Source organism: Mercenaria mercenaria, chromosome 12 (genome assembly GCF_021730395.1).
Source record: "Mercenaria mercenaria strain notata chromosome 12, MADL_Memer_1, whole genome shotgun sequence".
NCBI classification, from domain to species: domain Eukaryota; kingdom Metazoa; phylum Mollusca; class Bivalvia; order Venerida; family Veneridae; genus Mercenaria; species Mercenaria mercenaria.
Genome location: NC_069372.1, coordinates 45,505,565 through 45,649,743, shown reverse-complemented (window position 1 = coordinate 45,649,743; position 144,179 = coordinate 45,505,565). Strand labels below are relative to the sequence as shown.

The 144,179-nt window shown below is 34.5% G+C and overlaps 3 protein-coding genes across 7 annotated transcripts; 1 reads left to right on the top strand and 2 right to left on the bottom strand.

The window, feature by feature from the left end:
- The first annotated feature begins 1,189 nt into the window (after positions 1-1,189).
- Positions 1,190-8,304, top strand: LOC123534859 (sodium/calcium exchanger regulatory protein 1-like). The gene is made up of 4 exons (XM_045317310.2): positions 1,190-1,575; positions 5,188-5,375; positions 6,019-6,120; positions 7,852-8,304. The coding sequence occupies exons 1-4, from the start codon at positions 1,506-1,508 to the stop codon at positions 7,900-7,902; spliced, it is 411 nt and encodes a 136-aa protein (XP_045173245.2). The 5' UTR covers positions 1,190-1,505; the 3' UTR covers positions 7,903-8,304.
- An 18,796-nt stretch (positions 8,305-27,100) lies between these two features.
- Positions 27,101-70,813, bottom strand: LOC123535210 (prolyl 4-hydroxylase subunit alpha-2-like). 3 transcript variants are annotated; one of them, XM_053519946.1, is made up of 13 exons: positions 70,496-70,813; positions 68,511-68,689; positions 67,277-67,599; positions 67,040-67,091; positions 66,636-66,793; positions 65,827-65,991; positions 65,111-65,178; positions 64,655-64,778; positions 60,426-60,476; positions 37,924-37,983; positions 34,090-34,158; positions 27,861-27,957; positions 27,101-27,315 (listed from the first exon to the last, which is right to left on the bottom strand). In XM_053519946.1, exons 1-13 carry the CDS (start codon positions 70,684-70,686, stop codon positions 27,254-27,256), a joined length of 1,599 nt encoding a protein of 532 aa, XP_053375921.1. In that variant the 5' UTR covers positions 70,687-70,813; the 3' UTR covers positions 27,101-27,253. The 3 variants fall into 3 exon arrangements, with proteins under 3 accessions (XP_053375921.1, XP_053375920.1, XP_053375918.1); XM_053519945.1 differs by lacking the exon at positions 37,924-37,983 and adding an exon at positions 60,173-60,232 and having other exon boundaries at positions 27,102-27,315; XM_053519943.1 differs by lacking the exons at positions 27,101-27,315; positions 27,861-27,957; positions 34,090-34,158; positions 37,924-37,983 and adding exons at positions 53,742-54,082; positions 54,598-54,694; positions 55,888-55,956; positions 60,173-60,232.
- Positions 70,814-78,105: 7,292 nt separating this feature from the next.
- On the bottom strand, positions 78,106-138,467 carry LOC123533595 (phosphatidylinositol transfer protein alpha isoform-like). Of its 3 annotated transcripts, none has more exons than XM_045315303.2 (10): positions 138,360-138,467; positions 130,774-130,804; positions 126,967-127,196; positions 125,603-125,702; positions 116,846-116,923; positions 109,624-109,704; positions 104,097-104,177; positions 97,647-97,742; positions 90,408-90,530; positions 78,106-87,824 (listed from the first exon to the last, which is right to left on the bottom strand). In XM_045315303.2, the coding sequence occupies exons 1-10, from the start codon at positions 138,380-138,382 to the stop codon at positions 87,780-87,782; spliced, it is 888 nt and encodes a 295-aa protein (XP_045171238.1). In that variant the 5' UTR covers positions 138,383-138,467; the 3' UTR covers positions 78,106-87,779. The 3 variants fall into 3 exon arrangements, with proteins under 3 accessions (XP_045171238.1, XP_045171239.1, XP_045171237.2); XM_045315304.2 differs by lacking the exon at positions 138,360-138,467 and adding an exon at positions 133,503-133,589; XM_045315302.2 differs by lacking the exon at positions 138,360-138,467 and adding an exon at positions 133,525-133,568.
- Positions 138,468-144,179: the final 5,712 nt, after the last annotated feature.

Genomic DNA, 144,179 nt, shown 5'->3' with positions numbered 1-144,179 from the left:
CAACATGTATAAATTGTAACAGTCTACTTTCTTTTTTTATAACGTAAAAGGTTATCTGAGTTTAAACGTCAGATTCTTGACTGGACAATTTGTCATGTTTTCGAGACTTCACATTAAGTTATATATCCAGTAGTACAACAAGATTTAATTCGACAAAACAAACCCTTTCTGTTTCTTTTAACTTACTGAGTATTAGTAAATCGTTGATCTATTTCTTGAAAAAAAAATGCAAGAGTATCCCATTAAAGACCCACCACGACCTAGTGACCTACTTTTTTCACCCGCAAAAACTCCATGAAAATCATTCTTGTAATACAGGTAATATACAGCTATACTACAAGTTGTTTTCAGGCGGACAATATAGGCCCTTCCTAAATAAAATTGTTTTCACAACTTCATCCGCAAACGTATTCAGTCAATCTCTTTTCAACATTGTTTAAATAATGTAGATGAATAACTTTCTTACACTGTAGAAACAAAATTTGATTGAAATTTAACTAAATACACTGATTGATTTTTGTACATATTGCTACATTAATTCAATAAAATGTTAAGACATTGAACACAATTGTCTTGGCCTAATATAATATGTCAATTTGAAACTAAATTCTTGCATATCTCATATTTTTCATGCAAATCATGTATAATTAACATCATGGAAATACAAAATAATACAATTATTTTGTGGCGCGTCATTAAGTGTATTGTTGTGACCGTGTAAAGTTAAACCGTATTTTGATACAGTGTTAATGTTTCTGGTCCGTTGAGTATTGTTTCATTAGGACATACTTGATTATCTCTAGTATATACCGAATCTTCTATTTGCTTGGTTGCGGTGTAGGCTATCATTAAATGTTCTTAGCGGTTTTGATAATTATTTACAGTTACACACATGAACAGGTTTACAATAACAAAATGCACAATACTCCTACTAGATGCGCAAATGACCAATAAATACATAAAGGCTTGGCAAACTATGTATTGCATCTAATGTCATTATTTAATAAAACTCGTATTAACGCATATAACTAAATGTAAATCATCTATACACATATTTTCCTGAGGCTATTTGAGACGAATAAAGAACTGTAATATGCACAAGCGAACGTGAATACTATTATGTATGTATTACATTACATCAACCGCGTTTCACAGTTTATGCTAAAAATAGTGTCTTATTTTTCTTTTCAAGCTTGGCCTGATACATCTATCAGGCGAACTATCGTTGCCCTGACGTTGTATATAAAATGCAGGTAATGCTTCTGTTTTGAACTGTGGTTGATTAGATAGCATTCCGTAGTGGATAACATATGCCTCTATAGTCTTTGGAGCGGTGATATCACGCCTATCATACAAAGGAAATTTAATATAAGGAAAATATTGTATAGTATTTTATGATAAGAAATTTTCTGAAAAAAGAGGAAATATTTGAAATATCTGTTATTCGGAAGGACGTTTTAGCATAGGAGAGGTTAAAAAAAATTGCGCCAAGACAAAACAATAAGATGGCAAGTGTAACTGGAAAATGGAAAATTGAAAGCTCCGACAATTTTGAAGAATATATGAAAGCAATTGGTGAGTATTATTATTATTTATCAGCTGTCGAATTTCATTATCTTATTAAAGAAAATGCCCCCACATTAAAACAAATGATTACAAAATAAAGATATGCAAAAAATGTATTATTGGTTGATAATTTATGTATAATACTGTTCAATCAACCAAATTCGTAACAGGCTCTTTTCGTCAATTGCAGGAGGGTAGTAGTAGGACTTGAATGAGTTTTAAGATAACTTTAATAATGTCGGTTATAAGGCCTTAAATGCATTTTTCCCTATTTAAATACGAGGGAAAATCACAATATTGAAATAAACTACTATTACTTAATTTTCCTTTTTTACATGAAAATGTGGTTCTTATACTAACTAAAATACCATGAAAGTTTAATATCAATCCATTCACCAATTAAGTTATACGGTCAAAATGGATACTTAAAAACTGGCTTCAAATGTGACGGATATTTACAATAAAACATTTGGCTTTTTCATATTGTACAGATTGTACGAGTTTTGTTATGAACTTCCATTGAAACACGTAATTTTGACTCTTTCTTTGAAATTACTACATGGAAGCACTTTCTAAATTTTAAAGTTTAGAATTAAATCTTTGAAGCTATTTGTTATCAGTTAGAGTGAGAAAAAAATACAATCTATATTTGCACACAATAACTGACAATGAGAAATAACAAAAATAGAAGCAAATGATATTAATGATCGACAAATGCCAATTGCAGAATTATGAATATGATGATACCTTCAAAAGAATCTTAAATTTATAAGTTTATAACTATATACAATTGTGTTTAAGCCCAAGCTTACATTCATTCGATGGCAGATTTTTTAATAAATTATTAGAATACTTCATTTCTGGTAAAACATTGTTAATTTTTGATTGCTATATGATTTAATAGTATGTCCTCCAAATCTGTTCTGAAATATCTTGTCAAATGCAAAGGGGCCCGGCATTTTGATTGACCGAGTTTAAATGTTGATGCATTTTGGCGCTCGGCGAATAGAACTTTAACTGTTCGTTAGTAGTTTATGCTTTATCCTCGCAAAGTACCGCTTCGCACCATGTACTGTTCGATACGATGTCAGACTGTTGAAAAACAAATAAATATATCAAAATGTGTTGATGCAATTTTTAAAGTTGATGGACCTGGCTAAGAAATGCCATGTTAAAATGGGAAAAATAGTAAATGGTACTTTTTCCTGGCAATATACAACAGTATATGTAGAAATACCCTATGTTAAGTAAAATCCCTTGTCCATGGAGTAGTCATAGTACTATGATTTATTTTTTCAATTTTGGCTCTAGGACACAAATTACGCCATTAGTTTTAAACTATCCACATTTGAAAACAACATATCCATGTGTCGGACCCCTTTGGTTAAACAGGTCTGTTCAGAGAAGCAAAGGAGTCATGCCATTCCTCAGTTAGTCCAGCTGGTCTAACGTAAAATATCCAACTTGTCGATTCAGGCAAAACAGCCGTAAGAACACCTGAAATAAAATGTTCGTATTGTTTCAGCCCGGGAAAACACCTTTTCTGCGAATATTTGATGTACTTGAAGCTATCTGTTTCCTTTTGCTTATTATTCATTATTTTGTGATATCCTAAATTCAGTAATGGATATCACGAATTCATTTAATATTATTAATTCATTTATGGATACCACAACCCATTTTCTGATATCATTAACTATTTTTGGATGTCATTTAATATATTCAAGACATAACAGAACTGTTTAAAGGTATATATAATTAGACTATTTGATTTGAATAGTATTTGACGACAGTTGATGGTATCGTAATAAAAAACTAATATCACAAATTAAAAAAGGATTTCACTTTGTGAATGAATAGTAAAACGGCACCCCATATGATGCAATACATGATGCATATGTTTTTTCATTGTGTACAATATACATTTATATTACGATACGAGGATTGTTCAAGTATGAATGCATCTAGAACGTAATGCGAAAATCACGAGGAAATTAAGATTATTGGGTAGATAAACATGTTAGCTTTATATTGATACCACACCCATTAAAATCCATTCACTTTAGCTGTGTCTATCGCTCGCGAAACATTGCCTAATCATGTATACTAATACAAAAATGGTTGGAAGAAGGTCAGCGTACGCCGTTGAAATACGGTCCTATATTAAGAATTGTTGTATTCTTGGCATAGGGTGTAAAGGCATTTTTGTTGAAATATGTTCTGTTTATGGGCATCATGAAATGTCTTTTTCGACAGCTATTCGTTGGTTTAAGAAATTCAAATGTGGGTTAGTCTCAACAGAAGATGCACCACATGGCCGTCGGCCGAAAACAGCAACGTCTGCCAAGATGGTTGCTAGAGTGAAAGAAATAGTTGCTACTGATGCAAGATACACCGCTAGGCAAATAGCTAGTATGGTTGGCATCCCATTACGAGCAGCTGATACAATTCTGAAACGTAATTTGAAAGTGAGAAAGATCTGTGCTAGATGGATTCCCCATCTGTTGACAAATGAGTAGAAAAAGGCACACGTGCAATGCGCAAAATTGTTGCTTAAACAGTTTCCAAATTACAATGCACAGTCTTTTGCAAATGTTGTCACTGATGACGAGACATAGATTTACTTTTTGGAGCCCAAACGAAAGATTCAGAACAAAATATGGGCAACAAAGTCTGGCAAAAGACCATGCATTACAAAGCGGACCATGAGTGTCAAGAGGGTAATGTATGCCATATTCTTCACAACTCAGGATCCTGCCATTCAGGTTGCTGTACCCAAAGGCAAATCCGTAAATCCGAAGTTTTACAAGACTTAAGTTCTTCGAAAGCTGAAGAAGTATTTCAAAGATCGAAGACCCGCAACTGGTTTTGCCAATGCCAGATTGCTACATGACAATGCGTCATCGCATAAGGCGTCTATTGTACAAGACTTTCTAGAGCAGGAAAAGGTTGTTGTGCTCCCTCACCCTCCTTATTCGCCTGACCTTGCCCCTTGTGACTTCTTTTTGCTCCCAAGGCGCAAAAAATACCTTTCTGGTCGAAAATGTGTGCAGCACAAACACCTCGGTTCTGCAATATTCCAGTGTCTTCATAGTATACCTAGAAAAGGCTATGAAAATGCCTTCAATGATTGGATTAGAAGACTGAAATTTTGCATATCTGTTGGAGGTGAATACTTCGAGGGGACCAAATAAAATTTTCATTGAAATCTATCAAGGATACATTTTTATGTGCTTTGATGCATTCATATTTGAACAATCCTCGTATATCTATTTCAATTTTTTCGTTACAAATCATTTTTATTTGTATACATTTGTTTCTTCACTGTTAAAACAGCTGTGGCAGATATACTTGTTGTCACCAGTAAGCCATTTGGTGTCTTTCCAGCTTTAATGGTAGAGGAATGGTAAGTAGGAAGGTTATTTGCATGATCCGAAGTAAGGACCTCAACATCCCGGCCACGGAGTTCCTTTGTGCTAGATAAAGATCTTGGACAATTGTTGAAAAGCATAAACATATGGATTTTTTCTGTCACAAAAATGTTTAATTAACAGTTGTACTCCAATTGTTATAACAACGGGTAACTTATCTAAGTTTGAAAATATATTTAATCATTATCAGGAGTTCCGGATGAAAAACGTGCCAACGCACTCAAATTTTTGTCAGCGGGGTCTAACATGACTCAAGAATTCAAGGCTGATGGAGACAACTGGACAATGACTACATGTACTGTAGCCGGTGAAAAGACATCTTCTTTCACCATAGGAAAGGAAGATGATTCAATGACCCTGGATGGTCGGCCGATCAAGGTAACATTCATAAAATAAAGAACTGAAAAAAGATAGAAATAATGGGTAGTATATTTCAAGAAGACAACAAAAGTTGGTCGATGCTAGGTTGCGTGTCTGGATGGCACACCATAAATCGGTAAAACCCCGGCTATTTTCCGGTGACTGACAACTAAACTCAAAGGCAGATGCTGTGTTTACAGGGCCTAATGTCTAATATGATAAATCCTTTTACTTTGCAGTAAACGAAGTAGTTTCTTTTTAATGTAACTTGTTAATGGGTTTTGGTCAAAGTGTCTATTATACATTTCCAAACGTGAAGTCAACTTAATTGACATAGATGATATCGAGTGCGCTTTTGTTTGATAAAGTCGAGGCTATGAAATGTGCAAGCCTGTAGTTCTTCTCTAACATTTCATTATTGCTAAAAATGTGCTGTGATATTCAAACAAAGATATCAGGTAATACCATTGCTCATGTAATATATCAGAAAAAAAGTAGCCAAGTGCTTCTGTGAATTTCTATCGAGCACACCAATCTTTATCATGTTATATGATGTACTGTTTGTCACAATTAGAACTTTTTTGTCATATTTAGAACCTTTTGTCACGTTAAGAAACTTTTGTCCTGAGAAACTTTCATGAACATTTTTCATCATGTCTAGGTAATATTTACCATCGAGGGCGACAGTTTGATAGAGAAACAAAAAGGTGACGGTTTCGGGTGCACACATGTAAGAAAAGGGGACGGCAATACATTAACAATGGTAAGTATTTTAAAGTAATGACATTTCATTCAGAAGTGCCATCAAGCTCATATGACAAGATCACAGAAAATAAAAAAAAAGGGAAATTGCTTCAGCAAAATTCTTGAAATATAGCTATTCATCCGTTAGATCAAGGACACTCATGAAGTATGGAACACTTACAACAATATTAGATATAAAACCATTTGCAATGCAGCTTATAAGTTGCAAAATACGCTCTCTTTGCAGCTCCGTGACTCATCCACTAACAAAATTGTGATATTTTATTGAAGATTCGACAGATGCATGGGGAGGACATGCAAAAATATTATATTTAAGCTGCATTCTTACGATGATAAAATACAGACAGACACTTAAATTATCAACAACAAAAAAGTTTTGTTTGCGCTGCACTTTTCATATGTCTTGCTGTTTCTGATGCGATGATTTTTTCTACCTTTTTATATCAATCATATTAATGATAATTTTGATTGAGCATCTGGAGAAAAGTATTTTTCTGAATTCATAGAAACACTGTTTAGAAAAACTGCACTTTGATTGGACTGATTTCCTCTTAGCTTCGATAGGATAGTGCGCGCTTGTAGTTAATGAATGGTTATTTATCTATTAAAATGAAAATATGCCACAACATTTATACGTACTAAAAGCTATTTGCAAAGCCAGATGTATGTAGCTATAAATTCTTTTTTTCCAGACATGTTACGATTTAATCGAATGTTTTCACTGAGATAAATACAGTTAGAAGGTTTATGTTTTGGATATTGGTCAGAATATAAGATTTGAGAATAAACATCGATATACCCAAACTATTGATTGAAACTAAATTATTAATTTCCTGTTTAATTTACGTGGGTACAGAACACATGTGTACCAGATTCAATATTCTCATTGTACCAATTAGGTACACCAAAGTGGTTATAACTGAACAGAAGGGGTTTGTTATTTCTCTATATAAATATTTGTAAAACAAATAGAACGGTTGCGTAAATCATTTTACAAACAGGTTTGGATAGCCAAAGAGAACTTGGAACTATCAATCAGGTGGATGTGAATAGTGATAAGCTTTGCAAGATTCAATGACCGACAAGATGAAAGGCCTAAAATGAATAGCCTTATTCCAAGAACATTAAGTCATATCGATCAATTCCAGATTAGTTTGGAGTTTTTAGCGCTTAATAATTCTAGAGGTATTTACAATATCTGAGGATAGTTTTAATGTTTATCAGTCTGTGTGAAAATACAACTTTAATCTTTCAAAAATTCAGTGATACTGCAACACCAAATGTTCAGACCATATACGTCGCCTCTTACGATCAGGGTAAGGCATTGGTTTCAATTATTTTCTTAGACAGGTTTGCTCAGAACTACACAGACTTTCGTGCATTTCCAACTTAGGTATAAGAGTATCAAATAACAAAATAAACGAAATATAGTTTAAACATATTGCTACAAATACACTTTGAAATATACACATATACCATGAAGTTTACAGAAACAAGATTTTTCATGTAAATTATTGATGTTACTGGGAATCAAAATTTTCTCTTTTTATTTTACTTTAATAAAACATGAATGATACATAAATATAAGTTCTGTTTTTGTTCGTTGTTGACATATAAGGATACATAAGGATACAATTAAAAGTTTACAAGAATATGTTGCCATGCATGTTAGTCTATTGGAAATTAAAATGTAATACAAAGATTGTAAAACGTTCACTTTTTATTTCAGACATTGTCTGGCGGAGGACAGACCTGTACAAGAAAATTCTCGAAGGTTTAAGTGCATTCCATTAATTACATCTAAATTTTCACATACTTATTTGTGGTATCAAGTTAGAATTCATTGAAAGAGGTTTGGAACATTAGAGGTATACTCCTCTAGTGACAGTGATACTCGAGAGCTTATTTATGTACATTTGTAATAAAGCTTGTGTATTCTCTTTGTTTTATAAATATTGATATTTTTACTTTTTATTACGGTATATGTGGACATATCAACTCGCAAGTGTTTACGAAGGAGTCAATTCAAACCACTTATAAAATCTCTGTTTAATAGTTAAGAAGTAATCCTATTTAAGTATTTTTATACTGTGACAGAAAGAACTCTTAATTAATTAAATTATTCAAATGCTTATATTTATGTTGTCGCTATGCTATTTCAATTAAAAGTGATAGCACCTTATATGAAGATGTTTTTGTTCTGTTCGTGTACACGAGACATATTGCAAGTGGCATATGTTCAAACACATGTTTAGATGTTTAATGTAAAATTTTAAGCAGTTTGATATATAGAAGGGAATCTTACATTGTGACGGTCGCTTGTGCTCAAAAACATGTGCGATGTTATTTAATTTTACTAACAATAAGATATGTACTGATAATCACCTGATAATTGTTAATAATAGTTATAACAGATCGCCCATTTTCCTTAATAAATATGTGCCTGGCCTTAACAGATCATTTTTCGGTAAAAAGGTCTTTAATTATGTAATGCACCTTGTTACGGAGCTATTTTAGTTCGCACATTACCTAGGATATCTTTGTTATTAAAAGCAGCAACCCATCTCATTTTCCTCTTGCTCAGCCGCGCCAGAAATCTTTGTATGTTTAGTAATATAAATGATATAACGTACATTTGGGAATTGTTTTATATGAGAATAAAGTGAAATTAAACACTTGCGAGAAGATTTTCCTTTTTTAAACAAGGCTTGACTGATATTCCAGATAAACCTGTAAATTACATCGAGAGTTCACTGTCTGAATCGTAACAATCTAGAGTTATATCCAGTCTTGGCTCATAAAATCGAGACTTCAACATCTTTTGTTTGTTTTGTTGGGTTTTAAAATATATTCAGTTGGGATAAATGCCGAAGTGAATGACATATTTCTAATTACAAATCAGTTATTGTTAACCTTTCATCGAAATAAATAATTAGCACAAATATTTTTCGTTATTATCGTATGTGCATAATTTACTTACATGACTTTGTATGCCAAGTTAAGATATTGGTATTTCTTTGAATGTTTTCCCTTTCACCGAAGTCTTAATGGTGTAAAATTGACTTTCAGTTTTCTGTGATTCGGCAAATCAAAATGATCGTAAAGATGTAGGAGTTAAATGCTGATTTCAGACTCTTGAAAAAAAATAGACGACGTAGAAAAACACCTCTCGAAAACTACAGTGTATGGTCATTAATTGGATAGTGTTTATACCTTACTGTAGGTGATGCCCTACGCTTAATTGTAGGTGATGCATTTTACAGTGGTTTCAGCAAAATTCAACTAAACAGATCTCTCTCAAGTGGGCATTGTGGTATCTGTTTACACTTCTGGTTGACTTTTTCCCGTCCGTAGAGGTCTTAAACGATTTACAAAATATATAATGCAAGGAACTGGCTATCATATTACATCCGTAAATAAATAACGAAGTTTAAAACAACCTAAAACAAAAACAACAAGCATTTTACATCAGTGAATATCTCAGAACATTGTTCATAGTATTTGTAATTTGCCAGGTTTGAAGTACTCCAGTTGTATTCTTCGAAGTAATAGCATTACGAAGAATAATAGCATTTCTTTATAAATGCACTTTCATTCACAATTAAATGTAATACTGCACTTAATTTATCAATAAAAGCAAGGTACCAATTATACGTATCTATAGTAAAGCGATATGTCTACTATAAATTTTATGACTATCGTAATTCAAACCAACCGCATTTCCATGCAAATGAATCATTATTTGACTTTTTAGAGAAGCAAGGTTATATTACAAACGTTTAATAACGTGTAATAAATCAATTTAAAGAATGCACTATACGTTTACGAGATGATTCAGTTTTTTGTATTGTGTTTGATGATATCTGCATGTTTTCCTTAATGCTCCCCAGTGGTGTTTTTACCGCTGACCTTTCCAAGGCGGTGCCCAACTGTGTTCGTTTTGTCCTCGTGTGTTTGCTTTGCAACAATGGAAAAATTACCAACCGATGAAAATATTTTGATTTTTCCAAGATAACTTATAAGTTGTTTTATAATAAAACACTTGTTGCCTTTTAGGTCCGATCATTATGGGGATTTATCGACCTTTCCCAAAAGCAATAATTGCATTTCATAATAATTATTATCATTTAACTTGTCACCATCATGTAGGAAGAACGCATGTTTTCTCGTGTAAAAACATATGCAGATCCCCGAGAGATTGGTTGGTGCCCAAGCTCGGTAGGACAAAGGTAATATCCCGAGGGATTCTGAAGTTGATATGACAAGAAATGAACATGAAATGAACATACATTAACGCTTTTCTATCATAAAACGTGTAAAAACCAATTAATTCTATGAAATGCGCGGGAATTTCGGCGTTGTTTACGTTGAAGTCATTTTCTCTCGAATTATCTATTTTGGGGCCATAATACATTTATGTTTGGCCAAGGAACTCGCATATATAAAGTAGTGTTTTAACAGCACGTGAGTGTGTGAATCTCACTTTCTCCTGTTAAAACACTATATACCCCAAGAAAGTGAAAAGAATTTTAATTATTATTATGATGATTATCATTAACAATATCGCTAGTAAATTCACTCGTCACTTTACGCCTTGATTATTGCAATGCACTCTTGTATGGTGTTCCGAAGTCCTTGCTGAATAGACTTCAAAATCTTCAATCAAACACTGCAGCTCGAATCGCAAAGAGAATATCACGTTATGATCACATTACACCGGTCTTAAAAGAACTACATTGGATACCAGTTACTCACAGAGTGGACTTTAAGATTCTAGTTCACAAATACAAAGCATTGCATGACCAATCACCGATCTATGTTAAAGACTTGCTAGAACTCTATCAGCCAGCAAGAGATTTGAGATCCAAGAACAACTCAAAAAAAAACTAGTTGTTCCAAAAAGCAAAACTGTGAGTAACGGTGATTGTAGTTTTTCATCAGCTGCACCGAAGTTATTGTGTACTCTTCCGGCTACCATCAGAGAAGCTAAAAGTTTGGATGCTTTTAAAAGATCATTAAAAGCACCCTTTTTCTTCAAGATCTAATGAAGCTAACTTTGCACTGGAAAACAAGCTGTTGTATTACTGTGCAATAGAAGTTATTTACTGTTGTTTATGTTCTTTAAAATATCCAGTATAATTAACATGTAGAGTCAAACCTGATTCTAGCTAACTACCTTTGATGTTGATATATTTTTAAATATATTTTGTGTGTTGTATTGTGTGTCCATATCATTATGTGATATGTAGTTTGTACAGCACTTTTGAACGTTTATTTTATAGATGAAAAGAGCGCTATAAAAATCTGGTAAATAATTATCATTATTATTATTATTATTATTATTATATGAAAAGTTCTAACTGATAAACTATGTTTTAACAGGCAAAGATTTTTTATATTATATATATGTATCATTGATATGATGTCCAGTAATGCTGCGACTTTGTTAAAGCGTTTCATGTGTCGTCTTTACATTTTCAATTTCACAAAAAAAAACGTAATACATAAACAGGTCAGTTTATTTATTTTATCTATTTTGGTTTTACGGCGCACCAACACAGTATAGGTTATATGGCGCCAAACAGGACTACAAATTTTGGTTTCACCTCTCATTTACATCGAAATAAAAACATGAGGTATGGAATCAAAATTTGCCTACCTGCTGGAATCACAGAGTTACAGCAAAACCAAGTGTTAAGACCCTATTAGTCGCCTCTTACGATCATGCAAGGGTAAGGCAGTGGTTCCAATTCTTTTCATACACAGATTGTCCCAGAACCACATGGGGCATAAACAGGTCAGAGATATGGGGTAGGTATACGAATATGACAGCAACCGAGGACATAAATAAAGATCAATACGTTTATAGATCAATCTATTTTTTTTTTTTTTTTTTTTTTTTTTTTTGAATTCTTTGATTCTTAAATCATCAATACTGCCCTGGTGAATTGCGTTAATTGATGTCCATGATGAACAATCAATTCTGATGCGTGTTCTTGGAGTTAGTTCTTATCATTTTATGGCCAAATAACAGCTATTTGTAAGATGTTCTTAAAATCGGAGAGTATGCAGACACACTTCGAAGTGTTTACAAGGAGAATCCGTTTTGTTGTTGTAGGATGATTATTGTTTATAGTTTTGTTATATCGTCTTGATTACATTTTGCTTTGAAATATATTGGTACAGAAAGTAATTATTTCCTTGGTACATTCCAGTGTTGTCATTCAGGTAACTGTATGACTCGTATGTACTTTCACGGATAACAGTCTTAATTATCTAACCCTTCTTCAATGCACCATTTACAGGGTGGTTCTTCAAATTGTAATATTTTTTTTTTGTTAAAAAAAACGTATGTTTTGTACTTTGCATGTGTCTTAAAGAAATGTGCTTGTATCAGAATAATTTTACTGTAAATGTACAAAACTGAGATTTCATGCCTGTCAACCACATTCGAAGGAATTTAAAAGAATCCAGCAGTCAAAATAGATTGTTTAAATTTGTAGATTTTGATGGTTAGTTACAAAGCTCTTGGCAAGTATAGCACGTTTATTTATTTAAGACTCATTTATGTTATCCCACACATGTAAAGTCAGACATCAATATAAAAATTACATGTTATAGATAAAGCAATAAGTTATGACTAACTTTCGTAAAATCTTGGTAGAGTCAGAGCTGACAACTAATTTACACCACACCGATATGGTTAGAAATCTAGCTCAAGGTATAGAATTCTTTAGCTGTAGTGTTGCAATTCTGACGATTACTTTCGGATATTTGAAACCTCAGAAGGCTTGATAAGTGTTGTGATTTAAAGTTTTGAAAGAATTTTTTGTTTCTTCTATTATTGTTGTCAATTTCAGAACAAATGTTTTTAGGGAACATATAACTATTATAAGGCGTGTAAATGGATTAATGTTTACGAGGGTTTTGATAGTAAATTTTTTATATGTCGACGTGGCTCCCTCAATGTTTGGCGCTATTAAAATACATATTGGCAAGGCAAACTATTTATTGTATTTTAGTAACTTAAGGAGAATAAATACACTTGATATATGTAATAGTGTAATAACTCGCCTACATACTGATTTTCATGTAACTGTTTATTCTTTATATCGTATTGATCAAATTTACTTTTTCTTGCAAGAACAGCAGTGTCTATTGAGAATTGTATAATATCTATTTTCATAGGGCGTGCAAGATTCCATATCTTGAAAATACCACACTACATCCTTCACCAAATTTATTAATTATTATGGAAACAGATTAGATAAATGAAAGTCTACAAAAAAAACAGGAAAAATATGTCTAACAAATGTATTCCAAGTTTATTTGTTGTTTTGTTTTTCTATTTGCGATATACAATGTTACATTGCAGGTTATTGCAACACTTTTTTCTCTCGAAAATGTAAACAGACGAAGGAATACATGAAATATATGTCTAAAAATATATTCTAAGAGTTTCTTGTACTTTTTATAATTTTTGTTTAACCAGTTTCTCTGCTATATATATACTTTTAAGCAAATGTAACACTGCAATTCGCATTACACATTTTTCTGTTGAAAATTGCAATTATTTTTTACGCAATATCGTCAATAAGAAGGTAAGATATTAATATGCATGCCCTCGGCGTGTATATCAATTGCCTTAATTACACTCACTGGATATCATATGGCGTAAATGAACGTAAATAATATCACTTTTGTACAACTTAACATCAGACGCTATTACATTTATTGGTTTATACTGAAAGTTCTATTTCGTTGTTTGCCTGACCTAACATTGCATATAAGGAGAAGGTAGTGTTTCTGTTTCGAACTGCACCTGCCTCTTTGTTCATTAAAAGACTTAACTCTTTTTAAAGAAGGGAAAACGGAAAGTGCTTTATAATCAGCGGAAGTTCTTGAAAAGTGCAAAATTACAAATATCATTTGAAATCGAAAAAGTTGCAAAATTTAAATGCTTAATAGATAAATATTCAGACAAAAGTAAAATGACAAGTGTTAGAGAAAAGTAAAAAAAAAATGAAAGCGTTTTCAGCTTTGGCGGGAAAAATAGCATCTTAAATTATGGCTAACACTGAGCAAAAGAAAACAAGAATTGTCATAAAAAAATGGAAATACATTTAGAATGTTGATTTGTATAATGATTCAAAAGAGTCTCGGAGTCCTTATGTTACTTGTCTGTCATTTTTCAAAGAATAAATTTTCACGGCATCAGTGGTACCTCCTGGTGTGAAATCTATTAGCGGTTTGAAACCTGTTTGCATTATATTCATTCCGCTCTATTCAATATCAGTACGTATGTGTATTATGCAATATATGCATGAAATACATTTACAAGAAAGCAATTCGATAAGTGCATACTTGTTTTAGGTAAACAATTGTACTCTAGAATTTCTTAAAATTCTATTTTTTGAAAATAGTCATTGATATAAATGTCCTAGCGTACGAATCTTTGCAAAGAAATAAAAGATATAAGAAAGTCATTTGCTTGATTTTATTTTAATTATTATTTGTCGAATATGGCATGCAAAAATAATTCTGACACTGGATGAAGGTGCAGACGGGAATGTCTGGCTCCCTGGTAGAGCCTCGTTACAGCCTAAACAATTACCTGCGGGACGGATATTCCCATCTGCACGTACAAGCAGTGAAAGAATCTTAAAACTTTCACATCAGCAGTCTTTAATTGCCAAGTTTTATTATACATATGATTCTAAAAAATCAAATTTGATCAAGACCATCTGAAAAGAAAAAAAATATTTTATCGTAAATTATTGAAACCTGTTTTGAAAGGTATGTGCAAATTGATTACACGATGCTCTTAACTTTGATAAAGCTGCTTTTAAATAACCATTGGTTTGTTTTAGATGTTTAAATATATATACATAAAATGCAGTTGCCGACTTGGAACGGTTTTAATATTTCGAGTTCACATTGATTATGACAAATATTAGCTGAAAGTTTTCCCTTGTGAATTTTCGGAAACTTTGTTACCTGCAAGCCCTATTCACCTGTGAGAGCTTTTGGCCAACAGATAAATGTCTACGTTGTCTTGGCAAATCTCCTTAATACGTCGTGTTTACTTTGCCTCTTTTTCATTTCGAATTTAAGGATTTATTTCTCAATAAAAATGAAATTTAAACTAAGTTCTAAAATGAATTATCTCTAAAATTAACATTGGAACAAAGTATACTTGCAGTCAGATCCATAGTGTAAAACAAATCTCCTTTTATACAAATACAAAATTTGTCTGCATAGAATCGTCATGTCACCTACGTGTCTGGTTCACCTATAAAAGCGTTTGGCTTAATATAGTAATTCAAACTAGATTAATCTTTGTTATTTAAAAGTTGTTTGTACTTGACCTCTTTAACATGTGTAAGCCGTTACTTAGTCAGAGCTTTTAAGAAATATCTTAGAACAATCTCTAAGAAAATAAAACTATAACAGCATGTTTCCACACATATTTCTTCCAGACCTGTTTGTATTTGGGAGGACTGTCTCATATTGTGTTAGGCACATGGGAACCAAACTATTTAAGATAACTGTACTGGCACTAAGTATGTTAGTACTTAATCCTGCCTCGGACGTTTGTACGGTTATTTACAGGAATAGGGCCTATCGATGACCCCGTAGTTCGAGTCACATGTGACAAGTGAGTACTAACTTTAACGACGATCATTTATAGTTATAAAACATAACGAAAATAACTACAGTTACTCCTTTTACCTTGATACATATTCGTTTTACAAATGCTTTCTAAGTTAAAAAAAAAGCACATGGCAATGCTAAATAAATGTTGGTGAACTAATTTTGTAAACGCAAATATTGACACGACTATCTGAAATGTCGTACACCTTGTTATTAAACTATATTCAATTTACACATCACTTAGGATTATCTTGTATTAAAAACAGGAATCCGTCTCATTTTTCACTTGCAAGAATCTTGCCAAGAAGCTTTGTATATTTAGTAATATAAATTGTATCAAATACACTTGGGACTTGTCAATCACAGAATAAATTGAAATACCTGCGAGAAAACTTTCATTCGAAACAAGGTTCAGCTAGCATTCCAGAATAACCTGTGGATTCCATCGCGAGTTCACGTCTCAATCATTAGTCAACAGTGAAAACCAAGCATTTTAAAAACAATTTACAAGACTTCGAGGCCGTTTGTATGTTTTGTTGGGTTTAAGTCACAGTGATATTTATTATCATAATGAAATCTGCAGCTTACATTGGTGGAGGATGACCAATGGTTCAATTTCGAGCACTGGAGTCCTCCACCTCTGATTCATGTGGGGAAGTTGGCAGTTACTTGCGGAGAACAGGTTTGTACTGGTACAGAATCCAGGAACACTGGTTAGGTTAACTGCCCACCGTTACATGACTGAAATACTATTGAAAAACGGCGTTAAACCCAAAACAAACAAACAAACAAACATTGGGCACTGGAGATTATCAAGATATAAACTAACAACATTACACAAGCCCGACGGATGACTTAATCAAACTATGAAAATGATAATCAAAAACACATTGATGCAAAGTTCTACTTTTGCAACCATTCATGATTCACACTCCGCCACACAGGTTGTCGCTCCATAGTAAAAAACAAGGCCAGAAATAAATATTAAGAAAATGATGTAAAATCATTTACAGCTTTTGACAGAATAGGTAAACATAATTTTAAAATATATCCCCCACCATACTGCCAATGAAGAATTTTTGTATTTATGTAAATTTGATTTATATAGATCTACTACGTTTTACACAAATATTCAAGATCAAGATGCTTCTATTCTTTTATTGATACACACAACGTGTGAATATTTTGTGGCCAAATAGCAGCTATTTGTGAGATGGTCGTAAACCCTAAGAGCTTGCAGACACCCTTCCAAGTTTTATGAGGAGATTATGTTTTGTTATATGCTGAAAATTGTTTATTGTTGTGTAATTTCTCCTTAATTACATTTTGCTATAAAACTATATCTACAGGAAGTAGTAATTAATGTTCCTAGTGCATTCCAGATAAAATTTTAAGATACTGTATGATTCACTAGTACTTTAGTTCCAAGCTTGCAGCGATTATAATGTATCCTTTTGTTGTTGTTTCGTTTTTGTTCTGTTTTTTTTTTTCAAAACAACATGACATTTATGCCTTTTTTAAGCCGCCTGTGTACGCATGTTAACGTTGTGTATTTACGTTTTTCATTGTCTATTCAAGGGAAATAATATTTCCACAACCTAATATCACAATTAGACAAATACAGCACTATTTGATTGTATATCCAGGGCTTCAACCGAAGACTGTAAAAAAAAATGGCACGCTTGATTAGAACAATACATTAGAACATATATCCCGTGCCAGACACCGCCTCCTCCCCCATCCCGTCGAAAAGGTCCCCCCCCCCCCTCACCCCAAAGTTAAACTCGCTCCTACGCCTATGATTGTTTGTCGTTTAGATTATCAGAAAAGTAGATCTAGCTCTATTTTGTAGAAAGCAATATGTAACATAATTAACTTCAGGAAAAAGGCGCTTCTGTTTAAAATATATTTTAGTTGTATAATATTATTTAGATGTAAGATTTAAAAGTCTTCCATATATAAACATAACTTGTTTGACACAAGCTAAAACTTGAATTATTTTAGCGAAACCGGATTTTACCTGGCCAAGAACAATAATAACGACCCGGTGTGATGGAGTATGTCCATGACAGATGGAAGAACCCACATGACCACTAACACAAGCTTAATCGGAGCTCTGTGATACAGACACATTCAATGGACCCCGTGACCCCTGAAGGACCAGACAATATAACACTGGGTCCAGGCAATAATAATAATATTCTATGTAGACACTTTCAATTTGTTTCGAGGTTAGATCTTCTATAAATATTTCAGGTATACGAAGCTTAACAATTACAGTATAAATTTAAATGCACGTTATATTGTAATAATGAATTTTATGAAAATATTTCCCTCAAAGTTCAACCGCATTTTTATTTATATTTTTATATATAAAAAGTTGTTTCTTTCTGCTGAGACAAATGTTTATTTTCAAAATATTCGACAGGATCTAAAGTTTTAAATGTTTTTGGTGTTACTGTTATTGTTGTTCTTCTTCTTCTTGTTACTTTGAGTTTGTGCTTAATGTCTGCAAGAATACTTCATGTTAACAGGCGTGTAAATTGTTATAAAGTTCAAACAAAATATATTCATTCATTTTTCTTTTGTGAGTGCTGTGGGTGTACACCAGCGCATGCATTCATGAAACTCTTCATTAATATTTCTTTAAACATTTGCATGCCAACGATTACCTTGAAGGCTTTTGTATATAAACACGTTAAGACGACGGTATGTACGGCCCTGTGAAAAGTAGAATCTATATTGTTGAAGGAGGCAATATCAAGGCAGGGCATACTCTATCATGCATATGTTGAGTAAACTGTTTTGATACCTAAAATGATACTCAATTACAAATACATAAATTTTCATGAAGTTGTTTTCCTTGAATAAATTAACTTTTAAAGCGCATACGAACGAGAACAATATGATCTGTGTACTACCTGTCATATTTATTGGTTGGTGCTGAAAGATTTTTCTTAGTCTGATCTAATACATACCGCGGGCGAGCTATCTCTGCCCGGACATTGTTTATAACATGTAGGTAATGCTTTGATCTTTGTTTTAAAAACATTCATACCACTCTTCACGCTCATCATAAAACGGAAAATTAAGAAATGTATTAAAAGTTCTTGATAAAAAGCAGAAGCCTGTGAAATAAATGAACTTTTCTGTATCGAAATATATGAATTTATTGTAAGTTGTTCCAGATGACAAACGAGCCAACGCACTCAAATTCTTGTCAGCAGGATCTAACATGATCCAAATGTTTAAGGTTAACTTTGACCAAGTGTACAGCTGCCGGTGAGAAGACATTGAGCTTTATCTCAAATGATTCAATACCACCAGATAGGTTTAAAAAACATAGAAAAATATCAAACAGGGAATGCCACGCACCAAAAACGTAGCCTCCTCAAAACGAAACCCCCAGCACGCATACGCGTGCACCAAACACACACACACACAGACACACACACACACACACACACACATACAAAGCAAACACATAAGGACAAAACAAACAACACACACGCACACAAAGCCAACACATAAGACGAAACGAACAAACAAAGGAACACAGTGGGGCACCGCCTTGGAACGGTCAGTGGCAAAAACACCACTGGGGAGCTTAAACCGGTTTATGGTGCACCTAACCTCACTCTTACCCCCACCATGTTCCAAAGACATGGGACAGTGTAAATAAAAGTAATCCCCTCCAGGTGAATCTCTTACATACGTAAAGGAAACAAAAAGGCATGGCATGTAAAACACAAAAATGCTCGTGTATAAATATATAAAAAACAAACCTTAAGAACCAAAAACGATGTACTCAATGCCTTTTCAGAAGACAGAGCAACAAGAGAAACACCCTTAAGGGCCCGACGAAACAGGCCAGAAGACAAATATCAAAACAGTTCAGTCCTGGTAGGATTTAAAAACTGCTTATCATAGAGTCCTCCCCCTCTTCCGTCAGACGCAATCAAAGAGGGAAGCGTAGTGTCCAACTGTAAACGGGTTGAACACTAAACATGCGGTATGTCTCAAAACAGTTGGGTCGTAACCTCTTTTAATAAAACGTTTGATAATCTTTCCAAATACATTTGGAAAATTACCGTGACCCAAGATCTTACGAAGTTTGTAAACCACATCCCCATAAAAAACGGGTTTAGAAATACCTTCTCGCAGAAGTGTCTTTAAATTACTATTGAATTTTAAAACTAAATCAGAATTACGATAATAAAATTTAGCAAAATATTTACGCAATTTGTAATAATGGTAGCCTTGCTGAAGAAGTTTACCTGTAATATATTGATTACGTTCATTGAAATGCTTGACATGACTACACGCTCTGGCAAACCGAATTAATTGAGAAATATATACCCCATAAGATGTAGCCTGAGGTACATCCCCATCCAAATGGGGAAAATTTACAATACTAAAATTAAAACCATCCCTCTTGTCATAAATTTTGGTATGTATAAAATTGTCATAAATAGAGAGATGTAAATCTAAAAATGAAGCATCAGTATCCGAATTGTTAGTTTTAATTAACTGAAGCTCCCTAGGATAAATAGTACCCACCAATTGACCAAAAAACGGATTATCCATATTAAGAATATCATCTAGATATCGTGATGTATTATTAAATGCCGTTATAATATCTGCCTGCGTATCTGGAGAGAGGCCCAACATAAAGTCTCTTTCATAACAATATAAAAACAAATCTGCGACAAGGGGTGCACAATTTGTTCCCATGGGAATACCAACAACTTGTCTAAAAACTGCATTCCCAAACCTGATGTAAATGTTGTTCAATAAAAAGGAAAGGGCTTTACAAACTTCGTCACAGGTCCACATTGTATAATGTTTAATAATATTGTTAGTAAAGAAAGCTTTATCGAAATTGCAAGCAATAAATGTAGCATTCTCTCTGGCAAAAGTCTTTTGAATTAGGGCAGTTAATTTGTCATTTATTAAGTTATGTGGTAAAGTGGTATACAAAGTAGAAAAATCGTATGTACTGACTGTAGATACCTTGTAATTATTAATTTTCACCTTATCCAGGATTTCACCAGAATTTTTAATCGACCAAAATAAGTGTTTACCAGAGTTCTCGTATACTTTATCGCAGTATCTTTCCACGTGGGCTTTCACAGCAGTTAGACATGATGTTAATAGTTTTGAAATATTTGTAGTTGTACAAGAGCTTGAATTAGCGATGAAGCGAGCTTTATATGGCTGTTTATGCAATTTAGGAATCCAATACATGGTCGGTAGTTTAATTTGGTGATCGTCTATACGAACTTTTAAATTAGAAACTTCAGTGATGTGATCAGTAATCAACTTATTTTCAACAGAAGGACTCAATGTATAAGTGTTAGTGCTATTTAGTTCGTTTTGTAAAACATTAATATAATGTAGGCGTCAAATGATGATAATATTGTTGGCCGCCTTGTCTGCTGGAAATAAGACGTACTTAGAATGAAATTTTTGGATTTCCTTTTTCAAATGTCTTAAAGTAAACTTGGGTTTTGGTGAAAGTAGGTGTTAATTAGTTTGATAAAATTTTATTCGAGAATCAACAATGTTAAAAATATTTCGTTTCCAAGACGTTATTGCATTGGGATCAGCGTTCTCACGACGACACCATTTAACACAGAAGGTTTCGATGGATTCTGCAATCTTACCACGACAAGCATTAAAATCAATAGTTGAAGAAATTGTATATTTAGGTCCTTTAAAGAATAAATTACGAATACGCTTGTCCTTAACAATATCAAAATTACCAGTGATGACATGACCTGCATCTGATTAAAACGAAGATAGAATTCATAAAGGAAAGAAAGAAAAAAATCAAATTTATAATTGTTATTAGCAGTTTTTCTTAACATATCCAACAGCAATTCGTGTGTATTTTAGGATTGACGAAGTGGAAGTGTTTCTGTTTTAGCCTTGTCTAATGTTTCCAGTGTTGTACACTTTTTGTTCTTGGTGTAATTACAAAATTGCACGTTTCTGATAAAGATAAGGGAATACAATCGCTAATGCAATATGCGCGCGGGAATTACGTGCATATTTTTCCAGTGAAGCATAATAATACTTGTGGAAGGGTCATCGTTGCTTTCAAATCGAATCAGCTTTTGTTTGGTGGTGTTTTCTTGTGCATCATAAGGTTCTTGTTGATTTGATTAACCACCACCACAACGGCAGTCTTTAAGTGGTGTGTAGCAGTCGTTATAGATCACCCGTGGGATTGTTATCTATGGGCATTTGGGACCAAGGAGACCATTCAATATTACCTTTATAATATATTTCCCATTTTGTCATAACCTTTCATGAAAAGACTCAGTCTAAACGGATCTGCTAATATTGTGTTTTATGCCGTATTAATTTGATTGTATATCGCCGTAGTAACATCGGATAAATACAATGTTAACTGATATTCATAAGGTCACATTTACAACCTATTGCCAAAACAAATATTAATAAACCAACAGGTATTTTATGTTGAAGTTTATATTTTATTTGACTCTCAACTTTGTTAGCTCATTTTTCAAAACATTGGTGATTTATTGATGTTTTATTCCTATCAAAGAAAAGCCAAATCAGTGCATGACATGAAGTTTTCCAGAAATGCATTGGTTCAAGCACTTGACATAAAGGCCAGTACATCAGAAAGTTTGCACGAATCTAAAAATTAAAGATTTACTGTGCCGTAATCTAACAGTTAAATTAAAGTAAATTGTAAATGAAATTTAAAGATTTACAATGCTACGGAAACGCATATTGACACCCCTCTCCCTTTTATATTTGAAGTAGATAAGTATGTCATTTCTAATGTGTGATCTTTTAACTATTAAACATAATCTTGAATGAAAAATACTTACAAACATAGTGGCATGTAATGCAAATTGGTAAATAAAACGATGTAAATATAGCAAGTATAGTTATCGAAAAACATGACTTTTATATTTTGAATTCAGGGAGTTTGATTTATATATAGATATAAAATAATATAAAAAAATGATATACTGTTAGGAGTTAGGTCCATGTTTCGGAGAAAAAAGTTTGAACATCACCAAATCATAGAAAGAAAGCATTGTTTTACATGAAAATTAAACAGCATATAAAACATATAAAACATGTATATTATTTTACCAAACCATTGTCATTTTACTTATATATATATTGAATTCCGGAAACGGATTGCATGAATGGGCTACACTTCTGGACAGTTCAGCGCCTTTAAAAACTTACCATTTTTAAAAAGCTGTTACATGTCTTCGTTTTGATGCATTTGCAACAATGTACCAGTGTACATAACATAGCTAGGTAAAACATCGTTTTTGACGAGTGTTTACATTTATTTCTTTACAAATGGCATTCTTTTTAATGAGGGGCGGGGGGAGCAACTCCTTTAGACTATTTTAAGTACCCAGTTCTATGGGACAGAACAAGAACAGTAAAACATGTATTAGACAGATAAATTGTTTGTCAAGATGTTCGTTTACTAATAATTTCTGTTGTTTTGTGATATACTGCTTTACATTAACAAATATTTTGTTTCAGAAATCAGGCAATTATTTTAGAAAAACTCGTGGAACATAGAGTTTAGATATGAGGAAGAACATTGTCACAATGGGTCCATCGAGGCATCTAAATGACCCCTCCCCCTTCACCCCCGCCCAAACATACACACACACCGGCTCCACGAATGAGACAACGATTTGTTTTGCAAATAGGGATTTGAACGGTTAAAAAATGACACAGTATCTTACTGCACTCTGCACTTTTGAAATGTTTTATTAAGGTATTTACTAGAGTTCTAGTAACCCTTTTTGCGGACCGATTCTCCCTCCAAAGAGTATGTTGAAAAAATACCCCTCACTGCAACATTTTTTTTGTTGTGTGCAGTCAAAAATATTAAAACATAATTATGTAAATCTTATGCTGGAAAAAAGTGTGTAAGCATCAATTATAGTACCCAGTATGTTGTGTCAGACATAAATTTTCAAAACAAGAATTCCCCTTTCATATGAAAATGACTTGAACATTCCCGCTCAGAGCCAGGGTGACTGGTCTCGTTATCCAAAATTGAAGGCAGGGCCCTGGGTGTGACTATGACGCCTTTTTGCAAGTAAAAACCTGGATCTCTTAACATTTTTGAAGTTTCAATAGTTACAAAATTATTTCAGTCAGTCACTTTAAATTTTCACTGTAAATGACTTGATTGCCGGCTTGACTTAGGACTAACGTCAACTATTATTCTTCTATTTCCTAGCAAAGCGAAAGGCGTGTTTATCCCTTCAATAAAAAGCCCTTGACAATACTGAACAATTTTTGTATACCGGTATTTTGTATATGCACTTTTAAAATACAATGTATTTACAAAAAAAACAACAACAAGAACGGCTCCATTAATTATTTTACTTGCTTTTCTTGACATTGGGTATTAGTCACCAGGTGAGGATGCTAATTGTTAATCGGTCTTGGCAAATCCCCATGCCTATAGTGTCTACGGTTCTCTGTCCTAATGTGTAATTAACTCTCACGTACTTTAACTGTTACCAAAATTCTTAGAAAAGTTCAGCTAAACCATCCTACAAAAGCATTTCTGTTTGTTTGTCTTTTTATTCATATTATTTAAATCTGAGAGAGAAGAGTTAAGAACAGTTGAGTGATAATTCTCAGATCATAAATCTCACGGAATATCTCTAAGTATTTACAAACGCATTTCCCAAATAACATATTTATACTTGGAACGCTAAATTGCAATTTATACGCTTTTGCATGAAGTTTTTAAGTTAATAAATTAGTTTTTACAAGTTTCTTTAACCTATCATTGATGGCAAACGTTTCAAAATTGTTTTTTACAGATATATAAATTTATATTAGTTAATAAGGAAATCAAATATAAGGAAACATATAAACAGAAAAATGTTTAAATCTTTCCTTTTTATATTATACCTGTAAAGTTATGGTAGTATTTACCATGAGGGATAATGTATGAAAGGAACTAGATGTGCGTTCATATGACACCGGTGCTCCCACTTACTGTCACTGTATGATTATTGACAATGCAAGGATTTTTTTCACAGATTTTATTAACTATCACAACAGCAGTCTAAGTGCCGTGCGGAGGCTATAAAATGTATCTACGTACTTGGACTAATTTCATTTAATTTTCTGGTCCTTTGGGATCATGGAGAACTTTCAGTTTGACTACTGAATTTAACTACAGAATTCCGCTTAGGCTAGTGCTAGGGGCGTGTGGGGTGTTGCACAATTTATTACCTCTCATGAACAGCCTTAATCAAACCGAGTCTGTCTTTACGTTGCCTGTTTGCGTTCTATGCATCAAAATGATCTTTTGCACAGATTTCATTAACCTTAACAACAGCAGTCTTTCAGCGTCTTGCGGCGGCTGTGGAATTTTCCGCGTACTTAGACTCAGTCCTGTTATATATTCTGGTGCTTTTGGATGATGGAAACATTCAATTTTACTAAATTCCTAATGCCCATTTACACCGGTTTAAGTGGAACACCATTATCCATAAACACTGAATTGACTCCATGGCCCTAACAAACCGGAAACTATGACAACACCGGGTACAATTACCTATAAGACAAAGATTATGCACAAGTGACGGCCAGACAATAAATAATATAACAACATACGAACGTAATTAGCTTGGTGCAAAAATAATTTATATCTTATACCGGTAGACAACCTATTTGGAATAGTTTCAGAGAGGAAATAGTCATATACGTGAAACAGGTATCTATCACGGGCTTAAATGCACGAGACATGTTGCAGATATACGTATCTTTCAGAGGAGGTTAGTATCTTTGTGAACTAGTTTGTATCGTGGAGGACTGCCTAATAATGTGATAAGCATTTTGGTCCAATCCATTTGCTACGCTAGATAATTTACAGGCAATACACTGTGTCAAAAACATAAATAATTCTCATTAAACAATAGTTAATGATTTTCCTTGATAAGCAATTGTTTCTACATATCATCATCTTAGCAAAAAGGCATTGTTCTGTTAAATAAATGTTGGCGAATTATTTCTGTGAGCTCAAAGTTTGGTACATGATTATATTTTAAACATGTTCATCATTTTTGCACCTTATTACCGAACTATATTCACTTTACAAATTACCTGGGATAACTTTGTAATTAAAAGCAGTAGCTCATTTTATTTTTATAAGCAGAATCGCGCCAGAAATCTTTGTATGTCTAGTAATATAAATTTTATCACGTGCATATAGGAATTGTTTTATACTGGAATGAATTGAAATAAAAATCTTGCGTGAAAAAAATCATTGGAACAAGGTTCTGTTAGCATTCCACAATAACCTGTAAATTCCATTCGTAGTTCACTTCTCAATCAACAGTTTACAATGAAGACATAGCTTGGAAAACAATTTCCGATGCTTCAAGGCCATGCACGTGTTTTTGTTAGGTGCTAAAAGTATTAAGGAGGCATAGAACAACTTTTAATCGTAATAGATCCGTTATTTTTATCTTTTACATATTATTTCTTTCTAAGGTTTTCTTACTTGACTTACCTATGTCAGGTCAGGATATTGCTGATAAAAATGTTATAAATGACAAATTTCAAAGGCGAGATTTTTCATATTAAGAGTTATCACCTATTTACGCGCCTGTCCATTTTGTCGGAAAACAGCTTTTATTGCATGGCTATGTCTATGAAGTATCTTTTTCCCGTTTTCTTTTTTTTCAGTAAACTAGTGCAACTTCTATTATCAAATTATTCAATGGCAGTACACCAGAATATTGATCAGATGATGGTTATATTTTTAAAAATAGAAGAAAACCCAAGTGACTCTTAAGCATTTCTTCAGACATTGCAGGCTGCTAGGATAAATTTGCCTTCTTTCCTTCTGGGAGCAAAAGGGATGGCTTGTTAACCCTTCGGGAAACTCAAACAGACAGATATTAGGTTCCGGTGATTCGAAGTTAGCAACCTGAACATTCCGATGGGAGTTCCAGTCTTTCGAAGCTGATAATGAATTGCAGGAATCGTTCACAATTAAAGTGGTACAACAGTAAAAGACATTAGATTTATTAAAACATGTACAGCTGTATGAATCAATGCTTAATTCGGACACACGAGTAAATTGTCATGTTGGACTGAAGGAAAGGGATAGGAAAAGGTTATTGGTGGTTGTAAAAGTAAAACAAGTCACTGTTGGCTATTCTTCGATGTTTAGTTTCACCATCTATAGTTAAGTCTTATCTCAAAGAAATACGTATTGTTTCACAATATTGCCTTAAAATAAAGAAAAATGTAATGTTAAAAAAACGCATACATACATACATACATACATACATACATACATACAAATAACATAATGAATCACTATATTTAGTTAAAAGATTAATTAAGATCTGGGCACTTCGTGAATTCGATTAGGAAATTAGGAAATAAATTAAGAGCAAATTGTCTTGGGGGAAAAAACTCTACATTTATTTCGCTTCGCATGGACGTCTGAAAACTTGATTGTTGTATAGGATGTGTTTGTACAATGCTGAAATAGAAAAAGAAATCCTCTTTTACAACAAGAAAACAACAAACGAAATATTTTTTCCGTAACATTTTTGTTAAAAACAGACAACAAGCCTTATTCTCCACACAAAACAGTTGTCATGTCAAATGAACCTAAGTTAAATCAAGAAAACTATTGACCAATTAGGTTAAATCATCATTATTAATGATTATCTAACTTTGCTCGTTGTATATATAAAATCACCACAAATACACTAGGGAACTATGTAATTGTTTTATTCCAAGCTAAACGAATTAGTTTCAGAAATGACAACAAAATCAATTAAAAATGCTCGATGAAAACCCCAATCGGCAATTTCTGAGAGATTTTGCATTTTTGTATGTTGTTTCGGCAACGTTCGGCCGTTAATGTACTTCGTATGAGCACATGGTTTTTTATGACAACCGGAAACGGCCGAAAATTGCAATCAAAAATTGCGACAAGAAACTGAAATTGCCATTACGGATCCTTTACCTTAATTCAACTCGTTTTAATTACAAATGTTATGCATATGGGACGCTACTTACCCCATCGTGATCCAATCATTACAGGGCAACTAGAATGTAATGCACGTGCGCTAGGTGTACCGTCTTCCTTCAAGTTTCTCCATACAACGGCAGAGCCCTTAAACAAACGAGTTATTCAAAGGGTTTTAGTTTTGTTTTATTTTATTTTTCATATAATTTATAACACCTTTTCATTTCCATTATAACAAGTGCTGTCTTCAACAATCCATTAGTTCTTCCGCCGAGATGGGTTCGCTTCAATTCATTACCTTAAACTTGTATGGGTATTTATAAGTAAACGTGACTTCACCAATTCATTATGAAATACTTTTTAATTGAAAATACGTGTGTACTGCAATTTTTATGTACACTTGCACATATTGCGAAAGTCTTTGTCATTCTCATGATGTCTTTATATATTAATATCTATTAAACATTTCCCTTGCAATAAGATAAAACGATTGAAACTAGGATCTTAAACAAATAAACACTTCCCAAATAAGTTATTCATCTAGCATAATATTCAAAAAGGAACCATTTCTGTTAATCTCAAATTGCAAAAGAAAGGTAAAAATTTACAGATATTTACAGACATACATCAGAATATTTGTACACAACCTCTATGAACCTCTCTTCGTAAATGACATAGGCAAGATAGCGTATAAAGTTTGATTAAATTTCATTTCTTAAAAGTGCATTTCATTTGTATTACATTTAGAAAGTATATACATGTAAACCTATACACTTATAAGTAACGGTTTCCAAGATACCAAATAAACATCATTGCACTTTCAAGTATTCAGATGTTGATGACACCTCTGTTACAGTTTATTGCACACTATTCATTCTTTTATGCTTGTCTCTGTTAAAACACTATTACGCTAGAATGACGTCACGTTAACGTGCGATGACGTCAAAGTTTTTGTTGCGACCAAGAAAGAGCACTTCTATATTTTGTCTACTGTTTTAGATTTCGGGCATATTAGAATCGAAATAATTTATAGCACAACCGTGTTTTAACACTATTTATACACTCGGGTGGTAATACGTCGTACAAATATTTTATAGAAGACATTAATCTTGGCAGATATGTAGATGTACCAAGTTTTTATTCTCCCCAAAAACAGCGAAAATCTAATGATAAAGTTATAAACTCTTTTGGTCATAAGCTAATCAACTTGTGCAAAGAGCATGATTTAATAATTACTAACGGGCGGCTAGAAAAGCGGGACTATACATACCACTGTGTTAATAGAAATAGGAACGGCGCAAGTGTTGTGGAGTATTTAATTACAAAATACGATAATTTTGAATACGTATCGGACATGTCGGTTTTAAGCTTAACTGAGTATTCTGATCATTGCCCTGTTACCTTCAATAGTGTTTGTCAAAATAATGTGCATAAGCCATTGAATCATAGTTCAATGACATACAATAAACTGTTATGGGATTCAAACAGATCACATGATTTGTTAAATGTGCTCGAATCTAATCGACAGATATTTATTGACATAACTAATGACATAGTTAGTAACCAAGGAGATTTAGATTCGAAAATATCAACATTTTCAGAAGTCATGTATGAATGTTTATTTGCTGTATTTGGTAAAACTGTGACAGCTAGACAAAGTATAAAAAAGCGCAAAAACCCATGGTTTAATGAGGCGTGTAGAAATGAAAAAGCTAAATTTTTCACTGGAAAACGAAAATTTAATCTCAATCCAAGTATAGAGAATAAAATGAGTTTTCTACAGAGCAGGAAACATTTTTGCAATGTCAAACGTAAAGTTAAATCTAAATATTTTGATAAAGAAAAATAGATTTTTTCTGAATTCAGCCGTAAAGCACCTAAACAGTTTTGGAAAAAAAGTTAATAAGTATAGAAACGCTAAAAGTTCGAACAGTATTCTTGTTAATGAATCGCAGTTTTCGGCATATTTTGCTGATATTTTAAATAAGCCAGTGCAAAATTGTACAATACTGAATGATTTTACTCATAATGATGTTGAGCATATTACAGTAGATAGTTTAGATAAGCCTTTTGGTGCAGCTGAAATTGATAAGTGCATTTCCTCGCTATCTAGAAATAAGGCACCAGGCATTGATTTGGTTGTCTCGGATTTTTTTCATTGATGCCAAACCTTTTATCACACCATTTCTAGTTCAAATTTTCAATAAAATATACAGTGATGGGGTGTATCCTTTAAGCTGGACAAAGGGAATCATTGTCCCCATTCATAAAAAGAGGGGAAAAGAACGATCCTAATAATTACAGAGGAATCTCACTTTTCAATACCATAGCTAAGCTTTTTTCTTTATGTTTGCGTAATAGATTAGATACATGGTGTGAAAATACGACAGTTTTCCGCGATATGCAATTTGGATTTCGTACTAACAGAAGTACGACTGACTGTGTGTTTATATTGCATAGTTTTATTCAAAAAATGTTGTCAGAGAATAAATCTCTTTATTGTGCCTTTATCGACTATGAAAAGGCTTTCGATACAATAGTTCGAGATGCATTGTGGTATAAATTATTTGATACTGGTGTTAGTAGCAAAATGGTGAATTTGTTAAAAGCCATATATGAAAGAGTTTCAGTTTGTGTTAAGATGCATGCAAAATTGTCTGATTTTTTCGATGTCTCACTTGGTTTAAAACAAGGGGAACCACTCTCGTCCATACTTTTTATATTGTTCGTAAATGATGTTACCACCAATCTCGATTTTAATTCACTGACAGAAATTGACTTAAATTATTTAGATATCTATATGTTATTATTTGCGGACGACATGGTCGTGTTTACCACTAGTGCGCAAAGCCTCCAGGCACAGTTAGATAGCTTATATATGTATTCCATTAAATGGGGATTAAAAATAAATGTTAATAAAACAAAAATTTGTGTTTTTAGAAAAAGGAAAACAGCCATTGATCATAACTGGTACATTGATAACGAGAAATTAGAAATTGTTGAAACATTTTGTTACCTTGGAGTTAATTTTAAATACAATGGGTCAGTGCTAGAGGCAATGAACTCCTTAGCAGAACAGGCATTAAAGGCGGTAAATAGCTTATATTCTATTTTCTCCAGAATAAAATTTGACGTTAAAACTAAACTCTTACTTTTTGACAGAATGGTTGAGCCGATTTTATTATACTGTGCAGACGTTTTTGGCATTTATAACACAGATGTTCTAGATAGAATTCAAGTGAAGTTCTTTAAAGTTAAAGCATCTACCCCAAATATGGCCGTTTTAGGAGAACTTGGAAGATATCCTATATCTGTTTTATGTAAAGACAGAGTATTAAATTATTGGATGAAAATAAGGAATGATACAGGATTGCTTATGTATAAGATTTTTCAACTTCAGTACGAAGAATTATATAATGAAAGATGTACTTTTTGGGCAAAAATGTTAAATTTCTTATTGATGGTCTCGGATACGGCTACATGTGGCATAACTTTCAAGAGAACATCACCTTTGATATATTGAAATGCAGACTAAGAGATCAGTTTAAACAAGAGTGGAGTGGTATTGTTCATAGTATGACAAAACTAGATTATTATGTAAAATTTAAAACTGAATTTAAATATGAAAAGTATCTTGATTTTATTGATAATGATTATTTGAGAAAACTATTCACTTGTTTCAGATTATCAGCTCATTCTCTAGCTATAGAAACTGGGAGATACGTAAGAACCGATAGAATAAATAAGGTGTGTCGAAATTGCAGTTACAATGTTGCTGAGTCGGAATATCACTTCTTAATGACTTGTCAAAAATATTCTAATATCCGTACCAAATTTTTGCCACGCATTTCGTGGCCAAATGTCAATTTATTTAACTGTCTGATGAGTTCAAATAAAAGGAAAACTATTTTGAATATTTGTAAATACCTTAAAGAAGCATATAGTATCAGAAATGCAGAGGTGTAATTATGTACTTAATAATTATGATAAGTGTTTATAGGTAATATTACCTTTTTCTGTTCATGCTGCCGCTATATGTACATGCTATTATATACATCCTATCAACATATTCATATTAACATGTCATGTATGTTTACATATCTATTGTATCAGTATTTTCTTTTTTCTGTTCATTAGCCAAAGGCAAGTTCTTGTCGATGTTTGCTAATAAAATGTTGTTGTTGTAAAAAAAAAATTACACCCGAGGTATAACCACCCATCGTGCATAAATAGTGTTAAAGCACTCTTTTGCTATAAATTATCTCTTAAATATTAAAATGAATGCACACTTAAGAAATGAGTCAAAACAAAAATACGCAAGAGATTACGTTAACCCATTCATACTTTCCTTTCATTTGTATGCATTCAGTACGTATAACCAAGCAGTGAAGGCTTTAGTAGGCAGTCCCGAATCGCACCATGCAGCAGTTAATCTTCAAAATACCCAGGGAAATTATAAAACGGCAGGCTCTTTTAAGCGCGTTTCAAATAATTTTAAGACGAGATGTATTGTCTAATGCATTACTTTCCCTAATGGAATATCAACAGTTCTTTTGCTCCAAATGAAATATACAACAGTAATTTTCTTTCTGCGTAATAAAGTAATCTAACAACAGATTTTGTTTTAATAAGAAAACATTCTTTTATCCGTGCACTTCCTGCGTGTGGCAGGCACTTCAAGTAAAATTTGAAACTTATTTTTTCAAATAGAAATTAGGTAATTTTCAAACTGTAGCTGATCTTTATATTTTGAAACCTGCATCATTTTCCAGCAGCCACGCGTTTTATGGACTATTTGCAGTCTGCATGTAATAAGCGATAAATCTTACAAGAAAGGTAATTTTAACCTGCAAATTATACAAATACATTTCCAACTAAAATCCATATATAAGTGCGTCATCTGAACTAAATACTGAAACTTAAATGTTACCGATTAGAATTTCCTCTAAAGGTACAGGTCTTTTAACAAATAAAGGAAATTAATAGTAGAGCTTATACCTACGCAAAGATACAGGGCACTAAAGGGAATAAATTGTTTATTTGTTGTTTTTTTTCCATCATCAATTTTTGACATTTTGACAAGTTGCAAAAGGGGCTTTTAGTGTACTAACTACAATATTTTATGGTAGTACCTTTAAAGTAATCAGTAAAACGGCCAGAATTAGATATTTTCAGATGGTTCATGATGTTTTTACATAAAAATATATCAGTAACGCATCATACATATTTGTATTCATCAAAACTGATTCTCAAAATTAGAGATAAGATAGATCTTTTATTTCCATTTTTACAAAAGAGTTACAAAAATATACCTACAATCAAATTAGCGATATTACAAGCTCTTGTAAATCAACAAAGAAGCATTTGGTAAATAGCTAACTGAATCGCATACTAGTATGCATTTGATATACAAAATGACAAAGAAAACAACTACAGTATATTGCATTAAGTTTTTTACAAATATACATGTATTAAAATGTAAAGTGATCATTTGCATAATGCATCATCTAATGAACCTGTGGTACAAAACCTTTCCGAAACGAAATGAAAGATACATGTAAGGTTCAATTTAAATATTTAAAATTTGGTTGTTTTTGGTTCCTGACATCTATATATTTAAATCAAACATTGAAGCACTTGCGAATTCCGTCCCTGTCTGGTAGTTTCTTGAAATAATACATAGTTTTTGTTCATAACAATTTCTGTTACACGTTGGTTTATCAGTCCCGAAAGGAAGATCATGCTCTTTTTGCATATACAGATACTTTAATTAATTTCAGAAATGATTGCCAAACCTCCACCCAACAGGACTCGCCAGTAAATAACAACATGAACATACCTCATACCTATTAAATGAATCATATATACAACACTTGTCAGAACCGTGTGGTTAAGTAAACACGTTCAAGTATTTTCAAATTTATTTAATTTTCATAGGATGAATGCTTGAAATAAGACATTTGTTAAAGATATCTCCGTTCTTCGATAACAAAACAATAGAATTAGTTTATGATCTTTTTTTTTCTGAATGTTACTTTTGTTTTATACATTTCAAAAATCACAAATTTATTTTATTTACACGTAATCTTCGTCTCTTAATACTAACTTCCTTGTTTTGTTATAGAACAGTTGTGTTCAACGTTGGCAAAGACATTTGCAATAAATGCATATCTAGAAAATTATTGACAAGCACCTGTATAGTTTCATTATATACTTAATGTCCATTTTTTAAAGGGACATCAATGAACTTGTGTTTTAAACACGGAAAATGTTTGTTACCTTATGCACAGGAACTGTTAAATTGAGTTTTGGAAATACAACCGATCCCCCATACTTCACATCCGACAGCTAAAATATAAACAAATAGTATTAGCATTTATACGTATAAACTGAGAACCAAGTGATACTAACTTCTATAAATTTTATAGAAAACGTGCACGCTAGCTGAAAATAGTGTACAAAAACACACCATTTTTCAGCAATATTCAATGCTACATTTAAATGGGCATTAAAATTTTCAAAAATTAAATGAATTGGTTATCACAATTCGTATTCTATCATCAGAAAATATATTGCAAAAATAGCATGCAAGTCGTTTGAATTAGTAGAGGATGCAACAATATGGTGGCAAGTGCTTTTAAATGTAACTGTTTTAAACTTCTCACATTCATTACCCTCACAGACAGGTAGAGCTATACAAGAATTCATCACAACCCAAAACATAACAGAACCATGTTAATTTTGTGCAATTTCAAATAATTATATACGTGTATACTCTCTACAAAAAAAATCATTTTTGCTACCATCCGCTTATCTATCAATTTCTTCTTCATTGCAATTTGTGCTATAATTGTGTACTTAAGACAATAATTTGTAGTGGAATTATTTTGTTAGCACATTCCATTAGGAACATTAACAGCTTCTGTTCCCTCTTCAAGTGATTTGTAGTTTTCCAGGTTTGAAGTACTTCAGGTGTAAAAGCCAGACACCATCCTTCACAATAATAACTTGATGTAATTGAATAAATGTCAAAATAACACTGCACTAAATTTTATCCATGTTAAATAACGCGATCAATTTATCTCTCAGTTTTACATTTATTGCTTTAGAAAAACGATGTGATTATGTAAAAGAAACAATGATTATATCAATAAAAATATGTGTGTGCGGTGACCTTATATACTTGCATTTTCTAAATTGATGTGAGAGGAGCGGTCATTAACGAAATGTTGAGAAATTAACGACAATGAAGACATGAATCTTCAGAAACTCCATCCAGTTACAGTGAATATTATGATTTGTTTCAAAATACCTTATTATGCATTATATACAAATAGCCAAAATGAATTTGTAGTTTGTTTAATGATTATTGAAATTAAATAAACGATCCCTTCGCAATTTGGGTCATATCCTGGAGTAGACGACCATGACCATATGCGAACGACCCTGTCCGTGAATTTGGGACGATCTAACGACCTGGCCTGGTTCACAAAACATTTTCAGTCTCAGCTGAGTTTGATAATGAAATTTTATTTCTCATTTATATCTAAATAGCATGTTTAAAACTACATTTAAAGTTAACAACTATTTTCAAATGCCTATTCAGTATTGATGGTCAGTCTCAGTTGGAATTTAACCTTAAAGTTTTAGTAAAATTGATATTAAAATTTCAAACTCAAACTCAACTGAGACCGAAAAATGTTTTGTGAACACGGGGCCTGGACACATATTTAACAAAATATAATTATGTGCTGCTATTTTTTACGAAAAGCATATCCATTAAATTTCGTGCGCAGAAATTAAAATGTTTTATGTCTCTAAACGTCTGCTAATGATTCAAATGGGATATTCAATGTAGGAAATTAATTGGTACTAAAATTAAATAGTAGGTAAATTTTATCAGTTTATTACTCATTGGTAAAGGCAAAAATTGTTTATGGCGAAAAACATTTACAGCGCATACTCCCCTATACGTACATAGTTTATGAGATCATTCGATTTATGTGATTTTCGCTTTCAACTGTAGGCTTTTTAATTACTTTTAAAAACCATTTGCGCTTTAGATTCATACATAAAATGATCATTTACAGTTGCGGATCATTTTCTCAATATGTTCCAAATGGGAACATTAAAAGGTTCATAATTCACGTAGACTTTCCCACTTCAAGTAATTTGTATTTTGCCACGTTTGCAGTACTGCAGGTGTATAAATCAGAATACATCCTTCTTAGTAATAACAGGATGTAATAAATGCGCTCTCTGTAACAATTCGAAGTGTAACACTACTAATGTTCCGTAAGCTATTAACAATACCACTCAAGTGAAATGATACGTTATCCTCCAAAATAGTAGAATAACAATTTGGTAAACTTAATACATCCTCTGTAACAATTTGAAATTAATAATGTACTTTTATCTATCACGATATTTATAAGTTAAGCGAACAATTTCTTTTACCTTCCTTTACAAGTAACATTTTTCCTTTTTATTACGTGATTAAGAAATTTCAAACTACCAGTATTTGCATGGATTTTAAAATCTCCGTGACTTTTGCAAAAATCATACATATATATGTAGGCACTAACGGTATCCAATCAAATTGCTTGAATGAATAAAATGAATGTCAGTTAATTGGAAGGTGACTTCACATTCAGTAAGTCTCCTTCGTTTTGTGTATCATGTGATAGCATGTGAGCTATCACTCTTATGTATTATGAAAACAAATATATCACGTGTTTTGTCATTCAAAGAGTATGCATATATATATAGCCCTAATAACCGATATAACGGGAGCTTATTCATTCAGTTGCGTTGTCTTATGTTGATAAAAAAACGAAGGTCTATTCCTTCTTCTTAGTAATATTCTGCAATAACTTAGAACATCAACTTAAGTGGCTAATTTCTCTATACCAACGTCAGGTATATTTCAAGCTTCAAAACATGTAGCTTTTTCCCAACCTTCAAGTAATAGTCATTAATAGTCCGCTAGCCAGTTACATTTTAGTAATTATTTTTAACTACTTTATTTATGCACTTGCTTCTGAAATAATTAACTTTGTATGTCTGTACTTTATACGCTATTGTTACCATTTTGCAAATAACGTGAGGGTTTTTTGTCAAAAGAAAGATTTTATATTTAGTACTTTAATACCTCTCAGTATACAGTAAAAGTACAAATCAAATTTAAAAAGAGAACATTCTAAGACCCGGATTATTACAAGTTAACACTAGATGTGCTCACCTGGCTAATATAAGATATATTTCGAGGGACGACAGCTCAACTGTTGCAAGTGCTTCTAAATCTATATACCCTTAGACCACTTTCCCTCTCACCCATAGATGTGAGCTATGAAATGGTATATTAGAAAACGTTTTTACACAAGGTAATTTACGAACTCAAAGAATGCGGGGATACAACATTGTATATTTTACGAGATGATTCAGTTGTGTTGCTTTGAGATGGTTTATTATTTGCAGGATTTAAATTCTTCTTCATTACATTCTGCGCTATAAATGAGTACATCAAATGGTTTATTGTTTTCTTAATACATTCAAAGCGGAATATTAAGAGATTCATTATTTCCGTATATAGTTCCTCATTAAAAAATTAAATTAATTTAATTAGTGGGTTTCGAGTCTCGCAGGTATATAAAATGAGATATATTCTCTCAAATGCAATTACAATTAAAACTGTACTTCTGCATCCACCCTCTAAGAATTAAAACTGTAAAAATGCACCCCTAAGAATTATAACTGTATTTACAGCATCCTGTAAAAATTAATGTAATTACTGCACCCTGTAACAATCAAAAATGTAATTACTACATCTGTTCTGCTCTGTTCCGTTCTATTGCAAACAGACGACATGTCTGGCAAAATTCATTCAACAGTGAAGCCAGTTGTAAAAACTGATAATAAAATATGTTCTTTAAATGTTATGACACCGACACAGTTTATACTATTATACTATATGACGACTTTAAAACATGTCGAGTTTTGAAACTCCATGTTTGTTTTGTTGGGTTGTAAGTGACACCGACACAGTTTATAGAAACTTGTTGAGATCCAGTTACTGACAGTACGAACATATTTAATATTCAAAACACACGTTACCTGTAGCATAATAGTAGCCAATCTGTTGCCAGCAAATGGGTATGTGTGGTGTCCTTTAGGCTGAAAAAGTTAGACTTCAGTCGATTATTAAAACCAGACGACAGTTACAATATTTATGTACGTCACAGAAGTTATATTTATCCGAAGTATAAGTTAAAAGATAACCTCAACAACACATTTACCCATTGCAAATTAGTCTTCATAGTGACAATTTAAACAAGAAAAAGACATTACAATTACTAACCCATGAATCTAAGACTGGATTATGGATAAGACCAGGACCCTCGTTCGTCATCTGAAATAATTGTAAGAATAACATTAATTTAAAATGTAAATGTGCACAGCACATTTAAATCTAGCAAGATGTTTTACATTAGTCCAGTTTTTTACCATATTTTGTTGACTATGACCCATTTAAATATTTTTCACTGACTGTTTCGTTCCAAGGCGATGGTAAACTATGTCCCTATCTTTGTTTTGCAATCATTGCTGTCTATTTGTTTCACTTAGCCTTTGTCTTTTGGTGTGTGTATATGCATTATGTACACATTAGACATTCACACATAAACGTGGAGAAGGCAGGTGTTCCTCCTTGGCACTGTGTTTCTAAATGCCTTAAAATTTTACTTTCTCAGCAACTTCACAATGCATGTTGTTTACTTTCTATCTAACATACAGCTGAAATGCAGTAATAACCATACCTATTACGTTGATCTGGCTTTCCTGTATGCACCAAAATCATTAGTGAACAACTGGTGAAACGAGAAGCACAATGAATAAAGATGTACTTTTTAAAGCAATTTGCACTAGAAAGAAACCACTTAATACATATTACTTACAACAGGTAGAAGACTCACAATTGTTTTTGTTTACACAGGTGACAGACATTAGACGAAACCGACTGGCAAAGTATTTTACAAAGATTCCTTCCAGCAGTTATATGAAAATGTTGAGTGCAATATGCATCTATCAAAACAATATCAAAGAGCCATTGTTTACATGAAAATAATACACACAAATATTTATCAATATCTTTACAGATGGGATATGATTTTTCATATAGTCAGCATTATGCGCTCTTTTTGTGTTTCTCCTGGATTTTATCTGTAAACAATCTGCTTCTCGTCAACAGTATAAAGTCATCTTTAATAGACTGTGTCTGGCAAGTACTTCTTACCACCCAAACATTTCTGTTTGTTTTAGATAAACTGCAGAGTATATACGATCATGCAACTCATCCAGACGTTCTATATAATGTATATATTATTAAATAATGTTAAGATTTTTATTATTCATGCTCTGATATTTTCTTAATTGAAACAATTAGCAAATCCGCTATTTCATTAAATTGAAGCTAACATTTAATGAGAAGAAGTCCATTAAAATATTTTTCTCTGTCTAATTCTGTAATTGTAGCTTTTGATGACTCCTACCTGCAGATAATCACTTCCAAACAACTTGAGAGAAGTCCATCCAAATTTGCTACGGATTAAGTATGGTGCCGATCAATCAATCGATTCATGAGAAGAAGTCGTTTTTATTTTTTTTCTTTATTTAGCTCCGGTGACCCCTACGTGCAATTAAGATGAACCACTGGGAAAAACATGGGACAGGTCTATACAAGCATGCTACAGGCCAAGTTTGGTAAATAGGCATCAAGTGGTAAATTAGAAAAAAAATGAAAGGTTTTTTTTTCTATTTTTAGTGCTGGCGGCCCCTTAAACACTTTGGGAAAAAAAACTTAAGACAAAGCCTTACAAGCAACCTTCAAACCGATTCTTGCACAGATGTATCAAGCGGCTCACAAGAAGAAGTCGTTTAAAAAATTTTAGCACTGGCGGTCCAGTAAAGTGTTCATGCAACCCCATTTTAAGAATAATGAGAGAGGTTAGTACAAGAATGTTACAAAGTTTAGAAAAACTCCATCTAGTGGCTCACGAAAATAAGTCGTTAAAAGGATTTTCGTGTTTAAATTCTTATGGCCACTAAAAGGTATCTGAACAAATGAGAGAGGTCCATAAAAGTAGGCTAAAGACCAAGCTTGGTGTAAATCAGACTTAGTACAACTGTTGACGTAGAAACCGGATGACAGACACTGGACCATCCATAAATACATAGTTCATACTAAACTTTAACCTCATATTATACTACATTTTCATTTTATAATAATAAAACATAATGATAATAAATATAGTTACTCATGTTTCCTTGATACGTTTTTACAAATGCTTTCTAGGTTAAATAAAAACACCTGGTAATGCTAAATGAATGTTGGTGAACTTATTTTTGTGAACGCAAATATGGACACATGACTATTTGAAATGCCAAACATGTTGTTACTAAACTTTATTCAGTTTACACAGCACTTAGGATTATCTTGTTTTTAAGAACAGGAACCCGTCCCATTTTTCACGTGCAGAATCGCGCCAGGAATGTTAAGTAATATAAATTGTATCAAATACACTTGGGACTTGTTAATAACAGAACAAATTGAAATAAAGCACTTGCGAGAAAGCTTCCCTTCGAAACAAGATTCCATCGTGAGTTCACGTCTCAATCATCAGTCAACTTCAAGACTTTGAGGCCGTTTGTACTTTTTGTTGGGTTTCCCAGTGACATTTATTGTCATAATGATGTTTCCAGTTTACAATGGTGGATGATAACCAAAGGTTTAATTTCGAACACAGAAGATCATTAAGATATAACCTAACAACATTGCACAAGCCCGACGAATGACAAACTATACAAATGATTGATCCAATTTCTATTTTGGTGGGTGGTACAATAGGTACAATAATAAATGTAAAATTATTCACAGCTTTTGGCAAAAAATGTAAACATAAAAGTTAATTTCACAATAAAAAAATAATATCACCCCCTATAGCATTCATTGGCACGTGAAAAATATTGACGAAAATATCATGTTCGGTGAAGAAAACAAATTGTAGTAATCCAAGTAAAAATCTTATTTTGTAACAGTTGTGAGAAAGTACGGGTAGATATAAACTGAGTTTTCATGGTTTCATGGTTGCATTGCATGCTTCCAAAAGATCTGATAAAAGATTTTATTATCAATGAAATATCAGGTTGAGTTACTACTTCTCTAGCTATTTGTTCAATACTGTCAATTAAGAATTTTTGTATTTATGTAAATTTGATTTACATAGTACGTTGTACACAAATATTCAAGATCAAGATGCCTCTATTCTTTTATTGATAAACACAGCGTGCGAATATTTTATGGCCAAATAACAGCTATTTGTAAGATGGTCGTAAACCCTAAGAGCTTGCAGACACCCTTCCAAGTTTTATGAGGAGATTATGTTTTGTTATATGCTGAAAATTGTTTATTGTTGTGTAATTTCTCCTTAATTACATTGTGCTATAAAACTATATCTACAGGAAGTAGTAATTAATGTTCCTAGTGCATTCAAGATAAAAATTTAAAGATACTGTATGATTCACTAGTGCTTTAGTTCCAAGCTTGCAGCGATTTTAATGTTTCCTTTTGTTGTTGTTTCGTTTTTGTACTGCTTTTTTTTTCAAAACAACATGACATTTATGCTTTTTAAGCCCAGGCGGCATGTTAACGTTATGTATTTACGTTTTTCATTGTCTATTCAAGGGAAATAATATTTCCTCAACTTTATATCACAATTAGACAAATGCAGCACTATTTGAATGTATATCCAGGGCTTCAACCGAAGACTGTAAACAAATTGCACGCTTGATAAGAACAATACATTAGTACATATATCCCGTGCCAGACACCGCCCCCCCCCCCCCCCCCTCCCACCCCCCAACCCCACCCCAAAGTTAAACTCGCTCCTACGCCTATGATTGTTTGTCGTTTAGATTATCAGAAAAGTGAAAAGTAGATCTAGCTCTATTTTGTAGAAAGCAATATGTAACATAATTAACGTCAGGAAAAAAGCGCTTCTATTTAAAATATATTTTAGTTGTATAATATTATTTAGATGTAAGATTTAAAAGTCTTCCATATATAAAAATAATTTGTTTGACACCAGGTAATTATTATTTTAGCGAAGCCGGATTTTACCTGGCCAAGCACAATAATAACGACCCGTTGTGATGGAGTATGTCCATGAGAGATGGAAGAACCCACATGTCCACTAACACAAGCTTAATCGGAGCTCTGTGGTACAGACACATTCAATGGACCCCATGACCCCTGAAGGACCAGACAATATAACACTGGGTCCAGGCAATATTAATTGAGCCTCGCCATGAGAAAACCAACATAGTGGGTTTGCGACCAGCATGGATTCAGACCAGCCTGCGCATCCGCGCAGTCTGGTCAGGATCCATGCTGTTCGCTTTCAAAGACTATTGTAATAGAGAAACCATTAGCGAACAGCATGGATCCTGACCAGACTGCGCGGATGCGCAGGCTGGTCTGGATCCTTGCTGGTCGCAAACCCATTATGTTGGTTTTCTCATGGCACGGCTCAATTATATTCTAAGTAGACACTTTCAATTTGTTTCGAGGTAAGATCTTCTACAAATATTTAAGGTATACGAAGCTTAACATTTACAGTATAAAATCAAATGTACGTTATATTATAATAATGAATTTTATGAAAATATTTCCCTCAAAGTTCAACTGCATTTTTATTTATATTTTTATATATAAAAAGTTGTTTCTTTCTGCTGAGACAAATGTTTATTTTCAAAATATTCGACAAAATCTAAAGTTTTAAATGTTTTTGGTGTTACTCTTGTTGTTGTTCTTCTTCTTCTTCTTCTTCTTCTTCTTCTTGTTACTTTGAGTTTGTGCTAAATGTCTGCAAGAATACTTCACGTTAACAGGCGTGTAAATTGTTATAAGTTCAAACAAAATTATGTTCATTCATTTTTCTTTTGTGAGTGCTGTGGGTGTACACGTGCGCATGCATTCATGAAACCTTTCATTAATATTTCTTTAAACGCTTGCATGCCAATGACTGCCATGAAGACGGTTGTATATAAACACATTAACACGACAGTATGTTACAGTAACGGCCCTATGAAAAATAGAATCTATATTGTTGGAGGAGGCAATATCAAGACAGGGTGACATACTCTATCATGCATATGTTGCGTAAACTGTTTTGATACCTAAAATGATACTCAAAATAATTCACAAATACATAAATTTTCATGAGGTTGTGTTCCTTGAATGAATTAACATATAAAGCGCATACGAACGAGAACAATATGATCTATGTACTCTTGGTTGGTGCTGAAAGATTTTTCTTAGTCTTATCTAATACATACCGCAGGCAAACTATCTCTGTCCGGACATTGTTTATAACATGTAGGTAATGCTTTGATCTTTGTTTTTAAAACATTCTTACATCTCCTCACGCTCATCATAAAACGGAAACTCAAGAAATATTTTGAAAGTTCTTGATAAAAAGCAGAAGCCTGTGAAATAAAGGATTTTTTCTGTAGCAAAACATATGAATTTCTTGTAAGGTGCTCTCGATGACAAACGAGCCAACACACTCAAATTCTTGTCAACAGGACGTAATATGATCCAAATGTTTAAGGTTAACTTTGACCAAGTGTACAGCTGCTGGAAACATAGGAAATGAGCTTTATCCCAAATGATTCAATATTACTAGATAGGTTTAAAACGAAGATAGAATTCATAAAGGAAAGAAAGAAAGAAATTAAATTTATAATTATTATTATCAGTTTTTCTTAACATATCCAACAGCAATTCGTGTGTATTTTAGGATTGATGAAATGGAGGTGTTTCCGTGTTAGCCTTGTCTAATGTTTCCAGTGTTTTACACTTTTTGTGCTTGATGTAATTACGAATATGCACGTTTCTAATAAAGATAAGGAAAGACAATTGCTAATGTAATATGCGCGCGGGAATTACGTGCATATTATTCCAGTGAAGCATAATAATACTTTTGGAAGGGTAATCGTTGCTTTCAAATCGAATCTGCTATTGTTTGGTGTTGCTGTTTCTTTGGCGTCATAAGGTTCTTCTTGTTGATTTGATTAACCGCAACGGCAGTCTTTGACGCCCTGCTCCGCGGCTATTTAAATTCTATTGTGTGTATGCAACCCATGATTACAATAGGTAACAGTTAACGGCCACGCGCCACACTTTAGCACGCAAAACTACAGGTATTTTATATAGACTTTTATATAAAACAGACTCTATAATGACAGGCACTGTTCATAGTCAGGATTTTCATGCTTTTTTAGTGGCAAAGTAAGGTTAAAAGGTAGGACTGGAGCAGGTCTTTAAGTGATGTGTTGCAGTCCTTATAGATCACCCGTGGGATTGTTATCTATGGGCATTTGGGACCAAGGGGTCCATTCAATATTACCTTTATAATATATTTCCCATTTTGTCATAACCTTTCATGAAAAGACTCAATCTAAACGTATCTGCTAATATTATGTTTTATGCCTTATTAACTTGATTGTATATCGCCGTAGTAACATCGGATAAATACAATGTTAATTGATGTACATAAGGTCACATTTACAACCTATTCACGGCCTGTAAACACTGGCTCATCCTCTTTGAGGAGATGAGTTGAAAAAAGAGCCAACGATACTTCCGAGGCGGCGCTAATGACCGGAACTTTAAGCAGAATGTAAACAAAGAAGAAGGGTGAGTTGATTGTTTCCTTTCTCAGTTAAATGTAAGGCCCTATTTCAAAAAATAGCCAATGTAGTTCCACTCAGAAATGATTATACTTTTTATATATGCAGGCCATTTTGCAAGGTAAATGCATTCCTTGACGTGAGAACTTTTGAAAATTGGAAAATGGGGCAAGTTCGAACCAAAAGTGGAGATTTACCAATATATTTCGCCCTAATTTACACAAATATGAGTAGACATACATTGTACCAATTTTTCTCATAATGGTATGTTAAATCTGAATTATTTATGTGTTTTAACGGCGGGTTTTACCCCTCTATGCTCAATTTTGGCTAAGAGGAGGAGCCAAAGCCTTGGAGGAGGCGCAAAAGGCCAGAGTGGGAGCCACCGACCAGTTATTTCTCTGGGTGATTAACACTCGTATAAAGCGTTTTCGTTCTCGCATTGTAATATCTATTCCGTTTTAATGTTTGTACTTTGATGCTTGAAATTGTATTATACTACCCAAATGCACATACTCTACCTAAAATAACAAGAGCTGTCCGTAAGACAGCGCATTCGACTTTTCTCAGTGCTTGACTCTGAATTAGAGCTTTGCCAGTAAAACTTTATAAAACTTTAAACAAAAAAATCTAAGTTAGAAAGGGCATAACTGTCAAAATTCAAATCAGAGTTATGGGGTTAATTTCTCCTGGGGCAGACTTTGATAGTAAATAACTATTTTAAGTTTCAAGTCAATAGCTTTGATAGTAACAGAGCTATCTGACTTAATTAAAAACTTTTACCAAAAATTCTAAGTTAAAAAAGGGGCATAACTCTGTCAAAATTCAATCAGAGTTATAAGGATTGTTTCTCCTGGTGTAGACTTCGAAAGTAATAAACTATTTTAAGTTTCAAGTCAATAGCTTTGATAGTAACAAAGATATCTGATGCTATCAAAAGGGTTAACCAAAAATTCTAAGTTAAAAAGGGGCATAACTCCATTAAATTCAAATAAGTGTTATAGGGATTGATTCTCCTGGTGTAGACTTTGATAGTAAATAACTGTTTTAAGTTTCAAGTCAATAGCTTTGATAGTAACAGAGATAATTGACTTTATAAAAAAAACAACGCCGACGTCAACGCCGGTGCGAGTGCAATAGCTCTACCTTTTCTTCGAAAAATCGAGCTAAAATATATGTGTATATATCAATGCAACGGCTACACAGTTTTATGACAAATGGTTAATTTTTATGTAAATGTTTGAAAGGAATCGCACAGAAAGGATTCACAATTCTGTATGATATTATTACTTGTGTTCGTTCCAGATGGGTCTGTTTAAAGGCAAACGTAGGAAAGGGTTATCATTGACAAAGAAAAAGAACGACGTAACATACAATTGTAAAAGAAGTGAAAATAAAATACAGCAAATCACATCAAATTTACACGAACACTTTAGAAATGTAACCACGAGCACCCAAAATAAAAAGAAGCGCAAGAGGACGGCTGTCACCAGCATTAAAGTGAATACATTCAGATCTCCTTTGCACAAAAAAAATATGTAAAGTGTTATCGCCGATTGTTCGCTTGTACAATACACACCAGGACCCGAAATGGTAATACTTCTTGCGGAAATGATGGTGATTTATTCTGCAAGGCCATTAATCAGCTTAGTATATCTGTAAATTAAGCAAAGCAGTTGTGCAATTTGACATTTGGTTTTACACTTGCTACTAAGTAAAATGTTTGATGAAACTTTGAAGCGCTATCTCTGGGTGCATATATGGCACTAAATACAACTTCCACGTGACGTAAACATCATATCGTTTTGACGATTTAAGCATTGCTAGTCATGTTAGAATGTACACTTTATTTATAAAACTCCCTCGATGTTTTTGTTATTATGTTTTTTTTCTATCTTTTCAGTATATTTATGTCTTTTCTAATTCATTAAGAAACAAATGTTTTTAAGAGTTTATTTGAAAGCATAAATAAAATCGAGTAAGGTAGTGATACTATATGATGTAAATATAAGAAATGATATTTTTCGGTATTCCTCAGAATAGGATCGGCAAATCAATGAATCGCGCTAGCTGGAAATTTTAAAAGTATCAACATACATGTTTCCTTACAAACGTTATTTAAGTAAAATTAGAAAACTGTATTTATAATTCTGTAATTGTAAGCTCAGTAACGGTCAATACCCATTCTTACTGCGTAGCATTAATTAAAAACGAAGTCTGACAGCAAATATTGCCTCAACAGATGCCACCCTATTTACAAACTCCCAGTACTAAATTATAACTCAATATGACTTTGACTGCAGAACGACTGACAAACGGACAAGGATAAGACAAAACCTATATAAAACGTGCGGTTCGACCGGGGAATAAATATCTAACGTTTTCAGTTTCATTGTTATCGTTAGAATATCTGGTATAAGTATTGAGTGTTAGCATTTTCATAGATATGTAATCAAATTAAGCAATTTACAAGTAAACAAAAATATTTATTTAGCATTTGTAAGTACCCAGTGAAGCACATATTGCAATTGCATTTCAAGACTACTAAAAAGTTAACACTAACTATCAAAAATTTCAAAATGCGTTGGACACGAAAACCGTTGTGCATTAGGAAACGTCCCTTTCATAAAAATATCATAATTATACAACTTAATACGCCATGATAGCCCATTATTAGACAAGTGAAAAAGAAACAAAAAAGAAGTGCAAATATCCGCACTTATCTCACAATACATTCTAAGAAAATGAATAGGATGTTGTTACAATATCATCCATCAGATGTTTGTCACAATCAAAGGAAACCATGATAAAGCTCTGGTATGTGAGAATTAACCATACATTAAAAAAACTCAATTTCATAGTGCTTTGGCTCCCACTCCGGTTCTTAGCGCCTCCTCTGCGTCGATGGCTCCTCCACATGGTGATAAATGGACATGTACGGGATAAACACGCTAGTTAACCACATAAATCATGCAGTACCAATATATGCTTTTCAGCAAGATTGATGCAGTGACTATAAAACCTTAAATTTGTGTAAATTAGGGCGAAATATATAGGAAAATGTCTACTGTTGGTTTGGACATGCTCTATTTTCTAACTTTCAAAAGTTCTCACGTCAAGGAATGCATTTACCTTGCAAACTGGCCTGCATATATAAAAAGTATAATCATTTCTGAGTGGAACTACATTGGCTGTTTTTTGAAATAGGGCCTTACATTTATCTGAGAAAGGAAATAATCAACCCACCCTTCTTTTTTGTTTACATTCTGCATAATGTTCCGGTCATTAGCGCCGCCTCGGAAGTATCATTGGCTCTTTTTTCAACTCATCTCCTCAAAGAGGACGAGCCAGTGTTTACAGGCCGTGCTATTGCCAAAACAAATATTAAAGGTGCAAAATAAAGACAAATGAATAGACATAAATCTTTAAAAAAGACTACACATTTTGTAATATAGTACTAAACATTATGATAGCCGTGCAATATTCCCTTGAAATCAACACAAGAACAGAGAAACAAATGATTGTTTCTGTATTTTCTTAGACTGACATGGGGGGTCATTTTGTCCTACTTTCATGTTTATCGTTTTTCCGTAATCGGTCGGAAATTCTTCGGGATCACGTGATTTTAAAATTGTTTCAAACGAATATCCGTTTAAAGACGCGCGACAAAATAACTGTATTTCTATGATGGTAATTATACACGACTTGCACGAAAAATATGAAATGTACAAAATTTATGTTTACAATTGACAGTGACATATATTAGGCCAAGACAATGTGTTTAATGTCTAAAATCTTATTAAATTAATGTAGCCATATGTACATAAATCAGTGTATTTAGGTAAATTTCAATCACATTTTCTTTCGGCAGTGTAAGACAGTTATTCATTTATATTCTTAAAACTATACTGAAAAGAGATTAACTGAAAAAGTTTGCAGACGAAGTTGTAAAAACACTTTTATTCGGGAAGGGCCTGAATTGTCCTCCCGCAAACTTGTAGTATAGCTGTTTATTACCTGTATTATAAGAATGATTTTCATGAAGGTTTTGTGAGTTACAAAATTGTTGAATTCCATGTGCTAAGTTTGTAAAAATCACGTTATCGTTTGGGCATATAATACATTTTGCATCTATTTATAAATTATAGCCTCATTTCGGAGGATTCTTCCGAAAAAATCCGAAGATGCTCGACGGGTTCGTAAGCAGTCGGAAAACATACTTTCGGTTTGACATAGGCAACAATTTTTGTTTATTTATTAGTTATTCGTGAACATATTCATGACTATTTGGTCAGATCTGATTCAGTGGGCCATATTTTCAGTAAATAGGAAGGCTCAGCTACAAACTCTGGTTTTCATATAATACTAGTTCGGGTTTTAGTAATGGACCTTTAATAAACCAACAGGTATTTTATGTTGAAGTTTATATTTTATTTGACTCTTAACTTTGTTAGCTCATTTTTCAAAACATTGGTGATTTATTGATGTTTTATTCCTATCAAAGAAAAGCCAAACCGGTGCATGACAAGAAGTTTTCCAGACATGCATTGGTTCAAGCACTTGACATAAAGGCCAGTACATCAGAAAGTTTGCATGAATTTAAAAATTAAAGATTTACTGAGCCGTAATCTAACAATTAAATTAAAGTAAATTGTAAATAAAATTTAAAGATTTACAATGCTACGGAAACGCATATTGACACCCCTCCCCCTTTTATATTTAAAGTAAATAAGTATGTCATTTCTAATGTGTGATCTTTTAACTGATAAACATAATCTTGAATAAAAAATACTTACAAACATAGTGGCATGTAATGCAAATTGGTAAATGAAATGATGTAAATATAGCAAGTATAGTTATAGAAAAACATAACTTTTATATTTTGAATTCAGGGAGTTTGATTCATATATAGATACAAAATAATATAAAAAATGTTATACTGTTAGGAGGTAGGTCCATGTTTCGGAGAAAGAAGTTTGAACATCACCAAATCATAGAAAGAAAGCATTGTTTTACATGAAAATTAAACAGCATCTAAAACATGTATATTATTTTACCAAACCATTGTCATTTTACTTATATATGTATTGAATTCCTAAAAGGGATTGCAGAAAAGGGCTCCACTTCTGGAAGTTCAGCGCCTTTAAAAACTCACCATTTTTAAAAAGCTGTTACATGTCTTCGTTTTGATGCATTTGCAACAATGTACCAGTGTACATAACAAAACCAGGTAAAACATCGTTTTTGACGATTGTTGATTGTTTACATTTATTTCTTTACAAATGGCATTCTTTTTAATGAGTGTGTGGGTGGGGGGGGGGGAGACTCCTTTAGACTATTTTAAGTACCCAGTTCTGTGGGACAGAACAAGAACAGTAAAACATGTATTAGACAGATAAAATGTTTGTCAAGATGTTCGTTTACTAAGAATTTCTGTTGTTTTGTGATATACTGCTTTACATTAACAAATATTTTGTTTCAGAAATCAGGCAATTATTTTTTTCTCGTGGAACATAGAGTTTAGATGAGGGAGAACATTGTCACAGTGAGTCCATCGAGGCATCTAAATGAACCCCTCACCCTTTCACCCCCTCCTACACATACACACACACCGGCACCACGAATGAGACAACGATTTGTTTTGCAAATAGGGATTTGCACGGTAAAAATGACACAGCATCTTACTGCACTCTTCACTTTTGAGATGTTTTATTAAGGTATTTACTAGAGTTCTAGTAACCCTTTTTGCGGACCGATTCTCCCTCCAAAGAGTATGTTGAAAAAATACCCCTCACTCCAACAATCTTTTTGTTGTGTGCAGTCAAAAACATAATTATGTAAATCTTTTGCTGGAAAAAAAGTGTGTAAGCATCAATTATAGTAACCAGTATGTTGTGTCAGACATAAATTTTCAAAACAAGAATTCCCCTTTCATATGAAAATGACTTGAACATTCCCGCTCAGAGCCAGAGGGACTGGTCTCATTATCCAAAATTGAAAGGCAGGACCCTGGGTGTGACTATGACGCCTTTTTGCAGGTAAAGACCTGGATCTCTTAACATTTTGAAGTTTCAATAGTTACAAAATTATTTCAGTCAGTCACTTTAAACTTTCACCGTAAATGACTTGATTGCCGGCTTGACTGAGGAGTGACGTCAACTATTATTCTTCTATTTCCTAGCAAAGCCAAAGGCGTGTTTATCCGTTCAATAAAAAGCCCTTGACAATACTGAACAATTTTTGTATACCGGTATTTTGTGTATGCACTTTTAAAATACAATGTATTTACAAAAAAAAAACAAGAACGGCTTCATTAATTATTTTACTTGCTTTTCTTGACATTGGGTATTAGTCACCAGGTGAGGATGCTAATTGTTAATCGGTCTTGGCAAATCTCCATGCCTATAGTGTCTACGATACTCAGTCATAATGTGTTATTAACTCTCACGTACTTTAACTGTTACCAAAATTCTTAGAAAAGTTCAGCTAAACCGTCCTACAAAAGCATTTCTGTTTGTTTGTCTTTTTATTCATATTATTTAAATCTGAGAGAGAAGAGTTAAGAACAGTTGAGTGATAATTCTCAGATCATATATCTTAGGTATATCTCAAAGTATTTACATATGCATTCCCCAAATAACATATTTATACTTGGAACACTTAATTGCAGTTTGTACGCACGCTTTTGCATGAAGTTTTTTTAAGTTAATAAATTAGTTTTAAAAGTTTCTTTAATTTATCATTGACGTCAGACGTTTTAAACTTGCTTTTTTACAGATATAAAAAAATATATTGTTTTATAAGGGAAACAGATATAACAAAACATATAAATAGGAAAATGTATAAATCGTTAACATTTTTATTCTTATATTATACCGGAAAAATATTATGGTAGTATTTACAGAATGAGGGGAAATGCATGAAAGAAATAAATGTGTTTATAGGACAAGGGTGCCCCCAATTACTGTCACTGTATAGTTATTCGCTACTTGACTTATTGACAATGCAAGGATTTTTTCACAGATTTTATTAACTATCGCAACAGCAGTCTAAGTGCCGTGTGGATGCTATAAAATGTCTCTACCTACTTGGACTGATTTCATTCAATTTTCTGGTCCTTTGGGATCATGGAGAACTTTCAGATTGGCTACTGAATTTAACTACAGAATTCCGCTAAAGCTAGTGCTAGGATGGCGTGAGGGGTGTTGCACAATTTATTACCTCTCATGAACAGCCTTAATCAAACCGAATCTGCTTTTATGTTGCCTGGTTGCGTTCTATGCATCAACATGATCTTTTCGCAGATTTCATTAACTTCAACAATAGCAGATTTTTCAGTGTCGTGCGGCGGCTGTGAAATTTTCTGCGTACTTGGACTCAGTCCTGTTATATATTCTGGTGCTTTTGGATGATGGAAACATTCAATTTTACTAAATTAACATCCCTCATGCCCGCTAATACTGGCTTAAGTGGAACACCATTATCTATAAACACTGAATTGACTCCATGGCCCTAACGAACCGGAAACTATGACAACACCGAGTACAAGTACGGAAATCTTTGACCCGGATTTAAAATTACTTATAAGACAAAGATTAAGCACAAGTTAATAAGACGATGGCGTCCAAACAATAAATAATGTAATAACAGACGAACGGTTTTAGCTTGGTCCAAAAAGTAATTTATATCTGATACCGGTAGACAACCTATTTGAAGCAGTTTCAGAGAGGAAATAGTAATTTACGTGAAACGAATACCTATCACGCGCTTAAATGCACGAGACATGTTGCAGATATATGTATCTTTCAGAGGAGGTTAGTATCTTTGTAAACTAGTTTATATCGGGGAGGACTGCCTAATAATGTGATAAGCATTTTGGTACAATCAATTTGCTACGCTAGATAATTTACAGGCAATACACTGTTAAAAACAAAAATAATTCTCATTAAATAATAGTTAATGATTTTCCTTAATAAATAATTGTTTCTACATATCATCGTCTTAGCAAAAAGGCATTGTTCTATTAAATAAATGTTGGTGAACTATTTTTGTGAGCTCAAAGTTTGGTACATCATTATATTTCAAACATGTTCATTATTTTTGCACTTATTACAGAACTATATTCACTTTAAAAATTACCTGGGATAACTTTGTAATTAAGAGCAGTAGCTCATTTTATTTTTATAAGCAGAATCGCGCCAGAAATCTTTGTATGTCTAGTAATATAAATTTTATCACGTGCATATGGGAATTGTTTTATACTAGAATAAATTGAAATAAAAATCTTTGGTGAAAGGTTCTGTTAGCATTCCACAATAACCTGTAAATTCCATTGGTAGTTCACTTTTCAATCAACAGTTTACAATGAAGAAATCCCTTGAAAAACAATTTCCGAGGCTTCAAGGCCATGTAAGTGTTTTTGTTAGGTGCTTAAAGTATCAAGAAGGCATAGAACAACTTTTAATCGCCATAAATTCGTTATTTTTATCTTTTACATAATTATCATTTCTTTCTAAGGTTTTCTTACTTGACTTACCTATGTCAGGTCAGGATATTGCCGAAAAAAATGTCATAAATGATAAATTTCAAAGGCGAGATTTTTCATATTAAGAGTTATCACATATTTACGCGACTGTCCATTTTGTCGGAAAACAGCTTTTATTGCACGTCTATGTCTATTAAGTATCTTTTTCCCGTTTTCTTTTTTTTTTTCAGTGAAATAGTGCAACTTCTATTATAAAATTATTCAATGGCAGTACACCAGATTATTGATCAGTTGATGGTTATATCTTTAAAAGTAGAAGAAGACCAAAGTGACTCTTAAGCATTTCTGCAGACATTGCAGGCTGCTAGGATAAATTTACAAAGGGGATGGCATGTTCACTCTTCGGGAAACTCAAACAGACAGATATGAGCTGCGGGTGATTCGAAGTTAGCAACCTAAACAGCTTTGCAACTTCCCGATGGAAGTTCCAGTCCTTCGAAGCTGATAATGAATTGCAGGAAGACTGTGTAAAAGGTCGTTCACAATTAAAGTGGTACAACAGTAAAAGACATTAGCTTTATTAAAACATGTATAGCTGTATGAATCAATGCTTAATTCAGACACACGAGTAAATTGTCATGTTGGACTGAAGGAAAAGGATAAGAAAAAGTTATTGGTGGTTGTAAAAATAAAACAAGTCACTGGTGGCTATTCTTCGATGATTAATTTTACCATCTTTAGTTAAGTCGTTTCTCAAAGAAATACGCATTGTTTCACAATATTGCCTTAAAAAGATAAAGAAAAAATGTAATGTTAAAAAACGCATACATAAATGCATACATACATACATACATACATACATACATATAAATAACATAATGAATCACTATATTTAGTTAAAAGATTAATTAAGATCTGGGCACTTCGTGAATTCGATTAGGAAATTAAGAGCAAATTGTCTTGGGGAAAAACTCTACATTTATTTTGCTTCGCATGGACGTCTGAAAACTTGATTGTTGTGTAGGATGTGTTTGTACAATGCTGAAATAGAAAAAAAGTCCTTATATTGCAACAAGAAAACAACAAATTAATTTTTTTCCGTAACAGTTTTGTTAGAAACAGACAAAAGCAAGCCTTATTCTAAAAAAAACGGTTGTCATGTCAAATGTACCGAAGTTAAGTCAAGAAAACTGTTGACCAATTAGGTTAAAATCATTATATTATCAAACTTTGCCCGTTGTACATACAAAATAACCACAAACACACCAGGGAATTATGTAACTTATTCCAAACTAAACGAATTACAGTTTCAGAAATGAAAATGAAAAAAAAAATCAATTGAAAATGCTCGATGAAAACGCCAATTTCGTATGTTGTTTCGGCAACCTTCGGCCGTTAATGTACTTCGTGTGAGCACATGGTTTCTTATGACAACCGGAAACGGCCGAAATTGCAAGCAAAAATTGTGACAAGAAACTGAAATTGCCATTACGGGTCCATTACGGTAATTCAACTCGTTTTAAATATAAATGCTATACACATAGGACACCACTTACCCCATCGTGATCCAATCATTACAGGGCAACTAGAATGTAATGCACGTGCGCTAGGTGTACCGTCTTCCTTCAAGTTTCTCCATACAACAGCAGAGCCCTAAAAGATACGAGTTATTCAAAGGGTTTTATTTTTATTTTATTTTGATTTTCATATAATTTACAACAACTTTTCATTCCCATTATAACAAGTGCTTTCCTCAACAATCCATTAGTTCTTCCGCCGGGATGGGTTCGCTTCTTTTTCGTTTCATTACCTTAAACTTGTATGGGTATTTATAAGTAAACTTTACTTCGCCAATACATTATAAAATACTTTTTAATTGAAAATACGTGTGCACTGCAATTTTTATGTACACTTGCACATATTGCGAAAGTCTTTGTCATTCTCATGATGTCTTTATATGTTCATATCTATTAAACATGTGCATTGCAATAAGATAAAACGACTGAAACTAGGATCTTAAACAAGTAAACACTTCCCAAATAAGTTATTCATCTAGCATAATATTCAAAATGGACCATTTCTGTTAATCTCAAATTGCAAAAAAAATGTAAAAATTTACAGATATTTACAGACATACATCAGAATATTTGTACACAACCTCTATGAACCTCTCTTCGTAAATGACATAGGCAAGATAGCGTATAAAAAGTGTCTAATACATAGTTTTTGTTCATAACAATTTCTGTTACACGTTGGTTTATCATTCCCAGAAAGGAAGACCATGCTCTTTTTGCATAATTATTATGCAGATACGTTAATTAATTTCAGAAATGTTTGCCAAACCTCCACCCTACAGGACTCACAAGTAAATTACAACATATCTATTAAAAGAATCATATATACAACACTTGTCAGAACTGTGTGGTTAAGAAAACAGTGATAACGTTACGAAAACGTTCAAGTATTTTCAAATTTATTCAATTCTCATAAGATGAATGTTGATTGCTTGAAATAAGACATTTGTTAAAGATATCTCTGTTCTTCGATGACAAAACAATAAAATTTGTTTGTGATCATTTTTGCTGAATGTTAATTTTGTTTTTTTAAATTTCAAAAATCACAAATTTATTTTATTTACACTTTGTAGTCTTCGTCTCTTAATACTAACTTCCTTATTTTGTTATAGAACAGTTGTGTTCAACTTTGGCAAAGACATTTGCAATAAATGCATATCTAGAAAATTATTGACAAGCACCTATATAGTTTTATTATAATTATACTTAATGTTCATTTTTTTAAAGGGACATCAATGAACTTATGTTTTATACACGGAAAATGTTAGTTACCTTATGCACAGGAACTGTTAAATTGAGGTTTGGAAATACAACTGATCCCCCATACTTCACATCCGACAGCTAAAATATAAACAAATAGTATTAGATTTTTTACGTATAAACTGAAAACCAAGTGTTACTAACTTCTATAAATTTTACGGAAAACGTGCACGCTGGCTGAAAATAGTGTACGAATACACACCATTTTTCAGCAATATTCAATGCTACATTTAAGTGGGCATTAAACTTTTCAAAAATTAAATGAATTGATTATCACAATTCGTATTCTATTAACAGTAAATATATTGCAAAGAGAACATACAAGTCGTTTGAATCAGTAGATGGTGCAATAATATGTTGGCAATTGCTTTTAAACGTAACTGTTTAAAACTTTTCACATTCATTACCCTCACACACAGGTAGAGCTATACAAGGATTCATCACAACCCAAAAGATAACAGAACCATGTTAATTTTGTGCAAATTCAAATAATTATATACGTGTATACTCCCTACAAAAAAAATCATTTTTGCTACCATCCGCTTATCTATCAATTTCTTCTTCATTGCAATTTGTGCTATAATTGTGTACTTAAGACAATAATTTGTAGTGTAAGATTATTTTGTTCCCTCTTCAAGTGATTTGTAGTTTTCCAGGTTTGAAGTACTTCAGGTGTAAAAGCCAGATACCATCCTTCACAATAATAACTTGATTTAATTGAATTGGTGTCAATATAACACTGCACTAAATTTTATCCATGTTAAATAACGCAATCAAATTTATCTCTCAACCAATGTGATTTTTCTAAAATCAGTTTTACATTTATTGCTTTAGAAAAAGTAAAAGAAACAATGATTATATTGATAAAAATATATGTGTGCGGTGACCTTATATACTTGCATTTTCTAAGTTGATATGAGAGGAGTGGTCATTAACGAAATGTTGAGAAATTAACGACAATGAAGGCATGAATCTTCAGAAACTCCATCGAGTTACAGTGAATATTATGCTTTGTTTCAAAATAGCTTATTATGCATTATATGCAAATAGCTAAAATGAATTTGTAGTTTGTTTAATGATTAATGAAATTTAGATGAACGGTCCCTTCGCAATTTGGGTCATATCCTGGAGTAGACGACCATGACCATATGCGAACGACCCTGTCCGTGAATTTGGGACAACCTAACGACCTGGCCTGGTTCATAAAACATTTTCAGTCTCAGCTGAGTTTGATAATGAAATTTTATTTCTCATTTATATCTAAATAGCATGTTTAAAACTAAATTTAAAGTTAACATCTATTTTCAAATGCCTATTCAGTATTGACGGTCAGTCTCAGTTGGAATTTAACCTTGAAGTTCTAGTAAAATTGATATTAAAATTTTAAAATTCAAACTCAACCGAGACCGAAAAATGTTTTGTGAACACTTGGCCTAGACACAAATTTAACAAAATATAATTATGTGTTGCTAATTTTTACGACGAAAAGCATATCCATTTAATTTCGTGCGCAGAAATTAAGATGTTTTATGTCTCTAAACGTCTGCTAATGATTCAAATGGGATATTCAATGTAGGAAATTAGTTGGTACTATAATTAAATAACAGGTAAAATCATGTGTAGTGGTTTTTATCAGTTTATTACTCATTGGTAAAGGCAAATATTGTTTATGGCGAAAAACATTTACAGCGCATACACCCCTATACGTACATATTTTATGAGATCATTCGATTTATGTGATTTTCGCTTTCAACTGTAGGCTTTTTAATTACTTTTAAAAACCATATGCGCTTTAGATTCATACATAAAATGATCATTTACAGTTGCGGATTATTTTTTCAATATGTTCCAAACTGGAAAATTAAGAGGTTCACAATTTACGTAGATTTTCCCACTTCAAGTAATTTGTATTTTGCCACGTTTGCAGTACTTCAGGTGTATAAATCAGAATACATCCTTCTTAGTAATAACAGGATATAATAAATGCGCTCTCTGTAACAATTCGAAGTGTAACACTACAATTAATTCATCAAATAATGTTCCTTAAGCTATTAACTATACCACTCAAGTGAAATGATATGTTATCCTCCAAAATAGTAGAATAACAATTTGGTAAACTTAATACATCCCCTGTAACAACTTGAAATTAATAATGTACTTTTATCTATCACGATATTTATGTAAGTTAAGCGAACAGTTTCTTTTACCTTCCTTTAGAAGTTACGTTTTTTTTTCTTTTTATTACGTGATTAAAACATTTCTAACTACCAGTATTTGCACGGATTTCAAAATCTCCGTGACTTTTGGAAAAATCATACATATATATGTAGGCACTAATGGTATTCAATCAATTTGCTTGAATGAATATAATGAATGTCAGTTAATTGGAAGGTGATTTCACATTCAGTAAGTCTCCTTCGTTTTGTGTAGCATGTGATAGCATGTGAGCTATCACACTTATGTATTACGAAAACAAGTGTATCACGTGTTTTGCCATTCAAAGAGTATGCATGTATATATAGCCCTAATAACTGCCTAATAACTGATATAACGGGAGCATATTCATTCAGTTGTGTTGTCTTATGTTAATAAAAAACGAAGGTCTATTCCTTCTTCTTAGTGATATTCTGTGCAATAACTTAGAACATCAACTTCAGTGGCTAATTTCTCTATACCAACGTCAGGTATATTTCAAGCTTCAAAACATGTAGTTTTCCCCAACCTTCAAGTACTAGTAATTAATAGTCCGCTAGCCAGTTACATTTTAGTAATTATTTTTAACTACTTTATTAATGCACTTGCTTCTGAAATAATTAACTTTGTATGTCCGTACTTTATACGCTATTATTACCATTTTGAAAATAACGTGAGGGTTTTTTGTCAAAAGAAAGATTTATTATTTAGTACTTTAATACCTCACAGATATACAGTAAAAGTATAAATCAAATTTAAAAAGAGAACATTCTAAGACCCGGATTATTACAAGTTAATACCAGATGTGCTCACCTGGCTAATATAAAATATATTTCGAGGGACGGCAGCACGGCTGTTGCAAGTGCTTTTAAATCTATATACACTTAGACCACTTTCCCTCTGACCCATAGATGTGAGCTATGAAATGGTATATTAGAAACCGTTTTTACACAAGGTAATTTATGAACTCAAAGAATGCGGGGATACAATATCGCATATTTTACGAGATGATTCAGTTTTGTTGCTTTGAGGTAGTTTATTAGTTGCAGGCTTTAAATTCTTCTTCATTACATTTTGCGCTGTAAATGAGTACATCAAATGGTTACTGCAGTAGTTTATTGTTTTCTTAATACATTCAACGAGGAATATCGAAGGCGTATGCTAGAAACCCCTGTATATGAGATGGGCGAATTTTTTCCCAATGACAGAATTTCTTCAAACTTTGGATATTTAAGGATAATAATTTAAGAAACAAAAAACCGTTTTCAAAGGCAGTTAACTCTTTTCCAACACCGGTGACCTATGATTTTTATTGCATATTTTTGGTTCTTAGATGATTGACCTTCAATATCCAAAGTTTGAAAAAATTCTGTTACTGGGAAAATTTCGCCCCAAATTCTAGCATACGTCCTTAAGAGATTCATTATGTATATATTATATATTTAGTCGCCGGCCGGGTTTCGAGTATCGCATATGTATACAAAATGAGATATATTCTATCCAATGCAATAACATAGTCATTTGAAGTAATTACTGCATCCTCTAACAATTAAAACTTTAATACTGCACCCTCAAAGAATTAAAACTGTAATACACCCTCTAACAATTAAAACTTTAATACTGCACCCTCTAAGAATTAAAACTGTAATACACCCTCTAACAATTAAAACTTTAATACTGCACCCTCTAAGAATTAAAACTGTAATACACCCTCTAACAATTAAAACTTTAATACTGCACCCTCATTGCACTCTCTAAGAATTAAAATTACATCATCCTCTTACAATTAATCTAATTACTGCACCCTCCAAGAATTAAATTGCAATAACTGCAACTGTTCTGTTCTGTTCCGTTCTATTGTCTGGCAAAATTCATTCAACAGTGAATCGAGATGTAAAAACTGATAATAAAACATGTTGTTTAAATGGAATGACATCGACACCGTTTATACCATATGGCGACTTTATAACCTGTCAAGTTTTGAAACTATGTATGTTTTGTTGGGTTATAAGTGACACCGACCCAGTTTATTAAAACATTTCTTGTCGAGATCCTATTACTGACTGACAGTACGAACATATTTGATATTCAAAACACACGTTACCTGTAGCATAATAGTGGCCAATCTGTTGCCGGCAAATGGGTATGGGTGATGTCCTTTAGGCTGAAAAAGTTAGACTTCAATCGATAATGAAAACCAGACGACAGGTACTATCTTTATGTACGTCAAAGAAGTTATATTTATCCGAAGTATACGTTACCCGAAGTATACGTTAAAAGGTAACCTCGTCAAGACATTCAAAATTATTCTTCATAGTGACGGTTAAAAGAAGAAAAAAGACATTACATTTACTAACCCATGAATCTAAGACTGGATTATGGATAAGACCAGGTCCCTCGTTCGTCATCTGAAATAATTGTAAAAATATTGTTTAAAATGCATTTAAGGAGGCAGTAAAGAGTTTTCAGCTGTTAGTGTCGAATTGGCCAGGGTCAAATTTACAAATAAGAGGTAATTTACGAAATGAAGTGCATATTTGAACTTCTAAATAATCATAATTGCTAGAACTGAAGTTCCAGTGGCTAGAATTGAGTTTCACTTATTTAAAAAAAAAATAGTTGAGTAGCCTTGATCTTGGTATTATGACGTAATGACTTGTAGATGTGAATACATGCCTCCGCTGAGCTAGCTTAAAGTGGAGTTGTCATTTTAGCAGGGGGCTCAGGAAAACTGGAATAGTGAAATAACGGTAAGGATGGCACATATATTTGAGCTTATTTTCAGATTTTACAGTGTTACCAGAGTATGACACCGTGAAGCAGTTTGGGCTATCATTTGCAGGGAATTTTCTACAGCGATTTGAAAATTGGCAAATTTAGCTTTTTTCGTCATCAGTTTCCGCGACCGGGAGAGCACAAAATTCAGGTCTTGTAAACAGAAAACTAGATATTAGGGATGTATTGCAGATGGTTTGTAACGATAGACATATAGTCATGTTAATGTTGCAATATCGTTATTTCAGGTGTGTGGTTACAGACTTTTGTGTAAGGTTTTGAAAGTTGGATAGATGACTCTAGGCCGAGAAGATCTGAAAACTGTTTACTGCCTCCTAAAAGTATACAAGCAGGCGTGTGGTATATTTTTCACTGACTTCCGTTCTAAGGCGATGACAATCTATGTTCCTATCTTTGTTTCTTTCTTTTTCTTTTGTCCTTGCTGTCTATTTCTGTTACTTTGCTTGCGTATTTTGCGTGTATATGCAATATGTGCACATCCCCACATGCAAGTAGAGAACGCAAGTGTTCCTCCTTGGCACTGTGTTTCTTAATGCCTTAAAACATTACGTTCTCGGCAACTTTACTCAACTTTACAATGCATACAGTTTATTTTCCATCTAAAAAACAGCTGAAATGCAGTAATAACCATACCTATTACGTTGGTCTGGCTTTTCTTTATGCACCAAAGTATTAATGAACAACTGGTGAAACGAGAAGTACAATGAATAAACATGTACTTTTTAAAGCAATTTGCACTCCCTTAATACATATTACTTACAACAGGTAGAAGACTCCTAAATGTTATTTGTTTACACAGGTGACAGACATTAGACGAAACCGACTGGCAAAGAATTTTACAAAGATTCTTTCCAGCAGTTTTATGAAAACATTGAGTGCAATAATTATGCATCTATCAAAACAATATCAAAGAGCTACTGTTTACATGAAAATAAAACACACAAATATTTATCATTACAGATGGGCTATGAATTTTCATACAGTCAGCAGTATGCGCTTTAATTATAAACAATCTGCTTCCCGTCAAATCTCTTCTTATATGTACTTATTTAACCCTTTCCCTGTAAATTTCTATAATGAACTTGTCCATCTTTCAGTTGGACAGTACCATTTACTGATAAAAGGGGTGCTTACCAAATAGATACTGTGAACAGCGCAGACCATGATCAGGGTGTGCAGATTGATCAAGGTCTGCACTGGTCGCAAAAGTAGAATCAGGGTTTTTATCATTCATGCTCTGATATTTTCTGCATTAAAAATTGAATTTGGTACAATCCGCAAATCCGCTATTTCTGAACTGAATAGTATTTTCAATTTGTAGCGATTGTGGTGACACTTAAACCATTTGAACAAACTTTAGAGAAATCCTTACAAGCATGCCGCAACCGATATTTGCAAAGTTCTATAAAGTGGCTCACAAGAAGAAGTCGTTTAAAATAATTCCTTTTTTAGCCCTGGTGTCTCAGTAAAGAGTTCATGCAAATAAATCTGTGACAAGATCCTTTGGAAGCATAGAACACACCAAAGCAACATAATAGCAGACTCGGCTTGATTAAGTCTGTTCTAGAGAGGTAATGAAATGTGAAACACCCCTCACGTCCCTTAGCACCGGCTTATGCGAAATTCTATTATAGCAAAAATGAATGTACTCAATGATATCAAAGAACGAGAAAATATGAGCCGTGCCATGAGAAAACCAACATACTGGCTTTGCGACCAGCATGGATCCAGACCAGCCTGCGCATCCGCGCAGTCTGGTCAGGACCCATGCTGTTCGCTTTCAAAGCCTATTGCAATTAGAGAAACCGTTAGCGAACAGCATGGATCCTGACCTGACTGCGCGGATGCGCAGGCTGGTCTGGATCCATGCATGCTGGTCGCAAAGCCACTATGTTGGTTTTCTCATGGCGCGGCTCGTATAATAACACTGAGTCCTAGTACGGGCGGATATTTTACAGCCGCCACACGACACATAAAAACTGCTGTTGCAATATTAAGAAGATTGAGAGGCGTTGATACAAGAATGTTACAGACAAAGTTTAGCGAAACTCCATCAAGGGGCTCTCGGTATAAGTCGTTAAAAGGATTTTCGGTTTTTAATTTTTGCGATTACTAAAAGGTATCATGCAAAACCATCTAGTCAAATTTGAGAGTGGTCCATGAAAGGAGGATACAAACCAAGCTTGGTGCGAATCAGACGCTTAAACAACCGTATTTTTAATAGAACTGTTGACGCCGCACAACGGATGACAGATGCTAGACCAGCCACCAATACATATAGTTCATACGAAACTTTGACCTCATATTGTACTTTTGCTTACGGCCACAAAAAGACACTTACAAAGCTGACAGAAACACAAACAGACTAGAAAAGTTAAATATCTGAATAAGTATGCTGTAAAACATACACAAACACTCAGTTGTACAACAATCATGTACACTTAATTTCATCACCACACTTCTTATATTAAACGCAAAAACAAACCAGATTGTACGTGTTGTTTGTATCTCAAGAGCTTAAATTTAATGTAATAAAGGAAATCTAATTGAATTTAACCTTTTTGTCATCGAACCACTTCTCATGTTGTTTTTTTTTTTTAATTTATTTACACCAGTGTATATTATATAATTCATCTGCTACTGATCATGTCTGGCATGGCAAAAAGGTGAAGTGGTAAAACATTCCTTTTTTTTCAGGGGAGAACGAGAAGCAAATATACTTTATACCAGTAACGTTGCCAAAGGAGAAATACGGTTTGACCTAAAGGCAGTTACTCTGATATTTGCGTATAATAATTAGCTGGAATATACCACCGACCTCCTGCCAGCCGGTTAAATACTAAACTAATGGTCAGAAAACGATACAAGAGTATTTACTATAGACATACATATATTTTACATTTTTGTAAATAATACTGTACTTTTTCTGTTACAAATAACATATTTAGAAAGAAAACACATTTCTTTATCATTTATATTTCAGTTGTATTTTTATCCAGATAATACAATATTTATTTTTCATTATTATATTTGTAAAGAAAAAACAAATTTTGAAATTTCTGACATTCCATTGACCGAGAGAAAAATTGATAACAAAAATAAAATGATTTTGTAAGCTTGCAGTACTTTAATGCAAAGGTGTATATTTCTCAAGTTGGTTTTACTTTGTAGTACTGTGTATGTAATTTGAGCAATACATGTTACAGTGGTCTGAAGTACAACAGTATCGTAAAGTTCGAACTTCGCGTAAGCAAATGGAGGAATTTGTATGGACTTTAATTTGGCTTGCAACTGTTAGTTTCCCCATACCCTGAAATGGCTCTAGCATCGGAAATGGGGCAAAGTCACAAAAAGCAGCAACCTCGGCCACTACGACAAGGACAGTAGTGAAATTCATTAATACCAGGTTATTGTATACATTTGTATGTGCTATGGTACGAATATCTTGTTAAATTTTGTATGCGCTACACTATGAATACTAACCTAAGGACTACTGATCAAAAACATTTCAGTTGGCTAGATATTTATTAGCATTTTTAAGTATGTGTTTATTTTTGTACTTCATTACTGTGGGGTACTTTTGCACACAAACATGATTATCTTATGCTTACATAGATTCTCTGCAGTAATTGTTCCTATTTTCAAATGAGACATGAAACTTGGGCATAACATATCTTTAAACTAAACTAGACAGAAGCTCACCGTGTAACATTTGCTACTGGTAACGTCGCTTACAGGGTACTCACCGTGTAACATTTGCTACTGGTAACGTCGCTTACAGGGTACTCACCGTGTAACATTCGCTACTGGTAACGTCGCTTGCAGGGAACATATGATACCTCGTCATTTGTTCTAGCCTCCGTGTTAAATTTATCATCAGGGGATAATGCGGATTCCATTCACACATAGGACCACTGGAAGAAATCAACAAAGCAACAAGAGGAATTGAACAATTATGTCGTGATCGTGTAGGACTCCCATATTGCATTATGTGGCAGAGCTTGTCCTCCATTTCTTCTTGAAAACAGATATCTTACATCATCTTAGAACTCATTAGGTTGTTAAAAGAAACTTTTAAAAAAGAACAAGTTATCATAATTATATATGTCCGGCTTTTTTTTCAAACGCAACAACAATTTTGACTTCAAATGGACTTGACAAATACTTCGAGATGATCGAATTCTTCGAGGTAAGGGAGTTCTTCAAGAAATACATTTAAGGAAAGTAGGAATGAAGAATTGCTTACCTCTTAAGTCTATGATCTAGTGCCGTGGGCTTTGTTTTAAACGGAAACATTTGGTAGAACTGCGTAAACTGAAAGGAAAATTATCATGGATTTAAACTGTTACTTTTTTCAAGAACTTGGTAAAGCAACATTTATAAAATGCTAAATATTTTCTTGCCGCATCCTTATGACGAACCTGAAGGAATCATTCTACTGCTATGAAATAAGCAATATTTTTTGCAATATATTACAGTAGGTAAGGTCTTAAATGAAAAACGGGTATTGTAGTAATATTGAACATATTGGAAACGTCTTTGCAAATAGCATTACAGATGCAAAACGACGAAAATATTCAAAAAGGGCTTCAAAGCAATCGTCTGCAAATCTTAAAAGTCCAAGAAATATCTCATACGAGGTGGGATCATTTCTCTCTGTATTTTGTGAATGTCAAAAAAGAAATACCAATAAATAAAAAAATGTATATGGTAATTTTATAATTAAATATGAGAAAATGCTTTTGTAAAGTCATGACTTTATGTAATATAGCAAAAAGCACGTTTCATTAAAAAAAAAATTAGCAATTATTCAAAATGTTGATATAAAATAATAGTTCCTTGGTTCCGAATACACTATTGAAATGTTAATATTAAATTTTAAATAAGTATTAACAATAAATAAGATATATCATCTATCTTTATTTTGTGACTTGGAAGATATTAAAATAAGAAAATATTTACCGCCTTTTCTCCATAAGAAATTATTTTGTCCGTTTCATTTAAACTCAACACGTCATACAAAATCTGGATCTCTGGACGCTTGGAAATCGTCTCTACCTTGACCTGGCCGTACCAGTTGTACAAAGGAAATAGTGAACAGTGTAAATGTCTTGAATTATTAGTACCCTGAAAAGCATGAAAGACACAGCTTTATTAAATAATATTGCCTATTCTAGGCTGATTTGATTATAGAGTAAATACTTGAAAAGGCAACCAAAATGTCACCAGGTGTGGCAGCCACCATAATTATCATATTCAGCTAGAACAGGGCATGGATGTCCCCACATACTGTGCCATCCTCTAAATAACAAAGTTTTTATTAAGACTGGGTCATATTCTAGAAAACATAGCCACAGAAAAAAAGGTCCATTATTTATGGTCATCTTCTCATGAAGGTCATTCATCTATGAAACTTTCAAGCATATCCTTTCAAGAGTATTTGAGGAGTTGGACACACAAGATTTATTCTATATCCTATATAGCAAAACTGTCAAAGGGCTATACCTGCGGTAAATATAGTCACAGAAAAAAATCCTTCCTTTATGGTCATCTGCTCATCAAGGTTGTTCATCTATGAAGGAGTTGGACACACAAGATTTCGGGACGTTCGGACAGACGAACGTATGGACGTACAGCAGCGACGCTATATGCCCCAACATAACTGTGTGCGGGCATAAATACACAATAATGATGCAAAGTAACTGAACTCGTTAAACACCTTTCAAGAGCTGACACAATATGTAATTTTCGCTACAGAAATAATAAAGTACCTTCATTGAAGATCTGCAAAGCTCCTCAAACTTCTGTCTACTTCTTGTCAGTCTGGACGTATCATTGGCAGCAAAACGCACGAGTTCTTTGACATTGTCTTTCGAGCTGCCTTGTTTCAAAAAGTCCAGGTCACGTGCCACGCTGGTGTCACCGGAATCTGTTGTTAAGAGAATGAAAAAAATTGTAACTTGTTTTCGTTGTTAACACTTTGGAAATTTAATGTTTACAGTTCTCAGTTTCTTGCACACGCATATATTTGAATATAAATAGTAACAGACAAGTAAATGTATGAAATATATTTCTGTTTAAGAATACTTATAAATAATTACAAAATAATTATTCATGATTTGCATATGATGCGAACATTTGACCACAAATGTGTTACTAATAATAAGAAACTTACCAATTTTCAAGTAATTCTGAAGCAACTCGATGGCTCTGGAAAGCATTCCATTCTAAAAGAAACACAGTAATGAATGCATATTAGAGGGTAGAGGGGTACTATAATATCTGTCAGTGAAACGTAGGTAATATGTGGTTGAATATACAGCACTGTACCATTATTCATAAAAATGTTTTAATATCTCCATATACAAATCAAATCAAATAAGGGATAAGAGAATTTAAAACTATAAAATACCTCTTTGTATGTTAGTGCAAGTCGTCTGTATAGTGACGATGTTTTGAATGTATAGGAACCAGTACTTTCGAGTCTATGCAGCAGATACTCGTACCACGTGATCGCTTCATAAGTCATCCCAGAATCCCTTGCTGCATTTGCAATTGCAAATATCTCGTCAGCCAACAGAGGGCGCTCAGTGACTTCTTCAAGGATTCCGTTTATGATATTTTCAAGGTCAAGGTCATATACTGTCCAAACATTTACAATGGCTTTAGCGGCTTCTTTGACTTCAGCTTCGGTGGGCCATTCGGACGCCTCTCGTCTTTTATTCACATTTATTACTGAAAAAATATATCACGCATCGTTTCAAAAACATCATATAACGAACAACTTAGCTCATTTTTATTGTTTAGTTGTTACATATTTCGTACATGGACATTTGCATAAATAATCGCCACTCCTCTACTCAGAATTGTAAAAATTAACCTATACAGACATAAATACGTTATGTATGGACACAAAAATAAACAACAACTTCATTTAACAAGGCTTTTGAAAAAAAAACAGTTCCCTAAACTTCAACATAAAACAAATATACGTAAAACCAAATATTTTCGTTGATGTATATTCCAGTTTCACTTTAACTGGATGCAACAATGTCACAAATCCGTCACATCATTTTTTTCTAAATTGCTTTTTCATCTTTTAGAACGTTAATATATACACGCGAAGTCCATTCATCAAATTCTAAAATGTTAGAACAGATAAGAATTAAGAACAATCTAAATTGTAGTTAGAAATGTAAATGTTTCCGATACATATTTCTGATGTACTAGTAAATTTATTGAAAAAAAGAGATACTTATAAAATTTTGACATTTTCAAACTTTTTTTATTTTATTGTTATTACAAACACTTCTGCAATATTCAGATTTTATAAAATCACTACAACGCCCCTATACATATCAAGAAAGTGTATATGAGACGCGCCATGAGAAAACCAACATAGTGGGTTTGCGACCAGCATGGATCCAGACCAGCCTGCGCATCCGCGCAGTCTGGTCAGGATCCATGCTGTTCGCTTTCAAAGTCTATTGCCATTAGAGAAGCTGTTAGCGAACAGCATGGATCCTGACCAGACTGCGCGGATGCGCAGGCTGGTCTGGATCCATGCTGGTCGCAAAGCCACTATGTTGATTTTCTCATGGCGCGGCTCATATCTAACTGCTCAGAAGCATAGCGTTAACAGTTACTGTCAGCTCCGGTTAATATTGGGCATTCTTCGTGTTCCTCGTTACAAGATAGGTTCTTGGTCAACTCGCTCCACTTATTCACTGCTCGGGAGAGCAGATAAAACACGGCAAGAGGATTTTCTGTTGTACTGATAATCTCCCTTGTATGGTTGTTTTCTATCTCTGCATAATTTACAAATCTATAAATGAAAAAAAAAATATCTTATTTTTCTAAACATTAAGTTTGGTTGTACATCTATGCTCAAAGATTTTTCTTCATCTTCATACTTATTTGTAAGTGGAGGAAGGGGTTAAAAGTGAACTGGTTAAAGCCAACACATGAAAGACATGGAAGTACTTCAAAACATGAAATATATACAATTATATAACCTGTCACAATAAAGAAAATTAAAAGTTACAGGAACTCCGACTGCATGCATAAAGTGGCTGATATTTAAAACTTCTATTAATGTGTTTTGTGTGTATGTTTCGACTTTGAGCAACGAAGGCTTAATCCTTGTATATGTTCATGCATTTTGTTACTTTCATGCTTGCATGTACTACTCCTACCTTGTCATGAAGTAGCATCTCTTGTCACGTATATTTAAATGTGTGCCTTTGAACGTTTGCTACTTACCTAGTGTTTTATTTTGCTTATTTGTTATTACAATTCTCTGTAAACTTTGTGTTTCTATTCATGCCTTAGAAAGGCTGTCTCTTGTTAACTGGACGAGTAGACTGGTTGGGAAGATTAGAAATTCTAAGTTTAGTGAAGCTAGTGAACTAGTTTAGATCTGGAACTTTATATTTCAATGATATATATACTATTTATCTGTCATTTTGACCAGAGATAATATAAAGCTTGATGTATGTTGCGATATTCTGGAGAAATATTTATGGAAACTTGCCATTTTACAGCTGTTGTTTTCTGTATCATATTTCAAATACATGTAGTCTATTGTCAGTCATATCTTGAACAGTATCAGTTCACTTAAGATCTTTGTGAAATGATTTCGATAACCATGTCATATTACGCACAAATACTGTCCTTTGGTTGTTCAGTTTTCAGTATTGAATCATCTTACTGCAGTTTTTAAAACTCAGCATATCAGCATTTTTTTGTTTAATATGATTATTTAAGTTAATGTGTATTTAATAAAGTAAATTGTTTAATTTAATCTGCAGTGATGTATATAAATTATGTACTAGAACTGATTTTACAGCTCTTTTATTCGTATACAAAAGCTTGTACTTGTTATTCTTAGTCAGTTAAAAAGCTTATTTAGAACTAACGTTGTATATTACAACTTTTCTTAGCGATCACCTCGATTAAGCAACCACGTTTCTTTATCAGTCAGTCAACTAACTCTTTAAATTGACTTTTTTTCTAATTTCAACCTCTCTTAAGCAGCCACCTGCCTTAAGCAGCCAGATTGTGCCGTTTCTTTGGCTGGCTGCTTAATACAGGTTTTACTGTAAAGTTTTGACGAGAATTTCCAATAACAATCCTGTCTTATAAAATAAGTTATCCAACACTGCAAACTAAGACACCTAGATGAAATCCATATCAGTTATAAGTTCAGGTAGCCATTCAAAGTTTACAACAGATTTAATTTAAGCGTTTTTCCGACAAATAAAGGATGCATCATTGTGTTATTAAGGTAGCTCACCTTTAATGGCACTCTTTCGTGCGATTAAGTAATCTTTGTACGGTATTTCAACACTGGCATTAAGTTTATTCAAATCATATATGGAGAAAGCCAAATTTGCATACGCAATGAAACATAAAAATGCTAATTGTCATTAGGGTCCACTATCTTAGAAGTCGTCATATTCACATTATGTTTCGTCATACGGCAAATTGTCTATTTAAAATTTCGTCTTTCAAAGTGACAGAAGTGTAATTTATCCTAGAGCTCCTGTATCATTCAGCTTATAATCTAATCTTGCACACATAAGCAAATCATGAAAACTACCCAAACATTTAAAACAATTTATGTACTTACTTTTTTACATTGTTATCAAAAGTTACTCCTTTTTTCTCTTGCCTTTCGAAATATACATTCAACTTCTGGAGTATTTTATTTTCCGTTTCTAAAAGTTTCGATATTTCGAACGAGGAGGAATAAAATTTACAAAGGCCTAGCTGTATCCAGTAACTATTTATAAAAACAACTAAAACTTTTGAAAAGTTCATTTTGATTTTTCCAGTAGCGCACAAGTTCTACGATAAATATAACAAGAAAAAAATATGAAAAATCTTCACATTATGTAAACTATGGAATAATTCATGTGGCAAAAAGTACACGTGTATTGACGTGGAAATTGTCGTAGGCCAGGCAAGATGAAAAATTATTAGTTTCAGTCCAATTTCGGGACTGAAAATGGTTCAGAAGTGTTGTTTTTCTGGGGCATGACTATCATTACGTATGTTTTAAGTTCCTGACACCTCGTCCGCTTCAAAAATACATTTTACATTCTTCCATTTACAAATCAATTTCTTTGTTCTCTTTCAGTTTCAGTTTTTAACTTTCCAGTTTGCCGTTATCAAATTAACAGATTTTAAGCGTTTAAAAGTTCTTGAATATGAACTTTCAAGAGCACAGTTTTTAACGGTAAGCCTTATATATACTGCAATATACGTAATGCCATACTTATGTATGTTTAATGTTCCCCTGAAAATGATCGATTAGAAAAATTGCATTTAAACATAGATAATGAGGACATCTTTGATTTAAATCCGAATCATGCTAGGGAAAAAAAGAGAATGCTTTTAAGTGCTGAAATAAATTGGTACATTTTGTAAAATTAACACCTGTCTAGAACTGAAAATCAATTGCATATCTATCTATTTGCCCAAATGACGATGATGTGATAAAGTCGAAAAGCATCTGTACGAAATTCCCGCTGTAAGGAGTAACCCGATGGAAACCGCGCACGGAAAACCTAATTATTAATTCAGTTTGCCCTTAGAGTAAATACAATGGAGGAGACAACATGCAATTATTAAGGCAGGTACTAGTAATCAAGAACGGGTGGTAACAGATGGACATCTACATATAATACATAATCGATCAAAAATGTACTACAAATTATTAGAGAGTTCAAAGCTAATACCTTACGAATACCTCTGTCGCACTCATATTGATAACCGATAATGCAACTGTCATACGTCCAGATTACAGTGAGCAAGCTTTGGCAAAAAAAAAAAAAGAAAAAAAAATTCATTGTTTGTAACAGGAAATGGATGGAAATGTTTAATACATAATATTTCCTTATTTTTTTTAAAAAAAAAGACGCTGTTATTTGTTTAATTCGGTAATTTCATGAAAAATTCCGTGGTACATGTCATAGCCGTGTCATTGTGTTCTAAAATATGTCGATAATATTTTGCAGTGGAGAACATTTCAATTTTTTATCGTTATAGTTTTACAGTAAAATAAGTGAATGGTGCATATTTTGATCAGTAGTTTATGAACAGAATGGTACAGACGTTGATCAGTAGTTTATGGACAGAATGGTGTAGACGTTGATCTGTAGTTTATGGACAGAATGATGTAGACGTTGATCAGTGGTTTATTGACAGAATGGTTCAGACGTTGATCAGTGGTTTATTGACAGAATGGTTCAGACGTTGATCAGTGGTTTATGGACAGAATGGTACAGACGTTGATCAGTAGTTTATGGACAGAATGGTGTAGACGTTGATCGGTAGTTTATGGACAGAATGGTGTAGACGTTGATCAGTGGTTTATGGACAGAATGGTACAGACGTTGATCAGTAGTTTATTGACAGAATGGTTCAGACGTTGATCAGTAGTTTATGGACAGAATGGTGTAGACGTTGATCAGTGTTTTTTTGACAGAATGGTTCAGACGTTGATCAGTGGTTTATGGACAGAATGGTGTAGACGTTGATCAGTAGTTTATGGACAGAATGATGTAGACGTTGATCAGTGGTTTATTGACAGAATGATTCAGACGTTGATCAGTGGTTTATGGACAGAATGGTACAGACGTTGATCAGTAGTTTATGGACAGAATGGTGTAGACGTTGATCAGTGGTTTATTGACAGAATTGTGCAGACGTTGATCAGTGGTTTATGGACAGAATGGTGTAGACGTTCATCAGTGGTTTATTGACAGAATGGTTCAGACGTTGATTAGTGGTTTGTGGACAGAATGGTGTAGACGTTGATCAGTGGTTTATTGACAGAATTGTGCAGACGTTGATCAATGGTTTATTGACAGAATGGTGTAGACGTTCATCAGTGGTTTATTCACAGAATGGTTGAGACGTTGATCAGTGGTTTATGGACAGAATGGTGTAGACGTTGATCAGTAGTTTATGGACAGAATGGTGTAGACGTTGATCAGTGGTTTATGGACAGAATGGTGTAGACGTTGATCAGTGGTTTATGGACAGAATGGTGTAGACGTTCATCAGTGGTTTATTGACAGAATAGTTCAGACGTTGATCAGTGGTTTGTGGACAGAATGATGTATACGTTGATCAGTGGTTTATGGGCAGAATGATGCAGACGTTGATCAGTAGTTTATGGGCAGAATGGTGTAGACGTTGATCAGTGGTTTATGGACAGAATGTTGTAGACTTTGATCAGTGGTTTATGGACAGAATTGTGCAGACGTTGATCAGTCGTTTATGGACAGAATGGTGTAGACGTTGATCAGTAGTTTATGGACAGAATGTTGTAGACGTTGATCAGTGGTTTATGGACAGAATTGTGCAGACGTTGATCAGTAGTTTATGGACAGAATGGTGTAGACGTTGATCAGTGGTTTATGGACAGAATGTTGTAGACGTTGATCAGTGGTTTATGGACAAAATTGTGCACACGTTGATCAGTCGTTTATGGACTGAATGGTGCAGACGTTGATCAGTAGTTTATGGACAGAATGATGCATACGTTGATCAGTGGTTTATGGACAGAATTGTGCAGACGTTGATCAGTAGTTTATGGACAGAAAGATGTACACGTTGATCAGTGGTTTATGGACAGAATGGTTCAGACGTTGATCAGGAGTTTATGGACAGAATTGTACAGACGTTGATCAGTGGTTTATGGACAGAATCGTGCAGACGTTGATCAGTAGTTTATGGACAGAATTGTACAGACGTTGATCTGCAGTTTATGGACAGAATGGTGCAGACGTTGATCAGTAGTTTATGGACAGAATGTTGTAGACGTTGATCAGTGGTTTATAGACAGAATGGTGCAGACGTTGATCAGTATTTTATGGACAGAATGATGTAGACGTTGATCAGAAGTGTATGGACAGAATGGTGCAGACGTTGATCAGTAGTTTATGGACAGAATGGTGCAGACGTTGATCAGTAGTTTATGGACAGAATGTTGCAGACGTTGATCAGTAGTTTATGGACAGAATGATGTAGACGTTGATCAGTGGTTTATTGACAGAATGGTTCAGACGTTGATCAGTGGTTTATGGACAGAATGATGTATACGTTGATCAGTGGTTTATGGGCAGAATAATGCAGACATTGATAAGTAGTTTATGGACAGAATGTTGTAGACGTTGATCAGTGGTTCATGGACAGAATGGTGTAGACGTTGAGCAGTAGTTTATGGACAGAATGGCGCAGACGTTGATCAGTACTTTATGGACAGAATGATACAGACGTTGATCAGTAGTTTATGGACAGAATGTTTTGGACGTTTATCAGTGGTTTATTGACAGAATGGTTCAGACGTTGATCAGTGGTTTATGGACAGAATGATGTATACGTTGATCAGTGGTTTATGGGCAGAATGATGCAGACGTTGATAAGTAGTTTATGGACAGAATGTTGTAGACGTTGATCAGTGGTTTATGGACAGAATGGTGTAGACGTTGATCAGTAGTTAATGGACAGAATGGTGCAGATGTTGATCAGTAGTTTATGGACAGAATGGTACAGACGTTGATCAGTAGTTTATGGACAGAATGTTTTAGACTTTTTTCAGTGGTTTATTGACAGAATGGTTCAGACGTTGTTCAGTGGTTTATGGACAGAATGATGTATACGTTGATCAGTGATTTATGGGCAGAATGATGCAGACGTTGATCAGTAGTTTATGGGCAGAATGGTGTAGACGTTGATCAGTGGTTTATGGACAGAATCGTGCACACGTTGATCAGTCGTTTATGGACAAAATGGTGCATACCTTGATCAGTAGTTTATGGACAGAATGATGCAGACGTTGATTAGTGGTTTATGGACAGAATTGTTCAGACGTTGATCAGTAGTTTATGGACAGAATGGTGCAGACGTTGATCAGTGGTTTATGGACTGAATTGTGCAGACGTTGATCAGTAGTTTATGGACAGAATGGTGCAGACGTTGATCAGTGGTTTATGGACAGAATGGTGTAGACGTTGATCAGTAGTTTATGGACAGAATGGTGCAGACGTTGATCAGTATTTTATGGACAGAATTATGGAGACGTTGATCAGTATTTTATGGACAGAATGGTGTAGACGTTAATCACACGTTTATGGACAGAATGGTGCAGACGTTGGTGCAGACGTTGATCAGCCGTTTATGGAAAGAATGGTGCAGACGTTGATCAGTAGTTTATGGACAGAATGGTGCAGACGTTGATCAGTATTTTATGGACAGAATTATGGAGACGTTGATCAGTGGTTTATGGACGGAATGGTGTAGACGTTGATCAATAGTTTATAGACAGAATGGTGAAAACGGTGATCAGTATTTTATGGACAGAATGGTGCAGACGTTGATCAGTAGTTTATGAACAGAATGGTACAGACGTTGATCAGTAGATTATGGACAGAATGATGTAGACGTTGATCAGTAGTTTATGGACAGAATGATGTAGACGTTGATCAGTGGTTTATGGACAGAATCGTGCACACGTTGATCAGTCGTTTATGGACCGAATGGTGCATACGTTGATCAGTAGTTTATGGACAGAATGATGCAGAAGTTGATTAGTGGTTTATGGACAGAATTGTGCAGACGTTGATCAGTAGTTTATGGACAGAATGGTGCAGACGTTGATCAGTGGTTTATGGACTGAATTGTGCAGACGTTGATCAGTAGTTTATGGACAGAATGGTGCAGACGTTGATCAGTGGTTTATGGACAGAATGGTGTAGACGTTGATCAGTAGTTTATGGACAGAATGGTGCAGACGTTGATCAGTATTTTATGGACAGAATTATGGAGACGTTGATCAGTATTTTATGGACAGAATGGTGTAGACGTTGATTAGTCGTTTATGGACAGAATGGTGCAGACGTTGGTGCAGACGTTGATCAGTCGTTTATGGACAGAATGGTGCAGACGTTGATCAGTAGTTTATGGACAGAATGATGCAGACGTTGATCAGTGGTTTATGGACAGAATTGTGCAGACGTTGATCAGTAGTTTATGGACAGAATGATGCAGACGTTGATCAGTAGTTTATGGACAGAATGATGCAGACGTTGATCAGTGGTTTATGGACAGAATTGTGAAGACGTTGATCAGTAGTTTATGGACAAAATGGTGCAGACGTTGATCAGTGGTTTATGGACTGAATTGTGCAGACGTTGATCAGTAGTTTATGGACAGAATGGTGCAGACGTTGATCAGTGGTTTATGGACAGAATGGTGTAGACGTTGATCAGTAGTTAATGGACAGAATGGTGCAGACGTTGATCAGTATTTTATGGACAGAATTATGGAGACGTTGATCAGTGGTTTATGGACAGAATGGTGTAGACGTTGATCAGTAGTTTATAGACAGAATGGTGAAAACGGTGATCAGTATTTTATGGACAGAATGGTGCAGACGTTGATCAGTAGTTTATGAACAGAATGGTACAGACGTTGATCAGTAGATTATGGACAGAATGATGTAGACGTTGATCAGTAGTTTATGGACAGAATGATGTAGACGTTGATCAGTGGTTTATGGACAGAATGGTGCAGACGTTGATCAGTCGTTTATGGACAGAATGGTGCAGACGTTGATCAGTAGTTTATGGACAGAATGATGCAGAAGTTGATTAGTGGTTTATGGACAGAATTGTGCAGACGTTGGTCAGTAGTTTATGGACAGAATGGTGCAGACGTTGATCAGTGGTTTATGGACTGAGTTGTGCAGACGTTGATCAGTGGTTTATGGACAGAATGGTGCAGACGTTGATCAGTGGTTTATGGACAGAATGGTGTAGACGTTGATCAGTGGTTTATGGACAGAATGGTGTAGACGTTGATCAGTATTTTATGGACAGAATGGAGCAGACGTTGATCAGTATTTTATGGACAGAATGGTGTAGACGTTGATCAGTGGTTTATGGACAGAATGGTGCAGACGTTGGTGCAGACGTTGATCAGTCGTTTATGGACAGAATGGTGCAGACGTTGATCAGTAGTTTATGGACAGAATGATGCAGACGTTGATCAGTGGTTTATGGACAGAATTGTGAAGACGTTGATCAGTAGTTTATGGACAAAATGGTGCAGACGTTGATCAGTGGTTTATGGACTGAATTGTGCAGACGTTGATCAGTAGTTTATGGACAGAATGGTTCAGACGTTGATCAGTGGTTTATGGACAGAATGGTGTAGACGTTGATCAGTAGTTTATGGACAGAATGGTGCAGACGTTGATCAGTATTTTATGGACAGAATGGTGTAGACGTTGATCAGTGGTTTATGGACAGAATGGTGTAGACGTTGATCAGTAGTTTATGGACAGAATGTTAAAGACGTTGATCAGTAGTTTATGGACAGAATGTTGTAGACGTTGATCAGTAGTTTATGGACAGAATGGTGTAGACGTTGATCAGTAGTTTATGGACAGAATGATGTAGACGTTGATCTGTAGTTTATGGACAGAATGGTGTAGACGTTGATCAGTGGTTTATGGACAGAATGGTGCAGACGTTGATCAGTGGTTTATGGACAGAATGGTGCAGACGTTGATCAGTAGTTTATGGACAGAATGATGTAGACTTTGCCAAATAGTCTATGGACAGAATGTTACAGACTTTGCCCAATAGTTTATAGACAGAATGTTGTAGGCTTTGGTCAGTAGTTTATAGACAAAATGGTGCAGACTTTGATCAGCAGTTAATAGACAGAATAGTGCAGACTGTGCCAAACTGTTTATGGACAGAATGTTAAGACTTTGCCCAATAGTTCATAGACAAAATGTTACAGATTTTGTGCAGTAGTTTATGGACATATATACTTTGATCAGTACTTTATGGACAGAATGTTATAGACTTTGCAGAGTAGTTTATGGACAGAATGTTAAGACTTTGCCCGGTAGTTTATGGACAGAATGTTAAGATTTTACCCAATAGTTCATAGACAGAATGTTACAGGTTTTGTGCAATAGTTTATGGTCAGATATACTTTGATCAGTACTTTATGGCCAAAATGTTAAGACTTTACTCCAATGGACATAGTGTTACATACTTTACCCAGCAGTTAATGTACAGTTTATAAATGCAACCAATACAATGTAATATAGTTTTGCCAATGAACAATGCACCAAACTGTTTCTTAATCCAAAGAATTGTCTCAAACAGAGGTATCTGATACTGTTCATTTTTCTTATAGAAAATAAAACACTGGTATTTTGACATATCAGTTTATTGATCACTTCACAAATGACAAATTTGTAAACAGATCAAGTGACTTCAATCTATGGTGATTTTTATTATAGTTTATTTCACACATAGCACATATCATATCAAGAAACACAGAAAATTACAGATACCTGCATTGACCATTATTACTATAACCAAGGATATGGTTTGTTCAAATAAGAGTTCTTATTTTGGAATGGTCTTACAGAGGAATTCTACAGTATTATATTAGATGTCACTAGACAAAAAGGTACATTTAAACTGTAAACTATGGCCTGGATCCTTTTTTTTTTTAACAATTAAAACACATGAGATCTCACAGATAGTGTAAAACAAAGATGTACATACAAAGCTAAAGTTAGTATCAAACACAATATTACCCCACCCACTAACTTTCTGCTCAACAAATTCTAAAGCAACAAATAAATGATAGGCCAACATATGTTTATAGCAAAAGAGTTACTTTTTTCATCTGAGTGCCACTGTGTGGATACTAACAATTGAGCTTTGTGACCAGCAAGGATTAAGATTAGCGCCCATCCATACTGTTAATTTACTGTTTGTTTATCCCTACATCTTTACCGTTTGTTTATTAATTTCAGCACTTGTATGCAACTGATAAGTGAACAATATGGATCCTGATGGGCACAAAACCCCAATGCTGGCTTTCGCACAGTGGGACTCATTTGTTTCTTTAAAGTCTAACAAATCATTTAAATTTTTGCCTAAATTGCACAAAGTTACCATACAACTATAATTAAACTGACAAATATTATTTTTGTGAACCTTCTAACACACATCTAATCATTTTTTGTCTAGTTGTGCATACAAACTACATGTAGTAATCTTCTGAGAAGAAATCGTACAAAACTCCCTTTATTTACATTACATTTTCAGATATTTGTGCTACAAAAACAGGAGTTAAACCAGTATACCATCACACACCTGGTGATCATTTTGAAATATGTGACTTAAGTGAAATTGATAATTAGCGAAACAAGTATAGCATAACACACCATTTCAAAACATCTGATTTATTAAAGGTGAAATCAAATTTAAAATTTAATTGATAGATTTGCAACATTCATTCTAAATTAACTTGTATTCGATAGCATATACACAGACTGAAATACTGGTTTAAAGTGTTAAATTTATTCATCTGTGGTACTGCAGATGGGCTAAATTGTCTCCTGGATTTAGTTGTATTACTACAGAGTAAATTTGCTTGACTGTGTAGGTAATAAATTTTTAACCTTGTAAACTGTAGATTACCAGGCTTAGGTATAGTATAAACAATTTGCTTCCCTGACCTTGACCTATTAATAACATTTCTGACCAAGTTTGGAGAAAATACATTCAAATTTTCAAAGGTTTCTATTTATGGAACTGGTGCTGCATAAGTGCAATTATGCTGAACCATTTCGTTAAATCTGACAGGATGACTCTAACCAAGTTGAGGCGTTTCCGAGATGTTTCAATAAAATGCTTGCAACAGACCACAGAATATGTATGACAGACCATAAACCCATACCTTATCATGAACTCATAACCTACTTATGCTATATTTATTCTTTTATGTTCATAGACAAACATAACCTCACAAACACAAAAACTCTTATACACAAAATTAAAAATTTTAATACAAAAAAAATGTAATAGAAATTTAACTTAAAAATATAACTGAGTGTATAAACAATGCACTTATTCAAAAATTGATTACAAATATAAATATTTGGAATAGTTTATACCTTAGAATAGGATACAAATAACATGTACAGTACGAATTTTAAACAACTTGCCTATTAAGTTACAACAACAACAACAACAATTTCTCCCTTATACCAGACTAAACTATTTAACAAATTTCTATCTAATTATCTAAGCAGAACAAGTTTTCAAAATACTAGAAGTGGAGAAAAATTTAAGCTTGCAAAACAAATTCTGATATTTATTTAAAGATTATAATATTATGTTATTTTTTCTGCCTTTAGATAGGTATAAACCACACTGGGACTACTTGCGAATCCATGCGCCAAAAAAAATCCAATGTCAAGTTGATATTTCACCTTTCCGACTTAAATTTAAAATATCCTTAATAACGGTCAAGTAAGTCTAATTCATTTTCACCAAAATGTTTTTATTTAAATTTTCGTTACTGATTGGGAGGTATTTTTTTAAAACAAACCAGTTTCTTTTTTGGTGAATGACATCAGCTCCAATATGCAAAATTCATGGAAAGGGTCACCATTCATTTTTTTGAACCAATGTTGTTTGGACGAAAATTAAAGTGTTTTTCCTTTCTATACAAAACACATAGTAATGTAAATATTTAATCAGCACTGAATGGACAGTTTGACAGAGTATTCCCATTCAAAGTGACCTTACACAGTTCATAAATATTATCAGAATATCAGCTATTGTTCTACTTAGAGATGTTATGTGTTTATATAATAAGACTCCTAAATTTTGTAAACAGAAAAATACATTATCTATAATTGCCTGGAAGATAATTTTGGTAGAAGCACCAACCTTCCAAAAGCCAGCTGGTTGGCATCCTCACATTACAACAAAAGCAGGGCTCAAACCAACGGAGGTGGCAAGGCATTTGTGTCGGAACCCTAAACCACTCGGCTGCACCTTGATTTAGACTGTAACAATGTAACGCATCAAATTCAACTTAACTAAATAACAATAACCTTTTTTTTTTTGGTTTAACATCACACCAGCACAATTATAGGTCATATGGCGAGCTTCCAGCTTTTGATGGTGGAGGGAATTATTTCCGCCACAGACAGGCACTTGACCAGACCTTTACAAGTCTGCTGGATGGCTTTATCATATGGAAGAATGCTACACCCTTAGCAAGGTTTTGAACCACCAGTAGTGAGGGACAAGTTATTCAAAATCAGAGACCTTAACCACACAGCCATAGAGGCTTCCAGTACAGTGAATCAAAGTGTTTAAGTAAACATTTCCGTCTGCTTTCTTACAAACAAAATTTATAAAACTGGTTCTACAATTTTAATTTTGCGTCTGGTAACCAGTCTAAGGATGCAAATGTGACAGTGGTCAAGTTCCTGACTGAACTCAGAATGCACCAAGTGTATGCTGGTTCCAAGGTTTATAAAACTGAATTTGGAAACCAGTCTAGAAATGCTGTCTTGCCATTGGTCAATCAGATGCTGGAGTCTGGAGACTGGTCTTCAAACTCACTTTTTACTAATACAGTCAAACCTATCTGTAAAGACCAACTTTTGGGACAAGAGAAAAAGTGAGCTTTGTTGAAAAGTGGTCTTTCAATACAGGTAAATTTGCACTATATATGCTATATATACCAAGAGAGAGGATAGTGGCCTATATAAACAGGTTTTAAAGTAACAGCCTTTATTTGGAGGTGTTCTATACACATAGAATTGACAGTACTGCATAACCACCTTACATGCTCGTGTTTTCCCCTGTATTTTTAACTATTTTCTAAATTGAACCAGGTAGATTTTTTTTAAAGTTGCACATTTTTCCACTGCAAAGCTGCATAATTCTTAGTACAACTGAATTATAATTACCCACAGGATTTTGTTAGCTTTAAGAAGTCTTATAATAATGTGTATGTCAAAATGAGACATGATTTTCTTAAATGGCTCTTATTTATAATTACATAATGGCATAGTGAAAATTGTTTTATGGCATCTTCAAGATGAGTCAAATGTAGTGGAAAATTTTTTTAAGGTAGTGGACTAGTAATGACTATCGGCAAATTAAGCATTCTCATTATGTGATGTCTACTGCATTGTTCTTTTTTTCTGGACAGCTATGTACACTTTAAATTCTATCTATTCCAAAGAAAAGGCCATATTAAGAACAGGAGAATGTTATCACACAGGAATTTGCCGAGTGTCACTATAGAGCCCACTACCTTAAACTTGAGAATGACTACTGCAGTATCATTTAATTTTGTTGACGTGAAATCTTCTGTTTCCTACCAAAATAGCCATTTTGTGGATTTCAAACAAATCTAAATTAGGAAATACATTATCCATCATTTCATTTATTTCTCGAGCATCTATAAAATCATCAAAAACAAAACGGGTGGAGAGGTTAGTGTTTCCTGCAGGCCTTTTTAACATGGCGCAGCGCCATGCCCCGTTTGAAGTGCCGCCAAGCTGCCCTTCAAACCGCCCGTTTGTGCCACGTGCCCTTTAATTCTATGAAGCTTGTGTATTTATCTTGAAAAGAGACGTTCCCATTTATCTTGACAAGTGCCCTTTCAAAACCAGTTTGGATAGCCAATGTCCGTGGGCCATGTTCCGTGTATTGTACCGTCAATGAACGGCTGTGATCAACAGGTCGACACGTGGGTGCATCAACCGTGAATGACCCTGATTAAGAACTGACAGGATTATGCAATCAATTACTGTTTTATGATAGTTTAATTGGGAACAGTAGATGAAAATTTGTTGTTTTTAGCACGTCGACGGTGAAGCTACATGTAGCCTTTTTACGGAAGATATGATTGAAAACGGTCAATTAAACGATAATTATTTTAAAAGGTTGTAATCATTTAAAATGTAGATTGATTATCGCACATTTTCGATGCGCTAATTAGTCCTTTAAAAATAAAATACTGAAGGTTTGCCGATCGCCGACCAACCCATGAAAATTGACCAGACTCAAAATATTTTATATCGATTTTATCTACAAGATTTATTTTATTCCTTTACAGATATCATTTATAAAAATAATAAGATAAACGTTTAAGCTTTAGAATGATACCAAATTCATTAAAATCGACCGATGTCTTGATTTATAATATTACGAAGTCGTACTTTCTAAAGCACATTCATGACGCGCCGATGAAGAAGTCGCCGCCATCTTGAAAATTTGAAAAAACGTACATCGGTATGAAAATAACCGGTAACGTTATAAAAACTGATCGAGATTTAAATAAATAAACTAAAAATGCAAGGCCCTAGTTTTGTTTTCGTAAATAATTTGTCAAAATGATTTTATAAGGCCGAAATTTAAGATGAAAGTGCATGGCCGCATGCGTCAAGCAAGCCGAAATTTTGAGTTACTACTCGCAATGAACCATAGGTATTCACATTTATGTTTATATTGCTGAAAAATGTATGATTAGATGGAAAAAACAGATTCATAGTCAGTCACTGTATGTATCGCAAAAAATTCCAAGCAACGTGGGAGTGATAAAAATAGTGGCAGACGATCGAATCTAGCAAATTTCACAGCATATACTTTTTACATCGCATTCTACTTTCGTTTTCACATGCCCAAAAAACACTAGCAAAATATAACTTTCCGAGTCGATCTGTCGTCTAAATCTTACTGGCAACGAAGAACAATGGGTTTAATCAGCAATATAGGTACAAAGTCATTGATTACATGTAGATTTGACGAACTGCCTATGCTCTTAACGTAAATCAGTGGTGAAATGATATGCTTGACAAAATAAAGTTGCGCACTGATAGTTGTTCAATAAAACTTGTTGCTTATTAATTATCACCTGATATCTGTCTCTGAAAATGCAAGCCAACACTTCATGAGGGTAACAAAATAAGAATGGAAGTATGACTCATCAGTGTCATCTTTAAACAAAAGAAAGGAAAGCACTTTCACAACATGGTAGGCATTATAAAGAATAATACAAAATATCTATCCCATACCTGAGATATGAAAGATTCTAAAATTCAATGAGAAAATAGTATGAAAAATGAGACCGGCAAGCGTTCTTGGACGAATGCCCTTTCAATGCCAAACCGCGTTAGAAGTGCCCTTTTTCAAAGGAAGCACCATGCCCCTTTAAGAGTCTGCAGGAAACACTAGAGGGATGTCCCAAGAACATGGGGAATTTTAAATACAATAAACAGGCATCATTTGAATTAAATGAGTATTTAATGGATCATTTAAGTCTATACAGATTTACGAAATTTCCAGTAATGTAATGCAGCAATATATACATATACATTTTACATGAGACAATAAATATTCAACTTTGGCAATCTCTAATGAAATATTGAGGATTTAATGTGAAATCAAATACCAGTTTGATTCTCCCTGTCCTCAGTATTATCTAAAACATACAGTAAAGATTTCAAGCCATGTTGATACAATTCTTCAGGTCATATCATAACTTTACAGCATTTAGTTATAGAGGAAGACTTCAGGCGCCAATCCAGGCATTATTTGCGGACACAGGCCAGCGCTTGGATATCTATTAACCTCCTGCAAGCTATCTTGATGACTTTTTGACATGGAAGACTTCGAGCATAAATCATGGCCCCAAACCCTAAGCAGTATGGGCAAGTTATTAATCATCTAAACCTGGGAAGATTACGTAATTATTTCACTTATTTGGTTTGGGTGATCCATTAGGTAAAATATCATATTATGCTCAGAAATCAATGGTATTTGAAGTCAGCCACTTATACCACTGGCCTGATTGAAGGTTATCCTGGAAGCCAGTAATTTCAGACATAAAAGTTTTAATGAAATCAACCTCAGTGTTGTACCAAGACTCTTTTAAGAGAAAGGAATTTTTTTTAGCAATTTTTGCAACCCAGATATCTTAAAGTGATACAAAAGCAGATCAACTTTTCTTGCAAATCAAATTATACCTGTAGTTTAGTTTAACTGGAGAGATCCGTACTTTAATGCTCCTTGCCTCAAACCAAGGATAACAAAAAAAATTATTCATATGACAGACAATGAATTAGAATCATGATTTTATTTTGTGTATCTGAAGACGACAGTGAAGCGACATTAGCACATGATTAACATAAAAACCATCCTACATATAGAAAATATGATGAAAATATAAATAAAACAATATAACAACACATTTGAGGAAGGTGAGCAAAAATTATAAAACATGTGTACAAATCGGAAACATAATTTTTAGGCAATTGTTGATTATCTGTACGTCTGTAATGTCTAACTTAACTAACAAGAACGAATAATTCAAACTCTGAATGTATCAAATATTTACCTGGACTAAAAGACTTAGCATGTCAATTATACACAACAACAGTATTGGGAAAAGCGTTAAGAATTTCTAGCAAGATTATCTTGAAAAATGGCCTAATTTTGTCAAAATGTAAGCAAGAGTTATGAAACTTGCCATGTAAGATCATCTCATGATGCCAAAGCTGTTGGAGACTCTGAAAATATTTGGTCAACTAGTTCCTGAGAAACATGCTTATATGCAAATTTTCACAAAATTTCTATGTTAAAAAGGGGCATTATTTGAGCCATGCCATGAGAAAACCAACATAATGCATTTGCAACCAGCATGGATCCAGACCAGCCTGCGCATCCACGCAGTCTGGTCAGGATCCATGCTGTTCGCTAACGGTTTCTCTAATTGCAATAGGCTCTGAAAGCAAACAGCATGGATCCTGACCAGAATTCGCAGGCTGGTCTGGATCCATGCTAGTCGCAAATGCATTATGTTATTTTTCTCATGGCGTGGCTTATTTTAACAAAACAAAGACACCATGTGCCATTCAGAGCAGTATTTCACTAATGAACGAGCGCCTTGGTAGAATCATCAGCACTCTATAAAAAATTCTCCACCCAAAGCAAGGTTTAAAAAAGTTGGCAACCTTCACCACACAGCCACAGTGGCACCTACTAAAAGTTGGCAACCTTCACCACACAGCCACAGTGGCACCTACTATTTTACAAGCATGATACAATGTACAGCTAATACACAGCAGTATCAGGTCAAATTCTTACTGAATTACTAACCCTTCTGAAAAATTTTCAAATATACAATAAACACAACAAGTACAGCCTAGAAACTTGGCTTTACTTTGTTTATAACTGCTACCAGTTGAATAACTTTTATCAATTTTCTTTTAAAAACTGACATAGATTTGGATTTATGCCCCTTTAAGATGAAAAAACTGAGACAAATTTGGATGTATGCCCCCTTAAAGAGATAAACAAATAATAAGGTTATTGGCCAGCAGTTACACACATTCTAATTTTTTATACATTTATAAACATATTGTACATTTTTAAACAAAACTTTTGTTGAAATTTCACTTAAACATCTTAACAATTGTAGCTTGGAACCTGTCCTCATCTAGTATGTCAGTGAAACACACATATATGCATTTTGAAGTAAATACATGTCAAACAAAATGTTCTTAAAAGATGGCCTACTACCAATCAAATTAAAATTATGTGACATATAACTGATCATTATGTTCATCACCTTAAACTACGACCAGACATGTATACTCTCGTGTAGTTCTAAACATTTATTTAATAAAGTACTAATTTACACTTATGTCCAAATGTCCAAGTAAACCAGTGAAATAGAACCTTTGTTTGGTGTATTGTGGGGAAATATACAATTGCACTCAACATTCAGGTATTGATCTCTTGCTGTATTTGCTTTGAAAAATTCATAATTTTTTGTTTTGGTTTTAATTGAGGGTGGGTTGGGAGAGGAGCTGTTGGGTTTTAAGTAGCACGGACAAAAATGTTTTTGATAGTATATGCAAGTTTTCAGTGGGTCCCAATCTCAGCATTATTTCAAGTGCACGCAGGCACTGGATAGCACCACTGATAAAACCCATGGCCCTTTAATTAACCCAACTTGATAGTTCCCTATAAGAAAACATTCTTCACTCGAAAGGTGATTTAGAACCCACTGCCATGAAGTTAAAGTTAACTAGAAGTCAGTAACCATAATTACGCAACGACAGATGCACCCCAGAAAGATGAGGACTTCCTTTACACTATACATTCTAATAGGACATTTCTGAAAAATGTATATATTGTTACTTATATACAAACCCTGCAATTTTATTGAAATTCTTATGCAAACAGAAAAGAAAAAGAATGAAAAGGACAAACATCACACATGGAATGTTTCAATGAAAAAAAAAAGAACAACCAAAGCATAATGTGTCAAAATTGCAGGAATTCAGACAATGAAAGACTAAACCTGAAATGTTGAGGTACTGAAAATGTATTGCGAAGGGGGACAACTCTGATAACAAAATAAACAAATCTGTCAGGAAAACAATAAGCAACAATACAGCAAGAGATCAGCCATAAACTTAATCATAAAGGTTTAACATTCAATTTACTATTTCTTTAAACAGGAAATGGTGTTTGTAAAAATAACACTTTGTACTTTTCACTAAAACAGATACAGCATTGTGAAGCAAGAGAATGGATTAAACAAATTCTAAATTACACTCAGTAAGTTTCAAATAAATAAATAAAAAAACCACATTTGCAATGAATACTGTGAAAATAAAGACACTTAAAATATAATTTTTTTTCTTTTTCAAAATTCTAAACAAAAAGTTTTTCTTCTAAACACTACCATAACAACATAGTCAAAATTGTTTAACAAGCATTATCAAAATCAATCAGACTCATTTTCTCAACTAAAATGGAATTTTCTCAACTAAAATGGATCAAATTTTCCCTATATCTTCAGCTTTTCATGAAAAAAAAAATGTTCGCTTCTGTGGTGATTAGATTTGCATGTGAGACGGCGGCGGAGGAATTCTGTGTAAAACAACCTCCAGACGAAAAGTATCACAGGCTTATCCTAATTATAGACATCAACTTCTCCATGCTAACATGTAATTCATTAAGCTGCCCTAAGTTTATGTTCCGGTATCAATCTTCAGCCTTCATTCCTCTTAGTTCACCATGTTTTCTTTGCTGAAATAAAAAAAAAATTACACAGATTATACAGATAATTCTGCACACAGAGGTACCTCTCTTAAACTAACAATCCTGGGATTAAACTAGAAAATGCTTTTGTAAAAAAGCGCATGTCTCCCCCAATGCAAAGTCCTATAGGCACGAAGTCAATAGGGGTCAGGAGCGAAAGTCAAAGAGACACTGATGGTTGGCTGCAATAGGGATTATCTACTTGGCATGTCCAGTCATCCCGCTAAATTTCAACACTCTTGGCCTAGTGGTTCTCAAGTCACTGTTCAGGCTCCTGTGACCTTGACCTTTGATCAAGTGACCACAAAATAAATAGGGGTCATCTACTCTGCATGTCCAATCATCCTATTAAGTTTCAACATTGTAGGTCAAGTGGTTCTCAAGTTATTTCCAAAAAATGATTTTACATGAACAGGCCACTGTGACCTTGACCTTTATTAGACTGACTCCAAAATCAATAGGGGTCATCTACTCTGCATTTTCAATCATCCTATGAAGTTTCAACATTCTGGGTCAAGTGGTTCTCAAGTTATTGATCGGAACTGGTTATCAATGTTCAGGCCCCTGTGACCTTGACCTTTAATGCAGTGACCCCAAAAACAATAAGGGTCATTTACTCTGCATGAACAATCATCCTATGAAGTTTCAACATTCTGGGTCGAGAGGTTCTCAAGTTATTGATTGGAAATGGTTTTCCATGTTCAGGCCCCTGTGGCCTTGACCTTTAACAGAGTGACCCTAAAATCGTTGGGGTTCATCTACTCTGCATGACCAATAATCCTACGAAGTTTCATCATTCGGGGTCAAGTGGTTCTCAAGTTACTGACCGGAAATGGTTTTCAATGTTCGGGCCCCTGTGACCTTGACCTTTCACAGAGTGACCCAAAATTGTTAGGGGTCATCTACTCTTTATGATCAATCATCCTATTAAGTTTCAACATTCTGGGTCAAGTGGTTCTCAAGTTACTGACCGGAAATGGTTTTCAATGTTCAGGCCCCTGTGACCTTGACCTTTAATGGACTGACCCCAAAATCGATAGGGGTCATCTACTTTGCATGTACAATCATCCTATGAAGTTTCAACATTCTGGGTCAAGTGGTTCTCTAGTTATTGATCAGAAATGGTTTTCAATGTTCAGGCCCCTGTGACCTTGACCTTTGACGGAGTGACCCCAAAAACAATAGGGGTCGTCTACTCTTTATGACCAATCATCCTATGAAGTTTCAACATTCTGGGTCAGGTGGTTCTCTAGTTATTGATTGAAAATGGTTTTCAATGTTCAGGCCCCTGTGACCTTGACCTTTGACGGAGTGACCCCAAAATCAATAGGGGTCATCTACACTTCATGACCAATCATCCTATGAAGTTTCAACATTCTGGGTCAAGTGGTTCTCTAGTTATTGATCGGAAATGGTTTTCAATGTTCAGGCCCCTGTGACCTTGACCTTTGACAAAGTGACCCCCAAAATCAATAGGGGTCATCTACTCTTCATGACCAATCATCCTCTGAAGTTTCAACATTCTGGGTCAAGTGGTTCTCTAGTTATTGATCGGAAATGGTTTTCAATGTTCAGGCCCCTGTGACCTTGACCTTTGATGGAGTGACCCCAAAAACAATAGGGGTCGTCTACTCCAGCAGCCCTACAACCCTATGAAGTTTGAAGGTTCTAGGTCAAATAGTTCTCCAGTTATTGCTCGGAAATGAAGTGTGACGTACGGACGGACGGACAGACGGACGGACGGACAGGGCAAAAACAATATGTCTCCTGGGGGAGACATAATTAAAAGTAAGGTTTTTAAGAGGTTTTTGATCTACAGAGGTTATTTTCAACAGGAAAGATTTATTTTTGACTGAGAAAATTGTTGTTTGATAACGGTCAACTGTTTATGGTAGTTCTGCACATTTGATAAACCGGTAGTGATGGTGTATTAACTGGTATATCCGGAAAACGCAGAATAAAGCCTGGATTCAGCATATGGAAATGAAAATTATTTTATGAATTAATGGCAACCTGTGAGTAAATTTATTACTATGGTGCTGTTATCTTTCTAAAGGTAAAGTGTAATATTAAAACATCTGACACATTAAATTATTCAAAATAAAGCCTTAAAATTAGCATGAAATGTGCAGTTCACTTTAATTATAGTCAAATATCTCAAAAATAAACACACGAACCTATATATATTAATTCACCACAATAAAGGCCATATGTTTATTTACAACCTTGTGTACTCTCATTACCTGTGGAATTATTTTTAATAAATATATACAACTAACAGAAAAATTTATATTTTATATTTTCTGTGTCATTAGTAGCAGGTACAGTAATTTAACCCTTACCCTGCTGATATTCTATAATTAACTTGTCCATCTTTCAATATGGACAGTACCATTAACTGCTGAAAGGGGTGCAAACTAAAAGTTACTGACTGAACGGTGACCAGTGCCTGCACAGATGTGCAGGCTGATCATGATCTGCACTGGTCGCAAAGGCAGAATCAATCGTGTTCAGCATGATCAGAGTTAATATGAACAAGTGAAATCACACGCATGTTTTATATAAACTTACCTCATCTAATTCAGCCTTAGTTTTTTCCTCTATGGCACGTATATCTGCCATTGTCATCCCATGCCATTTATCCGTCCAACAAAACACCTGTCTGTGAAACGTTGTAAATAGACGGTGTTCTTGCTACAATATAAAACATACATATATATCTTAACTTTTAACCTCCTAAATTTCTGAAATGGAATTGTCCATCATTCAATTTGGGCAATAACATTTATTATCAGAAGGGGTATTCAATGAATATTTACTGACTGGATAGCTAACAGTGCAGACGAGATCAGCCTGCACGGACATGCAGGTTGATCTTGGTCTGCACTGGTCGCAAAGGCAGAATCATTTGCCGCCAGCAGGCTGATGGTTAAAGTAGATGACTCGTAGATGAGATTATGTATTCTCGTATGCTGTTTTGGCATCCTTTGCTTATACTATTAAATGTTTTCCTGTAAAAATTGGTGTCTGCTTATATCACAACTAACTGAAAAGGTAGGTAGCAATTTCAGGATCACTACCTTGAACAAGAGCTGTTTGTTGACAGCACGCTCGACTATTCGAAGCATTGACAGAAGTACAGGGTCAAAACATTGCCTGAGATTTTCAGACAAAAGAAAAGGAACAGATAAGACAAACAATGTACATGCATTTTTGGAATTGGGTAAGTCTTGCACTATATGGCAATGTGTGACCATGTTGGTAAGCAAGTGTTCAAAGTTTCAAAGCCATATATCAAACAGTTAATAGACAAAATATCGAATGGTATGCGAAACTTAAGTAATTTCTATGTCCAAATAAGGGCCATAGCTGAGCTAAAGTCCTTGTCCTAGGTAAGAAGGCTATGAAAGTAAACAAGCTGTCAAATTTTCAAAGCCTTGTGACAAACAGGTTAGGCAAAATACAGACTGGTATGAAATCTTAACTGATTTCCAAGTCCAAAAATGGCCATAATTAAGCCAAAATAGTTGACAGAGTTATGTACTCTTGCCTACAGATTGGAATCATGATAATAAACAAGTGTTAAAAGTTTCAAAGCCACAATGTCAAATAGCTTTGACAAAACACTGACTTGTATGAAACTGAACCAATTTCAAATTCCAAAAAGGACCATAATTCAGCCAAAATAGTTGACAGAGATATGTACTCTTGCCTACAGATGGAAATGATGATAAGCAAGTGTACAAAGTTTCAGAGCCATATGTCAAATAATTTTGACAAAATATAGATTTGTACAAAAACTGAACCAATTTCCAAGTCAAAACGGGCCATAATTCAGCCAAAAGTGTTGACAGAGTTATGTACTCTTGCCTACAAATGTAAATCATGATGATAAACAATTGTTTAAAGTTTTAAAGCCACATGTCAAATAGTATAAATTTTTTCTTTAAAATAATTTCATTTATTCCTCGAGACTTAAAATGTTTGTTAGTTGCTAAGGATTCGGGATTAATCGGCCTTTATTATTCAGTTGAACTGGTTCTTGTCGTTTTATCAATACAGTACTGATGTGCATGTTCAGCGAGCCGAGAACACAGCCAGTTGTTCGATATAAAAGCAAAAAGCCTGTGCAGATTTCTCACATTGCGTCTGAAAGGGCGAATAGACCGTTATTATACACTGACGGACAGAATCTACAGTTCTTCTACATGTCGTTTAGTAAAGATAAACGTAAAGTAATCTTAAATTGAGATGCCGCATGAACGTGTTAGACCTAAACGACAAGGCCGGGAAAGGAAGGACGAAGGTCACAGGCAAAATGTAAGAGCAAAATCGTCAACAACAGGAATAACACCATAGGACAAGAGGAGAGAAACAAAAGGCCGGCCAGGAACAAGGTGCGGAATCAGATACCTCCACATGACCTTGGAGCACGAGGGACCGGTAATTGTACAAACGATATCGAGAAGGAAGAAACAGACAGCTACAAGATAATGCTGGTGGGTGTATTAATAATATTATTGATTTTTAAGTATTTTTACATGGTTCGTGTATTTCACAAGACTATGTCATGGTTAGAGGTAAAATTTCAAGGAGGGTGTGGCGGTGTAAGTGTATAGGTCATCTATACTAGGCTCGTCTGTATGGTCAGCATGTCTAATATTGAACAAAAAGTTACAGTCTGTGGGAAGATGCGCAAATTAAATCATACCTTCTGTTAGTCTTACCAGTGTCTTATTGGCGGCACATCTGCTTTCCTCCCTTGAACAGATTTTCAGAGACGAATATATCAATTTGGCATTATTGCCGGTCAAAGGGGGCATTTAGTTATCAAAACGTTTTTTGTAAGAAAGACATTTTAGACTGTCTACCGACGGTCAGGCTGAAAACATTCGGGCAAGATTAATTCTATATGCAGTGGTCGAAAGCGTTCATTAATTATGCGGCGACATATCTAACCAATCAGTGATAAAGTTCAGAAAATGCTTTGTTACATGTACAAGTTTTAGCATGGCGTGTGCATGGTGGGCAGTTTCAGTTGCGTTGGGTGATATCGCCCGCATCCTGGTCTTAAAACATAACAGACTTGTGGTGGCGATGTGTGCAGGTTAATGACGCAGCGGAAACGGTTCGGGCGAGTACACGTCACTGCATGTGCAATTACTTCGTTAATATTCAAATTTTCCATATAAAGCACATACTTTGCTCAACATTTGGGAGTGTCCTGCAGTCAATATAACTTTTCAGTGAAGTATCAAAACCCACATCCCGGGATAATTTGCAAGTAGAACATTTCAGAGACATTTTAGGGGTCAAGATTGGGGTCGCGCCCGGAGATGAAGTTCAAATGAAATTTCGTCTCAGCGGTCAAAAAAAAAAAAAAAAAAAAATATCGATATAGTTAACTTAGCAAATTCACCGGTCAAAGTAGACTATATCGACCCAAAATAACAGCTGTTAAATTTCTAAAATAGGTCAAGATCTAGGTCAAGGGACTTGTCATCAAAAAACGCAAAACGCATACCGTCTAATACGTTTAATAGTCTTCTCTGCTAACACAAACACTGGACTGACACAGAAAGTTTTTATTTTGATACAACACTTCCTTTTGAGGAATGGATAACATTGCAAAATTTGCTAGGATTTAAAGATACGCCACAAAATACCTGTATTCTTTTGTATTTCCATGACGGTAGTTTTACATGATTTGCATGAAAAGATTGAAATATACAAGTATTTAGTAACAAGTTGACGGTGACATAGATTAGGCCAAAACAAGGTGTTTAATGACTTAATACTATATTTAATCAATGTAACAATATGTACAGAAATTAGTGTATTAAGTTAAATTTCGAACACTTTTGGTTTCTTCAATGTAAAGTTATCATTCTATGCTATGCTCTTAAAACTATGATGATAAGACGTTGATTGAATAAGTTTTTGCATATGAAGCTGTAAAACTCATTTATTATAGGAAGGGCCTTGATTATCCATCATGGCTGTATATTACTTGTAATTTAAGAATGATTTTCATGAAGTTTCCGTGGTTAAAAAAAAAAAAAAAAAAAAAAAAAAAAAGGTTACTAGGTCGTGGTGGGCATTTAAAAATTTTGTGTTGAAATCAAACATGAAATCAGGCAAACAGCAGAACTATCTAGACGATTTTACTGGAGGTGGTTTTGCGGCTTTAAATGTATTTAAGGATTTGATAGCAGTTGGCAAACGAAAGAACAAAGCAATAATGATTGAAATTTTGGGGTTCAGAGCTTGATTTGTAGACCTACAGATGGTGATCCGAATTCTGACCACTACACTTCAGAAAGTAAATTAAAAAAAAAAAAAAAAAAAAAAAAAAAAAAAAAAAAAAAAATCGATTGTTTCACAGAATAATTTTTATTCAGGACTGCAGATGTATGTGGATTGTTTCGTCTCTGCTTCATCCGACTCATTCTGTTGATTTAACAAGCCTATCACCACATAAGGGTTGAAATTGTTTAGATTTAACAATACTAGGATTCTTGCGATATTACAGTCGGTATACCCGTTTTTTTGGGGTTTTTTTCAGGACTATTTTTGGATTACCAATCAGGGTAAACAGTTGTTTTTTCTGCAAATGCTTGGGGTGAAGGTTTGGATTAAAGGTCATTGGTGTCGCGCAAACTGTTGCCTGACACGTGGCATAAATGTGGCATAACTTCCGATAGAATTGTTCTAGAACTATTATATTATTCCCCATTTATCTGGGGTACTGACTTGTCGAATAAAGAAATCAAATTCAGTGGCGATTATGTTTGGGTGCCTTCATATAAATATTTTATTCAAAACCAATCACGTGCCTGGTCGTTTTAATGGCATTTAAAATGGCCTGCTTTGCCTTTGAATTGAAAAGTTCAAGACATTCTTTATTTAGAACAAAGAAGTATAAAATACACATTTTATTTTATTGGTCGGAAATCTCTACCGATTCTCTGATATAATGTGTAGCACTGCTTTTAAAAGCATTTGAATTATTTCGACAATTATAACCGGTAAAAGTATAGCCTATACTTAGTGAATACATCATCATGTTTATTCATGACGTATGGTTTAGTGTAAGGGTTCTCATCAAAGTTTATCATACCTTACAAGCATTATTTTTCATTAGTTTTTATATGAGAGTGTTTTAAAGTAATCTATTACAGGGTTGTCATACAGAATCAAATTCATTTTTGCGGCGGTAGATATAAACCTGTTTTATTGCAGATTTATTGTAACTACGAATAAAGGATGTTTACAGTTGTTTTCATATCAGCCTATTTTGGCAGGCCACCTATTCAGATTAATTAAGTGTACTGGTAGATTCAAGCGTCGGTGGGATCCCGTATTTAGAGAAGAGGCTGACCTGTCTTTTACGGACAGTATTTGGTTATACGTTTAATAAATTCTAAGACAAATCAGAAAGGGGATTTTTATTTTGTTGAAAATACAAAACGAAACCAGTGTAGCTTGCCCATAATTCAATTAATTTAACGCGATTCTATGAAATATTAAGACACTATTTTCTTATGGGCAATATCCCCCAAGTCAAACATTCAAAAGACCAAATAGTTTCAAGCAATTTCTGACAAAATGTTCATCGCTACCGACGCTTTACATGCTAGAGGTTTAAATTTATGACAATTATTTCACAATTTGGACACAAATTCAAATAAAACTTGTGTGTGCCAAAAGTTGATACAATTCTTCATTGATTTAGGTAAACTATTAAACAATATCCGAAATTACGAATTTTTGGTGATTTGAAACTATGTATGTACTTTTACCATGTATACACGCAAATAAAACAAGTAACTTTTCATGACTACTTACTGTGATTCAGAAGTTCTGACGTCACAAATAACCTAACATCGAATTATTTTGTTAAGATCTAGTTTGCCCAAGGTTTTTACGGTTAAACCAAATCACACGATAATGTGTTATGCCACAGCAACTTTTTTCCCGGTAAAATGTTGTTCAGATTTATGCTATTAGGGATAAGTGCATCAATACGCTTAATTAGTTTGTCCTGTACGTACTGATCATTCGTGTTAGAAATATTACAGTATCTTTCGGTAACACCGCATGATATTTTCGACTCCGGCGATTGGCTGGCCGTGTGGATTGAATGTTTACCTATATTGTATGCGTTCGCTATAATTTCTTTCGCGCGGGATTCATTGCATTTTACTTGAGATTTGCCGCGGTCACAGAGATGCTTTAATAGAAAAATTGTAAATGTCTAATTTTTCTTTGTGTTGATTTTTTGGGGGATAAATTTTTGCAAAATTTATTGTGGCGGAAAAAATCAATAAATCGAGAGGAGACGGGACGCATGGTTTGTTAAAACAGCTTTCTAGCACTGAGTGTTTGGTAGCAGCTCTTGACTGCTGTCGTGGCATCGTTTTGGTGTGGAGCCGTGGTGAGCTGAGGTCTGCTGTCATACATTCGGGTGTGGTCCGTGTGCTGGGTGCCGTCTGCGGTTTTTATGGGTCATCGCATCGCGTGTTGTCTCATGCTTGCGCCTGGTCTCCTCTCGCTTGAAGATAGAGCGGCCAAAAACATGCCAACTTAACTTTTCAATGTTTTTCTCAGATCTATTGATGCATTTACCTTAGCAGATGTAGAATATATTAATTTAGAAATCAAGTATTTTAAGTCATTTGTTCGTCATAATGTGTTATATGATCTTAAAACATTAAACAGTATAACAATGAGATAAATAAAAGACAAAGAATGGTACATGTTCTTATTTTATGTCGAGTAATATGGAATAATTTGACAAAACATGGACTTCTACAAAAATTGCACCAATTTTCAAGTCCAAAAAGGGCCATAATTCAGCAAAAAATAGTTAACAGAGTTTCGTACTCTTGCCTACAGATGGAAATCATGATGATAAACAAGTGTTCAAAGTTTCAAAGCCATATAGTATGTCAAATAGTTTGGACAAAACATGGATTTGTACGATACCTGAAACAATTTCCAAGTCAAAAAGGGCCATAATTCAGCCAAAGTAGTTGACAGAGTTATGTACCTTCAAATATAAATCATGATTATAAGCAATTGTTCAAACTTTTAAAGACATATGTCAAATAGTTTTGACAAAACATGTACTTGTACAAAAATTGTACCAATTTCCAAGTCAAAAAAGGGCCATAATTCAGCCAAAATAGTTGACAGAGTTATGTACTCTTACCTAAGCTTTATCTCAAAAGACTTTGTCAAAAAGTGGACTGGTACCAAAAACTTAACCAAGGTGTGATGCTGACACCAACACCAATGTTGACACCGTGGTGAGTAGGATAGCTCTACTTATACTTCAAACAGTTGAGCTAAAAACATAAAAGTTACTGAAAAAACGTACTCGGGGAAAAAACAAAGTCTGTTTATTTGTTTATTTTGTAGGGTTTTATGTTGTACTGACACAATTACAGGTCAAATGGCAACATTCCAGCTTTTTATGGTGGAGGAAGACCCCAGGTGCCCCTCCATGCATTATTTCATCACTAGCCGGCACGTGTAGAACCACCGACCTTCCTTAAGCCAGCTGGCTGGCTTCCTCACATGAAGAATTCAATTCCCTCCATAAAGTTTGGGGGAAAAAACATAAAAGTTATTGAAAAAAACATAAAGTTTGGGAATAAACATAAAAGTTACTGAGAAAAAACAAATAAAGTTGGGGAAAAGAAAAACAAAGTTCAAACTATATTGTAACTACATCACCTTGCTTTTTAGATTTACCAAAAACCTAAAGAAAATTTGTAGAAAGTTTAATACCAAAACCAAACTTACTCTATTGATAAAAGATTCTACTCTTCCCTGAAGTCCAAACCATTTAAACTTTATGGTGACCAATTTGTAAGCACACATAACAGGGTCCACTGATTTCTGAAATGATAAAAGCATGGTATCATTTTTTTTCATTTTTGTCATGTTTTTACCATCCCACCAACACAGTTATAGGTCAAATGGTGATGTGGTGAAAAAAGACCCCATGTGCCCCTCAGGGCATTGTTTCAGACAGTCTAGCACTTGGGTAGATCCACTGACTATTTTTTACACCAGCTACATAGTTTCCTCAAATAAAAAAGACTCTACACCTGAAGCAAGGTTTCAAACCCATAATGGCAAAGGGCAAGTAATTCCAACAGTGACTTTACCCACACAGTCATGGTGACCTCTTATGAAATGACTTTTTACTACAGGCAATTTGTACATCTTCATGAAGAATAATTGATTCCATTTAGAATCAAACTTACAACCTCTTGGCTGATAGCCAGAGCTAGAAATACTTAAGCTATATTGACCACCTAAGATGACAAAAAGACAAAACAGTCCAAGACCTTTCCTTGATGCATAGGTTATAAAACTGAAGTTATGAGACTTGTCTCAAAAGTTGATTTTGGTCGATTTTCAGCAAAATACTGAAATTGTCCATTTGGCATCACTGAATTTTTAGACTGGTCTCAAAAAAGTTTTTTTAACCTTGCAGCCTAAAAAAATATTTTGCCTTTAGGGGACTTCCAAAAACACAAATATTACAATGTTAAAGTCATGACTGTTCATTTAACTAGCAAGACAGAAGCAAATATATCACATATAAAGGCAGGTTTTATACCAAGATCCAAGTATTGATTTACAATACAAGGCAACATATGTTTTTATATTCCATTAATAACCATAAAATTTGTTCATCTATTAAATGTTATAATCAGGGAGAAGAAGGAAAAAAACATTATAGAATCACATATTGATTTAGTAGGAATAATACCCTTCAAAGTGTCACAGCTGGACCTATATAATTCTGACTATTGTTTGAACCAACTTTTCTGTAACAATGTTTTAACTGTTCTCTTTAAAGAGTAACCAGTACCACTTATGTTATACACCATTCTAACAAAGTAGGCAAGTGATAATTGGAACCTTTTTTCAACTATTGTAATCCCTTTTGAATAACTCTTCAAAAAATAATTTTGAATAGTATTTTACATTATAAATCTCAGCCATTTTGGTCAACGAAAATTCCTGATATTCTATTTTGCTGATGCACTGTAAAAAAATTTCAAGATATCTTAAAAGCAACATTTTCATGCAAACATTTTGTAACAATTCATAAATTTTTATACAGGGAAAAATACATTCTCTGCTATAAAATATATTTTTACAGATGCGTTCAAATTCAAAAAGATCTAACTTTACTACTACAGCCATAAAGACCCTTAAAAATGATGCTTTACTAATAGTACAGTAAAATGGTGTAAAAATACTTCAGAAAATGGGAAAAGCATGAAACTTGGTACATAACTACTTTGGGGCAAAATACTAAAAATGAGCATGAAAACCCACTCCGAAAAAATCCAATATGGCCGAAAAATCTAAGATGGCCGCCAATATGTATATATTTTCAAAAATACATAATATTATATATAAAATTTTTATTGAACACTTACAGTCATCAGTATTATAAGCTAAAACCACTGCCTGAATAAATCCAAACATATTATATTAACAAAAATACCGCTCTTCCAACAAAAATTGAAAAAGTTTCTCCCTTGGATAAAATGTGCTATTAAGCAAAGAAAAGTCATAATGCATTTATATGAATCAAAATTAAGTAAAATAATGGTAACTGGCATATCAAGAATGTTTAAAATGGCAGCAGTCCTGTGCAGAACTTTACAACAATTGAAAATTTAAATTAATTATAATTACATTCGAACTTCGGTTTAACTGGAACCCATCAGGACCGACTAAATTTAATTCGAATTATCGGTAGTATGAGTGATCGAAAAATATATTATACAGAATTTGTTTGGGACCTAAACATAGATTAATTGAAGAATGTTGTTCGAATTATCAGAGTTTGAGCAAACGAAGTTTTAGTCTGTAATGTGTATTAGCGAATAAATGACATTTGTTTCACTTTGTCATTAGTTTTTTTGGACTCAGAATTTGTAGGTGTGCTGTATTCATTTCAATTTATTTACACTAAGAGAACTAATGACACTTAATAAAACTATATAATTCATTAATTATGTTTGTGATAGAACCATGTGAACATCCCTGGCCTGTCAGATAAACATATATCTTTGGGAAAAAGTCATTGCCGGTTAAATCACGTAATCAAATTTACATTTGCATGTCCCCTGTAATTTTCTGTTTTTGTCAAATTGTAGCACCATTGTTCCATAACAATGGTTTTATAGCTTAATGTCATAACATAATGTACAGTCACTAATGCCCTGATCACTCTCAGGCAAAGACCATGATGATCATACTGCTTCCTGAAAATTTTGACGGGGTGGGGACGGGATCAAACTCGAAAAAATGTGCATTTTCAAAAGTTCATACTGCGCGCTTTTAACATCCTTGCCAGTTCTCACGCGCTAACACGTTTCACAACTAATTTTCTTCCCAAATGCGCTTCTTCACGTCCATGTGTTCTTACTACTTTCTTAGTACAATCATTCAGATTGCACCTCCCGCTTACCATGCTTAACCATATGCTTATCCCCTTTTCACTGTATTTGTCGGCTACTTATAAATACTACGCCATGCGCCTCTTTTTTTCCATTCCTTCTGCAAGCTATATTGACATAATTGTGTCCGCATCTACACTCAACAACCATAAAATACAATAAACAACGACCCCCCACCCACCCCAACGCCCCAATGAATAAAAAAGAGCAGTCTTATAGAGAGACTGCGGGGAATAAGCAATAGCAGTGTGAAGGATATACGGAGGTCCAAAAGCCACTACAACTGCCAGTGCTGCTGAGTCCATGATTATGTGGCAATTCCTGATGATGTTCGATACCCCATTGCTGATTGAAAACGAAGTGATTGGGAATTGGATCCAGTATTCATACTTAATTTTCAGAATCTGAACCAATCATGGCGAGAACCTGCTGCAAACGTGACACAGATGTTTTAAGAACTGAAAGATCGTATTAATAACCTTATGCGTAAAACTACAATGTGGCATGCACGTAGCATGGCATAGCACACAAGCGTAGATAATTGTATAAGAACTCCATTGGGCGTAGCAAAATGCAATGATAACCCAATGAAGCGCAGTGAGCACGCCATGCAACCTTTCCCGTTTAGCACCACGCTTGTACTATGTCCTACTAGTTTTAGTTAACATTCTATGTTTCCTTCCCTGCTTCCCGATAGAACCGCGTTCTCACTACATTTTTTGAAGATGTTCAAAATTCGACCACGTTCTCTAACACTCATGGAACCATAATTATTAATTATCATGTTCTTATCGGAGTCTACTGTATTTCTTCTACATTGTACAAGTTCTTACTGTGTTCCTGCTAGTTTTTACAACGAAATGGGAACGTGGCTGAGTGTAACGGGGTATAAATTAAGAGCAGAATCTTTCATTTCTACAAGAAAAATGTGCTCTAATATCTATTTCTGGACATTTTAACTGAAATTAAAATTAAATTAAATTGAGTACTTGAGGATTTTTCTAATGAACACAGGTACATTCGAAACACAATTTTGATACCAATTTAAATTACTAGTTTTAAGCGACAAATAATTTTCTATTTACCATTGTACTTCCAGTTAAGCCCGTCCAATGTAAGAAAAAACACTGCTTGTCAAACCCAAAAATAACCAGTACAGCTCGCGTTTACCGGGGAATCAACTTTTAAATGCATTTTCTACATCTTCCTACAAGCAAACTGTTCGTATTAATTTCCTGGGTAAAAAATTTGGGGGCTTTTGATACTCTTCTTTACAGCAAAACATGTCAAGTAGCTTGATTTAACCATCTGTTCACATATAGATTTGGGGTATAATGTGTATTCCTGCATTTATCTGCTACAACCTCTTGAAAGGTTTGCCCATTAGGGCGGGCACCTAAGGGGGTCGGGGGTTCTATCACTTTCCTAAAATTCCTAGTCAAGTTTAAAAAAGGTCTGACCAAGAGATCTTTGATATATTTTGGGAAACCTTTCCAATAGTTTTTTGTCTCATGTACCCGAGTCTCGTACCAATAGCTCCTCAAGTGCATTTTTCAACCTCGATAAAGTCCCGTCGAGGGAAAACGTAATTTGTCAACGGCTGAAATGCCCCTTTCACTGCCTTATCAAGTTAACTAAAGTTGTCGACAATCTCACAGAATAGTTACTAAGTGTTGTCCATGAAAGCAACTTTTATATTTTCCCGCCTTACTCTTCTATGTTACACAGTTAGCAATTTATTACGCAACATTTGACTGGGTGCATAATAAGGAACATTGTTTCATTTATCCTACTATCCTCACTATAATTCTATTCTTGCATTTCGAAGTCACAACTGAAAGGTGTATTTCGTACTTGGTGTCAAAGAAACTACAATTTTATATACAACTAAGTTTAATTGACCTTCACATTCCCATATACTTACCATCTAAAAACAAGGTTTCATAAGGAAATCTTTAGAATTTGCAATTTTGAAGTTATTGAAGAATCCGCCATTCGCAAATGATGGACAGACATACAGACGGACAAAATGATGTACAAGAGGAAAAAATAAGATAACAAGCATGTTCTCCATTTGTCCCTCTGTCTATGTTAAATTTCTCAAGAAACAATCTCTCCTTGTTTTGAAGAAATGCAGGATGACACTTTGTGTCATATTCGTGCACTATTTGTTGCTACAGCAACAGCATTTGTTGTCATAGGAACAAATTTAAATGGCATTGGCATTCTCTGCATTGCCATCTATTCATGTACCATGTATCATGAAAAATTCTGCTGAAGTTTCAAAGTTATTGCAGTATCCCACTCTGCATGGCTGACGTATTGACATGCATACAGGGGCAACCCATAAGCCCCATCTGGCTAAATACTGGTAAGGGAATAACAACAATGTTTCAATATGCTGCTGTGGAGGGAATTCAAGTGAAATAATATAAGTTACATATATTAAAACAAAATATTCTTTAAAATATGAAAACTACACAATGATAATATTAAACTAGGTTTTAAAGGTTAGATTTGTGCCGTTACCATGGAAACAGAAAGAAACTAACATCATTTGAATTGTTATTTTTGCATTTGATGCAAATTTAGGATTTATTTTATTATATACATTTATATTTAGTGCATTTTGGGGGTGAATGTAAAAATAATGACCTTTCATTAGAATCTTCTAAGGTAAATATTGAGTTTTGGTGGCCATTTTGGAAAATGGCCGCCATATCGGCCATCTTGACAGATATCAAATGGGTCCCATGAAAAAAATGTTTTTAATGCTTTAATAAATAGCTGTGCCAATTTTGGTGCTTTTCCCATTTTCTGAAGTATTTTAGCATTTTCTGTTACGAATTGATCGCACTATAACTACTTGATCCTTGAAAAATTCACCAAAGACCCTATAACAGATTTTGTAGACCAAACAGTAGTTCCAATATACTGGCAAAACATACAGAATACTGACTAGTTTAGATAACTTGGCAACAATTATCCATTTCTTATGCAAACTAGAAAATATGTCCTGAAGCCAGGTGTCCCATCCTTCAATATGACCTTGTTGTATGATATATACCAATAGGGTAAATAAAACATTAAATCTAAGATTTATGCCACTAGTCTTATGTTACAGCTCAATCAGTTTCACCCAATGAAGGTTTGTTCATTAATACCAAATAGTTTCTTATGAAATTTGCCAACTGTAGGTCAAAGTGTTCTTTACTTTTTGAGCAAACAGTTTTCAGTGCCAAGATCAATGTGGCCTTGACCCTTGACCAAATTAAAGGGGCATCTACTGACCACAAGCATTCATCTTAGAAAGATTAATCTTGGCCTCTGTTCACAGATGATCTCTGTTAACAGGTAGCCTCTGTACTGAGGTGATCTCTGTTAACAGATTGTCTCTGTTCACAGGTGATCTCTGTTTACAGGTTGTTTCTGTACAGAGGTGATCTCTGTCAACAGATTGTCTCTCTTAACAGGTGATCACTGTTCACAGGCTGTCTCTTACAGAGGTGATCTCTGTTAACAGATTGTCTCTCTTAACAGGTGATCTCTGTTCACAGGTTATCTCTGTACAGAGGTGATCTCTATTCACAGATTGTCTCTATTCACAGGTGATCTTTGTTCACAAATAGTGTCTGTTCAAAGGTTGTCTCTGTTCACAGATGGCCTTTGTTCACCGGTGAGTCTTGTTTACTGGTGATACCTAGCACAGGAATGACTGTATACATTTACTCCAGTCACCAGAAAAAGCTAAATTCAAACTTACTATCCAGTCTTTATTATCCAGTGGTCCTCGTCCCGTCTTTTCTGATTTAAAAATTTTAGGATCAAACTCCTTCTTGTAATCCTGAAAAATATTCACCTCAACTGTAATTTATTTCTGTAATAATTAATGCTATAAATAGTAAGATAATTTTATGTAAATAATGAACATTTTTTTTATTCAATACATGTTTTTGGTCATACCATCACACCTTTTCCCTGCCATTCTGAACTTGGCATGTAGCAATCCAATCCGATCCAGGAGTGAAAGCCAACGATTCACAGATCGAACCACAATTCTCATTACAAGGACAATACTAGTCTGTGTTCAGATCCTGTGTTTTGTTCACAGGAGATAACTCCTGAGGCTATTCAAACTTTGTATAACTATGTCCCTTTTCTTCTCAAAACACATAGATAATCAGAGCCAAGACTTGTGAAGTCAGAGTATTATTAGAATTATTTTTTCTAAAAAGGAAAAGATTATCTAGTCGGTAGCCAGACATACTTAGGACAATATCAACACAATCAATTTAATAAACAATGAACTAATCATGCTAATAGGAATGTGTATTGTATCATCATATACACACTCAAGTCTTATTTCAAATACAAGAACAGGAATCCTGTCATCAAAACATGCGAAAATTAATTTATGTATGCATGTCGCTAGAGAAAGACAAAAATTGTGTGCAAGCATTTCCATACGGTCATTCAGAAATGCTTGCTTGCAGATGCAGGGGTCACGCTGTCGATCGCCACTTGAGCCATTTGCAACAAAAAATTAAATGTGGCTCCGAAATTTTCTAATTGGCGAAAATGGTCCGAAGCTATGTCTGTCTGCAAAACTACTAATACTGCCAGTTTTACAAACCAAAAGGTGTGAAAAATCGATAATCTGTGTAGACACAACATTCGTTATTGAAAGGGAGGGAGCCAATTTGCAATTTTTTTTATTTTATCAGGCAGTTAATTGGCAATAATTAGATTATTGAATAACAAACTGGATAATTATAATCATCATTTTGTGCACTTGATACGATTTTATGAGCAGTCGGCCATCTAAGACAAATTTTCTATGATTGCAGAGGGTTAGTTTGGGCAAAAACAAATAAAAATGCATTAGACAAGCAGAAATGGTAAGTATTGAATAGCTATGGTCATAGAAAAGCAATAAAACAGGACTGGTATTTTATCAAATATTTAATTCTAACTTACGTTTTCCGAATTTGTCACCCGTTTTCGCGACCGTGATTTTCGGATATTTCTGTCATTTCTGACGAGATTTTTTAGTGCAATCTTAATAAAAAGCCAATAAAAAGTCTACATTTAAGAAAAATATGACAACTGTTGCAAAAGGAGCTCTTATTTTGAAGTATTTTTCAAGAATAAAACATGCAAAGGCATCGAACCCCACCCACTTACAGGCAATGTGCAAAATAAGACACTGTTTTTTTCCAAACATTTTTTTTCTTTTTTTGACATCTTTATTTTAAATTTATATATGTGATTTCCAGATTTTTTTTATTAAATGGCAGATGTTCATAAAAATGATAATTTTAGAAATTAACACAAATTGATTTTCTAAATAGCTTTTTAAAAGGTTACTAAGAAATATGTAGTAACTTTATTAATTTCTTGAGTAGTATGAGTACTTTGGTACATAAAATGTAGTCCCACAAAAACATCAATGCTATGCGCTTCGCCGTTTTTGGCCATATAATTTTATCTTCGGAAAAAGCAGTGGCTCAGAGAAAAAAAATCCCAGTGTGACCCCTGAGATGGTCAATTTGACCTCATATAATTTAGCAGTATTCTTCTATTTTCAACTTATAAAACTTTACTTTCTTGAAAATTAGATGACCATATTTACTTTTAACTGGAATATTTTTAAGAAATTTGAGTAACACAATTCAAATACCTTTCACACATTTCGACATTTTCTACTAGAAAATACAACACTACTCTAAGCTTTACATAATCTATGATCCGTTTCCTTCTAGTAACCAATATTTTGGGTAGTAGCACATTACAGTGCACAAAATACATATATTAAAATGTTTATAAAGCCTCTTGAGTGGGAATTAATTGATATTATGTTAACACTTCACAATGTTTGTATTCAACAATCTCCGCGGTTAGGAATATTTGTACTTGACTTTCAGTTTTAACTTGTCTAATGGTCAAAAAACAAGTACCTAATCCATATAAGAAAACTGTTTTACAACATTATCAGTAACCTCCCTTGCAGTAAAATTTAGACTATCAAAAAACCAATGAAAAGTTGATACTAGATTTCTCATACCAAAATATGAGTTTCCTTCATCGTAAATTTTTCCTACCAATGTTTCTTATTTTTTAATTCTTAAATCTATGTACTGACAATCTTATTCACAAGTACTTATTACGATAAATTAACCAATAGTGATTCTAATATTCTGTAATTCTATTATCTCCCTTTATTCAATTTTTTGAGAAGGCTATTAATCTAAGAATAGAAATAACCAGTTCTAACAAGAGCACCGCCTTGCGGGTGCTGACGCTCATCTGATTTTTTTTGTGTGATAGAAATATTGTCCTACCCGTGATTTTCTAAGTCTAAAAAGGGCCATCATTCTTGCAAAAAGCAGGATAGAGTTATGTTTTTTGATGTACAGTGTCCACTTATGATGGTGAAAAACTGTTGAAAGTTTTAAAGCAATAGCTTTGATAGTTTATGAGAAAAGTTGACTTAAACATAATACTCAACCAAGAAAATGATTTTCTAAGTCCAAAAGGGGCAATAATTATTGCAAAAATCAGGATGGAGTTACGCTGCTTGCTGTACAGGGTCAGCTTATGATGGTGAACAAGTGCTGCAAGTTTCAAAGCAATAGCTTTGATAGTTTAAGAGAAAAAGTTGACCTAAACATAAAACTTAACCAAGAAATCTGATATTTTCTAAGTCCAAAAGGGGCCATAAATCTTGCAAAAAGCAGGATGGAGTTATGTTTCTTGCTGTACAGGGTCAACTTATGATGGTGAACAAGTGCTGCAAGTTTTAAAGCAATAGCTTTGATAGTTTAGGATAAAAGCTGACCTAAACATAAAACTTAACCAAGAAAACTGATTTTCTAAGTCCAAAAGGGGCAATAAATCTTGCAAAAAGCAAGATGGAGTTATGTTTCTTGCTGTACAGGGTCAGCTTATGATGGTGAACAAGTATTCCAAGTTTCAAAGCAATAGCTTTGACAGTTTGGGAGAAAAGTTGACCTAAACATAAAACTTAACCAAGAAATCTGATATTTTCTAAGTACAAAAGGGGCCATAAATCTTGCAAAAAGCAAGATGGAGTTATGTTTCTTGCTATACAGGGTCAGCTTATGATGGTGAACAAGTATTCCAAGTTTCAAAGCAATAGCTTTGATAGTTTAGGAGAAAAGCTGACCTAAACATAAAACTTAACCAGGCAACGCCGACGCAGACGCCGACGCCGACGCCGACAACCGCTCAAGTGATGACAATAACTCATCATTTTTTTTCAAAAAATCAGATGAGCTAAAAATAGATTCTTAACAGTAAAACTGACCTTTAAGGAACTTTTACTTCATCATGATGTATTTCAAACTGAAAATGTCAACGATATACAAAACTAGCTACATCACAGAGCATCCCTACTAAGTTTGGCTGAAAGCCCAACTGAAGTTTCTGAGTAGTTCTGTTAAACTTTTGTGAATGATGGACAATCAGACTAACAGACAGACGGACCAACAAGATTAAATATATGGGGAGATATAATTAAGCTGCCATTCACATAAAATTCTACATTTTTTGTATTACGGAGGATTAGATCATTCAAAGAGTAATGTGTTCAACTGGTAGCTTTAACCTTTACCCTGCCAAATTTTAAAACAGACTGTCCATCATTCAAACTGGGGAGTATCACTTTATCAAGTGTGTATACTAAAATTGTACGGACTGAATAGCAAACTGTTACACTGCAAACCATGATAACATAAAACTTAGAGACCTTACCATGCTAAATTTCTATAATGGACTTGTCCATCATTCAATTTGGGCAGACCCACTTATTCAAAGGGAGTTCAATGAAAATTTATTGACAGAATAGCAAACAATACAGATTTTGATCAGACTGCACATATGTGCAGAATGGTCATGATCTACTATGGTCGCAAAGGCAGTATCAATCATGCCCAGCATGTTGAGTGTTAACCAGCTCACAGTTTTGTCATACTTACACTTCATTTCATTCACATGATACCGCTGTAACAAATACATCTCATTATCGGACACTATCATATATTTACATAATCATATCCTACTCAAACACTTCTATCCCATTCATTATCATCGCTGTCCTTCATACTTAACCTTTGAACCTTCCTGGGTCAAAATTTAGATCATTTTACTGTACAATGTACGGTATAACGGTAACTTCATACTGTACAATCTGAGTGAATTGGATCTTTTTCCCCAGTTCTAATCCAACCATAAACTACAAATATCTATAGTCCTTTCCCTTGCCTATGATTTTAGCAAGAGCCCTATGACCTTGACCTTAGTGGTGGCTTGGGTTTTGTGGAGTTTCATTGGAATTCCTTGGTTCATTTAAAAGACTGAAAAACCTTGACAAAAAGTAAACAAGAGCTCTGACTAACAGAGGGCATAATATGCCTGTTGGCAAACAGAATAGAACAGGTCAGTAAAAACTACTCTGAGGATGTGTTTGGGGGTAATGGGGAAGAAAATGCACAGTTAGGGGTGGATACCCCTGTAACCTTGACCTGTGAGCCAGACCCTCAAATAATTAGGGATCTTCCTAAAATGGTACTTAGTCATTGTGTAAAGTTTGAATGCCATAGCTCTTGTACTTTTGGACCTTGTGCCCGGAAACAAATAGATTACCAGAAAAAAAGACAGCTCCTTCGAGACCCTGACCTCAGATCCCTGTGATGTTGACCTTTAAGCCACTGATTTCAAAATCAGTAACAATCTTCCTAAAAGTACTTAACCCTTGTGTAAGTTTGAAAGTCTAAACTTTCGTATTTTAAGGCTTAAGAGTCCGAAAACCATTTTTAGTTTCCAGTTACTGTGACCTTGACCTTTGACCTGACCCTTAAAATATAGGGGTCCTACTGAAGTCATGCTTAGTAATAATGTAAAGTTTGAGCTATAGCTATTACACTTCCTGAATTAAGAGTCTGGAAACAGAAAACGTTGATAGCAGAAAATGACATTTCATAAAAATACTATGTCCCATTGTTCCAAAACTTGTACATTTTGTGCAATTCACTTTTTACCTCCCTTTAGGGACTAAAGTAAAGGTAGGGGAAATTTTGTCATGGCATCGTATACCACATACTACATTATACATGTATATATTATATGACAGTGGTTTTCCAAATAATTCGTATATCATGAGTAATTTTAATCAAGAAAACAGTTCATAATGAAGATTTCACCTGCTAATAAACAAAAACTTAACATAAAGAATATTGCTTAGCATTAATGACAGAAATGTTTGTACAAACCTTAGAGGAAACAGGGTCATTTGCTATATCTATAGTTGTTACATTTCTCTTTTGTAAATCATCCCCTGTAAGCCCATGTATCTGAAATAAAAATACATGTATCAAAATTTACACTAAAGAATTATCTTTACTAGATATATATTTACTTACAAGCTTCACATTTAATACAGACACTGACCTTTCAAAATGGGAAATTCTTGTAAGTGAAATTGCCTGTTTTGGAAAAAGATGCATCTTATTCAATCAGGGCCTTTTTCAGTCCAAGTCTGAATTTTTTATGTCTTCTTTACCTGAAATTAACTCATTTTTTTTTCCTAATTTGTAAAATTTCATTTTTTAAAATTATAAAAAATATTTGTATGGTATCTATTTATACTGCAAAGTTTTTCTGGCAAAAATAAGACTTTTTTCCAAATTAGAAGCAGCCAAAAATCAGCTTTTATTATACTTGGATGAAAAGTTTCAACAACTGAATGTATTCTATGGGTGGTAGGTTATTCTATTCAGTTTAAACACTTTTTGTCTTTTGCTTTATTTTGAAAATGGCTGTGGTTGTATCATCAGCATTGTTGAACAAAAATATTTGTGAGGAACTAATTTTCCCTGGATTTTGCAGCTATGGAATTTCGAACCACCAGATATAAGCCGTCTTGAAACTGAAGTGTCATCCAATCAGATCGCATATTATAACGCACGTAGCCAGACTCCAATAGTGTTGTATCCAGAGAGATTTAGAAGGGCGGAGCGCCCCGCCCTTTTTTCTTGCGCCCTCCTGCCCGTATTTAGCGCCATTGATGTGTAACTGCGCCACTCTAAATGCCCTTTGTGAAGCCCCGCCCTATTCCACTTATCACGCGCCGAAACTGCGATTGATTGACAAGCAATTAAAGCATCAATCGGCCGTTTCTCGCTATCGCTAGTTATGTCATGTAATCAAGGTCGCGTGTCTGTGTGTATTGATCCGTGTACATTAAACAGGGTGCAAGTTTATCGAGTCGATTACATAAATGTATATGCGGCGAGTGTTTGTCATTGAAATTGATTGGGATAATTGTTGTTTTTCGCAGAAAAAAGCGACCGATTGTAAGAAATTTTGGAAAGTATTTTAATTAAGGATTGTTTTGGTCACGTCGGCAAGCATCTGAGGATTAACTGGAATTAATTTAAACGGTAATTAAAAGGTAATTTACTATAATTTTCTTATTGTACAGATTTTTTTGGCCAAGAAAGTTTTATGTAGGTTGTCATTCTTTCTAGAAACTTTGACATTACCAGTGTAAAAGTAAATCATGCCTTCCGAAAAACGGAAGAAAATTCAACTCCAAAATGAGCGTGCTAAAATTGCACAAACAAACAGGATTTTGTAGCTACAAGATGAAATAATAAATGCACTCATGCCATTGTGCAGATTGTAAACTAGGGAAAGCAAGTCAGAAAATGACACATGTCTGATGTCACTAAATCCATGCTAATCATCACAGAGGAGAGATAATATTGAAATTAAAGAAATTAATAGTTTAGATAATTATTAACCATACTCCTTGATCCACTCTTGATTTATATAACATAATGGCTTATATCATTAATAAACCAACACTTGCTTAGATATTTAAAAAAAAAATCATTATTTGCGGTAATTCTATATTTTAGTTTATGTCATTTTTTGGACACCATACTTTAGTGTAATGTTTGACAGATGCTGATTTTTTCGAGCGTTCAGGCGCCGAATCAAGGGGAAATCACTCAAAATTACCCGGATATCAACATGGCGGACACATGCTGCAGTGGCATTGAGAAATCTTAAAACAAAAATGCTTTTTAACACATATAAATTGTTGTGTACGACAATAATAATATGTAAGTAGTACATGTAAATGTTTTTATCATTACGTTACCTAATACAATTAAAAAATAATGAAATAATTTGAAAACTTCACCTCGGAGGGTTGTTTTTTAGTTTTTCCCATGATGCGGAAATATCAAATACATGTGAAATAACGGTCAGTTGATAAATTTTGTTAGCCAATACACTGATCGGTGTATTGTTGAATACACCAATTGGTGCATGATACACCGATCGGTGCATGATGCATCAATCGGGCAATATACTAGACCTGTTGCGGCTGATAGCAGTGCAGAAGTCATTTTAGTTTGTGAAGCACTAGTCACGTGCTATTTTCAGTTTTTACAACTATTTTAACTGTTTAAAAGTGAGAAAATACTTCCGAAAAAAAAAGTTTGATATCTTAGAACTACAAAATAGAAAGTAAACAGTCATGTACATGTGATTTACTAAGAACGAAATTTGTTGTTTTATAGAAAATAACCTGTCTTTCAACTTTATCCTACTTATTATGAACAGCTTGGTACATTCTTTATGATAAACCAGGGTCCATGTGGCGTAAAAAAAATATATAAAAAAAAATCACCAAAAGGAATGTATCAAAAGGATCCTTATAAATAGAATAATGTCACAGACATCCAAAGTAGTCAGTATTTAATGTTGTTGTTGTTGTAAAGGAAAATAAAACTTGATTTGGAACAATTCATATTCACTTTCAGACAAACAGACAGTGATACACAAGACACAGCACCCAGCAGTGAATCTTTGCCTAACCAGTGTGTGTCGTCACCGCCTGAATCACAAGATACAAGGTATGCAATGTTGACTATACGCAAAATACTGTAATATATTGCGTAAAACTCAAATACACTCTGACCGCTTGATGGTTGTAAGTTTGAGCTCTGCTACAGGCTATATTTCTCAATGTTAGAAAGTTTGCAACATACAGATTTTTCTTAAAAATGGTATATTGACTATAGAATCATGAAATGCAAATCACCATGCTAGTTGCTTAGTTTTTCTGTCTTGATTTGGCATTAGTGTCTTTTTAGCAGTTTTCAAGTGGAGGTAACTCGTACGCCTTTAAATATCAGTATTCATTATTGTACTTACACTGACGAGACATGAAACGCAACAATCATTATTCTTGAATTTATTTTGTACTTATACCAATTGTGTTTTACGGACTGTTGTGCTGATTAAATTATAGGTATCGTAGATGTGTTTATGTTGGACATTCCAAGGTGATGTTTTTGTAGTACAAAATATATTCAAGCATATATTTGTTGCGTTTTCATATCTCGTCAGTGTAGTTGTCTCTTTTCTTGGAAATTAATGTGGCTTTATATTTTACTTCAGTAATGTTGTTCAAGAGCAAGAGCCGGAAACAACCTCCAAGAAAGTTTGAATGTCAACGCCAACCAAACACCCAGAGTGATTTCGTAAAGCAAAACACAAGCTAGGGTTTGACATAGAATGGACACGCAACAGACCATGGTTGTTACATAAATTAGAATGTTAAATGAAAAAAGTGTTGAGGTCATGATCTGTACTTTGTGTCAGAAACATAAGACATTGAGGAAAACGGAAGTGATTCATGGTCAAAATCAGGTTATAAAAGCCTCCGTCTTGATAAGGTGAAAGAGCATGAGGATTCTTCTCAACACAAAGAAGCTGTAACTCTTGAAACAAAGTCACAAGTAACAATTGAAGACTCCATAACAGAAAAAACACCACTAAGTGAGAAGGAGTTTGAAGCAGTACTGTGTGCCACAAAATGTGTACATTTCTTGGTTAAACACAACATACCAGTAACAAATGTCTATGAAGACTTTATTAACTTTGCCATCAATGACCTCCAAAGCCCATTCTCGCTAATCTTTCCAAAGGTAAAAATGCTACATACAAAAGCCGTACAACTGCCACAGAATGCTCACAGCAATGTCTGAAGATATTGAAGAGACACTTAAACAGAGGTGAAGAAAAGTCCAGCCTATGCTATTATGACAAATGAAGCCACAGACATCTCCAATAAAAAACATCTCGCTTTCTGTGCAAAGTATGTCGACGAAGCAGGTGAAATAAAGGTTGACTTCATCAAAGATGTAAGAGTTGATAACGGCAAGGCTGAGACAAATATTCAAGGAAACTGTGGAATTAGTCCAAGATGAAATAAGGGTTGACAACTTTGTAGCATTCGGAAGTGATGGGTGTAATACCATGATAGGGAAAAAAAGTGGTGTGACAACGAGACTGAAGGAAGTTAAACCAGAACTAGTTACAGTACACTGCCATAATCACAGACTAGCCTTAGCAGCAAAAGACAGTTTTCAATCACTAAAAGAGTTTCAAGAAACTGACGAAGTTCTTTCCAGTGTACATAAGTACTACAAGTCATCATCAAACCGAACAACCTCACTAGAAAAAACTTCAAAATGTCCTTGAAGATTGTGACACAAAACGTGTGAAACAAGTTGCACATACGCGCTGGCTTTCTCATAACGACGCGGTGACATCTCTGAAAGATACATATGCTGCAGTAATTAATGGATCTTGAGAACGCTGTAGAATCAGGGAATGATAAAGTTAGAATAGGGTCTGGGCCATCAGCAAGTGGTCTTGCCAAGAAACTTAAATCGTACCAAACAGTCCATATCATTCACTTCCTCTGTGACGCACTGAAGCCATTGACTCAATTGGCTCTGACTTTCGAGACAAATAACATTGACTTGTCAGTGATAAAACCAAAGATGGATTCCACAGTCTCTGCGTTAAAAAAGTTGAAAAACATCGCCAGGAGTTAGCTTGCACAAGGCATCAAAGCTAATGGATGACTTCGAAATAAGTCCCACCGAACAAAAAAGAAGTGTTGTACATGCAGCTGAAACAAATTCATTGACAATCTTATAGACAACATAGAGAGTCGGCTAGAGAATAGTGATATTATTGACGCAATGAGCATATTTAACATGTCAGGGAAAGGGTCTTTTGATGGAAATGATGAAATTGAACTGTTGGCTGAACACTTCAGTGAGGATGTAGACTCTGCTTTGTATGAGTGGGATTCACTCAAAGACTGTGTAGCTGAACTTGATCCAGTGGTGAAAAACAGTCCCTCAGCCCTCCTTAAGACACTTATGACAGTTTCCCCCACTACCGGTAACACCTATCCTGTTGTGACAAAATTATGTTCAACAGCCGCTGTTCTCCCGTCAGCACTGCTGAGGTTGAGTGTGTATTCTCAAGTGTAAATAGAATTGTGACAGACTTAAGAAATAGGTTAAGTGTGGAAAACACAAATAAACTTCTGCATGTGATAAAAATGACCAATACATCAATTACCAAGCAGTGGTTAAGAGATGGCTGAAGGCAAAGCCTCGTAGAATTTGAATATATATTAACATGATAATAAACACAGGACTATTTTTTCAAGCCTGTATTTAAGGAAGTTAGTATATACTGAAGTCGTACTGAATTGGAAAATAAGTTCATAACTGTATTTTTGTATTGAAGGTTTTGTGGTACATGTATAATACAGTATAAGTTTTGAAGTCTTTTTCAGTATAAATCTGCTACACTACTTCACTACAATGTAGAAAAGATTTCTGAGAAATAATAAGAAGTAATTCCAGATAAATATTTTTTTAATTAAAATGAACTTACTTCAAAATAACAAAATGTCACTAGATCTATTATTTCTGACTGAGTTATATTCTTTGAAGACAGTGTTTTATTGTGTTTCTTGTGTATTTTACAATGTATTCAGTATTTTACTGTTTAACTTGAGAGATGGCTGAAGGCAAAGCCTTACAGAATTTGAATATCAACATGATGATAAACACACAACTATTTTTTCAAGCCTGTTCTTTAAGGAAATTAGTATACTGAAGTCATATCAAATCGAAGTCAATAACTGTATTTTTGTATTGAAGGTTTCATGGTACATGTATAATACAGTATAAGTATGTGTTTTACAATGTATTTAGTAATTTATTGTTTTAGTTTTTCTGTTTGCCTTGATGGAAATGTACTGACAGTTTCCCATAGTCATAGAAGAGAATAATAAATAAAAATATATTGTGTTATATATTGTTTAATATTTCATTCACTGTGGTTTAAAACAGAAACTGGGTAAAGAGTTATAAGATATCGCAAGAATACGCAATTTGAGGAATGTTATGTTTGCATGTGAGAACCATTAATCTCATTGAGATTCCAAGGACTTTTGAGTCAACTGCTTGTGTTAAGAAAGACATAAACAGATGTTTTCAAAATATGTTTTAATATAATAGATGCATAACTAAGCAATATCAGAGGGAAATATAATGGTACATCATCACACAAATACACACAGAATGCCTCCAAATTGCACGAAATGACGCGCATGATTTAAAAATTTTCCGGGGGGGGGGGGGGGGGGGAGACCCCGGACCCCCCTAGCCCCCCATGCCCCTTTTCCACTGCCCCATGCCCTTTTTACATCCTGGATACAAGACTACCATCTTGGCTTCCAACAACTCAAAATACCATGAAAGAGAAATATTTTGCTAGGAAATAGTCATTCGTTGAATCTGAATTTGGTAAACTGTGGAATTGCAGACCTTTTTATTAAAATGAATGACAGGTGAAGCGATATGCTGTCAGAAATGCGTCTGAGTAGCCGAAATGACGATATCCTATGTTCCACATTGTTTGGCAAATAGAAATATAGCAGACCCTATACACATGTACCTTCTAATAAGTACTGTTTTGATAGTTAGGATTTTTTTCAGGGTTGTATCAGGGGTCTTGTAGGGCAGGGATATTAAGGAACGTCTGAAAACGTCAGATTTTTTTTCAGGGTTGTATCTGGGGTCTTAGGGGGATGGGTGTGGGGAGGGGGGTGGCCAATCAATGATACTGCAACCTGTGCTAAGAACAGTATCTCAGTAACCATTCTCCTCCATTTCATGCATGAAAACTTGTGGAAGTTGTCATTTACTTGTGGAGAATACAATCTTAAGGATACATAAAAATAAAAATATTGATAAATGATGACAACAAGAATCTACTGTACAAGATATACTTATTGGTAAAAAAGTTTGAAAACTGCCAATCTCAGATGTTAGGCGAAATTGGTAAAAAAGTTCGAAAACTGCCAATTTCAGATGTTAAGTGAACAGAAATATTCGCTAATAGTTGTATTTCACTAAAATCCCAAAGCTGAATTTGTTTATCCTTACCTTATTATAATAACACATCCCATCGAGAGGAAATTTACGCTGGCTCTAATTTTACCAATTCAAGTAATTTTTCGGCACCGCGAACTCTTCCAACTTATACAGAATATAAAGAAATAAACTGACCGCTGCAATGAGACACAAAACTAAATAGACTTACATTTTCTGTATTCCCTCGGTCTGCGTAATGCATTGTCTCAATCTTGATGAAAAATGCATCTTTCATATAACCTGGATTCTGAAAATTGAAAAACAAATGCAGATATCAAAGAATGTGTACAATGTACCAGATCATGCCTAGTGCTACTAAACTTCTTTACACATTTTCGATCTCAATTTACTTCAGTCAAATCTTATAGTGTACCTTATCTTTTTTTTTTTCCTTATTTTTTATTTGTTGTGCTACAAGCCATATCAACACAATTCATGTCATACAGACCTAGACACTAACTGTGTCCAGGGATCCCGAGGACCTAAAAATTCAAGGGAGTGACACCCATTACACGAAACTAGGTGTTCCTCCAGGACACCTATTTTAAATATTGACAAAAAATGAATTCTTCTCACAAAAACTTCAAATTAAGCAATGGCCAATAGCAGTTGTTACAAAATAAAGCATACAGATTTTAATTCGAAAGAAGAAATAAGTAGCTATGATTTCAATATTAAGCAGTTTTGGTAGAGTACATTTTCATCCTTTCAAACAGAAGGGATCCTTCGTATTGTTGAGGTCCGACACTGAATTCTACAGGTAGGAGACCCTCTCTGACACCACTGAAATAACTGTTATATGGAGACATTTTCCAGTTTTTGATGGTGGAGGAATGGCCCTTAAACCCTTACCATGCTAACTTTCAATAATGAACTTGTCCGTCTTTCAGTTTGGACAGAACCATTAATTTACCAAAAAGATACTGACTGAATAGCGATCAGTGCAGATCATGATTACACTGTTCGCATAGGCATATTCAGTCATGTCCATGTGATAAGGGTTAAAAACACATTACCAAAAATAATCACATTGCACACCTGAAAGACAAGAGCTTCACTATGCATGGCAATAAAAGTTCTGGATCATCCGAGGAAATAAATTATGAAATCGTTTTCAATTTTCAAAATACTATAACACTGACCATCAGGGGTAGCAAAACCTGATTTTGACTTGCTTATCCATTTTTGTCCTCTGCTACTTTTTACTTGTTCATATGATAGATATAGTAAATTGTGGTAAAATTTCACTTGTATGTACAAGCTTTGGGACAATCTGAGCAATACGGACAATTTGCTGTCCCTGCTGACCTTTGATCTATTGACCCCAAAAGATTAAAGGGATCCTTCCTAAGTGGTGATTAGATATCCTGTAAAGACTGAAGACTGTAGTTAAAATATACATTGTGATTCAGAACCCAGAACAGTGATTTTTTTTTTGCCCTTTTAGGAAAAGGTCCGGTACCGGATAAATTGGGAAAAATAGCGAGGTTTTTACTCAGATTGGGAATTTTTATAGTTAATTAATAACATCATTTAGAATGCTTCTTCCTTTAATTCCATGTAAATAGCATCAAACAAACTGTTTAAATGGTTAAATCATGGTGAATGTCAATGTTAACTAAGTTTTCCTTCTGCAATCATCTAAATGCAAACTTAATTTGGTCATTTGGGGAATTTTTGGATGATAATTGGGAAAAAAGATTGCAATTTTCAATTGGGAAAAGGTCCTTTTAGGGGTACTTTATAAAGAAGGAAAAAAATCGCAGCAGAAATGAAAAAAATACCAGAAATTAAGCGAAGTTCCTGTGACCATGACCTTTGAGCCACTGACCCCAAAATCAACTAGAAAATGCTTTTGTAAAAAAGCGCATGTCTCCCCCAATGCAAAGTCCTATAGGCAAGAAGTCAATAGGGGTCAGGAGCAGAAGTCAAAGAGACACTGATGGTTGGCTGCAATAGGGATTATCTACTTGGCATGTCCAGTCATCCCGCTAAATTTCAACACTCTTGGCCTAGTGGTTCTCAAGTCACTGTTCAGGCTCCTGTGACCTTGACCTTTGATCAAGTGACCTCAAAATAAATAGGGGTCATCTACTCTGCATGTCCAATCATCCTATTAAGTTTCAACATTGTAGGTCAAGTGGTTCTCAAGTTATTTCCAAAAAATGATTTTACATGAACAGGCCCCTGTGACCTTGACCTTTAATAGACTGACCCCAAAATCAATAGGGGTCATCTACTCTGCATGTTCAATCATCCTATGAAGTTTCAACATTCTGGGTCAAGTGGTTCTCAAGTTATTGATCGGAACTGGTTATCAATGTTCAGGCCTCTGTGACCTTGACCTTTAACGGAGTGACCCCAAAAACAATAGGGGTCATTTACTCTGCATGAACAATCATCCTATGAAGTTTCAACATTCTGGGTCGAGAGGTTCTCAAGTTATTGATTGGAAATGGTTTTCCATGTACAGGCCCCTGTGGCCTTGACCTTTAACAGAGTGACCCTAAAATCGTTAGGGGCCATCTACTCTGCATGACTAATCATCCTATGAAGTTTCATCATTCTGGGTCAAGTGGTTCTCAAGTTACTGACTGGAAATGTTTTTCAATGTTCAGGCCCCTGTGACCTTGACCTTTGACAGAGTGACCCCAAAATCGTTAGGGGTCATCTACTCTGCATGACCAATCATCCTATTAAGTTTCAACATTCTGGGTCAAGTGGTTCTCAAGTTACTGACCGGAAATGGTTTTCAATGTTCAGGCCCCTGTGACCTTGACCTTTGACAGAGTGACCCCAAAATCGATAGGGGTCATCTACTCTGCATGCCCAATCATCCTATTAAGTTTGAACATTCTGGGTCAAGTGGTTCTCAAGTTACTGACCAGAAATGGTTTTCAATGTTCAGGCCCCTGTGACCTTGACCTTTGACGGAGTGACCCCAAAATCGATAGGGGTCATCTACTCTGCATGCCCAATCATCCTATGAAGTTTCAACATTCTTGGTCAGGTGGTTCTCTAGATATTGATCGGAAATGGTTTTCAATGTTCAGGCCCCTGTGACCTTGACCTTTGACAGAGTGACCCCAAAAACAATAGGGGTCGTCTACTCCAGCAGCCCTACAACCCTATGAAGTTTGAAGGTTCTAGGTCAAATGGTTCTCCAATTATTGCTCGGAAATGAAGTGTGACGTACGGACGGACGGACGGACAGGGCAAAAACAATATGTCTCCTGGGGGAGACATAATAAGGATCTTCCTGTAGTTAATTTAGACACTGAATCAAGTTTGAAAGCTGTAGCTGTTACACTTTATGACTTGGAGTCTGGAAACTATTTTCAGTCCCAAAGTCAATGTGACCTTGACCTCTGACTTACTGACCTCAAAAATAATAGGTCCTGCTGTACATGTAGCTATCATTCTTTCTGACTTAAAGAGTCTTGAAACAAATGCTGATGACAGACGATCATCGTCATTCGATTTTAAAACAGGCCAACTAAAAATCATAAGGGCTGGAAAGAGGGGTTCCAGATCTGACAGGCAGATTTTTATAAAATATTGAACAGAGAGCAAAATTCAGAACTAGAAAATGCGTTCAGTTAAAAGGTTTAGGATAATAAGAGTTTGGATTAGCAAGGCACCACTGCATAATTACATTTTGTCCAAGCAAGCATTCAAAATATTACTGTATATTTCCTTATAAATGCCCCAGGGTGTTACATTTGGCAACAGGAGAGTGCTTATTAAGGCCCCAAAAACAGTGTATTTTGAATATAAACTATAAATGCAACTTATAATGAAAGAAATTTTAGCAATTACAGCACTACAACTTTGCTGGTAACTAAATTAACTTAAACATATATCAGAATGTACCTGTTTTTAGAAAATTTATTAGAAATGTACAGTATAAATTGTTTTTACTGTGTTTTTTTTTTTAAATAAACTAGAAAGTTTTAAGATGTCAATGTCACACATCAGTTAATTCAAAAAAAATTAAAATTTACACCCACCTGAAAAATACATTTAGATAAAACAAAGCGATGACTTTAAAAGTTAAAAGCTTGTCAGCAATTTTTTATATAAACACAAAATACAAACAAGAAACGCGGCAATGCCACGAAACCAGGTTTTCAACACTTTTCATAAGAATAAACAAGAGTGCCAGAATGTCACAATATACGCCTGTCACAGCAAATTTCTTTACTCTAGCACCTGTATTTGCAGATGTAATTTTAATTTTGTGGTTGTTTAGTAATCATTGTAATTCTTTTGTTTTTCTAAGTCCACAAAAAACTCCTTACCAGGTAGAGATACCTTACCTAAAATTAGAAAGTAACAACTATGTTGTACCACAGAAAAGTGGTCTTGGTTTTTCCCTACGGTCAATTATAAAAAAGTTACAATATAAGTTATTTATAGTAACAACTAAGGGAAGTTAATCTTAAAAAAAAAAAAAAAAAAAAAAAAAAAAAAAAAAAAAAATACAAAAAAAAAAATTGTAAGTCCACACAGAAATCCTTACCAGGTAGAGACTGGTCAAAATACACCTCAAAATTGGATGTAACATGCATGTTGTACTACAGAAAAGTGGTCTCGATTTTTCCCTACGTCTAGTAATGAAAAAGTTACAATATAAGCTATTTATAGTAACAACAAAGGGAAGTAATTCTAAAGAAGGGAACTGCGCAAGACACTTCGTCTCATGATGGTGTATAATTGTGCCAAGTTACATCAAAATCCCTCTATGCATGAAGAAGATATGCTCCGGACAAAGTTTTCATTCTTGTATCCTTTGACCTCTAAGTGTGACCTTGACCTTAGACCTAGGGACCTGGTTCTTGCGCATGACACTCCTTCTCATGATGGTGAACAATTGTGCCAACTTTCATCAAAATCCCTCCATTCATGTAGAAGATATGCTAACCCTAACCCTAACCTAACCATAACCCTATTTTTAGTAACAATGACCTTGACCTTGATCCCAGAAACCCCAAAATCAATCCCAAGCTACAACTTTATATAAGTTTTCTATACACCAAGTTTCATCATGATAGCTCATTCCTAGGTTAAGTTATTGACCGGAAACCCTATTTCTATTTTAAGTAACAGTGACCTTGACCTTGATCCCAGAAACCCCAAAATCAATCCCAGCCTTTGTCTTGATATAAGCTACATACATACCAAGTTTTATTCAAATATCTTTACCGAAACAAAAGTTATTGACCAGAAACCCTTTTTCTATTTTAAGTAACAGTGACCTTGACCTTGACCCCAGAAACCCCAAAATCAATCCCAGCCTTTGTCTTGATATAAGCTACATACATACCAAGTTTTATTCAAATATCTTTACCGAAACAAAAGTTATTGACCGGAAACACCAGTTTGACGCCGCCGCAGCCGCCGCCACCGCCCGCCCGCCCGCCCGACCGACATCTACCCCAATCTAATAACTCAGGTTTTCGTTGAAAACCTGGTTAAATATTTGCAGATTGAGAGGAAAAAAGCCACTTGTTCTTTGTTGGTTTTTTGGAGTTTTTTTATCTTGTTATAAAGCTAATGTACCTGACATGACGTCTAATAACGTCTTCATTATTATGGACTTTTTTTTAGGAGCAATTATATACTCCTTCTCAACAGGATTATGTTATCACAGTGAGACTGCAGCAGAATTTGGAGACAATGTTTTCTCAAGGAACTTATGGTGGAATAACACCCAAGGTACACAATAAGGCGTAAAAAAAAAATTGTTTCCGGTATCCCAACCTACCTAAATTTTCGCCCCGACCCTAAATGTTTTTATGGCTGGTTTCTCTGGATGGTGTTGATGAATGGATTCAATTAGATGGTCTTGATGAGTGGTTCCAATCAGTAATTCAAGGGCCATAATTCAAATGCCTGGGCCAATTTGGCTAGCTATCAAACTTGGCTGAGGTCTTATGGTCAAACACATTTTGTTCAAGTTTGGTGAAGATTGGATAAGAAATGTTCGACTTAGAGTGCAGACAAGCTTTGTGACAGACACACAGACTGATGTAAATCAATATGTCTCCCACACCACTGTGTGGTGGGAGACACAATTATGAAACCCAGTGGATTCCCTTTTAAAGATGTGAAAGTAGTTAGCACCGCTGATTAACATGGCATCTGTTATCCCCATTTCAATCTGTGTTTGCTGAGCTATAGTTCACTTCATATATCCTGCTTTCTCCTCAGTGAATTTACTCAAAACTTAGATCAGTAATGCATGAAAATTTAGTAGAGCTAAACTGAATCCACCATGCAAGAAAATAATTTCAATGGTAATTAAATTAGCTGCTAAGGTAGCTTGATTATTTCCTTGTGTGGCTGCAAGATCAATAACCAATTTCCTCTCTATAAAACAAGGTGTCTTTGAAATACAGGTATGAAAACAACTTCCAGTACACCCGACTGAACTACAGATACCATAGACCCTCAAATATACACAGGGGGGAGCTGTGGTCTAGTGGATAATGTGATGTGTCGGCCGCTCAACCCAGGGGTCGGTTCGAGCCCCACTGGGGTCACGACCATGACTTCTCATATGACACCAGTACTGGTTTTTCCAGGAAGCAGACTTGAGAGTGGTTACAATAAGCTTGAAGCTTTCATCACAATCGAGCTAAAACAAATTAGTATAAACTAAATAAACACATCCCCAGCCCCCCCACCCCCACCCCACCTCTTGTATGCCTACAAAGGAAAGACTTTTTTGTTTTTGAGTTGTCATTTTCATTTATAAGAACTATTGTTAATTACTGCACCAGTTAATAATTTCTTTTTATAATATTAGGTGACAGTGGGGACTTTATTAATGGAGTGGACCTGAATTTGGAAGAAAACAGTCTGTTCACTTGACTGTGTTTAATGCTCATTTAAACAGTATTCAGCCCTGTCATAGTAACTGGTTATCTAAACCAGTGTTCCTAGCTCTCTGAAAACTTCTCCACATGGATCACAGGTAGATAAGAAATGACTTCAGAAATGGTCTTCTGTAAATCGTAAGTAATACAATCACCATGTCCAGGGATCAAAATATCAAAGTCTGGACATAGTCTTCTAATCTAACTATTGAGATACTGTACCCGGGCGGGATTGGGAGGTTCAGGTAAGTCAGAGAATACTGTACCTGGGTGGGCTTGGGAGGTTCAGGTAAGTCAGAGAATAATGTACCTGGGTGGGCTTGGGAGGTTCAGGTAAGTCAGAGAATACTGTACCTGGGTGGGCTTGGGAGGTTCAGTTAAGTCAGAGAATACTGTACCTGGGTGGGCTTGGGCGGTTCAGGTAAGTCAGAGAATACTGTACCTGGGTGGGCTTGGGAGGTTCAGGTAAGTCAGAGAATACTGTACCTGGGTGGGCTTGGGAGGTTCAGGTAAGTCAGAGAATACTGTACCTGGGTGGGCTTGGGAGGTTCAGGTAAGTCAGAGAATACTGTACCTGGGTGGGCTTGGGAGGTTCAGGTAAGTCAGAGAATACTGTACCTGGGTGGGCTTGGGAGGTTCAGGTAAGTCAGAGAATACTGTACCTGGGTGGGCTTGGTAGGTTCAGGTAAGTCAGAGAATACTGTACCTGGGTGGGCTTGGGAGGTTCAGGTAAGTCAGAGAATACTGTACCTGGGTGGGCTTGGGAGGTTCAGGTAAGTCAGAGAATACTGTACCTGGGTGGGCTTGTGAGGTTCAGGTAAGTCAGAGAATACTGTACCTGGGTGGGCTTGGGAGGTTCAGGTAAGTCAGAGAATACTGTACCCGGGTGGGCTTGGGAGGTTCAGGTAAGTCAGAGAATACTGTAAAAGCACATATTTTTGCTGGGTAAAAATATCGCAAATTTGAAATTTTGAGTATGTTCACAATGTTTTATATTTGCGAAATTGTAACAATAGGATCAATAGGTAATTATAATAAAGCAGTCTAGGAAATATGATCTAGTATTTATTCCTAAATAACTCATGTAACAAGTGACCCCCAGGGTGGGGCCTCTTTTCACCCCAGGGGCATAATTTGGGCAATCTTGTAAGAGATCCACAAGGCAATGCTACATACCAAAAATTAAAGGCCTAAGCTTTGAACTTTCAGCCAAGAAGATTTTTTCCCTATAGATATGTCTATGTTAAATCTGGGACCCCAAGGGCAGGGCCTCTTTTCACCCCAGGGGCGTATTTGAAACATTTTGGTAAAGGAACACTAGGCAAGGCAACATACTAAATACCAAAAGCCTAAACCTTGCAGTTTCAAGCAAGAAGATTTTTAAAGTTTTTTCCTTTATATATTAAGTTTATGTAAAGCCCTCCCCCCCACCCCCCCGGCAAAGCCTCTTTTCACCCAAGGGTTATGATTAGAATAATTTTGGTAGAGGACCATCAGATGATGTCACATGCCAAATATCAAGGCTCTATGCCTTGCAGTTTTGGATAAGAAGATTTTTAAAGTTATTCCTTTCGGTTGCCACAGAATTCTGCATGGAATTCAATTCTTTTATCAACTTTGAAAGGGCCATCAAAGGATCATTCCTATGAAGTTTGGTGTAATTCTGCCCAGTGGTTTACAAGAAGATTTTTTTAGAAAATGCTGACAGACAGACAGTGGACGACGGACATTGAGCGGTCACAAAAGCTCACCATGAGCCTTTGGCTCAGGTGAGCTAAAAATGGTATCATAATTGACTTTGAATAATACTAATGGTGAATATTTATGCGAGGATTAATTTCGCTCGCAAATATAGCAAAAATGAAACCCTCATGAAAATTTCTACTTTTACAGTAATTAAGCAACAGTCTATTCTTCAGACTTTGACATAGAATTTAACAATCTGTCAATGGTTGTAGTTGCATTTATGAAAATAAATGTAGTTCCCTAGGCACGCGAGCTCTGGTGAGCAAGACAGACAGATACAAAATAACTTTCATACTTACAGTGACTATTGTTCTACAGTATGGGTATGCATTCCAAGCTTTTTCATGAATTTCTAAGGAACCTTTCGGTGCTATCGCTCTGATAAACCCGGGCACTTTACTGAAACAGAAAATCCATATTATGTGTGTTGTGTTGGACCAACAGTTTTAACTTGCAGAAACATGTGTGTTCACAACCTAAGACAAGAGGACCATAATTGCCCTAAGTTGCCCACCTGACCTTATGGTTTATTGGAAAAGTCATTTAAAAACATTTGCTGGTGCCTTAAAGGGGTCTAGTGCCCCCTCATTTGAAAACGTTGAAAGAAAACCTTATACTGCTACTACAGTCCAAGTAAGATGAAGAACCATCAAACGGTTAATGAGAAGATGGCATTTGAAGGCCCATAAAGTGCTGAGCCCCTTCTTGAACAAATTTGAGAGACTTATACCTTAAAATGATACCATAGTAGTTTTGACTCATGAAAGAGGTGCAGAATGAGTTTTAAAACGATTTTTAAAAGTTTCAAAGCCATATCTGTAACATTCCTTTAAAAAACTGTCACTTTTGTGAATTTTTCGAAGGTGTAACAAGATCTTAAAAACCCTAATTTCTTCAAGGTCAAGGTCACTAGTGGGCCAAGACTCACCATGGGGGTGTAAAATGAGTTTTCGAACCATCTAACAAGGTTTCAAAGCAATATATGTGACGGTTTTTGAGAACTTTTCATTTTTATGAATATTCAAATGTCAAAAAAAAATCTGTAAAAATCCTACATGGAATTTCTTCAAGATCAAGGTCACTAGGGGGCCGGGTCTCACCATGGGAGTGTAAAATTCAAGGTTTGAAAGAAATATATGTAACATTTTTTAGTTATTCCCAATTTTTGACGCCGCTGCCACCGCCGGAATTTGGATCTCTTAGTCTCACTACCACAAAAAGTGGGTGAGACAATAAAATGAATATTTGTTTGTTGGGATTTGATTTCATGGACTGACTCAATTATGAAATGAGCCGCGCCATGAGAAAACCAACATAGTGGCTTTGCGACCAGCATGGTTCCAGACCAGCCTGGTCAGGATCCATGCTGTTCGCTTTCATAGTCTATTGCAATTAGAGAAACAGATGCGCAGGCTGGTCAGGATCCATGCTGGTCGCAAAGCCACAATGTTGGTTTTCTCATGGCGTGGCTCAAATAAATAAAACTACTCCCTTACAAGTATCAACATTTTCTTAGTACATGGTCAACTTTTTTAACATACATTACTATTTATAAAAGTAACAACACTTTCTTAAGAATTTTGTTTTAGTGTAGACAGATTGTCTGTCAACATACCCCAAAATACCCAAGGTGAAAGGTAGTTGTGAAAATGTATACGTATACCTTTGTAGGTGATATATTTTATGAGTATATTGTCCTTTAAGAAATTTTTGTCCATTGGCAAACAATGGTTTTTCTGGTACTCTGTCATTTTTGTCATCGCCAATTTGTTGCTGACATTCATCCTCACTTTTCAATTCAAATGGTTCATTAACAAGAACCTCAATACCTTCCCCACCACCGGTGTTTTCTTTACTGGCTTCAGCGACGGAATATAACTGTGCCACTTGGTACTGAAAAATGAAAAGCATTATACTATGTCACGCTGAACAATAGCCAATACAGGGTTTTCACCACTGGCCCTAATTTCTTTTCTGCCACAAAATATCGAAGTCAGTGACATATGGGAAGGGGGGGGGGGGGGGGGGGGGGGGCATGCAGGGGGTGTATTCTCCAACACACTGTGCATGTTGCAACAATATTTCATTTTTATAGTTTATTTCAATATTTAATTGTTAAAACTCTTATTGGGAGGTCCCCCTGGAAATTGTTGAAATACATGCATGAAATGGTGGCCTTTGGTGCATTTTTAGGTCCAAAATGTTGAGGTAATGGAGGGGTTAGTACCCTCTTTATGGGGTGTGGGGGCTTTCTCCCTGGAAAATTATGAAATACAGGTATGGAATGGTGGCCTCTGGTGTAATTCTTGGTCTAAATTTTGAGAAAATATTATTAATATTACTTTGCCAAAATAGTGGGTACTTCTCAGCAAACTTCCGGGTGGGGTGGGGGTTGGGTGCTCAAGCCCCTGAAGCCAGGCCTGGAATTATATTTCAAATAAAAGGGCTTTATAAATCAAACAAACAGTCTGATGCAAGATTAGAGTCTAATAGAGATATACATGTTGTTGTATTTTGCATCTGACAATTTGTTTTTAAATTAAAAATACATTTGCATAGGTAGGTCTTTCCTGAATGACCAGAATTAATCGGAAATTTGGGTGGTGAAAATGTGTGACAAACGAAAACAAGAGGGCCATGAAGGCCCTGTATCGCTCACCTGACTTATTGACCTAAATATCATCAAGATTAACATTCTGACTAAGTTTCATTAAGATATGGTCATAAATGTGGTCTCTAAAGTGTTAACTAGCTTTTCTTTTGATTCGACCCGGTGACCTAGTTTTTTACTCCACATGACCCAGATTCGAACTTGACCTAAAGATCATCAAGATTAACATTCTGACCAAGTTTCTTGAAGATACAGTCATAAATGTGGCCTCTAGAGTGTTAACAAGCTTTTCCTTTGATTTGACCTAGTGACCTAGTTTTTGACCCACCTGACCCAGATTTGAACTTGACCTATAGATCATCAAGATCAACATTCTGACCAAGATTCATTAAGATATGGTCATAAATGCGGCCTTTACAGTGTTAATTAGCTTTTCCTTTGATTTGACCTGGTGACCTAGTTTTTGATCCTACATGACCCAGATTCAAACTGGACCTTGAGACCATCAAAATTAATATTCTGACCAAGATTCATGAAGATACAGTCATAAATGTGGCCTCTACAGTGTTAATAAGCTTTTCCTTTGAATTGACCTGGTGACCTACAGTTTTTGATCCCAGATGACCCAATATCAAACTTGTCCAAGATTTTATTGAGGGTAACAATCTGACCAAGTTTCATTAAGATTGGGCCAAAATTGTGACCTCTAGCGTGCTAACAAGCTTTTCCTTTGATTTGTCCTGGTGACCTAGTTTTTGACCCTAGATGACCCAATATCGAACTCGTCCAAGATTTTATTGAGGGTAACATTCTGACTAAGTTTCATTAAGATTGGGCCAGACTTGTGACCTCTAGAGTGTTAACAGTCAAATTGTTGACGACGGACGGAAGACGGACACAGGGCGATCACAAAAGCTAATTTTTGAGCACTTTGTGCTCAGGTATGCTAAAAAGGCAATCAAGACTAGCAATATTTACAAAATGAAAATTTATAACTTATTTTCTACCACAAGAGTTTAGTTTTACCATTGATTTCTGCTTGTTTATCACAGTTTTTCATTGGAATTTGCCAAAATCAATCTACAATCATGATTTTAAAATTATTGGAAACTATAGCGGATGTCTTGTCAGACGTTCATTTCGAAGTTTGGCAACAGAATATAACTTTGAAATGGCTATTTTGATACTACTTTTGCGATTCCGCTCATTAAAACATTGCCGTGAAATTTATAACTGATGTGTGTTTTTTATTTAACACCTGTCATGGCCTTTTACGTCAGTCCGTGAAACATGATTTTCATTTCTTTGAAGATATCAGTAATTACTCCGATCAACGATGACATGTGACGGCGGAGCTAAATAATTTTGCAGGTAAAATACGTCACACGTTCTACGCATCCAAAGCTGTCATTGGTTTATCGCATGTTTAAATCAAAGTCAAAGATCGAGAGACACATGGCAGCCTTGTGTAATGGATGTCTAATCGCTAATCCCTTGCTTGGTGACACGCTGTGTATTGTGTATTATGAACGGAAACGGCCGCGGGTAATATTGATTTTTAGGCTAGACAGAGAGTACTGGTACTTTTGACAAAGAAATACACAATAAAAAAATACATTTACGGCAAAAGAAATTCCGCCACTTTTTTTTTTTTTTTCGCCATTGGCGTATTTGGCAAATTGCAGCGGAAACCCTGCAACAGGCAACTCTTTGGGACCAAAACCCATACCCTCCAAATCGGCATTTCAAATTATTTTGAGGCGAAAAGTAAGGAGTATTTTTACCAGTTAAAATAAAGCATAAACCTATTAATACTATTAAAAGTATTTTCTCATAAATAATCATTTACAACAAATGTGTTGTCAGTATAAAGTGTCTACCATTATAGAGATTGGGGCTAACTACCTACAACACATTTGTTAGAACACATGTGTCCCTATTCTTAAATATCCGCTGTCCAACAAGTTTACAGAGAGCTGCTGTCGATTTAGACAAAATGCCCAACAAATTCTAGTAGAACAAGGGCCAAGACTTGGAAAGATTTATGCAACAGAGTAATTCTAATACAATTCATTTCAAATTAAATTATTACTACGGCATAAATAACAACTTATAATTATGTAAAAGTTGAAACAAAATTTTGAAGTCAAATAAGGGCTATAATTTGATTCAATTTCACCCAAGATTTTTCTCATTTGGTTTATGAATACCTTGGATTTTAAGGACATCTTGTTTGAAGTATTAATCAAATTTAATATACCGGTATTTGTTAATATCTTTTGTCTGCAATTTGATAGTTAGCTGCAAATAAGGACTAGCATTTGATTTAATTTCACCCAAGATTTTTCTCACTTGGTTTATGAATACATGTACTTTGGACTGAAAGACATCTTGTTTGAAGTTTTAATCCAGTACAATATACTGGTATTTGTTAATATCTTTGTCTAACATGCAATTTGATAGTTAGCTGCACAAACAACGTTAGCCTAATTTTCCTGTTCAAAACAGGTTGAATTAAACTGTACCAAGAGTTGTCTAACTTGATTATTTCAGTAGGTTTGATGAATGAAGACCTCCGGAAGAAATTTCATTTTCATATACATATGGAATGAATTTAATGTTGAATTGGATGGGTTTTTTTATACTTTTCTTCGGTTTTAAAAACTGACACAGTTCAAGCCATTCTATATATTTAAAGCTTTCAGAGACATTTGACTCTAGTGGCCAGGACTAAGAAAGTCTTCATCAGTGGACTTAAACACTCAGCCCACCAGAAGACTGAAAATGTTCACACCATTCTATTATTCTATTGTCAAGTAGCTTTAAAAGAGAAAAGCAACTTGAAAAATATATTCTTACCTCCTCCACTGTCATGGGCAGAACAACTCGGCTGAAAAAGAAAGAAAAATGCTTAAGTAAAATACAATATTTAGAATATAGTGGTACATGTATATAATATATTATTATAATTAATCAAATACAACCAAGGACATCTTTGAAAGATTAAATACACACAAAAAACTGTTTAAGTTTGGAGTAGGTTTTTATATCAGATTGTATGTTACTACCAGTTGACTTCACTGTTACCAACTGGTACAGATATTGGACAATAGTTTGGCAAATAGACAGAGGATGATAATTTTACAAATGAGGATACTGAAAAAGGGACAATTTGGAAAAAAGTATAGGTATAACATGTGAGTCTGGCATACAATACAACAGATATTGCAGTGTTCCAACCATAATTTTTTTGGAGAGGCTTTTTTAAAGAACCTTTTAATCTTTACCTTGTTAAATTTGGACATGTCCATCCTTCAATTTGGGCAGTACCATTTATTATTTAAAGGGATGTTCACTGAAAATTTACTAACTGAATAGCAAACAGTGCAGACCATGATCAGCCTGCACGGTTATAGTCTGCACTGGTCGCAAAGGCAAAATCTCTTGCTGCTAGCAGGCTAAAAGGTTAATTATAGTAAACCCCATTTTACAGTAAAACTATAATATAATTATCTAATCTTTTTTTTCCAATGCATATGAAATCAATCTTGACATGAATTACACAAGGTAAATACTGGCTGTGAGTCAAAGAAACAACTACAATAGTCAGTACAGCGATAGGACAACAATTAAGTCTTAATTAGTTTTGTCTTTTTCTACTTTTACTTACTGATATTTCCTTTTTTGTGTTTTGTTATGTGTATACCATCACCAAGTTCTCATCTTAGAACAGCTGAATTGTTCTTAATTTGGGTTTTAAAAGCTAGAGCAGAGCTGTCAGAGAATAGCAATGCTCAACTATACTAAAATTTGAAAAAAAGTGAACAAGTTTGAAAGGGGCAACAATTTTGATTTCGTTTATAAGATAACAGATTGTACGCAAAAATATTGCAAAGTTGAAATAGCAAGGTAAAGTTATGGGATCTGTGCATTGCATGTCATATCAGTGCAAATACCTGCTTTAAGTTTCAATCCATTGGTTACCAGCTTACAAACAAAACAAGAGGACCATGATGGTCCTGAATCGCTCACCTGTTCCCACATGACCCAGTTTTGAGTATGACCTCGTTTTTTCTATTATCTGACATAGTGACCTAGTTTTTGAGCTCATGTGACCCAGTTTTGAACCTGACCTAGATACCATCAAGATAAAAATTTTGACCAATTTTCATGAAGATCCATTGAAAAATATGGCCTCTAGAGAGGTCACAAGGTTTTTCTATTTTAAGACCTACTGACCTAGTTTTTGATCGCAGTTGACCCAGTTTCAAACTTGACCTATATATCATCAAGATAAACATTCAGACCAACTTTCATACAGATCCCATGAAAAATATGGCCTCTAGAGAGGTCACAAGGTTTTTTCATTATTTGACCTACTGAACTACTTTTTGATAACACGTGACCCACTTTCGAACTTGACCTAGATATCATCAAGATGAATATTCTGACCAATTTTTATGAAGATCCAGTCACAAGTATGGCCTCTAGAGAGGTCACAAGGTTTTTCTATTTTTAGACCTACTGACCTAGTTTTTGACCGCACGTGACCCAGTTTCGAACTTGACCTAGATATCATCAAGATGAACATTCAGACCAACTTTCATACAGATCCCATGAAAACTATGGCCTTTAGAGAGGTCACAAGGTTTTTCTATTATTTGACCTACTGACCTAGTTTTTGATGGCACGTGACCCAGTTTCAAACTTGACCTAGATATCATCAAGGTGAACACTCTGACCAATTTTCATGAAGATTTTGTGAAATATATGGCCTCTAGAGAGGTCACAAGGTTTTTCTATTTTTAGACCTACTGACCTAGTTTTTGGCCGCACGTGACCCAGTTTCGAACTTGACCTAGATGTCATCAAGATGAACATTCTGACCAATTTTCATAAAGACCCCATGAAAAATGTGACCTCTAGAGTGGTCACAAGCAAAAGTTTACGCACGGACGGACGCACGGACGCTGCGCGATCACAAAAGCTCACCTTGTCACTTAGTGACAGGTGAGCTAAAAAGGCATAACTTTGAATATAGTAACATTAACCCTTATCATGCTGGACACAACTAATTCTAACTTTGCGACCAGTGCAGATCATGATCAGCCTGCACATCCATGTAGTCTGATCAAGATCTGCACTGTTTGCCATTCAGTCAGTACCTTTTGGGTAACATCACTATGTTCAATAACTATTTGTTAAGCAATGAAACAATTAACAACTGGATGACCCTTGTTTTACAGTCTAGTAACAGTACTCTATATATACATGATACAGAATGTAACCAATCTACTCTCTTCCTTGATCAACCTGATATACTCAATAAATTTATATCTCCATGTAGATAAAAAGTTTCATATTTCTTAGGATAGTACTACATTAAACACAGAATGTGACATGGGTAATTAAATAAATAAACTACAGATAGAACATCTATAAGTAGGTACACTAAAGTGATCATTTATAATATACCAGTATCTTTTAAAGTTTGTACCAAAGTGAACATGATAAAGTGTCTTTTAAATTCCTTTTAATAGATGGTACAATTATTTAATTTCCTTAATGTAATAAATAATATATATTACAATTTCTACATGTAGTACCAACATTGGAATGTTTGTGTCTTCAGTTTTCATAGCATCTCGTCTTCATTCTCTTGTATCAATCACAAACTAAATAATAGTTGCTGATAAATTCATTCAAAAATAGGTCAATTAACAAAAAAGTCAATTTTACATAGTTAATACTTTACAGTTACGTGGTTCTTTTACCATGGATTATTAACTGTAACTGTACACAATTATTTGATATCCATTGGATATCAAATAATTGTGTACAATTACAATTAATCGTATTATTAATCAACAATTTCTTTATAACACATTGCTATAAATTTGCACTTGCACACGTGGACAATTAAACACAAAGTTTTAAAGACATAACTGCAGTGCAAATTGGCTGAATTCAACCACCTCTGGTTAACGGATAATTTGATTCGCTTTCACGCTTCTCATAAAAATCACACAAGTACCTGAAGTAGGCGGAACTATTAAATTATGCTATCCACATGTGCATGTGTATTGACTATTGAACACTCATTTTGACATTGTTGAAATTGTTAACAGTCAGAGTAGTGGTACATGTAATTAGTGAGTGTGGATTTTAAAAAATGGGGCAACTTGAATTTCGCTTTGAGGTTTGATTTGAGCGAAGTCTGAAGCCATAAACTGACTATTTCGACCAAGTCGCCCGCTCACGAGACCCCTGTATATTCAATTATATTTTGGCTTTAACTTGCATGAAGCTTCGACAGACATTTGGAACCTGTGAGATTCTTTAACAGTATGATGAATCATGTATAAGTAGAAAATAACTCTTGTGCTTGACAGTTTTGGTTATATGTTTTAGTTTCTATTTATTATGGCATCAAATCTCGTCATGATATTTGCACTAGCAGTATGTTTTTAAAAATTATGCAGGGTTTTTTTTGGCCCATTTTATAGCCGATATTCGGTCATATTCCCAATTAAAAATTATCTTTTTTCCCAAATTTCATACAAAATTCCAAATCGAAACTTCCAAAAACAAACAAGAGGGCCAAGATTGCCCTAGGTCGCTCACCTGTGTAACACACCATAACAGTGTAAACATGGTTTACCTAGTGATTACATGGAAACAAATATTTTGACCAATTTTCAGTTAAGAATGGACCAAAATACATGGCATCTTGTGTGTAAACAAGCATTTTCTGCAAATAGATGCACTTTGCTGGACTGGGAGTCTTCTGTCTTGGGTAAGCATTGTAGCCTATGAGCCTCTTGTTCCAACTTTTTTTTTCATATTACATAAAGTTTAAACATGATAAAACATGCATATTTGCTTTGCTTATTCAACACATATTTGTAAACACATTTCTCTTAATAAGGAAGTTGTAGAAAATCATTCCTTCACATCACAGTTCGCTGAAATTTGGGGGTTTAAAATGTTTTCAAACAGTATTAAGAAAAATTAGTAAACAAATGCCGGTGATTTTGACACGTAACATTCATTTCATGATGATTTCCAGTTTATCAAAGCACGTGACCTGATAATGGCGAAAGTGATCCGCTACTGGCTTAAAGCATCTGGCCCTAAAGCATAGCAAGAAATGATAACGAATTACTTCTTAGTTGTAAATTATTTCAGGTAAAAAGTTTATTTCTACTTCTACGGAGTTACTCCCAACAATCATTTACTGATTATAACTGGGAGACAATCTGTTAAAATAACTTATGTTACATGATGAAAACATAATATGTAAGACTGCTACATACAATGTTAAAAAAAAAAAAGACATGATGAATTAGTGCATGAAAGTATTTAGACTGACAGTGAAGCTTGCTAGGCTTTCACTGGCCTTGATGTTGTAAGGCAAGTTGTTACAGTAACGAATAGTCCTGGGAAAGGACCGAAGAGTTCATACCGTATTGTGTTCGCGAAAAAGGAATAAGGTAGTTGTGAGTTCTGGACTGAGTAAGTGTCGTGGCGATGAACAATTTATCTCCAAGTTGGACATGTTTGAAACTGATGAATTATGAATGCACAAAAACATGCATTAACGAAGAATCACCAAGATTTTACCTGAGTTGTACAATCTTTGATATGAAGTAAGGTTAAAAGAATTGAAATTGTCCACATTGCTGCACAGAAGAAACCGCATGGACTTAATACAAGTTTTTAAAATCATAGAAAATGTTGATGACATTCCTATGGATGGTATGTTTGAATTTGCGGACAACCAAACCCGAGGTCATAAAAGATGTTTAACAAGAGCACCGCCTTGCGGGTGCTGACGCTCATCTGATTTTTTTTGTGTAATAGAAATATTGTCCTACCCATGATTTTCTAAGTCTAAAAAGGGCCATCATTCTTGCAAAAAGCAGGATAGAGTTATGTTTTTTGATGTACAGTGTCCACTTATGATGGTGAAAAACTGTTGCAAGTTTTAAAGCAATAGCTTTGATAGTTTATGAGAAAAGTTGACTTAAACATAATACTCAACCAAGAAAATGATTTTCTAAGTCCAAAAGGGGCAATAATTATTGCAAAAAGCAGGATGGAGTTATGTTGCTTGCTGTACAGGGTCAGCTTATGATGGTGAACAAGTGTTGCAAGTTTCAAAGCAATAGCTTTGATAGTTTAAGAGAAAAAGTTGACCTAAACATAAAACTTAACCAAGAAATCTGATATTTTCTAAGTCCAAAAGGGGCCATAAATCTTGCAAAAAGCAGGACGGAGTTATGTTTCTTGCTATACAGGGTCAACTTATGATGGTGAACAAGTGTTGCAAGTTTTAAAGCAATAGCTTTGATAGTTTAGGATAAAAGCTGACCTAAACATAAAACTTAACCAAGAAAACTGATTTTCTAAGTCCAAAAGGGGCAATAAATCTTGCAAAAAGCAAGATGGAGTTATGTTTCTTGATGTACAGGGTCTGCTTATGATGGTGAACAAGTATTCCAAGTTTCAAAGCAATAGCTTTGATAGTTTAGGAGAAAAGTTGACCTAAACATAAAACTTAACCAAGAAATCTGATATTTTCTAAGTACAAAAGGGGCCATAAATCTTGCAAAAAGCAAGATGGAGTTATGTTTCTTGCTATACAGGGTCAGCTTATGATGGTGAACAAGTATTCCAAGTTTCAAAGCAATAGCTTTGATAGCTTAGGAGAAAAGCTGACCTAAACATAAAACTTAACCAGGCAACGCCGACGCAGACGCCGACGCCGACAACCGCTCAAGTGATGACAATAACTCATCATTTTTTTTCAAAAAATCAGATGAGCTAAAAATGTTTCGTTTTAAGATCATTCTATGTTTGTACAATTGATATGTGAAACAGTTTGCCTGACAATATTATCAGTGCAACTAATGTATTACAATTCAAAACACGGTTGGATAGACATCATGGTGATACTAGATTTGATACCAATAACATTTACTGATCAACCATCATTATGACTCTAGTGTTTAACAACCATTAATGCAACTACCGGAAGTGTACTAGTAATTGAGTAGAATACTTTAATAGATGTAGAAGACTAGTACCAGGACTCAAGAAGATTCTACAATACCAATACAAGTTCCAATACAAGTAAAAGTCAGTGATCCGCTATAATTTGGTGATACGACTGTAGGGGTGGGTATTGCCACAAAAATTGGTATTGCGATATATTGCAATATTGTATGTGGATATTGCAATATACTGGGATATATTGTACCAGTTATTTAATGAACAAAAACATGATGAATCATACTGTTTTTTTTTCAAATTTATTCAATTAAAAATGAGTAAAATGACTAGTATCAACAACACGAGTGTTTGCTCCACCTTCTCAATAAATAAAAATACCAGTAAACAAAAAAATAAAAAGTTTTGACTAGATTATGGGGAGTATTGTCAATTTGTCATACACAAATACTATTAACTGTTGATGATTTTGCCTTTATTTTCAACAATCTCGAAGTCTGACATGTTCAATGATGTTGCTATCATGCTATGACGCCGATTACAGGATATTCAAAAGCGAAAGTAGACTGCGTCAAAATATTATTTAGTTTATTGTGCGGCACTACATTCGGTTTACGGATACAATCATATAACACAGGTTGCTCAATTCACCGATTATAAACGAGGAAAGTTGTATAGCTGTTGTATGAATAATAAATTCTAGTTGGTAGAAATATTACTAATGAGTCGCTGACAAATACGAAATTATATTTATCTAAATTTTCTTATTGGTTTTATTATGTGGAATTGGGTCCGTAAAATAGCTGTAAACCAGTCTGCTACCTGCACCGGAAATGAAAGGAGAAAAATGAAAACAAAGTTGAATCGTGCTGTCAAGAAAAGGATTTTTTTTTGTGAATCTTCTTGGTTTACGTTAGTGTTACTTAATGTTATAAAATAACCGGTATTCGAAAATCATACCGCGATATCGTATCGTCGGAAAAAACATCGCAATAACCGGTCTACCGCGGTATATCGCCCACCCCTATACGACTGTACTAGCTTAAGATACTTCAACGCACCCATTTATGCTTGATTTGGATGGGACTATAAAAAAAAAAAAAAAAAATATGAAAAAGCGGCATTTAGAGTTTTGGAGGCCGGGACTACGACTGTACAATCATTCATGTGGGCGGTTTTGAACACTTAGCTACTCTGATGAAGATTTTCTAAAGTTAGCCATTTGTAACATTTCACCTTATAATAAAATAACTTTTAATCAATTTACAGGTATGACTAATTCCTTGCGAAATGCTTTCAAAAATTATATTTCTGGCCGCGATCGATCCCATGTGAACATGCCGGTCGATTGTACGAGCACTTAAAGCAAAATGTCATCATTTGTTTTGATCTTTTCCAAACCTAGATTACATCTCACATACATAGAAACTTACTATTCGTGTACAATTACCCCCATGGTGCTTTTTTGTTTGTAAAAAACAATATTTCACTATTTCAGCTGGGAGGAACCGGAATGACGTCATATGGGGAGACACTTCCGGGTTGATAGGTAAAATACAACTAAATTTTTTTTCTAGCATTTTAGGCTGAATACCACTAAATCCAGCTGTTGTTTATTCCATATAAAATCCACTTACTTCATAACGGTTTTTCGACATTTTCTAGCATATCAGATTTTCAGAGACTTATATTCCCATAAAGAACTCGATCACTACTTTATAAAAACAAAAAGAAAAGGGGTTGTTAACTGTTATGTAAGAAAACTACAGTTCCTTAAATACAACCCGCTGAATTTACTGCTTTTCACTTCTTTCAATTTCTCATTTCGAGACATTAAATTCTTACGCCGCCATTTTTACCTAGCATGCGATAGGAACATGCCGTTTTCAATAGAATGCAAAGTGATACATACTGAAACGCGGTAGGGTAAAAGTAAGCACGTTGCTGTCGAGCAAATGCACTAGGAAAGGAAAAAAGATTAGTACTATTTATATTTGGACTACTTGTGATAGACCAGCGGAGGCTTACATTCTATTTGGTAGTGATCAGCCTTCAGTTTCCCATAAATAACTATATCGCTACTATAGAAAAAGAAAAAGGCGTATTAAATTTTATATAGAAAAGTTATACTTAGTTAAATACAACCCCTTCACTTCTTTCAATGTCACTTTTCAAGATATATAAAGTCCTTATACCACATTGCACTTGGGGCCACAATTTCAGCTGCATTTCTTAGATTTCCAAGGCTGGGGTGAACACACTTGCAATATCTATACTGAACAGCAAAAGAAACTATCCAGATGTATAACTGGTATATTTTGAATTAAAAAATTACTTTTTCAACTTTGAAGTTTTTTTCATACCAAAATTACACTTGAAGATCTTCACGTGATAATTTTTTAAAAATCAATCAACCGTGAAGTCAGTACTTCCACAATAGCCATTTGAAAGGCTATATATTCTGCGTGTCACTTTGACTGTAACATCCAAATTGGGCGCTCGCGCTATATTTGATTCAGTCGTGCGGTATTTATTTTTTAAACTTTATGCTGTTTTTCGAGTTAGTTAATTATCAAAATTTCCATTGACAATAAAATTTCACAAAAAAATTGTTAATTACAGACGCACGTGAGTTTCGTGCAAAATGGCTATTGTACGACTACTGACTTCACAGTTGATTGATTTTTGAAAAATTTTAAACGTGAAGTTTTTCAAGTGTAATGTGATATGAAAAACACAAGTGATTTATAAATTAAAGTTTTTAATAAAAAATACCCCAGTTATAAAATGGATAGTTTCTTTTGCTGTTCAGTATATTTTCAGAAGTTGAAAAATATTGTGGGTTTATCAAAATTATGTTTGCAGTGGAGACAATTTTCATGCCCCCAGAGGTATGCATATTAAAATCGTACTGTCCGTTCGTCCGTCCGTCCGTGTAAATTCTCTTCCTGGCTGTAACTCTAACATACTTGAAGGGATTTTGAAATAACTTGGCATAAACGTTCACCATAATGAGACGACGTGTCAGGCACAAGATCCAGACCCTAACTCCAAGGTCAAGGTCACACTAAGACGTCAAATTTTAAAACAGGGTCTGTTTCGTTTCCGGTCCATAGCTCTGCCATTCATGGAGGGATTTTGAAATACATTGGCATAAATGTTCACCATAATGAGGTGATATGTAATGCGCAAGACCCAAACACCTATCTATAAGGTCAAGGTCAAACTTAGAGGTTAAAGGTTAACATTGTCTGTTTCGTGTTTCGTGTCCGGTTCATAACTCTGCCATCCATAAAGGGATTTTGAAATAACTTGGCACAAATGTTCACTATAATGAAACGAATTGTTTTGCGCAAGATCCAGACCCTAGCTCCAAGGTCAAGGTCACACTTAGAAGTCATTGACTTCAAGTCAAAGATTAACTGGGTCTGTTTCGTGTCCGGTTCATAACTCTGCAGTTCATCAAGGGATTTTGAAGTTAATTGGTATAAATGTTCTCTATAATGAGACGACATGTCGTGAGCAAGATCCAGACCCTTCGCTCTAAGGTCAAGGTCACACTAAGAGGTTAAAGGTTAACATGGTCTGTTTGTTGTCCTATCCATAACTCTGCCATCGATGAAGGGATATTAAAATCACTTGGCAGTACGGAAAGTCGGTGGTTCTACCCAGGCATGGCAATAAAGCATGGCGGGGCACCTTAGGTCTTCCTCCACCATCAAAGCTGGAAAGTTGCCATAATTATGACCTATAAATGTGTGAATGCAACGTTAAACCCAAACAAAAATAAGTGCTGAACTCCTTCATTTAACTTTATATAATAGGGAATTAAAACTTGATTCGGGATTCATGACTAAGTAAGTTTCCTTGCCAAGAAAATTGCTCACGACGGAAAAATCTTCTTTTTTTCTTGGATTTAACGCCTGTATGTCGGGTGGGCAGTTTACCTAACCATCGCTCCTGGGAAGAACCAGTACAAGGCTCCCGTCCTCCGTAAGAATCTGCCAACCGTTCTCACATAAAGAGATATGGCCGGCAGCAAGGCTCGAACCCATCCCCCACAGGTTACAGTGATTTCAAGTCAGCGACTAACCACTCGAGTACAGGGGCAATCACACCATTGATGGTTACTACAATTCGGAATCTAGAAGCCACATGGGTACGTAGTTGCAGTAATGCCAGACTGAAGTCGACATAGAACTTCCAAACAGATTTATGTTGATGGGTTCGACTAACAGCTTATTTTCTCTCTATTTTTTGTTGTTGTTGTTTGACTGAAGTTTTCATGACATCGCATACCACATGTCTTCAGTATGCAGTAATTATTGGACGGATTTCTATGAAATAATGTATATCTTTTCATATGGAATCTTTTAATTCTTATCGATGTTAATTCTTTGGTTTGGTATTTAACAGTTTGAGAGAAAATATCGGTAAAATGGAAGACTGGAAGTAGTAATCAGACTCAGATGGACGTATAGTTATAATGACCGCATCAGTTTGTATTTTTTACCGACAATTGTTACGTAAATTCATACCCAGGAAAGGAAATGCGTATATGTTTAATGAAAATTGGCTGCGTGTTTATCTGCACCATTTAGCAATTTTGGAAGCAGTCTAAAAATAAAAAGTGCTAGGACTGCACACGATTTACCCGGTCGCACTCAGCGTGCGTTGTGGTCCGATACACTTGTAGAAGAAATGACTTACTAACTAGACATAGTGCCATTGTATTATAGTAACCTGAAAGCATATTTAGTAAAGTGATATCAGTTAAAATAGCAATGCATCGAGTGGCGCCTGCGCAATAAACTTTTTATTACAAAATCGTGTGCATAGTCATAGATTTCCATTCTCTATGTAACAAGAGCCAAATGTTCTATTATTTGCAACAAGCTGCAACAGAACTACGTGCCTTTTAAAACAGAAAGGCACTACACATACTAGATATAGTCCAACGTATTTGAGCGATCCTAAGAAAAACTGAGAAAAAATTTTCATATGGGCAATATCCCCACTCGCGTCAAACACTCGAAAGACCAAAATAATTGAACAATTTCCGATGAAATTTTCATCGCTGCCGACGCTTTACATGCTGTAAGTGTAAATGCCGATTATTTCACGAACTGGCCATAAATTCAAATAAAACTTACATACATCGAAAGGGGATTCAATTCTTCATTGATTTATGTAAAAATTATCAAAGAATATCCAACATTACGAATTTTCTGGTGCCTATGTATGTACTGTACACGATTAACGTTTACCGTGCTGACACACTAATATGCACAAACGATAAAACCAATAACTTTACATGACTGTGTTCTGTGATTTATCCTCTATTATTTTGGTCCTTCAAAGTGTGACGCATATATTGCCCGTCACAAATATAAAACAATCTGAACGTCGAATTATTTTGACTAATACTAGGTATTACCAAACGTTCACGAGCCTAGTGACAAAACTTCCAGTTTCGACAAGATACTGCATGTAGTTTTAAATAAATAAATAAATGGATGAATATTACCGAGTTTGTTTTCTCACAATTGAAAGCAAAGTTATAGTTTAATGTGTAAAGACAACATCGAGTATGCGATATTTTCCATGACTGACATCCATGGACATTTTACGAAGACTGGATACATGTACATCAATTTAAAATAAATACATGAAACCTACGAGACAAAATCTGCGGTAGCAGTTGTTTTATTTCGTCGAGAGTTGCTGTATAAATACATGTATGTACACATCAATGTTCAAATCTATAATCTATATAGATTTTAAGTGTATATGCTGCACATGAATGTATTTATTATGCAGAATCAGAGCTATCTTGAAATAAATACCTGTGATATTTTGCTTTTGTAACTAACCCGTAACGATCAATAGAAAAATACTTTAGGGCGGAGCAAACTACAAGCGTGATCAAATTAACCTCTCACCGATAACTAGAGTGACACCTACGTCATTTCCTACCAGCGTTTGATGTAAACGCCCATTCGGCGAGCTTTTCTGAAATTGGCAGTATATACGAAAACAAGTAACCAACACTAGATTTATAATATAGATATATATATATCAATGTAGTGAAATATTCTTTTACATAGATCTACATACAATAACAAATATCACATAAGTTCCGTAACAATGAACCAGTTAATTAGAAATTCAAATACATGCTTCTTTTTACAAATTTTAATTATGTAAGTTTATCATAATACACAGAAATATTCTCGGTGGAAACAGTCAAGTATCATATTAATACATCAATTCAGCTATTATTCTCTTTTGATTACAACATATGAATACGAAAATCAGAAGAAATTCAACATACACATGTATAACATGCATGCAGTAAACGATTAACATAAACCACAGACGAACTCTTGATCAATGGTAGAAATATCTGACGGTGCTTGTATACAGAATTTGTGATACCAAACTTTGCATTGGTCACACATGACCATGTTGTCAACACATTCTGGCAAATTACAGGTACAATAATTACGTATTTCAATTACAATATATTTTTTCCTTCTAAGACTAATCACTTTGTCGGTCAAAGGGAAATCAAACATTTCTCTTTTTTCAAAACAACGAAGTAAATGCGACCTTAACTTTGTTGAATCAAATATGAAATCATAAGTCTTTTCTAAAACTTTATGCTGTAACAAAAGCAATAGCATAAAGTCCACAATCAATACTGTTGTTTTGTTTCATAACTGTTGGTATTTGAACCCTTAAAACGTCTTTATTTTGTCCATATATCTGTGAAAGTTGGATTTTTAAACCATTAGGAATTATTCGTTCAATGTTCCGGTCATTTCCTAAAGTATCCAATAAATATACTATGTTTTCATGATACACAGATGCAACCCAGTGATCACTGTGTGTGTGATATATCTGACAAGATGGCGACTGAACCGGTTTCATATGCACTTTTGTCAACCATCTGTTGTCCGTGTCATTAAAGATCGGAACCTTTTCAGTTAACTGAAGTCCGTCCACAGAATCTCCGACATGTTTTCTTAGTAATCTATTCACTGCTTCCATATGATTAGAATTTAGTTTTTTGTTGTTGATCAAATCTTCTTTATCAGTAACTGTTAAACCTAGGTCACTGAGCCAAATTTCGGAATTTCCAGCTGCAGTGCCTTCAGATACACTGTCGTCTCGGCTCAGTTCTAATTCAATGAATTCATTGTCTTCATTTATATTAGATAAATCAGTCTCTAACCTCGGTATTTTAATGT

Coding starts and splice junctions, on each gene's coding strand:
- LOC123535210 (XM_053519946.1), bottom strand. CDS start 70,686: ATGAACTTTTCAAAAGTTTTAGTTGTTTTTATAAATAGTTACTGGATA. Junction 37,984..60,425: donor ATCCAGTCTTAGATTCATGG/GTTAGTAAATGT, acceptor TAACTTTTTCAG/CCTAAAGGACACCACACATA. Junction 34,159..37,923: donor TGGCTACTATTATGCTACAG/GTAACGTGTGTT, acceptor TTTATATTTTAG/CTGTCGGATGTGAAGTATGG.
- LOC123534859 (XM_045317310.2), top strand. CDS start 1,506: ATGGCAAGTGTAACTGGAAAATGGAAAATTGAAAGCTCCGACAATTTT. Junction 1,576..5,187: donor AGAATATATGAAAGCAATTG/GTGAGTATTATT, acceptor AATCATTATCAG/GAGTTCCGGATGAAAAACGT. Junction 6,121..7,851: donor ACGGCAATACATTAACAATG/GTAAGTATTTTA, acceptor TTTTTATTTCAG/ACATTGTCTGGCGGAGGACA.
- LOC123533595 (XM_045315302.2), bottom strand. CDS start 133,553: ATGAAAACTGAAGACACAAACATTCCAAT. Junction 97,743..104,096: donor TGGATAATAAAGACTGGATA/GTAAGTTTGAAT, acceptor TTATCATTTCAG/AAATCAGTGGACCCTGTTAT. Junction 87,825..90,407: donor CTAAGGCTGAATTAGATGAG/GTAAGTTTATAT, acceptor TTTTTATTTCAG/CAAAGAAAACATGGTGAACT.